General features: G+C 40.1%; 3 protein-coding genes and 1 long non-coding RNA gene across 9 annotated transcripts; 2 read left to right on the top strand and 2 right to left on the bottom strand.

Moving 5' to 3' along the window:
- The first annotated feature begins 22973 nt into the window (after positions 1-22973).
- On the top strand, positions 22974-26551 carry LOC137169066 (mucin-5AC-like). 5 transcript variants are annotated; one of them, XM_067572030.1, is made up of 11 exons: positions 22975-23192; positions 23362-23446; positions 23707-23738; positions 23888-23921; positions 24048-24104; positions 24364-24402; positions 24516-24545; positions 24686-24857; positions 25331-25440; positions 25596-25770; positions 26197-26551. In XM_067572030.1, the coding sequence occupies exons 3-11, from the start codon at positions 23727-23729 to the stop codon at positions 26294-26296; spliced, it is 729 nt and encodes a 242-aa protein (XP_067428131.1). In that variant the 5' UTR covers positions 22975-23192; positions 23362-23446; positions 23707-23726; the 3' UTR covers positions 26297-26551. The 5 variants fall into 5 exon arrangements, with proteins under 5 accessions (XP_067428126.1, XP_067428131.1, XP_067428130.1 ...); XM_067572029.1 differs by having other exon boundaries at positions 23320-23441; XM_067572028.1 differs by having other exon boundaries at positions 23320-23446.
- Positions 26552-30155: 3604 nt separating this feature from the next.
- On the bottom strand, positions 30156-36063 carry LOC137169168 (uncharacterized). The gene is made up of 2 exons (XR_010924408.1): positions 34042-36063; positions 30156-30673 (listed from the first exon to the last, which is right to left on the bottom strand). It is a non-coding gene; the product is annotated as an uncharacterized lncRNA (long non-coding RNA).
- A 987-nt stretch (positions 36064-37050) lies between these two features.
- On the top strand, positions 37051-107234 carry LOC137169167 (glutamate receptor ionotropic, kainate 2-like). Of its 2 annotated transcripts, none has more exons than XM_067572190.1 (16): positions 37051-37598; positions 58297-58464; positions 59971-60234; positions 63023-63204; positions 64500-64553; positions 66636-66809; positions 87203-87346; positions 88207-88314; positions 88463-88576; positions 88752-88958; positions 90039-90262; positions 94123-94241; positions 95144-95361; positions 96110-96335; positions 100211-100461; positions 103610-107234. In XM_067572190.1, the coding sequence occupies exons 1-16, from the start codon at positions 37475-37477 to the stop codon at positions 103772-103774; spliced, it is 2742 nt and encodes a 913-aa protein (XP_067428291.1). In that variant the 5' UTR covers positions 37051-37474; the 3' UTR covers positions 103775-107234. The 2 variants fall into 2 exon arrangements, with proteins under 2 accessions (XP_067428291.1, XP_067428292.1); XM_067572191.1 differs by having other exon boundaries at positions 37052-37598; positions 59971-60228.
- Positions 107235-113780: 6546 nt separating this feature from the next.
- lin28b (lin-28 homolog B (C. elegans)) lies at positions 113781-135197 on the bottom strand. Its single transcript, XM_067572844.1, has 4 exons — positions 134764-135197; positions 133886-134076; positions 122228-122415; positions 113781-119287 (listed from the first exon to the last, which is right to left on the bottom strand). Exons 1-4 carry the CDS (start codon positions 134771-134773, stop codon positions 118975-118977), a joined length of 702 nt encoding a protein of 233 aa, XP_067428945.1. The 5' UTR covers positions 134774-135197; the 3' UTR covers positions 113781-118974.
- Positions 135198-144179: the final 8982 nt, after the last annotated feature.

Genomic DNA, 144179 nt, shown 5'->3' with positions numbered 1-144179 from the left:
ACAATAAATTAACTGTTTGTACATCCTGAAGCCTCCATTGGAAAGATGAATTGGAAGATAATGTTCCTTAAATAAAATGTCAATTTTGTTTCAACCACTTTGCTATTGTAAAAGTTCAGGCAGTGCTGTTTGTAGCCTAATTCATTATGATCAGATCACAGCTGGCTAGTCAGCAGAGACCAGAGCAGGGATGGTAGTTTCCCTATGACATCATCCTGTAAAAAAAAACATGCAACAGGGAAATTTGAATCACCACAGAAAGCAAAAGTCTGTGATGGTTTGCAAAATGCAAACTTAGTCGTTTTAAGGAGGACTGACATCTTCCAATACAGCATCCATTGACCTTTAAAGTGGATGCTGTGAGCTGTTGCTCTTTAAAGAAGAATTGCTTCTCTGATGCTTTTCTTCTTCAAGAATGGTGATAATTCTGGTCAGTGGTGAGATAATCTAATCTCTCCACAACTGAGACCACATATCCCAGCAAACCTTGAGATCAAAGCCTGTCAGGGACTCCTCAACATGGTGTCTCATAAATACCTTTTCTACTACAAAAACAAAATGCCCACAAAGAGTGTGTGAACTGCCCACTCTGGGAAAATGGAAAAGAGATTTTAATGTCTGGAACGACGTAAGTAGAATTGCACGACACTCTTGTCATTAATACACAGCCACTGTTGCTGTCTCCCTTCTCTGTGTGAGGCAATGGTCTTCAAGGATGGGTGGTCCGTCTGGGGCTGAAATCGGACGTGTGTGTAGGGGTGTGTGAGCTTCCTTTGTGTCAGGGGAGAGGGGCCTTTGTTCTCTTAACCAGGGAGGTGGGACCAACAGATTAAGCCTTTAGAAGTGCAACCGACCACCATGAGGGCATGCCGCAAGGGAGAATGTGTTTGCATGTTTGTATGTGTGTGTGATTATATGTCTTTCTGTGTATGTATGTCTCTGTGTGTATGCAGAGTATTTGATGCGCAAGATGAGTCAAAGCAGAGTAAAAAAAGAAGAAAAAGAAAAGAAACCACCACAGAAAAAAGGGAGAAAAAGTCAGAGTGGGCATTTGTACCTATTTGCATGCGAATTAGCATGAGTTAGTGAGAATCTGATGCAGGTCAGCAGGTCAATAGTTCTTATCCATCTGTCCTTCTGATGGCATGCCTCCCAGGTCAGTTTGATTTCTCTGTGAGGGAGCTAATCTCACCCCAGTGCTCAGTGAGCCTCTACAGCGTCCTCTGATCTGCTCCTTCAAACCCCTCTGCTCCCCACACACACACAACAAAATAGGCCTGAGCTGAGGGGATGGGAGGGGGGGGAATCACACACACACACACACACACACACACACACACACACACACACACACACACACACGCACAAATGTGTATAGATGCAAAGACACACAGACAAACCAAAGGATAGTTGCTTTAAGATATTAGTTTTTATCCACTTTATATTCACTTTAGAGAATGAAATATGTTAACTAAAGGGGGCCTCTTAAACCCTTTTCAATTTGGTGCAGGCAATTTGTAGACTATTAAAAAAAATGTTTCTTTTCAAGACTTCTTTGAGCATCATGGAGATGAAAGTACTGAGATAAGAATCCTTACAATAGTGTAATAAAGTTATAAGTGACAGTGAAGCATCCCTACACTTCCCTGCAAAATTTCAACTCGCTCTTGTTGTCCTGTGTGGTGCATTCTGTCTTTTTAAGACACTGAGCAGGTTACAACATATGCTAAGAATTATTTTTAAATAATGTTTGACCCACGTCTGCAGAGAGCAAAGCTTCTGGGAATAGGACAAGCACACCATCTGTGATGTAGTCCTTCATCAGTCCTCTATCTCATGATTCATCCCCACCTCCTCCTCCTCCTCCTCCTCCTTCTCCTCTCCAACTCTTGTTCCCTCTCACTTGTTCCACAGTTTTCCCAATGTTCCTCCGTCTGTCATGGTGGCTGTCTGAACAAACAAACACACGAGGGTCCACGGCGAGCCAGACGGCGTGATGTTGGATTGTTTGCTTTGGTTGCTCCCGTGCGGGAGAAAGTTTTCTTAAGAGGCACACAGAGGTCTGGAGCTCAACAGAGAGACCACAAAACAAATATTTACACTCCTGCCTCCAGCGCCTGGGCCCTTTCCTCTCTTCTGTGGATGTGGAACAAGAGGATGGACCCACTTTTGGTTCTGAAGAGAAGGAGTGATGTGGTCCAGAGATGAAGAGAGGCTTGACTTTCAACTTATGGGTGTAATGATGGCTGTAATTGTCATGTCATCTAGGTTATAAATTGACACAGTCAGTGCTGAACTCAACATGTAATAATCCCATAGCCAGTCTTGTGATTCCACATGAATCTGAGGTCCAACTTCAGGTCCTGAAAGACAGAACAACAAAGCTGCATTACCTTTTATCACTGTCTGTAACCCCTCTCACCCAGTGACTCAACAACCTTTCCAGTCCTGCCATGCTCTTATTCCCCTACTTATAATCTCTTGTCTCTCTATGCCTTCCTGATGCGATCAAACACAAATCAACAGATATCACTGTCCCTCCAATGCAGCCATTAAGCTCAGCCTCTATCTGAATTTAAAGTGTCTCTCCCATCGCTCCCCTGCCTGTAAATATGCACATGTTTGACTGTGGGGTCAGCGAGGAAGACAGGAACTGGGCAGAAATGCCTACTTCCTGGAGGAGACAGCACAGCAGGGGGGTGGGATGGGGGGGTGGTGTGGGGGGGGGCGCTCTACCAATCATGCGTCAGCACAGAGACATTCTCTGATGCACACTGTCACACATCAGAGATGAACAATAAAGCAGAAAGGTGAGAGAGGGGGCGCTCACAGGAAGTGGATGATTTCACTTGCTGAGGTGTGAGGCCTGTGATGGATAGATATGCAGGTGTTAATATCCTGCAGAAAGGAAATAGTTGCACGCTTTACTGACCTCCACTGAGCACGGGGCTGTCCTCAGGTTGGCCACAGAATTCTTAATGCGTGGTTCTACTTTACTCACACTACATAGTAAGACCGAACAAAATGCTGGAGCAGAGATAACACATTTTTTTGTGGAACTAAAATAGTATATTTAAAGCTGGCTACATTTAAAGAATGCCAACAGAAAAGCTGCCGAAACAGTCCTTTGTTTTTGTTCAACAACATGGAGCACATGAGCTGCAGAAATATAACAAGATCACCAGTAGACCTATATCGCCCTCTTGTGTTACATATGAATCTGTGTTTTCAGCTACAATTTGTGAGCAGCCTGAGCACACTGTAGGAGACAGACAGATTAAATTTTACATTTTTTTTTTAGGTTTTTCTTTGGGTTTCATCATTCTTTCATGATTCTCATTAACAAGTCTTTCACTTTATCTCACATTAATCTGCAGACACTTCTTTGTAGACTCTGCAGCTCTTGGTGTCTGTGTTTTTGTTGTTGTTACACAATCAAGTGTCAATCAAATTCTGAATCTGAATCCGAATACAAGAAACTATGATGGTAATTTACATGTCATAGTCCACCTGCTACCACTGAGTATATTCATCTGTTTGTCCATCTTCCTGATGCTTTTCCTCCTTTTTTGAGGTTCAAAGGTGGCTAAAGTCTATCCCAGCATGCTGTGCACCACAGACAGACCAATCTTACATCTAAACCTAGGGGCAATAAACTGTTTCCAGTTCACCTAACCTGCATGTCTTTGGACTGTGACAGAAATCATGGGGAGTATATGCAACTCCACACAGAAAAGATCATAGGCATGGGTGCCCTTGTGGTAGTTTGAGGCATAACTTGTAATCGCAAATTTATGGTTTGGATTTCGGATGGGGACCTTTGTTGCCAGTCATTCCCCTCACTCTGTCCCCACATTTCCTATAATCCTTAAAAACCAGGCAGACTTGACGTATGACTTTTTCCTTGAAACTTATTCTTGAGTAATACAAATAGATCCATGGACATACCTCCTTATTCTAAGGTTTGTAAAACTGGGTGCTGTGTTACATTATATCAGCTATGTAATGAAGGAGAAGACCTGCCATAGAAACAATTGTATAATAATGTGCCAAAAAAAAAACTCTATGTCAAGCATTGATACATGTTACAGAGCAAACAATAACTACCCTACATCGAATGACCTGAAAGAAACCGTGCTGGATGCCACCAGGGGGGTGTTGTGTGTAGTGGGTTTGTCCTTCAACCACAGAATCGGGGTTCAAATCTTTGCGTCATCAAGCACCTTTCCTGCTGATGTGTCCTTCAACAACATGCTGAATCCCTTTCACTGCAGGGAGGCTGTTCTGTAATTATTTCTGACCTCTGATCACCCAGGAGGGTGGCAAACAATAGGAGAACCTTCCCACTGGGATCAATAGAAGTGACTAAATACTGCACAGTAGCTGGTCACTATTTCCACCACTAGGTGTCAGCTCAGTGTTACTGTAAAACTACAGAGATACTAGAACGAGTACAGAAGACATACTGTAGCTCTACTTGAGTGCTGATAAACTAATCATTTCTTTCTCTTTGTGTGTCTCATATTACATGTTGAATCATCTGTAAAGTATTAGTATGGCATACCCAAGTAAGTTTATTTCTTGAGAATTTGCACAGAGCTTCTAAATGTTAAATTACTGACACTGATGTGACATTAAATCAGCCTAATAAGGCAAAAATCATGTACACTATGATTTTCTCCGAAAGACAGGGACATTTGTATGAATAAACATGTTTATATTTACATATCAAACTCAGTCAGTAACTTAAAGTATTGCAGGTAACAATCAGAAGCTGGACAACTTGTTTCTTGTAATCAGTTACCATTTTCATTTAATTGACAGATAATCGCTACAGATAGCAGACATCTGATGAACACAATCTACCAACCAGCAGTTTCACAATCATCACTCTCACATGAATAACAGGGTCAACATTGTTGTAAAAATATTGCACAATCGATATTATTAGGTTTGATGGCAGCAAGACGGAGAGAGACATAGATTATTATAAACAGGATGATATTCATCAAGGTGGGACTTTGTGTCTAATAAATTAACAGGTGGTGTAATAATTTTTTATCACTCATATGTTCCTGTCATCATAAAGACTCTAAGCATGACCGCGATAATGTAATGTAAGATGACATATGATTTAGATTATGTAGGATGACAGTGCACAAAGTAAGTGAGAATTGAACTTCTAACTCTAATACTTTATTCTTTTGAGTACAACATGGAGTTTTTTTAAACTGCCACAATCGCATTTTCATTCATAATCAAAGAAAAATAAAAAAATGACCTAATTCACTCCATGTTTCCTGTTGTCGGGTACAAGGCGTCTTTGTGTTCTGTCGTAGACTTCCCTCATCTCCCGGGGAGTCAGTGCCCGTCAGACTGTTTTTAGGCAAAGAGGCCGCTAAGGAAGGGCTGTCAGCGGATATGGATGCTTCCAGAGCTCATTAAAGGGCTGTCTGCGGCATGCCAGGCTCTGGGAGACAGAGCCGGAGATAGAAAGCTACATCATAAAGGAATTCCATCCATCATGTTCCTCCGTGACATTAATATCTGTCACACACCTCTGACAATGCTATACTGCACCCCTGGAGTGAGACATCTCCCTATCATAGAGTTGCAACGCAAGCCAAGAGGGATACTCAAGTGTGTGTGCATGTGTGTGTGTGTGTGTGTGTTCATGTTCATGTGTCCCTGTGTACTTACACATTTTGTTTGAAGGAGAGAGGGAGGGTTTACGGATGTGTTTTTTCTTCTGCCTTGTTCCTATTACAAAACACTGACTGTGATATTGCTGCAAGTGTATGTGCTTTTTCCAAACCAGAACAGCTTCAGTAGTACACTGCACAAAAGCAACGCTTTCAACACACAAACCACTTCAGGCTGTTGAACCAAAATCTGGAATTTGGACCACTACTGCAGGATGTTTACAATGAAGTGATTCATAATGCGCAATATGAGGGTGGAACAGCAATATTAAGGTGAACGCGCTGTACTCAGCACATCATGGAGTTAACTGTGAGTCCTTGCTGTAGGACGTTCCATCTCCCTGTCCGGTCTCTTCACTGAGCTCTATGTGATGAAGCAGAAACGTCCCCAAAAATTATTTTGTGATTTTTTTTTCTCACTGACACTCTCTTGATTCCCAGAGGAGACATTTACTTCTGCATGACTTTGCAACTCTGCCTCTGCATCGCAGGCTTTCTATGTCTTGCTCAAGGACACATCAGCAACGGAGCCTTGATGAAAGACAGTTCTGCGGTTTTGTTGATTGAGGTGGAGCTGATATTAACTACTTTATATAATGTAGTGGTAGTTTAAGCTATATAACATATCCTCATACTGTAGAAGCTTTGAAAAATCTTAATCTGTAAAATAAATGTCAAATAAATCTCATGAGGTAAAATGTATTTTCCCTTTAGACTGTAATGTAGTTTAAGTATAAAGTAGAATGTGAAGTAAGTTAAGTATAATACTTGAGTAAATGCACTTTGCTACATTCCATCATTGCATTTTAGTGTGTAATCATCTGACATATCAATCAACTTCTTATCAAACAAACAATTACTGATTAATGAAATAAAACAGTGATGGTGGGTGAAGAAATTGCCTGTGAAAGATATACTTCTTCTTGGCATCTACTGTATCTGACCCCTGTTTCTTTTCTTCTTCTGGGAATATTTGCCAGATTGAAACCAACTCTAATCTCTCTCTCACTCTCACTCTGTCTCTCTCTGGATCATAACCAGACTCAGCAGTTTTGACCTGAATAATCAGCCAATAAAGCTGTAAATCAAGCAAGTGTGGATGGCTTTTCAATTACACACTGGTGGGTAACCCCCAAGCGGATCCATTTACATTACAGATAGCTTACACTGAGGCCAAAGTGTAAAACACCACGAGTTGTCATCATCACTGAGCATACTGTATCTTTGCATCTTGGTGTAGTGCCGCATGTCGATTGTGGAGGAATTTTTAAATCAGTATATGTATTACAGACTTTTTTGCAAATCCGTGTGAGACATAAAATTATGTAGTGCCTTTTTAAGAACTTTTTGTCTGTCTTTATCTTCTCTTTCTGGGTTTTACTGTCCTCCCATCCATATCTCCTCAGATTGCATCAGCGAAGCACTGACTGCCTCTGACAGGACTCTCCTTGGACCTCTCCTGCGGGCCATTTGTCAGCAGGCAAGCCCGCACAACGGAGTACAGATTGGCAGTTGGCTGTAACGTCGTTCAACGTGGACGAGCATAGGCACCGCAGGGGCTATGAATGAGAAATAATACAGAGCTGAGTTGAGTAAACATGATCCTCCAGCGTAATGAATCAGTTCACTTCCTTGACAACAGAAGCCTGTCGGGTATAAATGAAAACACATGCATAAATATTCTCCCTGGTTAATATTTCATCAGTTACACCCGCCTTGCATCCACATGAAACACCAAAATGTGACGAACCAGCATCCATCCGAACGGTGACCATATGTTATCCCACATTTGTTGTTCACTGTTTGTGAGTTCAGTGCAAGGCACGGCTTGTTTTCTCTCTTCTTCTGAGGTGATTAATCATAATTTCAGACATAAATCTGAAGTAAAAAACACCTTAATCCTCCCGAGTGTTGTTTTGTTTGCTGTTCAGCACCAGTGAAACTCCTGCAGCAATGGGGTTTCATCAAACACCCATTCTGCAGCGGGATACTTAAATCACAGCTGGTGTAAAAGCATATAGGTGACTAGTGTTTTTATGGAGGAGTATGGAGATATGTAGTTCTAATTAGACCACTGGCTATCTCTGAAGACCTCCTGTCACTCCCTTTTCCCAAACTGTCTCTTTAATTACTCACTGAGAAAAGAGGATGTCAAGTGAAAATAGCAAGTAGGCTCCATGTAAGACATGCTGGATGATTTCTGCTGTGGGGCAGCAGAGAATCAGCCTACAGCACTGTGAAGGATTCTCTAGACATGCAATCCATCACAGAAAGCTGATAGCAACTTTGAAAGAATAATTATGGTAATGCCATAAAAAGATTCTCAGTAACACATTTACAATAAGGTACACAAAATTTTGAGTAGATACCAGGGAACAAATGAGGAACTAATGAGGAACTAACTGCTAGCAAAACATTAGTTAACAGGCAGTTCTTGAGTAACTCCTAATCAAATTTTTTAGAATAGCTAATGATTAGTTAATGATTAGTTTATTGAGAAAGGTCTGTTAGATAGTTCATTAATGAAATAATATGTAAATGATTGCTCATGGGTATAACCCTAACCCTAATTAATGCATAGTTCTTGATTACTTCTGAAAAGCTTAACCAATTACAAATAATCACTTCATTATTACCTAGCAATTAGTTTCTATTTTTGTGTCTCCTCAAGTGAAATGGTGTACCATATGGTGTTGTTATTGCACACTTGGTAAGTATGAACTTGGTGTTCATACTTACCAAGTTTGTGTCCACGAGTGTGGTGCATCATACTGAGTTGTTACTGAGTACTGAATCATGACTTCATGATAACATGTACATTAGTTACCGGTTTCGTGACTGCCATTAAGTAAAGCGGTCCACGCTGAGTTGTTATTGAGTACTGAATCACTACTTTATGAATACCTGTCCATTAGTTACCAAGCTTGTGTTTGTGCCCATAAGAGGTGCATCACCCTTACTGACAAATACCTATTATAATTAATTATTAATTCATGATTGATCTTTCCAGTAGTTACCATTTCACCCTTATGGACACTGTTTTTACTGGTAATCCATCATTACCTCATGATTAGCTTACCAAAACATCTAATTTGAGTCCACCCCTTAAGTTAATTGGTGCATAACCTTATAAAATAAAAAGGAACTTCCCTGTCCTTGTTAACAATACAATTAGATTCTGTTAAATGTGAGCTGGCTATATTTGGGACTAACTGGTTACTAAGTAATTACTATACAACAGTAATTGTGATGTGTAACTGTGAACACACAAAGACACAAGTAATCCAACATATAGGTATCATTTGAGACACATCACATCAATATGACTGAAAAGAAAAACAAGACTCTAAAAGAAGATAATAAATAAAGAAATAATAGAGGGTTCCTTCAGAACACAAGGAGGGTCTGCTTGGATGTTTGCTGCATGATATATGCCACCAGTATAAAGTATAGAAATAACACAACAATCTGTAAATACATAGAATTATTAACATTTAATTTGCTAAGTTTTTATAATACATTTTTTTGCAGGGGGGTGGGAGGCCCCCCAAAGCTACTAGTTTTGTCGCGGGATATGCAGGTACAGGTACGTGGTGTTGACAGTGTCATCATAGACATGTGCAGTAAGGCAGTGGTCCAAATCACTGTATTTCTATACGCTGAGCTGAAATTAAATGAATGCACATAAACTGTAACACATAAATAAACGTAGGCCTCATTGAATGATATATGGACCAATGAGTCAAATTGATCATTGGTCCAAATATTGATTCTCACACCGTCTATGTGGTCTAGGGATGTGCAGTATTTGTATTTGTATCTGTATTTGTTGAGGCAGCAAAATTATTTGTATTTGAATAAAAGTGGAAAGAGGTTGTTTTTATTACACTTTTAATTTAAGAAAATTAAAGTTTTACAATAAGTGTTCATGAATAAACTACCTTACGAAGGAGGTCCCCACACCAGGTCTCGGACTGGTCTCCCAGATCATAGATGACTGCGCTGACCACTGAGTTAAAACTTTACTCAGCACCTCATTGACAGACAGACCTCTACCTATTTATACACCTATAAAACAGAGACAGCACACCGTGTAACGTGTAGGGAAGAACTTCAAAGCCGATTATTGCTTTGCACCTTTCATTTATTGTTTATCTTTTACAACCTAACTTTGTGGAAAGGAGAAGGGGAACAGGTTATGAAGAGTCCCTTGAGAGCACTTCACGTGTGTCAGTAGCTCAGCTTTATCTCTGGCGAACACCTCCAACTCCGGGAGTGATGTCCAAATTAGGAAATGTGCATCATGTAGCAGGTGGATGTGACTCCCTTCATTGAGACCTGCTGATAGACGTAACAGCAGAGCAGAGGAGAGAGACTGAGATAGCGATGTAACTGACCTGTCCGCTGGTATTTGACATGGGTTTTTTTTCTTCCCGAAAACAAATAATTTTTAAAATATTCATATGAAACAAACATTTGTAAAAAACCCACTATTTGTGCTTCGCCGAATAACGTATTTGTATTCAGGCACACCCCTGGTCCTGAATATAGATCAGTGTTTGTAATATAAAAAAATAACAAAACTGACTCATGGGGAATTAATTTGCTCAAACTTAAAGCCAAATCAACATATTCTCCCTGGTTAATATTTCATCAGTTACACCCGCCTTGCATCCACATGAAACACCAAAATGTGACGATCCAGCATCCATCCGAACGGTGACCATATGTTATCCCACATTTGTTGTTCACAGTTGTTCACATTTGTTGACAACAGTTTGACTTACAGATGAATCAGTCAGATGAATGATGAATCAACATTTTGTTTCCTAATAACTGAAACTGTTTGTCAGTCTTAGTGCTATGTTTACAACAGTTACTGAGGTCAAAAATCTTTTAACAGCTTAAGAAAACTTGTTAATAGAGTTGTTGTGTAGTGTTAGTGCCTGTATTCAAAGATCTGTAAATCCTTCTATAGCAGGTTTTAATCTTGTGCTTTGACTTTTGTTTGTTAGGACGTGCCTTTAAAAATATGTACAGATCAGTTATTCATCTAGATACAGCTGTAAGTCAGACCTTACCAGTTTTTTCTGCCTCCTGTTTTGAATGTGTGCATGTCTCTCCATCACCTGACGCCTGGGCTGCCTCTATGTATTTCTCTTTCCTGTTTCTTTAAATCATGAATCAGTTGCATCTTCTTCTTTTTGAATCAGTTCTTTACTTTCTCCTTGCTTTTCTGTCAACACCATTACATCCTGCGGTTCTTCCTCGCTTCTGTCTACTCTCTCCTGATTCCTTCATTCACTCTGGAAATGTAAAAAGCCTTCCTTTTAAAGTTATTTGAAGTTACTGTTGCTTTGCTGCGTGCATAAACGCGCACAGCGTCTTTCTCTGTTTGGAGACGCACTTATCGTTTCAGCTGCTGTGTGATGCTGCAGCCAGCTGTGACACACAGCCAGCTGCGGGCAACAAACAGAACATCAGTACTGATGTTTCTCAGTTGTAGTGGCTTCAGACTCAGTACGGAAACCAAGACATCCTTCACCTCAGCAATGCTTGCCAGCTCAGGCCAAAAGAAATATGTAGTCCCTCCAGCAGGTCTGGGTCTGCCCCAGGGTCTCCTACCAGTTGGACATGTCTGGAACACGTCTAGAAAGAGGCATCCTAACCAGGTGCCCAAACCACCTCAGCTGGCTGGATCTACTCCAAGCCCCACCTTGATGTCTGAGCACTTCACCCTATTTGTAAGGCTGAGTCCAGACACCCTCTGGAGGAAAGTCATTTTGGCTACTTGTATCTGAGATCTAATTCTCTAAGTCACTACCCAAAGCTCGTGACCATAGGTGAGGGTGGGACGTAGACGACCGGTAAATTGAGAGCTTTGCCCTCTGGCTCAGCTCTTTCTTCATCACAACAGTCTGGTACAACGCCTGGATTACAGTATCCCTGTAAGGGTGAAGAGCTGGTCCACTGTTCCAAGGCCAGGACAGAATCCACATTGTTCCTCCTGCATCCGAGGTTCAACAATCGGCCCAAGCTTCCTCTCCAGCACCCTGGCATAAGCTTTCCATGGGAGGCTGAGTAGTGTGATCTCCCGAGAGTTGGAGCACACACTCCAGTCCCCTTTTTTTGAAAATGGGAACCACCACCCCAGTCTGCTAGTCCAAGCACTGTCCCCAGTCTCTGTATGACACTGAAGAGGCGTGCCAGCCATGACAGCCCAACAATGTCCAGAGCCCTCAGAATCTCAGGGTGAATCTCATCCACACCTGGCACCTAGCTTTTTGAGTGAGTGAGACTTCCCCAAAGTTGTCCAACTCTGCCTCCTCCACAGAAGGCATGTCGGTTAGGTTTAGGAGATCCTCAAAGTATTCTTTCCACCACCCAACAATGTCCCCAATCAATGTCAGCAGTTCCTCACCCCTGCGGAAAACAGCCTGGGCTAAGCCCTGCTTCCCCTTCCTGAGATGCCTGACGGTTTGCCAGAACTTCTTTGAGGCCAACCAAAAGTCCTTCTCCATGGCTTGCCCCAACTCCTCCCACACCTGGGTTTTTGCTTCAGCAACCACTTGAGCTGCCGCCCTTTTGGCCCTTTGGTACACATCTGCTGCTTCAGGAGATCCCTGGGCCAGCCAGACCTGAAAGGCCTCCTTCTTCAGCTTGACAGCCTCTTTTTTTTTTTTTGCTGCCCTGACAGGCACTGATGGCCTTCTGGCTACAACTCTCAGCAGCCGCCTCCACAACTGAGGTTCTGAACATGGCCCACTGGAATTCCATGTCCCCAACTTCCCCTGCGATGCAAGAGAAATTCCTCCAGAGGTGGGAGTTGAAGACCTCACAGACAGGGGCTTCCACCAGATATTCCCAGTCCACCCTCACTACTTGTTTGGGTCTCCCAGGTCTGGGGCAGCCTCCCCACCACCTGATCCAACCCACCACCAAGTGTTAATCAGTTGACAGCTCTGCTCCTCTCTTTACCTGAGTGTCCAAGACATGCAGCCACAGATCTGGTGACAGAACTACAAAAATGATCATTGATCTTTGGCCTAAGGTGTTCTGGAACCAGGTAGACTTATGAACAGAACAACCTTATGCTTGAACGTGGTGTTCGTTATGGCCGATCCATGGCTAGCACAGAAGTCCAATAACAATGCACCACTCAGGTTCAGATCAGGCAAGTCGTTCCTCCCAATCACCCCCCTCCAGGTTTCTCCATCATTGTCTATGTGAGCTTTGAAATCTCCCAGCAGAACTATGGACTAGCCAGGCGGCGCCCCCTCCAGGGCACCACCCAGAGACTCCAAGAAGGCTGGATACTTTGAACTGCTGTTCAGCACGTACACACAAACACACACAGTCAGAGTCTTCCCCCCACCAACACTTAGCTGCAAAGAGGTGACCCTCTCATTCCGTAGGGAGTATCCCCATGCCTGCCCGGTGCCTTTCACCCTGGGCAACTCTGGAAAAGAAGAAAGTCCAGCCCCTCTCCAGGAATTCGGTTCCAGAGCTGGTGCTGTTCATAGTGGTGAGCACAACCAGCTGTTGGCCCACAGGATGGTGACTCCATGCTATTTCTTCAGGCTGTGCCCAACCAGGCCCCACGGGTCAAGGCCCAGCCACAAGATGCTCCCCTCCCAGGCCTGGCTCCAGGAGGGTGCCCCGGTCTCCCTCTTCCAGACGAGGTTCCCACACACCAGAAATGCTGCTTCATTGAGGTCTATGAATCATTCTTAGTCTGGGACTAATTTGCCTTGAGAGACCCTACCAAGGGCTATTGCTCCCGACAACACAGCTCCCAGGGTCACAGGGACACTCAAACCCCTCCACCACAATAAGGTCTCGGAAGAGACAGTAAGATTCAGACATTAATCTAACATGTTTTAGACCTGCCTGAGCCACATTAATAGCTGTATTTTGACATTTGACATTTCAGTAGATTATGTTATAGATGTGAAATACTAGAGAAGTAAAAGAAGCAAAATACATGAAAAGTTGGTTGTGACTGTAGAGAGCTCTGTGTGTGCGCAGCTCTGCAAATTAAAGACATACAATTTGAGGCTTTTGTGCTGTCTGCAGTTTCATCATGGACCAATCTGTGTGCTGAAATGTGGAGAAAAGCCCAAAACACTGAAAACCGCTCCACTCACTCAATCAGATGCAAAACAAGGGGAAATTACTCTCAGCTACAGAACTTTATGGGCATGTTTGTGCTGTCATATCATTTGCGCAATATCTTTTATGAAGTGGACCTTGAGACGGGGGAAATAGTGCTTGCAAATGATGCACGATCCATGGTGCTATCAGTGTGGGGCAGCTGTGGCTCAGGAGGTAGAGTGGGTCATCTACTAATTGGGAGATTGGCGGTTCGATTCCCGGCTCCTCCAGTCCTTGGGCAAGATACTTAACCCCAAATTGCTCGTGATGGCTGTGCCATCAATGTGTGAATGATTTGATTTCCTGTGATGGGCAGGTTGGGACCTTGCAGCCCCCTTGGTAGCCCCTGTACCAACTCAGTGTGTGAATGTGATTTGTAGTGTAAAAAGCGCTTTGAGTGGTCGGAAGACTAGAAAGGCGCTATGCAAGTACACATTTATCAGTGGCCATCTTTCAATCCATTCTTTGTGAACTTGCTCCAACATGATGAACCACTCTAGTGGACACAAACTTGCTAACTAATGAAAAGGTAATGATTCAGTGCACAATAACAACACCAGGTAACATTTTACAATGAGGTACACAAAACTTTTATTAATTACAGACTTTAGGCAAGTAATTTTATTTTAACATTTTTTTAACCCTTTCATGCATGAATTATGATAACCTCAGTCAGGATTTTTTTTTCTAAGTGTTTTTATTCCCCTTTAGGCATGAAAAAAAATATTTGAACTTCACTTGTTTTAAACTTATATTTTTCAAGGAGTTTTTCACATGTCCACTCAGGTGGACAGCAGGCGTTTGAGTTTTCAACTTTAGGAATATGTATTTAACAAACCAATTAATAAAATTGTATATTATTTGAAAACTATAAAATAATATATATTTTCAAAGCTGTTAAACTAATGTTTTAACATATTTTAACATATTCTAATACTGTCCAATGCAATGCAAAAACACTGAACCTTGTTCGTGACTCCCCAGCCTCTTCCCTCTGTCTTACTGCATTTATTAGCACATGAGCTACAGATGACTTAAAATGCAGAAGATCTACCTTTTCTAATCCAGACATTCTTTTGAGGTGCCAGGCATTTCCTCAGCATCCTCAGCCCCCTCAGCATCCTCAGCATCATCAGCATCCTCAGGATCCTCAACCCCCTCAGCTCCCTCAGTATCTTTAGCCCCCTAAAACTGCAAGTTACATTCTAATAAGATAAAATCAATGATTTATAGCCAAAAAAGTTACTGCAGATTAAGTATTTTCAAGAACAACAAAGTTGCAGTAATAGTATAATTGTAGTTGAAATATAGCCAGCGATGCATGATGTCCAACTTAGTGGACAGATGATTAATCGTCATTTTCTACCAACATAAAATCAATACTTGGAAATTTTAACAATTGTATTACTCCTTAGTTGTTACTTGATGTTACAAAATGTTATTTACCTGCAAAGGTCTACTATCATAGAAGGATTGGCGAGATATTCCTGAGCTGTTGACTGTTTCCGGCCGGCCGGCGGCCATCTTTGTTTTGAGAAATTTGTGTTGCACTTACAAAGGCTGGCCAATGGATGGCAGTGTATGGGATGACACACTAGAGCCCACTGTGGTGGGTAATGTGCAACTATACCATCAAAACCCATGTATATCTAAGAAAATGGCTTTTGAATAGCTGTCCACTGTAGTGACCACTATGCATGAAAGGGTTAAATTAGCATCTAACAACAAATATTGTTTCAGACTTAATGCACTCTTATTAGAGCATTTTACTCATTAACAATTATATTACTGTATGTATTTTTTCTAAATCATTTAAACTCTAATCATCACATCCAGTGCAGACTTTCATCTGGTACAATGCTGCACATGGTTCTGCAGCCTGTATTGGAAAACTAGAGTAGAGATTTTCCAAGCTGACAATTGATGGGTAAAACCTTGTACTCTGACACACCTGTGGCACATCGTTACCCACAAGCCCCCAGTATTGTAAGTGAGAGCAAAAGGGAAAAATACACTCCTCCACATGAGGAAAACCAGAGAGAAAGAAACAGGGAGAGACATAAACTAACACGAGGTTGATGTTTTCCCAGGGAAAAAAACAAGGCAAAATTGCATTCCCAGGCTTGTTGATGGGTCGTACACCTCCACAGTTACCATGGTAACAGCCATCCCTGTGGAGAAGGGTTCCGGCTCAATCCTGGAGGCCAGTGTTTGATTGAATGCTTGTCAGGATGCAAGACGAATGATGACGTATAAGAGCTCTACTGACAGACACACTTCACACAGAGGCACAGTTAAGACCAATAAAAGGTTGGCGTGTGTACACACAAGTGCAGGCGTGTGTGTATACAGCATGTATTAAAGAGTGGGTCAACGGGGGGTCTAGAAGGATTTTGCTGGCCTGATAAAAATATCAATGAGTCCTCACACTCTCACTCACTCCTCGAAAAATACACACATGCATATTTTATGGCATGAATTCTCTAGGAATTAATGCATGCATCAATAAAATAACCCACCACTGCATTTACATGTATTAGATTTTTCCTGTAGTCCCAATTTGCATGTGCAGCAGACATAATAATACCCTTTAACAATAATGTGCAAAGGTTCACAAACAACATTTTCCAAATTGGAAAAGGATTGCTGTCATTTCTGAAGCCTGAATCATTCTCCTATTTCTTGCCAACTTCTTGCTTGCAGACACTAATACGTAACACCAATAAATAAGCAACAACATATCAGTAGATGAACATTTTGTGCACCCTAAAGATGTGCCAGACACAGGGAGACGCATTTAAACAGTAGATTATAAGAATCTGTGCCTCATAAGTGCTCTATGTCTTCCTTGCCTTCATGCAATGTGAAGTTCATTTCCAGTGATAATTAAACCCTTACCACATTTTCATTTTCTTACCTCTACTTTACATAATTATCCTCAGGCCACTTTCTATTGCAAAGGAATTTTAACAGTTGGATACTGAGGACAAAGCTACTCTCAGAGGATATGATGAATATACAAAGAAAATCGACTTTTTGGTGCATGTCTATCATCACTAGCATATGACATTCATTATGGCACTGACCGCTTCAGATGTAACAGTATTTTAACCTTCAAGCCAACATAATGTTGTAAATATTCTTTTTTTTTTTTAAAAAACAGCAGTCAGCTGTTATTAGGTCACAATGACACTGGCTAACATCTGGGAACATTGTGTCAGAAAATAAGATAAGATAAAATAAGATAATCCTTCATTAATACCACAGCGGGGAAATTTGCAGTGTTACAGCAGCAAAGGGGACAGCGCAATAGCAAGAAGCATCAGTAAAAGATAAATAAGTAAACAGGCTCAACAGCTGAATTCACAGTATTGCACATAGGAAATATTGATATCGAAAAATTTTTGCATATATTGATATTGCGCAAGAGTGAATTTGTCAGTTTTGGTGTGTGTGTGGTCTACTGGGAGCAGTGTTGTCTGTCTTGTCTGACGGCAGCAAGAAGGAAGGACCCACAGTGTCTCTCCTGCACATACCGCGGGTGAAGCAGCCTGTCACTGTAGGAGCTGTCCAGTGCTGTCAGAGTGTCCTGTACGGGGTGGGACATGTTCTCCATCAGGGATGATAGCTTAGCCATCATTCTCCTTTCTCCAACCATCTCCACTGGGTCAAGGGGGCATCCAAGGAAAGAGTTGGCCTTCTTAAGCAGTCTGTTAAGTTTCTTCCTGTCAGTGGTTGAGATGCTGCTGCCCCAGCAGACCACTCCATAGAAGATGGCTGACGCCAACACAGAGTCAAAAAAGGTCCTCAGGAGGGCCCCCTGCCCTTCTTATAAAGTGCATTTGTATTGTCAGCCCAGTCCATTTTATTATTCGGGTGAACACCCAGGTACTTGTCAGTGTCCATTCCCTGGATGTTCACTAGTACAGGAGGAGAGTGTTTGCACCTGTGGAAGTCCACCACCAGCTCTTTGGTTTTACCTGCATTGATCTGGAGGTGGTTCCGCTGGCACCAGTCCACAAAGCCCTGGGTCAGTTCTCTGTATTCTGTGTTGTCCCCATCTATGATGGGGAAGACAGCGGTGGAGCCTTCAGAGAACTTTTGCAGGTGGAAGTTAGCTAAGTCATGCATGAAGTCTGCAGCATAGAGGGTGAAGAGGAAGGGAGCCAGAACTGTTCCTTGGGGGCCCCCGTGCTGGAGACAACCATGTCTGACTAACAGTCCTGTATCCTTACATACTGTCATCGGTTGATGAGGTAGTCCAGGATCCATGCTGTGAGGTGGCAGTCCACCCCTGTGCGCTCCAACTTGTCCCTCAGAAGTGTGGGCTTCATGGTACTGAAGGCACTGGAGAAATCAAAAAACATGATTCTCACAGTGCTCCCAGCCTTTTCCAGGTGAGAGAGGGATCTATGTAGGAGGCAGATGATGCTGTCATCCACCCAAATGCCAGGTTCATAGGCAAACTATAGCGGGTCCTTTGATGGGCTCACCAAGGGACGGAGATGGACAGGCACCAGCCTCTCCAGTAGGGGTGAAACGATTACAAAACTCATGGTTCGGATCATATAACGGATTTGAGTCATGGATTGGATCATTTTCAGATCAGCAAAAAAAGAAAAAAGGAGAGACAAATAAAACTTTGCTTTCCATATATTCTGTAAAATACTTAGAGCAAGGAACTTCTGCCCATGGTCTTAAATGAAAACAACATTCAAGATGTCCAATGTTTAAATAAAATCTTAAAATATATAAAATATTCAGTGATCAATTGTTAAATTAAATTGCAATATGAGGTATGATACCTTCCTCCTTTAAACATGGTAGTGAATGAACCAATAGTCTGTGTCCACATCATCAAATCTTGATGATAACTCACAAACATGAACAAAAATCTTGTCCTGCAGCTTAGCTTGCTGAACGAGCCACCAAACAAACATTCAATGGGGAAAAGTGCAACACTAACATCAGTTAGCAGCTAGATAACTAATTAGCTACTCAGCTGCAGCACATTAAACAGCATGTGAACATACCTGCAGATGTCACTTCGGGCCATTAGATGCTGGTTTGGTCGTTGCTCTTCAAAATCCCTGTTAGTGACACGGTGTCTGTCCATGATCTCTACTTACAGCAGTTTGGTTACTTTGTCTTAAATGAGACACTGAATTTTGCAGTTAATCTGTCGTTCACATGCGTGCTGAACCATGGGGGCAATCCGTACAGATCATGGATTAACTATGTTCTGTTACATGACTACTCTCCAGGGTCTTCATGAGGTGGGATGTCAGTGCCATCGGCCTATAGCTGTTGAGGTCCTTGGGGTGTAGGGTCTTTGGCAGTGGTACCACGCAGGATGTTTTCCACAGCTGTGGCGCTCTCTCCAGTTTCAGACTCAGGATGAAAATATGCTCAACTATCCCACACAGCTGGTCTGCAGGACTTGACAAGCCCTGAGCTGTTGTCATCCTGACCCACAGCTTTTCTCACCTTGATCCTTTTGAGTTCTTTCCTCACCTGGTTTGTTGTGAGGGCAAGCAAAACTATTCATGGGTAAACAAAAAAGAAAATGACAAGCAAAATTATTCATGGGTAAACAAAAGAGACCAAATCAACAGATATTACTGCCTCAGATAAAACATTTGTAATATCAGTAAGTGACTAAGAGAGCCAATTGCAGAAGTGGCTCACTAATGCAACTGTTACAGTACTGTTTATGACTCCCTGCTTCATTAGAGGTGGGTGGAGAGCATTGGAAGGTCACAGATTTGTGTCATAGACATACAGCCATCTTTGTGTATCGAGTGTGTGAGCAACATTTCAGCTGCAAGCCATTACAAATGGCCTTGTGCCTTCCTGCTGCTTTTAGCACTGACAGAGCTGAGATATTCAGTAACAGATATATAAATACAAAGGTATGATTTGTGTGTTTGTGTGTGCTTTCAGGTTTATTCAAATGGGAGCCTGAGTTTTAGTGAAGAAATGTGTCAGTGTGGTTAAGAACTGCACTTTTCTAGGGTTAGGAATTGTGTTAAAGATTAAGATAAGAATAAAGATTTGGTAGATAAAATGAACAAAGAAGAATACTTCACTTTACATTGCACACTGCATTCTCCAAGATCACAAAGAAACATGTTTTCTCATATGCCCCCATCTGGTCATGCAGATAGTTTTTGTCCAGTTTTATTTGTCCAAGTTTAGAGATATCTGTCGCAGAGATTTCTGCCTCTACCCAAATATAAAACAGGTGAATGGTATTTTATCTGTGGTGCACACATCATTGAGAAATTACATTAAAACATTCAACAGTAACTTGTCATCCCAGAAAAGATGTCCTGTTACTCCAAAGTTTTCATTGGAAATACTTTCTACCACAGAAATAGCTCATATGAAAACTGTTGAGTGTGTGTTCTGTGGATTATACATAGTGTAATTTGCGCAAACCATCCCATAAATATCTACTTGTTTTTCTTTTTTATCAAAACATGCCTTGTGTGCTGCCTGAAAATACTCCCTGACTGCAGCTGTGACAATAATATTTGTGAAGTGAGATCATTTTCTGGAGACTTTTGTTTTTTTCATGAGGGTGTCAGATGACCAGTGAGTACAGTGTAACATAACACATATACTCATGCAGGGACACATTTGCCACAAAGAAATAACAAAACAAAGTAAGATTATTAGATTTTTTTCCTTCTGTCACATGATTCGAGTAATCAAGATTGTCAGAACACTTGTGCAAATTAGTGTTGACTGCTGCAGTGTGCTCTCATCCATCATCCAACCTCCGCATGCTAACTGATCACTGCATTACATGACCATCACACTACTTGCTGCTTTAATTGGCATCGAGAGTTGCTGATGGACATAAACTGCTAATGTAGGTTAGTTTCATGTGAACATAATTTGAGGGGAGCTGTATAGTGATAGTGGTGGGCATTATTTATATGCCTCTTTGATGTTATGAGATTAATGTAGTCAATGGGTCAGTGGAGGGCTTTCAAAAAGATAGATGAACCTGAAAGTGTGTGTGCATGTGTGTTAGATACCACCTATAAATTGTGTTTTCTCAGAACTCCATCTGTGTAAATGGTGCCGATGGTCAACAGAAAGTCTGCAGTCAGCTCCTTCACCACAGGAGGATGGAGACACCAATGATTTCCATGGAGACAGGGAAAGAGAGAGAGAGAGAGAGACTGGTAGTGTGTAGGGGTACAGAGATAGAGGGAGGTGTGTGTATGTTGGAGGGGGGTAGGGGGTGCGGGTGATAAATGAGTCTACACCATGCTGTCATTTGTACTTTGGCATCCAGTCCAAAGCACAATTTAGTGTAAAATATTACGCTGGCCCCTTCAGATGACAAAGTTTAATGCTGATGTATGAATAGACAGAGACTATCCCCAGCTTCTATTGAACAGAGGGAGGTAGCTATTCTTCTCAAAGGGCAATTAATTAGTGTACACACAACCGCTGCACAGAGTGGACACTGAAAAAGGGCAGCCATAGTCTGATCTTGTATGTGTGACAAAATGCTGGCAAGTCAATGTAGTAATCAGCGATGCTGGATGATTAGAAAAACTAAGAGAGGAGGCGGGAACCAAGAGAGTTTGTCAAAACACTTGCAGATAAAAAATAGCATTTTGACATGATGCATCATATACCATATCTCTGACATTAACATAATAAGAGGATGTAGATAAAGAAGAAATCCCTGGATCTGTGCTGCACACATTTCCTGAGAAAATGTTACTTCTCATTTCCAAGAGAGATTACCTATGCAAGTTGTTTTCAGTTATTTTACTTGTAAAGGGATTGGCTGTATAATTAATTTAAAAAGCACTGCCCATAAACTTTTTCAGTTAATACAATGTATAGCAAGAGATGCATTTTTTCAATTTTTCTCATTATTATTTCACAGTTTTTTTTAAATTCTTTTCTAATGTTTTAAAAATGCACATAAAGGAAAAGTTGTGTGCTTTTGCATTAATTGCTACAGTAAGTAATGGTTCATCAAATTACTAATGTGAAAGAGGTTGCTTGTAGTAATGAACCCACAAGAAATTATCACCTGACTCTCTCTCACCTCTCACTCTCAATGTTCTCATCAGCATTGCTTCAAGCTACAGCAGGCAGCTGGTTTCAGTGAAAAAGCTCTAAAAACCCAGTGTATGCTTTACACTATATGGCAGACAGACTTTTCAATGTTAGCGACTAGCTAGTTAACATACTGTAGTGGAGATGCAGATATCTCCCGGGAGGTGGTGGAGACCAAAACAAAGCTATAAGGAAAGTGATTATCTGACTTACATTCATCAAATGACCAGAAACACAACAACAAATGAATGCTTATCTTGCTCAAAGTCAGCAAAGCCACTGTTTGCTAACGTACATGTCAGTGTAACGTAGGTGATAATATATCAGTTTTGTGTTTACAGCTTATTACACTGCCTCCCAAGTGTCCAAAAAATCTATTAATGCAGGTTTAAATGATATAATGATTTAAATTTGAAAGATTTTTTTTTTCATATTGCCTCACAATTACAACTTGTCTAGTCTCCTTGTTCTAAATGCTGGACAGTCATGTTGGAAATTCCTCTGGGACAGTGGAGTGAACATAGAGGTCATTGTCACCCTTTGTAAGTAGAAAGATCTTACCAAACCAGTTTACTTTGACCTCTCAAACTGAATGAGACTTCATGTGCACAGGTGTGAGGATGTTCTGTTAGTGTGAGACATATTTTCCACTTTATATAACCAAAACATTTAAACAGTTTCTAAAATTACTACATTGCTGCTACTAACTCAGGTGCTGTGCACCAATTCCTATCAGCCACTTGCACTTGAATCATCTTTTTAAAAGTGCAGAGAAAGCATGACAGCTGTCTTTAACTGCAAGAGGCAGCCAAATTCCTGTCTGGATTGGCATTCGCTGCAGCTGTGCAACTTCAGCTGTCACCCACCAAGAAGGTAAGCACTCCAGTTGTAAATGTTCATTATCGTCATAGTTTCAGATAAGCAGTCTAATGATGTGTTCTGTGATCTCTCTCTCTCTCTCTCTCTCTCTCTCTCTCTCTCTCTATCTATCTATCTATCTATCTATCTATCTAGTAACCAGTATATAATAGGGTATATGACCTGGTCGACAACCCAATACATTTTCTGTGTTCTATTGAACCTCTCAGCTCTTTTTATGGTAAAGGAGCTGAAATGCCGCAGTCAGGGAATTTTGAAACAGGATATGAAACCTATTGTGTACCTACATTTTAAGGTTCTGCAGAAGAATGGTGAGGCTGTAAACCTTATCTCCAGCTATTATTTTCTCATTCAACCTGTAGGAATGTAAGTACGATTGTTTTCTAACATATCTTGTTCTAGGATTGCAAGTTTTTTGAATGGGGAATTGTTTTCTCTGGGTGTGTTCAGAAACACATAATCCCAGTTAGTGTAACTGTTTATTTGGTGTCAGGTAATGGATATCTTCCAGATTGTGATAAAGCAGTATATTTAGGTGGAGAGAGACCGAAGAGAGGTTCATTAAGCCAGCCAGAAGTTAAGAGTAACATTCAAATCTACTGAGAGGTCCTGTGGGTGAGGTGACTCTATTTTGTTTTTGTATAGAAATTTCATGTAATCTCTGATTCAGCCAGAATGCTTCTTGCTTCACTTATATTTACCATGACACACTTAAAAACTGTTTATAAGTGAGGTCTAACAATATTGTCTATAATTTATATTTTACTTCAGGTAAAATGGTTTAACTTAATATTCAGATTGTGTATGTAGATCTCAATGAATGTTGCAAACATATTTCTTGTTTATTAAGATTCATTAATGCAAATTACTCTCCCAACAGGTGTCTCACTATTTGCAGCCATGATCAAATTGGTAATGTGTAACCTTTTGTATTATAAGTCCAAATTTTTCAATGTAAATATGTGTTTTTGACATTTTCTATATACATTTACAAGTTCTATATACACAGTATGTTCTATTCTGTGATCCTGACCTTTTCCATTTTCTAATTTCTCTAATAGTTAAGTGTTGCCATTGTTGCAGGATTGCTTATTGGTAGGTCCATCTCAATAACAACAATAATCATCAATAAACAACGATCATATGTTCAATTCTTACTACTCTACAATATCTATCAGAAATATATACAATATACAACATCCGTATGATTATCTTTATCAGAAAGCCACCAGCAGGCTGTTGATGGGTCAAACTCAGTGACATCAACGGATGAAAAACGTAAGACCCTTCACTGTAGTTTGGTAAAATTCATACCTTTCCATCCATCTAATCATGAAGCTTTTAAGACAAGCAGAGCAAACCTCTTTTTGTTACATGAGAAAACTTTGATTAAGAGAATTTTAATTTAATATTAAATCAGGCATTTTTAACACCTGCACCACTGTGTTTTTGATGTTTTTGTTTCTGTTTTTCCATCAGGTTCTTGTAACGTAGTTGTAAAGTAAAACTGTTAAAAATATCTTCTTTTTTCACACAGGAGCAGGTCTTTCACACCTCCTCCCTCCTGTTAAGCTAGGTTAGAGATTCCTTCAAGTAGTTATCTTGACATTCAAAGCACAGACTAAATCATTCTGTGGATCATTTTGTATGGAAAGGTCTAATACCCATTGTTTTTTAAACTCCATTCAGGGTGGCCCTGCTACTATCCCACCCACATTCGTAAGTTGATTACACCTTTTGTTTTTACAATTACGTTGCATCTGTCTTTGTATTTGACGCTCATCTAGACCAAACCACAATATGTGCAATTAGAACGATTTCAAATGTCTATTGCTGACAATTTGAATACCTTTGTCCAGAATGCTGGACAGACTGGTTTGACAGAGATAATCCCAGTGGAACTGGAGACTGGGAGACCCTCTACAATCTTCGTAAGGAGAACCCAGGAAAGATCTGCCCTAAACCAGTGGATATCGAGGCCCGAACTCTTTCTGGTCTCAGTGTGACTACAGCAGGTGATCTCAACACTCAGTAAGTACGGTACCAGGATGAATAATTTGAATGTGTTTCATGCAGTGATTCATATTTTTCGTATTGATCTACTGAATGTGTTGCATTAATGTTGTTTGTTTGTACTTTTCATATTCTATTCTACTGTATTTTATTTTGTACTTGGTAACCACTGAGCATCAGGATAACACAGCGTACACAGCAACACATTTTATGCAACTGAACAATTATTAAAAGGATGCAATATACACATTTATGTTAATTGTTAATTGGGTCTAATTTTCTCCTATTTAGAGAGTGTCCTCTCATTTGTCAGTCACAATATTGCATGTGTAATATGCAAAATGTCTTAAAACAATCAGAAAAATGTTTAAGTATTCATTGTGTTTTATTCCACATGCATCTGGCAGTCCATGCAAATAAAATGCAAGCAGATGCACAAATGCATCTGTCAGTTTATTTCAGTAAGTGTCACTCTTTGTTTCTTCTTTCAGATTAGACCCATCTGTAGGATTCATCTGCAAAAACCAGGACCAACCCACAAAGATGTGTAATGATTATCGTGTTCGTTTCAGCTGTCATCCCCCTTTCTGCGGTGGAGGAGGTACTGTATGAGCACGTTCTTTATGTTGCTAATGCAAAGTGGATTTCTCCTTCTCTTTCATTGTTTGTGTGCGTAAGCATTCATTTACGTTGGCACTTCGGCTCGGCAGTTTCCCACTAGTCACCCTCTTTCTCTTGATTTATTGCTCCTTGCAGTATGCTGGACCAAGTGGTATGACCGTGACGATCCCAGTGGAACTGGGGACTGGGAGACTTTGAGTGCTCTGAAGAAACAGTACCCAGGACAAATTTGTGACTTCCCTCTGTACATAGAGGCTGTTACCACCGATACACTGACCCCAGCCATCTCTACAGGGGAGATCTTCCATCTGTAAGTTGCCTTATAGGGAAAGAATGTAAAAGTTTACATGAAGTATTTTTTAAAAATTCACAACTTCTCAACATTGACAATTCTTTACCAAATCTTTGATCATTATCAATGGAACTATTCCTCAAACAGTGGATGGAAACTTTGTTGATGAACATTTACATTAAATTTGTTGAAACTTTAATGAGCCCATAGTATCTGAAACTTTTAAAGCTAGCTGAAATGTTACTTCATTCTTGTTCTAACAGCTTTAAATGACAATATTTTTACAAAATAGATCATGTTGTTGTCATATTCAAACAATAATTTATGGTTTTAGCAAAGTACCTCGTTAAAAAGAAATTCTTGTTTGAAATTTTTTGAACAAATAAAAAACATTTTGCTTTGAATAGCATACTGACTCACTAATCTCTTTGAATCATTTTTCAGTTACAACCCAACTCAGGGATTTGTTTGCCGCAAAAAGGACCAGAAATCTGGCACGTGCCGCGACTACAAAGTTCGGTTTGGGTGCCCATGCAAATATTAAGCCCTGCCTGATAACGATGGGGAGAGAAGACATTCAGATTCTTATTACTTTAATGTTTTTTTTCTTTTCTAATGTTGTTTTTTACTTGTTTTTAATGGGCCTTTTTCACAGTGGACATTTTGACTTATAGCAAAAGCACAGGTGTTACAAATAACAGTAATGATGGCTCCATTGTATTCGAGCATTCCGTTATGATGTCATGATGATGTGACAGTGCGCCAGCATGCACAATACCAGGACCCTGAATCCAAAGCAGTCAAATGGAATTCAGCAATTATTCGTTTTTTTGTTTGCACCTGTGCTTTTCCTACCTGGACACTTCACAATGTCTTCCAAGCTTTATCAGTCTATCTTTTCTTCTTAGTGATTATGGAATCATTATCTTATATGATTACTGTAAGGATCAAATCAGCAGCAATAAAATTACTAATAAACAGCAAATCTCTTTTGTCATTATGTTGCACTCATAACAACTCTACCCAGCTGAAGGTTTTACTAACAAGCTCATAGGCTTATATGAAGTTATGGTTTTCTATGAGACTTATGTGTTTTTAACAGATGGTGAGAATTAATATGGTATATTGACGGTAGGAGGTGCTTAACAGTAGTGCAGTGCAACAGCAGTATGGGAATGTGGGAAAGCATAAGTCACTGGATCTGAGTTCTATATCTGAATTGACATGCAAGCATAATTATAAAAGGTGCATTTGGTTTTAGTCTTTTCTTCTTCAACCTATAGCTTCCTTTCTATTACTGTAATAGCACTTTGTCTTTCTAGTGTTTTCTGGTTTAGTGTCCTTACAAGTTCACTCTCTGCCCTAAATCACACCTCTGCCATGTTTCCGTCAACATCAAATGCTCCCAATGTGAGCCTGCACCCACACAAGCTTCTGCAAACCCTTACAGTCTACTGTATGTACACACATATGCACAGAGACACATGAATACACACACACACACCCACTGAGGAGAGCAAGGAGATACAAGATGATTCCTGCTACCTTGACACCGTCAACATTTCCACAGAAGATGAGCACTTGAGACAGGTGCTGCTGAAAAGAAACTCTGCAGTGCACCATACAGAATGTAAAATGAGAGGAGAAAAACTTTTTCAACTGCCTGCTGTGGGGAAAAGCTTGCAGTCTTTCTGTATTTTGCTAATACTTGCATGCTTGCACTGCATCCATATTTCTGCCCTTCGTTGCCATTTAGCTTGTGAGTATGCATGTGTGTCCTTCTGTAGTGTAACACGGTGTTAAAGGAGAAAAAATATGAAAGGGACAGAGAAGAGGAGAGGAAGGATGGCATAAACTGGATGTAATCTGATAAACTTCCCCACTCCACTTTTTTGTGATAAAACTGAAGAGGAGAAGTTCTGCCATTGGTGGTGAAGTGAAATGAAATCTGCGCTATTGAAGTGCAACAGAAGTGTTGAAGCTTTAGAGCATTATGGCGTTCCATTCTCTTCCATTAATCTCCCAATATTCCATTGCTGTGAAGGCCTATTTATAGACCAGGGGATGATTAAGTGGTGAAGCACTGTGCCACAAAGGGAACCAAGCTCATTTTCTTTTTCCTGTCCTCCCTCTTCCTTACATATTCTCTGCCTTCTTCTCTCTTTCTCTTTCCCTCCCTCTGTGTCTTTGTCTTTATATTATTTCTCAAGTCATATACAAGCCTATACAGTATACTGTACACCCAACCTTTTCTCACATAGTTTAGTTGTCAGTGAAATTATTACTCAAGGGGTAAGGATAAGTCCTTCAATTACATTTTTTTCTCTATTAATCATTTGACAAAAGGGTTTATGGAAATGTTAATTGTTATCAGAAGAGTGACAGCAAAGAGGCAGCCATAACAAGAGAGGATGAATCCCCATCTAGCATGTTTTCAAGCTGGAGGGTGTCCATTAGTTGGAAACAGAGGAGGAAAATATGCGCATGCAGGGAGATCCTACTTATACGTTTATTGCAAGGTGTCCTTGAGTGGAAGTAGAACACTGCACAGGAAAAAGAGTTAAGCTCATTTTCATGTGTACAGACGTGATTAATGGGGGAGAGGAGAGGAGAGGAGAGGAGACAAGAGGAGAGGAGACGAGAGGAGAGGAGAGGAGAGGAGAGGAGAGGAGAGGACTGACCTCACCAGGCTCAAGACCGGCCTCATTTCATCACCTCCAGAACAGCGAGGGCATAAATGAGATCAAACCCCTTCTTTATGTTTCCACACTGATGCTCTCTATCTGCTGGTCCACATCCAGATTTTCCCTGGGTTTTAACAGAGGCTTAGGTGGCAACATTTTCCTGCAGGGTGGATTTTACACAGGGCTTTACTGTAGATGCTGAGGACCTTTGTAACAAGTATTTGTCTATTAAAACCACTCTGGGGATTTGTGCAAGGGAGAGAAACCTCTGAAAGTAACTCAGAAGACTAGAGACTTGAATATGTTAAAATGACCATTTTGTCAGACTGAAAAAGCAGAACACACTCACATGTGCTTGTGAAGGGAATTCTATATTGAGAATTAATGCAGCAATTTATCTTTTATGCAATGAAGTTTATTGTTTGCATGAGCAAAAGAGATGTAATAGTTTGGAATTGAAAGTAGCTAAATTTATTGCAATTGAACACATCTCATATGTCCATAAATCTGTCGCGTTTTTTTGCAACCACCCTGTGCATGTATTTTAAGACAAATCTGTCACACTATTTAGCATTTCTGTTTATCTGTCCAATATATTTTGGTAGTGCTGCAGTCTTGGCAACCCATGAAAACACTTGAGCTGTAGAAGGCATAGTCCATGTACCTTGAGTTATTTTTAATAAATCCCTAACCAGGCAATTTAATAATTCTCAAATCCAATACGTCAAATGCCATTTAATCTAAAGACACAAATTTATCACATTTACGATGGCATAAATTTGATTCATGCTGAATTATGTGTAAATGAAAAGCTCAGCCTCCATCACTACCCTTTCTGGGTAGCAAAACACCAACTTTAAATCCCTCTTACCAAGGCAATATGAGCCTGAAAAGCTATTAGAGCATGACTCCTGAGAGATGAACAAGACAAAGGCGTCATGCCTGTACCTTTCCGGAAGGTGAGAACAATACCGGGCTATTTTCACTCTGACAAGCCATATTAGTCGTGCCAGCTTTTGCCTGACGGCAACTCCTGCATGATAGCTGTCTGGGACATTTTGTTTCCAGTCACAGTAGCTGATCCCTTGATTGAAAACATTAAATGCTGAGAGTGTTATCCCTGTTTGGAGTTTCTGTCTGATGTCTGAGGCAAGTGCTGGGTCCTCTCATCCTCAGTTGCAACAGCTGATCCTGGGATCTTTGTGAAAACATAGTGGATTTTATTACTGAGGTGGAAGCTCAAAAGGTCAGAGACGTGAGCCTTCTATAACCTTTCCCTTAGAAGAAGACTTACAAATGTATGTGATGCAGGATTCTAATGAAAAACACGAGGCACACTTTCAATGCCCTCCTTATCTTTGGAACTGTGAACCCAACAGTCTGTTGAGTGCTCTGACATGCCTGAGAGGATGCCCTGTTTATTTCTGCATCACTTCCTGTGTGGCGGCACAGGTCTGGCTTTATGTTGCATGTTGAAGTGTGATTATAATGATGGTATTCACATTTACAGGTTGTTTCCATGTCTCTTGTCAATGGTCTGTAAAATGGTGAGAATTAGATCAGACACTAATGAGTTGCTAATAGGCACCAAGAGAGCTCATCAGCAAAACCCCAGATGTACACAAATCGCCCATGTGTGTCTGCTCTTTATTCATGCTTCCATGTCTGACTTTAAAAGCCCCCCCTGTTACTTTCATTGATGGACACCAAAGATGGAGATGTCTTTGCAGAAAGAAAAGTTTATTGGAGGCTTTCCTGTAACAGAATGTAAAGCCTTGTGAGTTCCTCTCTTATTCTCCGGTCTCTTTCTCTGCAGGCGAGCCTTTGGCACCGAATAGTCCAATGGGGAAAGTCACTTTTTGCAAGCATTGCCAGGATTTCTGTTTGTGGGCCAAAATATGTAGGCAGACAGATGCATCTGTCCACAGTCTGTCTATTCCTCTCTTTCAAACTTTCTCTCTGGCTCTGGCTCAGTCTCTCTCTATCACTCTCTCGCTCTCACACACACTTACAAACACACACACAGGGGGCTGTTTCCTCATCGTTCATACTGAGAAATGCCCTGTAAGGACATCCTTATCCTGCAAACCAGACTCTGCTGGATGCTCTGTAATAACAACTCCAGCCATCCACCATCCAATCAGCCTGGCTCTCTGCTGTGTGTGTGTGTGTGTGTGTGTGTGTGTGTGTGTGTGTGTGTTTGTGCCTGTGAATATGCATGATTTCTTTCCTAAGATCTGAAACACAAAGCACAAAAAGCATTTATTTTCCTGACAAGAACAAAGATATAAATTCATACAAAATAAACAAAGAAAAATATTTATTTATTTAGACTTATTTATGTTTGATTATGTTTAGGGGTTATTTCTTTTAGAAAATCTCCTTATATATAACTTATAAATTTAAATGTGTACATTAATATGCTGAGAACCATAACTAAAATGAAAATTTATTTTAAATTATATTTATAATAAATGAATGCTTCAGGCATATTGAGCATACAGACATATTATGCTGCAGGGCAAGTTTGAGAAGTTTCTATGGACATTTTTTCTACAAAAGTGGGTCAACTTTGCCATCCACAGAAACTGTTATGAATCCAAGCCGACTACAACAATTGTCCTTTGTGAAGGTGCAAGGGAAAGACTTCTCAGACCCACCTTTCAAACCTACAAACAGGGAGTATTTGATACTCACATAGAGTAGGTTGAAAAAAGGATTTTGGTGGCATCTTCCTTTAAAATGGAATCTAAAACAAGGGCCAGACATGCCATAATAATGACACAAAGGGTCAACATTTGAAAATGTGGATATACAGACTGATTGCTTTCATTTTGAGCTTTTGTGCAAAATGATTTGGGCTATCAAGGAATATATTGGGAGCCTCAGAGTAAATTTTCTTTCTGTCTATTCTGAAATAATGTTTTTATTTCAAAGGACAGATTATTTAAAATTATGGACCCAGAAAACAAAAACAGATATAAAGTTAAAGTTAAGTTAAATCTTAAGTTAAAACAGTTTTAACGTCGTATCACTACAAATCCAGGCTACAAGTGCACTGCCCTGTCAAAACACACAGTATAAAATTTATAAATTATATGTGGCACTATACAGTTGTAGGGCTACCAATTGATACATATAGGGGGCAAATTAATGATGGACCTTTGTATAACAGCTGTCTAAAGATGCCTATCTGTAGTTGTAATTGAATTATTTGTATACACCCATCGCTGGTCTACGAGGAACCTGATTGGACAAGCACTCCTCAATAACCTATCACTGAACAGTATCTGTCTTCCTACTCAAACTGTTCAAAACACAGACTGGACTGCAATTCCATGATGATCTTGGGAAGCAAACGTGATATACTACTTTTACTACTTACTGTTGCTACCATGACGACTGGTTCATTCATACTTTGATAGGAACGTTTGTCATAAAACATTGACACTGTGATTTATCACATCATAACGTGTAGTATGACGTGTTAACGGATCTGGAGCAAGCGGTGAAGCCAATGAAGCCAATGCGGAAGTGCCCTAAACCTGCATTCTATCTAATGGCCATCAGGGGGCGACTCCACTGGTTGCAAAAAGAAGTCCGTTTACAAGTCTATGAGAGAATGACCCCACTTCTCACTTGATTTATTACTTCAGTAAACACTTTCCTAATGAGTTCATGGACTCAATCGCTAGTTTCAAGTCTTCTTCAATACAGCATGATGTTCATTTTGTAAATGATGGTCCCATTTAAGGTAAAATAGATGATAAAGCAGCGTGTGCTTTAGGGCGTGGCTACCTTGTGATTGACAAGTCGTCTCCACGTTGACGTTGATTACGTAAAATACCCATGATTACGTAACATACCCAGAGTACAGGCTTAGCTGCCGGTATGTTAGTGTGTTTTCAGTTCACGAAAGTTAATTGTAACAGTTTGGTCGCCAAAAAAAAGTCTTGTTTAGCGTTGTTTGTACTGATCCTCTAATGAGTCGGCTGTTCCGTTTTTCCGTAAGTACGTGTAGTTTTAATGTTTTAGGCCTGTTTTTCGCTTGCGAAAATTAGCATTAGCATTATCACAGTTAACCATTGACTGTAAACGCACCTTGACAACCACGCTAGCAGCTGACGCTATGGTCGTATTTACGCTATACAAAGTGTTTATATACAGTCAATAGGTCAGCTCCACCCTCTCGTCCAAATATGGTCACTTCTGGCTCCAAAAATCAAAGATGGCGACGGTCCAATCGCTAAACTCGAGGTTTCAAAACAGCAGTCAACAAACGGTAACTACGTCAATATTTTTCTTACAGTCTATGATTTGGAACGGTGTCTTAAAAAAACGTTATCTTAAATGTAGCTAGTAGCTAGTTGCCTACCATGTTTTAGCATAAATACAAACATATAATTATAAATATATAACTTCATGGCTATCAAATACAAGTACATTTGTTTGTCAGTGTCAGCTAAGCTAGCAACATTTACTAAACAAAGGAACTTTATTTATTCAAGTTTTTTTTTAATGTTTATGTATGTTTTGATGCTTTTATAACTGCAGAAAGTAAGTTGATTGGAGCCATTTGAACTCCCTACAACTTAATCATGTTAGTATTTAGGTGTATAAATTTCATGTTAAATTGAATAGTAGTACAAGTTATATTAGTCATATTTAAAAATGTTACTGCATGGTAATACAGTGCCCTAGTCCTTCATAATGCTACAATAGTGGGACTTTTTAACAACTGTACTGTAGCATGACAATTCGGTCATTAGCCTACAGAAATGACAAAATACTGCACCATAACAGAAGTACAGTGCCAATGATAATTAGTTCAGTCATGGTGGTACATGATCATAAAACCAGTAGAATTAACCATCAAACTTAATCATCATGGTACTGACCAAATTACCATACTATTTTTTGATAGGCTAGTATTACCATGGTAGATAGAAGTTACAGATGCCTGTCACATTATAAAGTCAGAATATAGCTCCAGAAGAAAGTGTGCCTGACTGCATTGCTGGAGGGGGGGGATTTGCGGGCATCCGTCAACACTAACTGGAAGTGACAGTGTGCAGAGAGGTCCTAATTACTGTCTCACTTGACTAATTGTCGTTTCTGAAGAATGTATTCCCACTGAGGTCCCAGGGATCTCATTAACAGCACCGCTCAAGACATATAGGCCAGTGCTGACTTCGGCATGCTGCTATTTTCAATGCTGAAGCAAAGCCACAAGTTGGAACTGTAATTATATTATACTCAAAACTGCCATGATTACAAGTGAGGCAGATATGGTATGGTACATTTACAGGGATGGACAATGTGATACTGTTGCTGAGAAAAATAACAAGTTTATATTTTTTGTGTGTATGCAAAGAGAGAAAGTGTGCGTGTTTATGTAAGGGCCCTTCTTCAACTTGCCAAAATGTTAAGCCATCCTTAGCTACAGTCATCCTGACATAATGAGTTGATGAAGTGAGATCATTGTTAGCTTTCTAGAGCCAACCGTGTTAAAATAAACTTGTAGCATTCAGAATAATGCAGTTGAGATGAGGCTTTAGTACAGGGCGACTGAACTGAATGAATGTCTTCTCTTTCAGGGTCTTACCATTCAAAGTGCATCAGCTTCTCGTTTCCATGGTATCCCTCCCTGTGCCAATACTATCTTTCCACCAGTCTGCCTGTGCGAGAGAGTGCGAGAGAGAGAGAGAGAGAGAGACAGAGAGAGAGACAAAATGACAGAAGGCTTTTAGCAGTGGTTATCTCTCCTTTGCATAAAGTCCCCTTTGCATTACCCAGTGCATGGTGTCTGAATAAACACACCAGCCAGCTCATATGGAAGCCTCCCTGGGTTACAAGCGAGTGGGTGTGTATAAACTCATCTAATTTGTGGTCTCCTTCAAAAATGACACGGTTTGATCATGGATGAAAAAAAAGGAGTACATCTCCCAAATGGCACTGGGATATTTTCCTATTAGTCACAAAGAGATGAAGGAGCAGGAATCATTTTAACATCATAATGAGGCAATTCGCCATTCCTGTCACCTCCTCTTTTGTAACTGGTTTACACACACAGTTTTCTCATCTGGTTGGCTTACTTGGAAGTGTAAAGTTTGGTAAATGATGTCTTCTAATCAGTAATCAAGATATCAACATGCAAAAAATGATCCAGGCCTACTTTTAGAGAAGCACAACTGATTGTTTTGACCTTAAATGCTCATGTATGTGCTCATGCGCAGACATATAGTACTATTTAGATATAAGAAAATTAAGTCAGAATCATTTGTGGCACCTCTTAATTATATTCTGTAAATTACATTTTAGGTGCAATTAGTGTAGGGGCACCTGAGTGCTTATCAGACTTAGTGCAATTCCTCCGTTTTGGGCCAGAGGGCGCTGTGACTTTAAGAGGAAACCAGCTTATCCTGTCAATTGATGTCTCCTCCCTGAGCTCAATGAGCATTCCTTTCATGCTGTGTGAAGCTCTGCTGACTTATACGGAACCTCTGAATTTCTCCATAATTATGCTAATGGTCCAGATGGTAGCATGATGAGTGCCATTCTCTTTGATATTCTCACACTGCAGAGTGCTGGTGTGCAGACCCACGCAAACTGACACACGTTCAAAGTCAACGTTCACACCACCTACTTGATCCCATGTAATTACTTCGTGTTTCCTTAGCTGATACAAGCGCCCTCTTCTCCATTAAATGCATTTGCTTTTTATTAGAGGATTTGACAGATCCGGTAATAGAGTAGCACTTCAGCAAAAAGCGAGGGTAGGTGTCAGTATGCTTTGCTTATCTACACTTTTACTTATCATTTTACTTGTATGCAGTCTAATAAACAGATACAGCACATAGGCAATAAACAGCAATGTCACACTTCAAGAATATCTTAATGATATCAGAGGAGATTAAAAAAATACCAAGGTCACCCAAGAGATCTATTATAAATGCACTAAAATCCCACACAGGAATATTGTAGTGACTTGATTTTGGAGTAGGTCTACTCAACACACACTCATACACACACAGGCAAGCCATTCACACTTGAGTCACACAATGACGGTGTTCATCCAGGCTTTGGACGCTGGTGGCGCCGGTCAAAGAGCTCCTTTCACATCTCTGTTGGGGTAAAATGGCCCTCCTCCCTTTTGGGGCGGGGGCCCACCGCTATACCTATAGCTCCAGCTGATCCACCGGCCCATGAAGAGCTCACTGGGGGCGGACGCTGATAAGGCGCATGTAGTGTTAAATCAATAGCATGTAGGCCCATGCAAGAGCTGCAGATATCCATCTTCTCGGTGCAACGCTTCCTATAGGATACTGCCTCGTTTGAACTCGCTAATCAGATCAGAAATGCGATAGGTGTACTTACAATCTTGGGAGATATTGCATGTCTTTCCCCGTGAAATTTAACCTACCATTGGAGCCTTTATGTGTGTATGCCACACACACACACCTTCACATCGGTGGATGGCTCACACTCGAGAATAGTCTGTTGCTGGAAGGCTTTCAAGTCTAAAGTGGAGTTATTTGCATAGGTTAAATATTCGTGCCTTTCAGCAGCTTCTGTCGATATTACGGATTTGCTGTTCTGCCAATTTTAATTCCTTTCATCCCACTCCTCCCACATTTCTGGAATGATGGGGGGAATTGTTGAAAGGTTGTTGCTTGAAATCCCGTAAAAGAAGTTTAGAAAAGGAAGTTGTGAATGACAACAAACAAATGAACAAACACAAAATGGTTCTACATATCCTACTCAGGTGTACGGAGGAAAAATCGGGTCAGTTATATCCTGCAAGCACGAAATTATATCGCTTGTGTGCAGAGGTTTGCCAGTTATTGTGTGCAGAGTTATGTCTTTATGTGCCAAGTACAGAAAAATGTCTGTAGAATTAGCCAATAATCCTAAACATCCCCCAGTGCGAACCCTGTGGAAGATTAAACTCGACTCTCGTTGCTTTTAGCGGTTAATATGCAGGTTTGCTGTGTCTCTGTCCATGGTGCTGAATCAAGATCCTGCGCTAAGTGAAACGCGTGAATAAATGAAACGTAAAATAGAGGCTACAGATGCGTTTTAACTTATGTCGCTTCAGTATAGGATAATCACGTTTGATTAGAAATAGAAAAAACTTTATTTTCATCATATAGAATAACTAATTCCTCGGCGTGATTGTATCCATATTGTATGGACAAGTGCTTTGCTTTATGAATGGAAGCGAATCTGATGGCAATGTGGACGGATTTTAATTAAAGGTTCACCTTGTAGTTACTGTTGTGTGTGAGCACTGAAAAGATTGCATAGACTATTTACCGACACATCTTCAAACGCATGCGATCCTGGCGCCAAGTTGTGGGAGAAACACAAAATATACAGCCTAAGAAAGGTCTAATGAAATAAATGTTCACTCCTTCCCCACATTATTTCTCTCTCTCACACACACACTCCCCTGCCATCCACACATGCCTCTTTACCTCCCCTTTTTCCATTTCTCTCTTTTTCTATCTTTTTCTCTATCTCCGCTCTCTCCCTCTCCCTCACTCTCTCTCTGTCTCTCTGTGGTGCGCGTTCACAACACTAACCTTGGCTCGACGTCAGAGCCTGTGCAGCAGTGCAGTATAATGGGAGCGCAAGCAACCCAGAGCGCCTCATAGGGGGCTGCATATCGCTGCTGTATCCTCTGCTTGGCGCTCTCTAACCCCTCTCCAACCATCTCCAGTACTTCACCTATAGCCCATGCTTGGGCTCCCCCCTCCCCACTGGATCCGTACCCTTCGACATGGATGTCCCACCGTCCCTCGACCCGGAGGATTGTTGTTTCTTGGCGCAGTGAAGGAGGAGAAGGAGAAGGGGAAGGGGAAGGAATCATGCCGGGACTGCTAATGGATTTAGGGAAAGCGCAAGTGACCATGCCGTGATCTTGCGCATCCAGGGCCGCCGTCACCCTGCCTTGCCCAACGACCGTACAAGAATTACGGGGGAATCGAACCCGCGCACCGGGGGGATTAAACCACTGTGCATTTTTTAAAAACAACATGAAGATTACCTCCCATCATCTGATGATAACCAGTCTCGTTTTCAGGTCCAACCTCAGGCTGATCCCGCTTCTGCTGCTGTTTCTTGGTTACTCTCGCGGGATGCCACACGTTTTAAGATTTGGTAAGATTCTCCTTGTTTATGATACGATATAATCTGTAACGATGTTCACTCACACAAACTGCCTGTACTGCCCACAGTGAAATGGCATTCACAGGATGCAAAAACAGATGTATTTAGACGTGTTTTGTCCCACTCCTGCCTTGTTTTGTAATTAAGATTGTAGACTGCACTCTAAAGAGTGATTTTTGATCAATAGTTTACAGCAGTATCTTATTAATTTCAGAATATTTAGTAGCACTATTTCGGGAGGGATTTTATCGTGAGTATCGCACCATCAAGGGGGGATGGTGTTTTCCACGAACCTTTAAACCAGTATTACAGTAACTTTGAAAGAAAATCAACTGTAGTTAGCCCGCAAAGGAGCACTCCTATATGCAACACGTCACGGCTATGAACAGCTGATGAAACTCAAGAAAAGCATCACCAGACTCATTCTCACTCCTCCTCGCTAATATCCGCACGGAGACTTGTTTCTCCACGGCCTTTTAAACTGCTGACACCCCAACATGTCCTCTGCAGTAAATGTTTACATGTACTAAACATTGGCCCCGGAGTGCGGATCAATCATTCTGATCCGTCACGAGGGTCAATCAATGCGCCCGGCAGCACTTTTTATCCTTAATCCCACTGAACTTCAATCCAGCGGGAATTTCCGTGGTTTTGCGGATTTACACCTACCGTCATTGACATTTATAAAACTGATAGTTCCGGTTTTCAGTGCTGATCGGCTGAGTCACGTTGGAAGCCGTTGTCTAAATACCACAGAAGCACACAAATGTAACTGCACGATTGTTAAATAGACCAGCCGAAAATCATCTCATACTGGCAACTGTGTCGCCCAGACGCCTGGAAGTTGATTAGCCACATCCCCATGCAAGAATTATGTACTTCATGTTGATTATAAAAGTAATTCCTCAACAGTTGCTACTACAGTGCATTGTTGCTGATTCATAACTTTAAAATGGTGCTATTAACGGTTCTACTTATGTTCTAAAATTATTAAATCACGGCCTCTTGTGTTTTTTGGTGCTGAATTAGATCCGTCTCAGGGTGGCTGCGTTTTGCCGCTTTCTGTTGCATGTACAGGGAACATCTTAAAGTGACAAGGGGGCTGCAGATGTCATCAAGTGTTGACAACAAATCCTTACAATCCCCAATTCTCCCGAGGGTCCTGTTTAAAAGTCAGGCCGCGTCCGCAAGAGCCGGCGCTATGGCAACGGGATGTGCTTGTCTTCCTGCTGCATCCTCAGCCCGATGAGCGATTTCCCGTCTCACACGTTGTCTGTCAGACGCCGGGCGTCTGTTCAGTAATCCCTGCGGGACGGCAAAGTCCCTGTGTAACAGCATTTGACACCAAAGTTTCCAAGCCAGCAAATAACGACTCAATTCCCGGGAGACTAAGTGGAGTAATAATTGATAACATATTTGTGAAGTATTCTTTAGAGTATCCTCATATAGGGAACTCTGGCCATGGATGCCACATTGTTGTATGTGTATTTTTCTGTGAATATAATGACAATAGATTTTGTCTCACTTTTGTTGCCTGTGCATCGCCATACCAATATGTCGTCTATGCTAACACGCTGGATCTGCAAGGCATCTGGCATCAGTGGCACGACAGACATGCATACTGTGCGATCTAAGAGGTGATTCATTCAGAGATCTTTTGCTTTGAGCTAAACTTCACTCTTGATTTTGTCCGTCTTGTGGTGGCAGTGATGCGGCCGGGTCTCTGTCCGTGGTCCTGAACAAGCCGCTGAACCTCCTCTCCAGCACCGCGGATAGCGACTCGGCTTTTTGACAGTGCAGATTGCGCCTGTTGCTGAACAAAAAGCATCGTACATACGTTTTGTAATAGACTGAGATACTGTGTTTGATAGCTTTAGTTTCTTGGTTTTGCAGTATTATCTCTGTCAGCCAAGTAGCATCCCCCTCAAGTCTTTCTGTTGTAAGATGGCTCCATTTCGTGTAGTGTAATTCATTCTCTTTGGTGAAAGATGATATATGCTTATCTGTCTGTGTTTGCATGTAAAGGAGCCGAGTTTCCAAAAGAAAAAGCTAGATGGTGATGGTTATGTGATTTTATCAGAAAAAAGAAAATATATGTCAATATGCGTAAGTGCATGTGCTGTGAGATGTGCTGTGAGAGAGACAGAAGAAATACAAAATTGCCTTGGGAGACATTGGAACCCACTGGTCCTTTCCCAGTGCATTTCCTGTCCTGCAGGATGTGCTTGCTCAGCAGATAATCCCAGCTGCTCCTGCAGGAGGCTGGCTAAATGAGGAGGTCAGCTCCCCTGGGTCTGTCTGTTCCCTTCCTGCCCCAAGTTCCCTTTCTGCCCAGACAGGCAGCTCACATTGTACAACTACTGTTCTCCTGTCAGGCTGAGACCTTTACACACACACATACACACACACACTGTAACACCAAGTATAGTCAGCCTTTTGTATTCATATCTACAGTCTCACCATGTGGAGCGACAAGTGTCAGAGAAAAATGAAATAAGAAGTGTTCTGGTTACCAGCTGCAGGAAAATATGATGAGCTAATTTCTACACAGGATTGAATTATTGTGTTCAGTGTTCCTCGTTTATAATTCTTACAGGTAATTCATTTACTTAGATACTGAAATGGACCCAAAGCAGCCCCTACAAGGTATAATAAAATATCCCCGGGAGATGGTTATCTTTTTAGTTCACACTTGTCTTTTGAGAGCACTCAATGAGTGCTCTCAGTTTCAGTTGCTACTTTTATTTAAAATTCCTTCCTACAGTGTAGGTTAAGAAAGGAGCATCAAAATGCTCACTTTAAACGTGAAATTTAATAAAATCCAACTGTAAAAACAAAACATGCTATTGGATTTGCAAGCTAAACTAGGGTTTGTCCAATCAAATAATTTTCCTACCACTTTAAAATGTTCATATTCTGATATTGATGTCTGTCAGAAGACGCTTTACAAACATCTGCTGACCTTTTTTACTGAAATAATTCAATGCAGTTGTATTTTTAGATCCTGCTATTGCAAAAGTTCAGTTTGCTCAGCTGTCATTTTTGTCTTCTTAGAATTCAGTGAGGTGGAAATCCAGGGCAACACTAAGACTGTAGCATCATGTGACAGCTAACTGGTGGGCTAAAATTAAAGGAGCTCATTTGACTTCGTTCCATGGAAAGAGCTCTATATGTACACAATAGTATTTAGCTGTCCCCATAACAAATGTTCATTCACACAAGTAGTGAGTCATCACATCTGCCATTCCATCAGTTGATTGAGTTTTACATACAGACATGCTTCTTATTCATTAAATGCCTTAGTAAGAAATTAAACAGAAGAGAAATCAACACAGATTGAGATGGTTTTTTAATTCTGAAGACCGTAGTTGGTCTGCAGCTGTGAGGATGAGTGATAACATTATCACGGCCATCTTCAAACAGCGTTTGCAGAAGCAGTATGTCCCTGGGCTGTCAAATGCTGCTGAAAGCATTGTTGACTCAGAGATGCTCATTTTGTTAGTTTATTTCCTGCTTATGTTTATATTTTCCCTGTACAGCTGTGTCTGGGAATATTTATTGCTAAAACGCAACATTGTTTTTCATTTTGGAAAGGAAATCAAGTCATTTCTTTCTGTCCTTTGGCAACAGACACAATCCCCTCTCGTGAAAGCTCAGTTTATCTAACGACTTCCATTATGCTGCGCCAGGATCAAGGTCCTTTTCTTGCGTTTCTAATACTTAACACTCTTTTCATCCCCTCAGCTGTGTTATGGTGGTGAAATTACAAGGTTGTCGAGAACAAGCAAGGGTAGGAGGAACAAATTCAAGGGGAGTTTGTAGTTAATTGACTTTATTTGCTTTTGCTTTCCGCCAGCCTGAATTATCATCATGCTGGAGTTTAGTTTGGGATTGCAGGAATTACGGATAACACCATGCGCCCTGGCCCACTGCCAGCGCATTCGCAGCAAACATTTAAATAGGCACAAAGCTGCTTAAAATATTCATGTGTCACTTGGCCCTGCCATAGCTTATAGAAATATGAAACTATCTCCTCTCTGCTGGCAAATGATTTCCATGGTTTAAAAATACCCACCGTGGGTTTCAAGAACAAAGAGGAGATCTGTCTTACATTAGCATGCAGCACCACACATGGGCTTGAAGCGGGGAACTATCTAGATGGATTTCTAAAACATGTTTACAGTCCTGAGTCTTTGAAGGTCTTGCTGTCATGCCTCAGTTACAAAAGGCTCAATGGTGATTAATTCAGGCTACAGATTTCTTGCCATTTTAAAATGGAAAATATCTGTTAGGTAAATTAGATCCCTTGTTTCATCATTTAGTCGATTTACTAGCTACATTCAAAAAGATTACTTGCATTGAAGGTGAAGTAACCGGTTTTACTGCCTCTTTTGACATATTGTCTGTTTTTGCAAATCCAACCGAATACATCGAGTCCAGCATACTTCTACTGCCTCGTGGAAGGCTTGACATCTGTATTGGCTTTCATTATTCACAGCCTATCAATCTTTGTCATTGTCACTCAGGGATTTCCCTGGGTATCCGCAGGGTTAGGGGTTATATGTGCAATTGTTCTGTGAAACTGTCCCTTGAGTAGAGCCCTGCAGCATGTCTTGCTGCCTGGTTGTCTGGCTCAGGGCTGACTGAAGGTCAGAGCTGAAAACGTTCACAAGGAATGATTTTTTTGCTTTGTTTTTGCATCTTTTAAGACATGCGGAGCTGTCCTGCTCACAGTCTTACCAAGCGAGATGGAGGAAAATTTGAAGCCACTGAGAGGTGTACGAAAGAGTGTTTGTTAAAGAGAGAGAGAGAAGGAGAGAGAGGGAGAGTCTGTATAAAGTGTGAGAAGAAAAACATTGAGTGTTGAGGCCAGCAGATACAGAGTAAAGATAGATTAGTTTGCCTCAGAGCAGTCCACTCTCAGCCCACTCTCAGTTGTGGTCTTTTATTACTGTTTTGTGATGGCTTCTGTGAAGAGAGACAGAAAGGAAAGTGGAGTATGCTGTGGAAATATAGTGGGAGGCCAGGAGTCGTGCACTGCAGCGCTGAATAAATGTCAGCTGTATCGTATTAGCAAGCTGAAAATTTGCCCGGGACTACAGATATGCAAGAAATAGCTTTTAAAGGACATAAAAAATGTAAAAACAAATATACTTGTGGATCCCAATTTGAACCAATTTTTAAGTCTAAACCCAAGTTTGTATTTTTATTAGCATCTCATGTAATAATGCAACTACACTGACTCATTACATATTTGGCTGTCTCCACTTACACTAGACTGTAAGATGGTAGGAATCAATAAAAATCGATATGTTTGTATTGCTAAGAGGAATAACAGAAAAAAGAAAGAAATTGGCAGCATAGCAAGTAACCAGTGCCAAGTCCCGGATGGCCCCTTCCTGTGTGTATCAATCGCAGGTTACCATCTGTGAGAATGCAAACACAAAAAACAAACAAACAAACAAATGAAAAAAAAAGTATTATAAGGAGGATGTGTGTGAGATTGGATGAATAATGCATGCCGCTGTGAATTAATAACGACTTTAAACAGACACAAGCTGCAGGGACTTCAGTGGGCCTATATGGTTTTGATCTAGACATCAGTTCTTTCCTCGCAATTCTACTATAGATCTGTCTCGTTCAATTACACTTAATGTGATGTGATAGCTGTATATATCCTGAACTGTCTGTGCTTTAAGTGATGTAAAAAAAAAAAATAAATAAATCTTGCACTTGCTGCAATATCGCACCATTCTTTACATCATATGTAGGAGAGAACATGCAAGACCTTTTAACTTCATAGGAGCTCAACTGTGGTAATAACCTGTCGGAGGTGATTGCTTAAGAGAGGGAAACAAACAAGAGTTTATTGTGGAAGTTGATGATAGTGCTAATTGGGAGCCAGACTAAATGTTTGCAGTGTATTTGCTCCGTGATTAATACATGTAGGAGGGACATTGATTGCCTTTTGTTGGATGTGTTTGTTTCAATAGGGCTTGGTGGTGAATATGCATGTATAATTCCATCCATGTAGTCAAACATTATTTAAAACTGTGTCTTAACTTGCCCTGTCAGCAGAAGCAATGGCATGTGAATTTCAAGCACACGGAACCAAGTAAACATATTTGAAGGCACATATAACATAAATGAAAGCAATGATGTCCGTACTACATGGGATTCAGAAGTCAATCGATTACAGAAAGCCCTCCGGCTATGCTGGCTATGATGTGAGGCACCGGTCAGGTTAGGATGTGGTGATTCACCTTCATCTCCAGCCAGCTGAATAAAGGAGTAAGAGGAGGAGGGGAGTGGCTGACTGAAAGAGAGAAAGCAAAATTCGGGCTCCCATTGACAGTACAGCCGGTTGGATGCGTGAACATTTCTCTGTGTGAACCAAGGACACAGGGGGAAAATGGTCTCTGTGGGAGAACGTATTAAGGCAAGCTTACTTAAAGTCATGTTCTTTGAATCAGCATGACACTCTATTGTCCACGATCCACCGGGGCTATGCAAAACGTCTCCTCCTGCAATGTTGAATTTCATTTTTCTGTCTGTCCTCTTTTTTTTTTTTTTTTTTTTTTTCCTTTTCGCTCAGAGGATTTTTTTTTAAGTGTTTCTGTGGCTTTCTTCAAACCAGCCGTTCAATCTTTTCATTTTGAAGGTATTTGTGAAAGGAAAGGAAGGAGAAATATGCACAGAAAAGAAGCTGTGCATTCGTGTCGGTCGCTGCCCAGAGATAAACACGAAAGTCAGCTAGTCATTGTCTTTAGTTGAAGACATTAAAATTATCTAGTCTTAACAAAGGTTTAGTGAAAATTAAATTAAAAACCTACATCATCTGGCTGCAGTATCCCTCCTCAGGGTTCGGTCGTTAGTCAGTCACAGTCAAAACAACACACTTTCCCTATTTGTTTAATATGACCCACCAATCCCACCCTTATACCCACACACAAAGCATCATGGCGGGCTGGAACAGACTTGGATTGATTTCCCATCTTGCACAATCTGTTTGAGGATTTTGAGGCGACATAATGAAGCCAATCGTCTCTGTTTCCTCCGCACAGCTACCGATGAGATATACCCACATTGCTTTTTAAACATGACAAAAGACACTGAATTTCCTACACAGCGGGGTGTGAATAAATGTAAGAAATGCTGGAATAAACAGTAGACTGCAGATCAGGAGAAGTATTAAAACAGGGCTCTTGATTTTCCACCAATTTCACCTCAATTGTCTTTTTACATTTATCCTCAATAGATCTTTTCTTATTTATTGAGAAAAAATGAGCACGCATATTAGAGGGACTTTATTATGCAGTATTTTTTTTTTGTATCAGCAAGCCTCTGGCTCTTTCCCTCTCTAAAGTCAATGTGCAGGTCTCTTTCATTCCTTTCTCTCTCTACCACTGAAAATCTTTGCAATTGCCTGTGTGTGTTTGTGGAACAAGCAAGAAAAATAGACACAGCTTTGCAGTAAAGTGTAGCATATTGACTTGTACCTGTGGCTCTGATTATCAGGTAGCTTGTGTACGGCAGTGGCTGATGAACCCAAAGCAAGGGCTGACATTTTCCTGCCCTGTGGCTGAGGGAGCGGGGGGAGGATGCAGGTGTCCGTTCAGGTCTAATGGGCCATCCATTCAGTCGTTTAATTGAGTGTCTTTTATCTGCCTCCAGTGACCTCTTTTATTCTCCATTTCTCCCTCTTCATTTCTCCTCTCTCATCTATTTTTTTCATGCCCCACCCCTCTTCCTCCTCCCTCCGCTCGGTCTCCAAAACTCTCCTCATTTTGGTTGTCTGACAGCACACCCATCTGCCATCTGCGTATTTTCCTACAGCTTACTCCGACTTTAGACACCATGGCCATCACCTGTTGTTTTCTAAACACATCTGACAGGCTGTGAGGAGACGGTGTGACAGCGAGGTGCACTTCAACATCAACTCAATATCCAGAATCCAGACAATAGAGTTTGCTGTCCATTTCCTGCCCCCCCCCCCCTTTTTTTTTGGTCCCCGTTCTCCTTTGTCCTTCGCTGTCCTCTCCGCACCGTCTTTGTACCCCTTTGGCTCTCAGCTTGTCTCCTGGCCCTTCCCCTCTACTTTGTTCTCTCTCACTGTCATCACGCCTTATTTCCCCTCTTCCCCTGGTCTCAGTGTCCTTGCACACAAAGGCATGGATCCTTATTTGACATACACATTCCAAACCTCCATCTCGTATTGTACTTTTGAATTTCAAAGCAAAGAATACCTTCTCAGTCTCAGATTCCATTGAACTTCGCCAATCCTGCAGAGCACTGTGGCTTTTATCATCGTGACTTACTCTACAATGTGTTAAACATACTCTATATGAGACACGGGGCAGACGCTTGTGGAAAATACTCATTTGTCTAAAGGCTTAAAATGTCTTAATTTCATCTCCTTTACTCCACGTTCTTTTATGACAAAAATGGCTTTGATGAGACAATCTAGATCAGTGATGTAGAATTCTAGTTTGAATGCATTGCAAACCACTAGCAACGACTCTCCTAGTGATTTATAATTGTTTAATTGTTTTCCATAAAGTCTCTATTAATTGCCCAATCTATATATTTATAATCTTCAGTATTTTATTTGGCTTCAGTATCATCATCAAAAATGATCACTTTATGTGCAAGAATCTCTAAATTTATAAAGATTTCAGATTACTGAAATCCTGTAAATTATCCTGCGTAATAATCCTGCCCCCACCCCCTACAGAAACCCAGCTGTGAGAATTAAAAAGAGCTGCCTCCTGAATTAATTCTTGACCTTTGTCTCTGACGGGAGATAGCATCTGCCCTTCTACAAGAAAGAAAGTCTAATTTTACAGCCATTTGGTTAAAATTACAATGGAAAGAGTGTGTTACAGGACTGTTTTTGATGAGCGAAAGAACAGCAAGAATTAGAATGAGAGCGAAGGGAGCAAAGAGGATGATAGTCTCATATAATTTGCTGTGACCTAATTGCAACATAAATGGAACTTCTTTTCAGCTCTGCACCGAGGTCGGATGCTTATATGTTAAATGCACGTTAGAGATATTGTAATGTAAGTTTATTCTGCTATCGCCTTCTTTTCAGATAAGAGTGGCGGTTTCACGACTAAAATGTAAGTGCTCAAAAATGACGTGAGAGCCTTTTTAGAAGATGGTATTCACTTATCTTCCCACTTTCTGGCATGTATGCTGAGAGACAGTTGGAAATCCCACTGCTTAACTTATTTTGGTGAGTGATACTGCTTGAGGAATGGAGTATCCAGGGACGCTGGAGACACCCAGTCCATTATGCTTCATACTTGTCAGCGGCAGCACCATAAATGGATAATAATGCCCTAATGGTTTTTATCACAATGGGGGAAGTGATTATAAACCAGAGACACACATGCTCATGTAAAGTCACAATGTTCCCGAGACTGGACTCCTGCTTCTCTTGGCCTGCAGTGGATAATTAGCATCTCTCACACGTGCTTAGGCTTGATTAAAACTCAGTTTACAGTGAGCAGTGCTGTGAGGTCGCCATCTGTCACCTGCCGAGGCCACCGTGAGATGTACTCTAGTCAGAGGGAGTGAGAAAGGTGGTGTGTTTATGTGTGTGTGGTCGTTTGATAAAGGAGAGAAAAAAGATGGGGCATAGAAAGAGAAATGGCAAAGACGGGTGAGGCATGAAGCATTAGGAAGCGTTCTTTTAATAAACGGTTCCTCTTGCTCCTTATGACCCAAATCACATATTTTCTGTATTGGCAGAAAAACCTCCTGACTGCAGTTTTGGGATTTGTATTATTTACTCGAACTTTATAACCTTGTGACGGCAGTATTGGGAATACTCATTTTTTATACTTCAGTCAGATAGGAAGAGTGAGGCTCATAAAACCTACAGTATGTGAAATGCAAAATGCATCAATCAAATACTAATATTTTCTTTACTGAAAAGACGATGCCTTCATGCCACAGCTTCAATATACAGTACACATCAAGTGCATGGTGTGTCTTTGTTATAAATGACACTGCATTGTTACTTCTCCTGAAAACACAATATTTATTGAATGCATTTGAATGTCATGCACCATTATAATCCAGACAAACTACGACTGTGGCAAGCAGTTATATGCTAAAAAGCATGTTTGCCCCCAATTAACAGAATTTGTTATTTGTGTGACTCTTGTTTCCGTGGTAATATCTTGAATATTGCACAATACATCCTGGGATATTTGGGCAGGTTGGGAGGATGCATTTAAATATAAGAATGGTATTCTCAGCTTTGGTATCTGTCAGATACAGTACAGGGGAAAGTAATTTCCAAAGTGGCCCGCAGAGAAGCAACATAAAGACAACTGCAAAGTCTTTGCTTGCAAAGAGTGAAAATATTTATTGAAGCTTGACTGCTCTTCCTCAGGCAGCACCGAATGATGCCGGGGGAAGAGCACTGAGCTCAAAGCGTGTCGCCACCTTTCTGCATGTTATATTACCACCACTATAATGTCTGTCGGCTGCTCTGTGTGTTGCTGTTGATTTGTGTGCATCAGAAGCTTCATAAATAGTTTTAGTCTTTGCGAGCAGGAAGCCTAAAAATGTCCTCATGTTGTTCCTCTAAGCTTGGAAAATGGTTGTCAGCAACAAGTACATGCTATTTGTGTGGAATGGCAACCCAGTCTCACATCAAAATGTGTAATAGTTACATTGGTCCACAGCACAAAACGTATTAGTTTCACAGTAAAATGTGTTTTTGTGTTGAGAAATGTTAGATATCATTAAAAGAAAACCTTAACACAGTGATAGCGAGGAAAATAAATCCAGGCGGGTCCTCCAGTCAGCCAATCACAAAGCTTCAAATTCTGGATTTCAAATTCAACTCATCCCTGAGGCGCTCTAAAATCTACATTTTTTATTGAAAGAACATCATCAAGCAGTTACAGAAAATAACACCTATAACATAACAGTTCAGATAACTACACAATGCAAAGACAATGATTCAAACAACATGCAACTATATGGTTTCAGCGATAGCAGTGTCCATAGCGACCACCATAGCAACGATAGAAAGCTTGAAAAAAATCTTCATCATAACTGACAAACTAAACATCAATAACGCTCACTGAATGAAGATTAAGATTATAAATAAAATGCACATTTCTCACTAGAAATATTATCACAAAGCATTTTAATGGAAAAACCACTGAAAGTAAAAGGAATGTCAACTTTTCTTTCATGTGACATGGACACTAGGCCAAAAAAACCCCCAAAAAACAACAGAGGCATCTTAAAATTTTCGAGCCATTATTGTGAAACTAATACATTTTACCCTGTGGACCAATGTAGCTTTTACACATTTTGATGTGAGACTGTGTTGTGATTTGGCTCTAGCATGCATGTTTCACTTGCACTCTTTATAGTTTAATGACAATTCAGTACATTTTCTTTTTTTCCTCTAATTTACACAAACTAAAAATATCTCCACTTGCATGGAAGATAAGTAATTGATAAATTGCATTTTTGAAAAAGTAATTAACCTATATGCCATGCATCAGTACGTTCAGAAACATTACCACATGATGTTCTGGTAATAAAATGCTATACATGTCAAATTTGAGGGGAAAAAAAAAAAAAATGTGTGAATGTGTGCACGTTCTGACACTATGAAACATTCACTCACCTCTCACTGCGTTTCTATGTTTGTCTAAGCAGGGTAGTCGAAACTCAGAAACAGGATTGTATCCCTCTAGTTTATACACATGGTGACGTGTTTATGTGTGAGCGGTTACTGCAGGATGGGAAGATGGTAATAATGTGAAATACAACACAACACCATAATAAACTCTAGTTGTGCACTAATGTTTCTGTAAGTAGCTTTTTTTTTTTATCACAGGAACAGGCTATTCTGTATCAGGTGTCAAGATATGTGTTTAATGATACACAACAACCATAGCATTCGAGCTCGTCTAATCCGAAGAGGAGGCATACATTTCTGTGAAACGCGTGTGTATGCATCTGTGTACATATCTGTGTGTGCAGGCAAGCATGCACACTTATACATCTTATTTTCACAGTAGTTGGTATTTCTTTCCAGTGGCATTCTCAACACGAGAGCAGTGGAGAGGTTGGAAACTGCAAGCAGTCAGAAGTCATTTGGGACTTCAGCAATTCAAGGCCTGTGGAAGTGTACTCACAGTTTGGCACAATTAGTACCAAAAGGGGTCCCTGCTTGACAAATTAGCACACAAAATGTCAGCCGGTAGTTTAGCACATCCACAATGAGCCCTTGCAAATTAGCACATATTTTGAGGAGGGAGTTGGCACATTATTATGAATAGAGAGAGCCTGGTAAATTAGCACATCTGTTGCCAGTGCTCAGAATTAATACATGTTATATGATCACTGGTTTCCCACTTGGAGCTGGGTCAGAGACGAGGTTTGTGGCACACGTTTCTAATTGAAGACCATGTGTGTAAGTGTGCTCATTATAGGAGATTGATGAGATTGATCTTCGGTAGAGCTAATTATTACCCCGAGTTTAACTAAACTTAGGTATGTTTGAAAGCCGCAGGCGTGGGCTTTAAATTCTCACATCAGTCACCTTTTTCCCCGGGACTCAGTTGTTTCTTACCTGACAGGTTTGTTTAGGCTCAATCCTTGGGAGTGCGTGATTGTGTGTGTTTGCACGTGTATGTTCAAGTGTGTGAGTCAGCTCGAGGCTTAGTGTCCAGCAGTGGCAGGTGACAGTCCAGTCCAGTGTCAAGAGGCTTTAGAGTGACAGGAGTGATTGTATTCTGGAGAAAAACAACAACAAACTTGGTCGGATAACAACGGCTAAACCATTGTTCACATAAGCTGCTTTCCAATGGTTTCATGTTCAGTTTCCATAATCAAACAGAGTGATTGATTAAGTGATTGATTAATTGCCGACTCGCTGGATTGAGGGACTTTTTAATGTGCTTATTTGATCTTGTTTTTTGAGTGATTTTCTCAAGTTTTTGATCCTTTTTTAAGTTTTTATTGTTTGGTCTTTCATGCTATAGAACATCTCAGGGTTCAGGGTCTTTTATTCTATTCTATGATAATTCAGGATTTATAAATGGAACCCTTGTTAAAATTTGCCTGACAAATACTAGTAGCCTATACAATTTATTTGACTCTTATCTCTCTTACTCTTATCTTTCTAATTTGATATAAGCCAATATTAGTAAATGAGTTTATTAGACTCAACATAGATCTCCTTCAAGTATCTTTTTAGAAAATGCACCTCTATTAACCATGTTTATTGCTTTCCTTATCTTGCTCTTACAAAAGCAAGACTCTGAGAGATATTATCTCTGAGCCAAGGCCAGAGAAGATGCAGCTGGTCAAACAATGCACTGGTAGTAATACTGCATATTCCTCCCATATATGTAAAGTAGAAAAGAATAAAAAAAGAAATGTAACCCCTCAGCAAACAAAAATGTTTGAAAGAAATAAGTACGACAGATTAACACATACCTTCAGGCATTTGGACAGGACCTGATTTCCTTTAAAAAAAAAACTTGAATTGAAAAAAACTGGATGTTATAATGGTTTATTTGTGTAATATCATAATGCTGGCAATGTCCTGCACAGTTGATATATGCCATGCCCTGGTCAAATTTCTGGGGATCTTCAGGGAGAGAGAGAATTGGCCCTTGTGCAGCGTAGGAAGGTCAATCTACCGCAAGGGGAGCTTCAGATTAATGACCAGGGGCGGCGACTCTCTGCAGGCCTTCATGCATCATGTCCCATTCACCGCCAAACATGTCAGGGAGCGCTCCCATCGGGAATTTCAGGAATATAGAGCATTTCTATCACTTTTGCCTCTCGCCGATTGGCTCCGAGCACTGATCCTCACTGGCTGAAAGAAAGATGGAGGGAGACATAAACAGGCCAGGGGGTTGGGGTGCAGTGGGTGGTTTGAGGCCTTATAGCCAAATTGAGTGACTGCATGTGCATACCTGGGCCACTTGCCCTAACAACAGGGTTGCTCACCGGTTGCCATGGCACCCACCCCACAGCCCACCGCCATCCTGCAGCTGCGCTGCTGGTCATTAGTCACAGAGACAGGCCGTCCGCACTATCACAACGCCCTTCCTCCACCAATCAGCTGCTCAGATTCCAAAACTGCCCGGACCTCTCAGCCATAGCATAGATGCATGAGTCGCCATGGCAACATATCTGATTCCCATCTCCCATTGTACAAGAGCATCCTTGAGTAGAGAGAGCTAATTGTATCTTCATTCATAGTTTAGTAAGTAACCCTTGTCTTTTAGAAGCACATACGTTCTCCCTGCTAGTACTTACAGTATACTGAAGTCACAGAAATATCATGTTTAGTTTTAATCTTTGTTTGGAGCTGCGTCTGAGCAGTGGAATATATATTACCAAAAGTGATAAACATTTTGATTACATCTACATGAATTTCACGGCTCATTCATTTCTATTGTTTGTGATGTGTGTCCTTTAGAGGTGAATGATTTCTATTTACAGGAATTAATTTTAAATTATCTTTATTTCTGTCAGAAATTAGCCAATGACCAAGTTACCTTCTAATGTTCAATCCCAAAATGCACTTCATTAACTGTGACATTAAAAGGGAGTAGAATTTACATAAAGGAGACGCCCTCCAATACTGCACTTTCATTTCCACTTTCTGTTCAGTCTCTCTCTCTCTCAAACACACACACACACACACACACACACATGCACACACAGATTCAGACACTCAGATCAGCAGACCTGTTTTCTCGTCAGGGTGATTATCCAGCTCATAACTCACTCAGAGCTTTCATTTGCACCATAATTCACACCAGTCCCAATCATGGTGGCTCTATAATTCACACACACACACTGATTATCTCAGCTGTAACTCACACACCTGCAGTCAGTAGGACCACAGCAGCAAGAAATGTGAGGAGGACAGAAAAGAAGGATGATACAGGACAGATCATTGACTTTAAGTGACCTAAATTTACATTACACCCCAAACAAGACACAGTTTTCCCAAAATCCAGTTTTGAAAAAATGTCATGTCGGATTCGTCACTCACCATAAACAATAAAAAATATGTAAACTAAGGAATCACATAACATGTTACCTCCCAAACCATTAAAGCAAAAGATAACAGTTTTGGTTTCTGTGTTCTACTGTATCATATTCCAATGTAATTTAATGTTTGACATCTCCCTTGAAATATTTAATTCAGTGTTTCTGCTCCTCCGTGATCTCAAAAGTATATGATTTCTTTTCAGCCAGCATGTCCAAGCCATGCAGAGTGCCAAAGAAATCTGATGAGCATAACTTAATACACTTCTGCTCATTTTCAGATTCGTTGAACAGGCCAGCAGAGCTCAGTCTGCTCCCTCAGGGCAATAGTGTAATAATTATCTATTAGGTCGGACTGACATGATTCTTATCATCTTTAATGGTGATTCTCGGGTATTCGTTCTTTTGAAGATTAATGTGCCATTTCAGTGAAATGAAATGCCATGAATAGCAACATGTTCACATCACAGTGCTGTATAGCGGGCGGACCAACGCATGAAAACCTCATTTCTATAGCTCACTCAATGACATAGTGAACACTGTGACATTCTTCTCTCATTTCTGCTCAAATTCACCTACTTCAGGTCTCTACCGGTAAAAGAAAACACCATAAAATAAGGCAAGATTAAAAGTAAAGTAAGCACAACATATGGCTGTACAACGGTGACAGTGATAAAGCTTACTTCCCTAAGTTAATGACATCTTCTTTGCCCTCCTGCCTTTTCTATCACTCCCTGCCACGGCCAGTCACTATTTATAGCTGCTATGTCTATTATTGTACAGCTCTCTCTCTCTCTTTCACCACTCTTTTAAAAAAAAAATCCCTCACTCTCTTTCCCTCTTTTTTCCTCTTTCAGTCTCACTTTCCCTCGCTCTCTGTAATTGAATCGATAAACAGGCTTTAAACTTTTTTCAGTTTGGATTTCGTCAAACTGGCTCGGTTCTCTTGAGAGGACGGGAGCCGTGGATGGACTCCTGAACTCTACTCTCGTCTCCGAGAGTGGTTCTCAGAGCTGCTCTCAGCTACGACTTTCATCTTTTCCCCCCTCATCCATTCTCTTTTAAGTTTGATTTCTGTAAAGCTTTCTCAGGATTTAGTCCATCCTCAAAGGTGTTCTATAGCTTTTGGAACGTGCGTTTGCTTTTTTTTTTTGTAATATGTTTATATTTTGAAAGTTGAAAGCAGTTGCTCAACTCTATAGTTGTTTTAGCTGTTTGACATACAAATATTCTTTGTGAAACTTTAATGTGGTGCAGACTCCGGCATATTGCACCACTCACGACATGGCTTTACCTCATCCTAATGATGTGTGAAAATACTATCATCATTCTCACTGACCCCATTTACACCTGAATTTTAAAATGTCCTGGGTGATGGGCTTGTAGGTTATACATTTTGTAAATGTTCCCAAATCAGATTTTAAAAAAAACAGAGCAGACACACTGTACTTATTGTCACTGTAATATTTCTCTAGCATCCAGGCAAGTTGGAATCAGATTTACTGACATGCATTTTTTGGTGATTGTCATGTAATGTAAAATAATGTTAACGTCTCTCTTATCATAATCCTGAAATTAAGCACATTGTAGTGTGCCGGTTCAAACATTGCCTTTCTTTGTTTGGGATTCTGAACTGCATTTATGGACCTTCTGGAGCTTTAATCATTTTTTGTGCAGCTCAAAATAATTGACAAGTCTGAAGGGAGCTTTTTTAAGTTAACAACACCTTACTTTGCAGCGGTTATTATTCTGTTTGGCTCATGCGGCGTGGTGAAACAGCGCGCATTGTTTGTTTTTGTGTCAAGGCTTTTGCTTTGTCGATAAATGAGTATCGCGTGGTGTGATTGTCATATAACCAAAAGGTAACAAGATTTTTTTAGGCAGGCACAGCATGGTACTCTCATCAGGATGCTCCCCCATTAAACATCAACAAAAGAAACTGCTGTTTGTCATGATTTTAATGAATAATTTATTAATTTACTAACAAATAATTTACTAATTTTGGATTGATACTCAAATTTAATCCCATAAATTTTAAATTCTGTTTTGACTGACCTTCTGTCTGTTCTTGCCTCTTTTTCACCCTCTTTCTATACTTTTTATGTATGTTTTTTGATTTCTCCCTCATTTCTGTTAACCTACGCTCTTGTTTTTCTTTGCTGTCCTCTCATTCGAGAATCATTCAAATCAATGGAACAAAATGGAAGCGTTAACCTTTCCGAATGAGGGAGTTAAAGAAGGGCACCCACCCCTGAACTCACCTCCCTACGGCAGCACAGTGGCTCATTGGTTCGCACTGTTGCCTCACAGCAAGAAGGTCCTGGTAGGGATCATGCACCACTTTTGTGGGGCATTTTTAGCTATCAGAAATAATTAATAATCATCAGAAATAATAATTATATTAAGTAATTTAATTGACAGAAAATCCACCTTGGGGCACCATCCTTAAAAAGGGAAAGGATGGCCAATTCATTGATTCAGTCTAATTAAATATACTAAACTATCAATTTGGAACTCTGATTAATAAAAATTTCATAACTGCAACCAAAATTACCATATCAATAGCTAGTAAAGGTTGAAGGATTTTGGAGTTCTACAGCGAAGAGGCTGGCAATATTCACTCTTGTGCAACATTAAACAGACCAGCAGGTATATCCAAAAGCATTTATTTAAAAGGATAAAAGAGAGAAAAAGACACACAATATGTAATCTTACTAAATGTACCTATATACGTGCGTGTGCGTGTGTGTGCGTGTGTGTGTGCGTGTGTGTGTGCGTGTGTGTGCGTGTGTGTGTGTGTGTGTGTGGGAAAACAGACAAAACAAAAAATGGATGACTCAAAATGGCGACTGGGACCGCATGGTGGTAAACAAAGGAAAACTATGATGTCTGTGAAGACTCTCAGTCATCCAGGTCATGATTATCTAAGGAGGGCTGAATTGAGGGCAAATGGACTTGGTTGTAGACATTAGAGGACATTTTGACTTTCATCCAAGGGTCTTCTTCAATTCTAACTGACCGGTTGGGAATCCCAGGTATTTAACCTCTTAGGGGTCGTTATCAAGGTCATTGATGCCACTTGGTTCTAGGGTTGCAATGGTATGAGATTTTCATGGTATGATAACCGTCTCAGAAAATGTCACGGTATACGGTATTTCATAATTATTATTATCAGTTACAATGACCCTTAAATGAATGAAAACAGATGCCTGTTTTTTTTGGGTTTTTTTTGGTTGAACAAAAACTTTATTATAATTGAAACTTGAAACATTTTTTTTAATGTTAGTGAGTGTAAAAACTTGGTTTGCATGTTAGCACCAGTGATGGAGGACGTATTCACATCCTTAACTTAAGTACAAGTACTAGTACCACACTGTAAAAGTACTCTGTTACAAGTAAAAGTCCTGCTTTGGAAAAGTTTAAGAAAAGTATTTAAATATTATCACGGGAATGTACTTAACCATTACACCTTAAGTATTAAAAGTAAAAGTACTCCATGCAGAGAAATGTCCCCTGTGTGGCTGTTTGCACAAAGGTCCAGTGAGGGTATCCACAAGCTTTAATGTCATCCTTCAGGTGTTTGTGCTCCTTCTCTTGGGCCTGGGCACTTGTTGGTACATTATGTTCCACTGTGTGGTGAGAGTCAAAGAGTATTGGTCTGTGTATGTAGGTTTCTTGTATTCTCCAGTGTGGAGGCTTCTGTATACACAGTCCAATGTACAGTCCAAAAAGGCCAAGCTGTTGTTCCCGACATCCTCTCATGTGAACATGATGTTACTGTCTGCTGAGTTAATGTGTTCTGTGAAGGCTTGCACTTCCTGGGTTTTAATTGTGACCCATGTGACATCCACATATCTAAACCAGTGGCTTGGTGCTGTTCAGAACAGGAGCTAGTAGTACGCTGTGTTTAGGACCACTGTGCATCTTCCTGTATCAGCTGGTAGGATGGTGATGTTTTGGTCCTTGCTCAGTGACGTCACGGTCTTCCTTTCCTGAATGATGAGGTTGGAAGGGGGTGTCTTCACATTGGGAAGGGTTGCCGATACCTACTCTTGGTAAATGCTGTGGTGTGATGGCAAAGTTTAATCCTTTGGCTAGGACATCTTGCTCTAATTGGGTGAGTTCCGCATCTGACAGGCACCCATCTGTCGTTTGTTTTGTCCAGTGTGGAATTATCTCTCTTTTGCCTCCAGGTATGTTCTTCTGCTTTCCTAGTGTTGCTGGCTCACGATTGTAGGTTTTGGAATTTCCATGTCTGTCTTTCCTTGCTTTTGGCATGTTGAGACAGTTGTTCCCTCTCAATAAAATCAGTGACCTTTTCTGAGACTGCGCTGGGCAATGTGATTTCAATATCTGGAGTAAAAGCTTCAGTGGTGAAATGGACCTGTCTCACTCTCTCACTCAGTAGCTGGTTCTGCGCCTTCTCTAGGATCATTCCAGCTCTGTGGCCTTTTACTGTAAAATCTAGATGTAGGCTATTGATATGACTCTGTGTTGTCAGCATCTCAAGATAAATCGTAGGTGGTTTCTGTAGTCTGCAATTTTCCTGGCTGTCCTTTCACACTCTCGTACCATTCTGAGGGCGTTCATCCCGAAATGCTCAGTATGATGTTTGTAAAGATTCTCAGTCATCCAGGTCATGGTTATCCAAAGAGGGTTGAATCAAAAGCAATTGGACTTTGTTGTAGATATTTGAAGACGTCTTCCATGTGCCATTGCTATGCTAATGCCATGCTATGCTAGGCTAGGCTCAGTTTGTTACCAGTCTTTGGAGAGAGAGAGAGAGATGCTTTGGTTTGTTGCTTTCTTGAGTCCAGTGAGCTGCAGGCCTGTGCGTGGTACAGGCTGGAGTTGCTGCCGGTTGTGGATGAGCCAAGCTTGGAAGAGTTGTTTCCGGTGCTGAAGTGCGGTTTGTCAGTGATCCAACCGTGCAGGTTGGAGGAACTGGTTGCTCCTTTGTTCTCATTAAAGAGTTAGCAGCGAGCTCAGCGCTAACTTAGCTTTGTGGCTGAGGAGGTCAGTTGTGCTGGCTGTGCGGCTCCTATGGTGTAGCTGCTGGCACTAAATAAACTTGAATCAGGCAGGCCTTTGTGTCATTTCCGTGAAGAAGGGAGCTTGGTGTGTCTGTTTTGTGCAGGCCTCACGGGGGTCAGAGAGCCACAGTCTGCAGCAGCAGCTCCTGCATGTAAGTGCGTGGGCAGAGCAGAGAGTTGCTGTTGCCCCTGCAGCAGCAGTTAGGAGAAAGAGAAAGAAACAGAGGCCAGCTGACCCTTTTAATGACCTGGTGACGTCATGATCGGTCATAGGTCACACTGACCAATGGTGATGACCGACGACTACCACAGAACTCAAATGAGCTGAGAACCAAACGCTTAATCCACAGTGTAAATCTGTTTCATGTCAGTATGTGACTGAGCTGTTTAAAGCTGTAAACTCAATAGCATCATTAATATGGGAGTACAAATACTGAAGTGAGTGTTAAAATGATAGCACCACTTGGGTTGTAATTGCCTGCATCACATTGATCATTTACTTGAATGTCACTTGTGTTAAGGAATCTATTGCAATTAGATGAGAAGGAAGTGGCTATTCACACCTCTCATTCTCTTCTGATTTTTTTTTTCTCAATCCCCAGGAGGAATATTTGAATCCATTGAGAGCGGCCCCTCCGGAGCAGAGGAACTAGCCTTTAAATTTGCTTTGAACACAATCAACAGGAACCGCACCTTGCTCCCTAACACCACACTGACCTATGACATCCAGAGAATAAACATCTTCGACAGCTTTGAGGCCTCCAGGAAAGGTGAGTCAGGATGGAGGAACTTTCATCAACACCTTGTTAATCTGTAGTTAATCACAATTAGGTGAAATTGTATTGAACTGTCTAGATCAAATCTGTATAGTTAAAACAAACTATGTTTTTTCAGAAATGAAGAAAAGTGGTTTTCTCATATGACTCCCATGAAATTACCAAGAAATTAGTTTTGCCCAACTGCATAAGTGTCTTTTCTGAAACGCTGTGGCAGTTCTCAAAATGCTAAGAGCAATCACCTCATCATTTTATACTGAGAAGTACAACACTTAATTTGTCCAGCAAAAGGCTGTCACTTACTCGAAATATTTAATGCTTATGTCAAAAGTAAATAACTTCTTTAACGAGTCCATCACTGCCACCAAAATGACCCTTTTATCACTGCTTAAGTCAAGACAGCCAAATGTCTAAGGAGCAGACAGAAGACACTAAAATGATATTTCTTTATGTAATTTCTCATTGAGACTTACACACGATGACACCCAATACTAAAGTCAAATATACAGCCAAATAATAAACTCATGGTAGTTTCAACAATTTATACAGGTTTCTCACAGGTTTTCCCCCTGGCAACAGTAAGACTGAAAAATAAAACTGAAAATACAAAAAAATGAAAGTACAGTAAAAGCAAATGTCTCAATACAAGAAGTGCATGTATATAAACAGATATTTAGAGATAAAAGAACAAAATTTAAGTCCTCTGTAGCACCTCAGCAGCTATCCAGATGCTCCTGTTTACTGTATCTGGTCACACCGTTTCATCAGATATTTTTACTTTATACCCATACTTTACAATACATAATTTTTTTTGCATTGTACAATCTGATATGTTCTCACAGCAACAATGATGCTCTATTTTTACATCTTTCGCTCTGCATGAAAGGGCCATTGTCTCTCTGTGATGTCTGCCTGGTCCATATCACAGTAATCATCAGTCATGAAAATGACTCGACTTATGAAAGAGTACATACGCATTCAGGGAAAAAAATGCATCCAGAAGAAATAAAGGATTAACACATCCAAAACTTTCATGTTACAGTATGTTTCCACAAATAATTTGAAATGCTTGCTTTTGAATGTTTGGTGTAATAGCTCAAAGGTAATATGAACTGTACCAAAGATTTCAGAAAATCCTAGAAAATCCATTTAGACAATCATGAAATCAATTTAGTGTTCTTTTCAAGGTCAGGATGAAGGTAGAATTTATTGTCATTCTCTCCAGAAACAGTACTCAGAACAAAGGGGAATGGAATTGCGGTGTATGCAATAAAGAAACTTTTTATTTTTCTTAAAGAAAAAGGTACAAAAGACAAAATAAAGAGTAAGGAGTCCAAACCTCTACAAAGGTTTAAATAACATGAAATTCAATTGTTAAAATTCATTTTAAATGATTAATGATGAAATGATTTTACAGGGTCCAACCAGTGATTTTGAAACAATAACTCTGTTAGAAACAATAAACTGACTTATCACTTCCTCCGCTTGCTACCCCACCAGCATGTGATCAGCTTTCCCTCGGGGTGGCGGCCATTTTTGGCCCCTCACACAGCTCGTCGGCCAACGCGGTCCAGTCCATCTGCAATGCTTTGGGAGTGCCCCACATCCAGACCAAGTGGAAGCATCAAGTGTCAGACAACAGGGACTCGTACTATGTCAGCCTGTACCCCGACTTCTCCTCCCTCAGTAGAGCCATCCTCGACCTGGTGCACTTCTTCAAGTGGAGAACAGTCACTGTGGTCTATGACGACAGCACAGGTACAGGTACAGTTGGTGTCTGTCTTTTTCTTACAGTACAGTGGTACGTTTGTGTCGTATGAGGATGACTGTGATGATGTTTAAAAGCTGCAGCCTTTACACCCTGAAATGTCCAGGAAAAAAATGGTACCAGGTGAACTACAAAAAGCCACACTGCTGCTCAGAGTTCAGTGAGTGCTTTGTAACCTGTCAAGTTAATTCAGAAATCAATAGCTTACTGTTCTGCCTCAGTCCTCCAGGTGCTGCCCGTGTCAGTCTTTCAGGAGAGTGAGCAGCAGTATAGAAAAAAAGAGAACCACAATACCCAGAATGACCCAATGTCTCTTCAGATTAATGCAATGCACAATTGTAGTATGTGGGGGCTGACAACAGCCATTAATAACACACAGAGACACTTGATCTCTGAGGGTGGCTATCAAATGTGTCTGTGAGCCATTTTGTCTATCCTGTGACTTTGCGAAGTGGCTCATAATATGCATTTTAAAAGACGAGTCGTATTTTAGCTGGAGTGCAGTGATATTTTTATGAGGTAAAGTGTGAACGCTCCAGAGAAGATAACAATATTCAAATGCATATTCACAATTTATGAGCTATTTGGCATGATGTGCTTGACAACTTAATGTAAGTAAATTAGACAGAGTTGAGAGGAGGTTTCAAGTTTAGACAGGTTGCATAATGAATTCACTCCCAATTCTGAACAAACGAATATTGTCTTGTAGCTGACATCTTAAATGATGTCTCTTACTAGAGATCTAAACCCTTTTCTGTTCCTTTTTATCATATAACAGCGTTTTTAAACCATTAGTTTTTTTTTAATTAATATTTTTATTAAGAAGTATGGCACATGAGAAGAGGAAACTGTCAGTTTAACAATGAGAATCACAGTTAGAGCGTAGGAACATAATAATAAAGTGCTGTGCATCTCAATGGATCAAAGAAAAAACAAGCCATGCTTTCTGCCTTTTTAAGGGTGTTTTCGCACTATTAAAAGATCAAGCCCCACAAAAACCAAACCAAACAGAATGAGAGACTAGCATCTCCCCACAAAAACCTGCTCTAGAAAGGGAGATAAGTAACCAACCCACTTGTATGGGAATAATAAGAATGAAAGAACCATTAGTTTTATAGCTATTTTGTTTCCTCCAGATATCCTCCAGTCCTTTCACATCTGTTGCCTACATTTTAGTAAACAGCCAATCCTGCTGCATGCAAGCACCCGTACGTTAACCTCGAATGATATCGCAATGACTCGTCCCACTTGCCACATTATTCTGACTCATCTCCTTGACTTCTCTACACTTCCTGCCTTGGAGCTCAGTACGTTAACGCTCTCGTTCTTCAGCAAGCTGCCCCAGTGGGATGCCAAAAGGTGACCTCTCGCCTCCCCCACTGTCAGATAGGAGCGGCCCGGGCCTCCTCTATGGAGCATGTAACACACCTGACGCCCTGAAAAGTGTGACAGCTGCATAGCTGCGTAACTCTCCCCCCACTGCTTCCACCTGGTCCCAGGCTGTAATCACACAGCTTCATGCTCCAGGGCCCTGAGCTACTGATTGGAGCCTATCTGACGGCTGGCAGGAAAAACTATCGGAGGGGATAAAATATTCACACACAGCCGTTAGAAGATCCAGGGGGAAAGTCTGAAGGCATTAGCCAGAGCCCACAAACATCTACACTGACGGTTTTTCTCAAACGTTGAGCTCCCTTGACAGATTTTTTTTTTCTTGCTTAACACCTCCCAGAGTGTCAGTATGAACAAAAACAGGGAGACAGAGACATGCCCTAGAGTAGGGATCTATTGGGATTGCCTGAGGAAAGCTCTAGGAGGTTCAGTATTCCTCCCTACAATGGTACTTTTCACAACAAGACCTGCATGTTCCTATTTCACACCAATCTTTCTATAGGCCTCGGGGAGACCCAGCTCCACTCACAGTAAGACCATTAAACTGCTCACACAGCACTTCATTTCAAAATAAAAAATAGGCTGAGCTATCTTAAAGTGGTTCCACGAAACAGAAAAAAAATCCTATCTCTCTCCAGTTCCCTCTTGAACTACCCTCGCTGCTCCATCCATTTTTATATCCATGACAAGTAATCATCTCTCCCATCAATCCAGCCTCTTTCATCCTTGGACTCTGAGGTTCTTTACTGAGGTAGAAACTCATTGTAATCTCATCGCAGTATCTCCCGGAGAGCTTTCTACCTGAGCGTGTGGTCGAGAAATGAAAGGTGAAGACTGTAGCTCAATATGTGACGGCAGTGTTAGGCTCCCCAGGGGCAAGTACATGCTGGGCAAACGGAGCCTCTCTCATCAGAACACATCTGAAGTGTGTGTGTGAGAGAGAGACAGGAGAGGCAGGGTTGACTGCGACTTTCCATCAGGATAAAATTGAACCTATTCCATGCTACTGTATGGTATCATGGAAGACGAGAGCGAATCAACATTTGGGAGGCTTCTGTGGGATTGGAAGTTTCTGTAGGAGGGTGCAGATTGAGGTTCTTTCTATTTTGTGCTTTTGGTATAAAAGAGTGCAATGTGCTGGGTTGGTGTTAAATTCTCTTGATAGATCTGTAGCAGTCTGTTTGCTTGCCAAGTATGAGTAGGAGGATCAATAGACTGTGGATTAGGAAGGCATGTATATGAGCCTTTTTCTGCTGAGAAAACCTGAATACAGTTGGTTTTATGGCCTCCTCAGAACCAGAGATAGTTCAAAATGGCAGCAGATCAAACACATCATGTCGCTGCATCTTTAAAATTCCTTTTTCACGCTATATGTATCGCCTTTGTCTGCAGGTCTCATTCGACTGCAGGAGCTGATCAAGGCACCGTCACGATACAACATTCGTTTGAAGATTCGACAGCTGCCCACAGAGACCAAGGATGCCAAGCCACTTCTGAAAGAGATGAAGAAGGCAAAGGAGTTCCATGTCATTTTTGATTGTGGGCACGAGATGGCTGCCTGGATACTGAAACAGGTATGAAACCAGCTTAATGAGCCATGATAGTTTATTAGTTCAAAAACCAAACTTGGGGAACTATTCACTTTTAAGTTTGATATGTAAACAATTACAGCAGTAAAGCTGATGCAGCTGAACATTTGTGAATAAGATGAGTCAATTTATCATAGTTCTGTGTGAATTTAATTAAAAGTAAATTAACTACAGTCCCCAAATTTACATAATTTACATTCAGTGCTAACAGTTCATTCCATGTGTATATGTACCAAAACAAAAAGCTCATATGTGTGCCCTTTATTACTCTTTCTCTCTTTTAGCACTGATGCAAATGATTCAGATACAGTCTTGCCCCGTGCATCTTTAATCTCTTAGTAGAATATTAGATCTCTACTACTGAGCCGTCAAAATGGATGCTCTCCATTGCACAATAAAGGTTTTTTAATTAGAAAGTCTAATTCCGCTCACAGCCATGTTAAATTCATTTAACAGAGGCACATTATTCATGAGAACTGCGGGGGTCTTATTGAACTGAAGTCTTCTCACAAGCATATTGCACTGTTTTCAATTTTCTATACAGCTGTGTGTCTATGGGAAACAACAAGAATGATTATTTATTGATGGCGAATACTTGGTAGGCTCAACGAAAACATATACTGTATGTCAACAGCTCAATTCAGTGCTACTTTCAGCACACTCATGAAGACTACCGGCTTAAATTCTGTGTGTTAATTGTTCTCCAGTAATTGCAACACTTCTTCGTATTCATTGTGATCACACATGGTCTTTTCTTGACAGTAAAGACCCCTAATAGTGTGCCCAAAGGAGATAACAAGGAAAGTTTTTATATATTTCTTTCTGCATATTCACATAGAGAGGCAGCACAAACAACACAGTTTGTGTGAAAATTACCTAACACTTAAATATTTTGTAAGAAGATACTCCACTGCTTTTATTCTAGATTTTATTTATTAATTCGCTTTTTAAACATAAATTTCTCTTTCATTTTTTGGTCAGACTGTGGAATGGAAGATTAAAACAGTACTTCTTGTGTGATAATGACATCTCATTCTAAGTTTGATAATAATTCAATGAATCTATTAATCATTTCAAAATGTTGGAGACACGTTTATGGTATCTTTTAGTGGGAAACCTTTTCTCTCTCAGCTGCTTTCCTGGTCAGGAGAGAGATTTCAGGTTGACTATACAGGTTAAATAACAGCTAAATGAAAGGTGAGGTTGAATAGAGTAATAAGCTCATTAAGCTATTAATCTTTGATTTTTAGTTACTGCCTGCTGTTCTTTTCTCCCCGCAGGCCCTGGCCATGGGTATGATGACAGAGTACTACCATTATATTTTTACTACCCTGGTGAGTAAACTAGCATTTCTTTTTTATGTTGACAATTCACAATTGACGCAATTCAACTATGTACTTTATTGTGTATTAGATTTTTTGGCACTGCACTATCCACTTGATGAGGTGTGAAGTTTTCTTTTTCTTGGATTATAGCAATGCAAACATTCACCTGTTTTTGCTTGTTGCAAGGCAAAATTCATCCATCTGTCTGGGTGTCTGATAGCAGGTTTTGCTTCTTCTCTGAGAATTAAATCAAATATGACTCAACCAGGAGCCAGCCTATTATTTTCGTTTTTCTGAAGCATTTTTAGTGCCTGAACTACAACCTGACTTGAGCAGATAGACACCGTTGGCCTTGAAAAGCTGAGTCATTGCCATATAGATCATTAGAAATAAACTCTTCGCATTTTGAGCTATCAGTTGAGAATTTTTTATTTCAGTTTGTTTTCTAAATTCTGCACTGACCTTTTTACCCCAACTGGTCATCCATAACCCTGAGTGCAGGAAACAAAAGCAGTTGGATATATTTTACTCTGACTCTGGCAGCATTTGAAGTTCTCCAAAGTTCTTTGATCTAGCCACTACAAAGATTGCTTGCTACGCTCCAGATGAAAAGCAGCATATCTTCGCTTAGCCCAGAGAACAGAAGACTCAGACTAGCTCAGATAATAGCCCTGAGTAGATGAGACTGTCACCCATTTGGTCCATTATAGCCCTAACAAACAAATGGCATGCTGTGTTGTTTGGAGCACAATTGGAAAGGCTGAGAGAAAGGTTGGAGAAAACTGACCTGAAAAAGACATTTACCAGTGCACAGGACATGTAACTATCCCTGGTGCATCCACATAAAAACCTGGCTAGATGAAAGGGGAGGGTGTGAGTGACAGCAGGTATGTCATTGGGAAAGGAAAGAGAAAGGTAATAGACCTGTTTCAGCAGCATGCTGCTGCTTGTCGGGGTGGAAACGTGCCTACTTTAACATCAGCCAGTGTTTGGCAGGTTGGATGCCTCTGTGCTGGCCAGAGCTACTGCTGTATACTGGTACTAAGCCATCCGTGCTGCTTTCAGAATACGACAGCAAACATTGACCATGGCACCCCCATTCTGTGTCCATCACCTGCTGTTGCTCCGTCAACTGTGTTGTTGCGTCCCAGAGACATCTGCCTGGTGAGATGCCAGACATGCTGTATGCAGGACAATCGGATTGTCCTTTCACTTCCACATGATAGATGGCAGTCCACCAAAATCCTGCCTGTAACCTTGAAAGACTTGCCTTAATCAAGGCTACTGCCTCAGCATGAGATGAAATAACTCCTGAAATACCTTCACCAGCACTCTTCTGCTCTCATGCCTTTTGCTTAAAGGATATAGCCGGTGATTTTCTGTGGCTTTCTTATTGTGAACCAATTTCATGTGCAGAGCCAAATCAACGTGTTCCTCCTTAGAAGTTTTGTGTGGTTATGCAAAGCCTGATATATCTTATTCTTCTTTGATGTAGAGTTCCGTTGCTGTCCAAAAACTATGAAAAACACATCAATGAGCCACACCGTTGCACAAGGTGACATGTTCCTTCATCACAGAGTTTGGGTATGGTAGTTTGCTTAGAGACTAGCTTATTGTGCTACATATCACAGCCTCTTGACTTTATACTGAAGTTCTTTACAATATACAATGTAGTACAAAGTCAAGGGGTTGTGATATGTAGCACAACAAGCTAGCGAAGCTCTGTAATGGCACCATGTTCTTGCATATGCGCAGTGGCCTTACCGGGAACTGCTCTCCAGAGACTGAAAGTGTGATCGCTGTCTTTGGAGCCATTTCTAAACAAACTAACCAAACTGGCCAAACTCTTTGTGGTGAAGGAACATGTCATACAGTGCAACAGTGTGGTAAGTAGATCAATTAATTGTTGGTTTGGTTCTGCACATGAGATTAGTTGACAATAAGAAAAATATAGAAAAAAAACACCAGCCATATCCTTTAACCTGCCCTTCAAATGACAACTTCAGATTATTAAAGACAGATTAGACATGTTACAAACTGAGCAGTGTGCAACCAAAGATTCTAACTAGACTTTCATGTTTATGCTTTCAGGACCTTTTCGCCCTGGACATGGAGCCGTATCGTTACAGTGGAGTCAACATGACCGGGTTCCGCATCCTCAACACAGAAAACTCTCAGGTGTCGTCAATCATCGAGAAGTGGTCAATGGAGCGGCTACAAGCCCCACCCAAACCGGACTCAGGCCTGCTGGATGGATTCATGACGGTAGGCTTAAACCTTTTATGCTTCTTACATAATGCATATGTTATGCTGTTCATGCAAAAACATGCTTATAGCTGTACTTCATTCCTGTATATCCAAGTGACCAAATCAATTGAAAGCTATACATAATGTAACAGCACCGTTGGGGATTTTATGCTGCAGGCACTTGAGTGCATAAACAATGATCTTTATGAAGCTATGTGACAGTAGATTAAACAAATCAATGTTGTGATGTATTTAGAGAAGAATGAGTGAGCACCAGTTGTCAATCACAAGTTCCGTGTTGCAGGGCTTCTGGGGTGGGCATGGGAACAGCATGAACGTCCTCTGTGTGGAGCTTTTGGGATGGTGCTCCTGGGTCTAAATGCTCAGTAATGAGCTGGTGTGAATGGTAATAGCCGTTTATCTGCCCTCCTGCCTCTCACAACTCTCCTCTGGGAGCGGGGCCAAAATATGACAATCTGTCAGTGTTCATGCAGAGAGAGGGAGCAAATTGGATGGAAATTATGGCCTTGGTTTTTTAGGATGCCATCCAAAAAAGCGTGGGATAAGGTGATTTGAAAGTGAAAAAGCGAATGGAGCTCGTCATGGACATTCAAGGTCCCTCTCTGGGTCTGCTGTTGTAAACAGTCAATTTACTCCACCTCCCTCACAACACCTTCCTTGCAGACAAACACCTTTTTTTCCCCCTTCTTTCAGCTGGTCTTTCTTTTCTCTTGGAAGATTTGGCAGGAGACCCAGAATAAGAAAACTGAGATATCTAATGAAATAAGTGTCTTTACATCAAAGACTTAAAGGGAATGGAGTTTGAAAATAGCAATTTCCAGGCCTGGAGAAGCTTTGGAAAAAAATAAATAAACCCAGAAAATTTTTGAAGTCATGGAAATTTGCTTCACAAATACCCGTACAAAAGAGTATATGTGGTTCAGTTAAGATTGAAAGAGAAAAATCTATATTGGTTAAACAATACTTTAATGGTTGGGGAGATCTGTTACGTACGTCACTTGACATTATGTTGTTCTCTGTGTGGGTAATGTCAGACTCAGACCTGAGTTGCAGCTTGTACTTTGACGAGATGTAAATTTGTACGAGCCAGGAAAATGCTGATTTAATAATGTCTGATTTCACATGGACAAGTATAAAGCATGGCTTGAGAAAGACCAGGACCCGGGATGTGCAAAATGTGTACTGTTGTTGTAAAGCGTTCAACATTTCAAACATGGGAGAGGCAGCGCTAGCTAGCCATCCTAAAGGAGCTAAGCACCAGGCTGCTGCTGCTGCGCATTAATTAACTCTCAACCCCATCACTGGCTTCGTCACCCCAGTGACAAACCTGACACTCGCTTCCAGCTGCAATGTTTCCCTCTCATCCACCATCAAACAAGCGACCATTTTGGGTGTTGTGTCCAGAAACGAAGCCCTTACTGCAGAGGTACTGTGGCCGCTAAAGGTGGCTAATTATCACTATTCCTACAAGTCTCGTGAAGACAAATGCCAGGTTCTTCGGGTACTTTTGGACTGGCTCTTTATTTTAGGAAACTGTCTTTGTCCAAAGTATCAAAGCAAAGATTGTATAATGCCATGTTATTTGATGAAAGCCTGAACCACTATTTACAGGCTAAACAGATAGACTTGCATGTCTGGCTATGAGACGAGCCTGAGATGAAGACTAAATACATCAGCTCAGAGTTTATGGGCCATTCATCAGCTGATATTGCTGAGAAAATCAAGGACTTGCTCTCAGAGATCAGAATCCTGAATCTCGTCCAAATCTCAATGGGTGGGCCGAACATGAATTGGAAGGTGTTCGAAATACTCCAGAAGCAAGTGCAGAATGATGTGGGGAAGTGACTAATCAATATCTGTTCGTTCGGGTTGCACATACTGCACAATGCATTCAGAGATGGAGGTAAATCAACCAGATGGGAAGTTGGACACAGACTTTCTAGCCCGTACTGGCTGTTCTAGTATTGTCCTGCCTGTCATGTAGCACACCCAGGCTTAAGTTTTGCAAGCACCGGTGGATTGAGAATGTCAATGTGTCAGAAAGAGGATTGCTGCTCTGGCCGCATACCAAACACTACATCGAGATCAGGGTTTTCCCTACCATTATAAGATTAAGGAGTAGCGCCTAAGTGTTTTTTCACAGCACCTTAGCCGAATTAACAGAAAAAAAACTATGCTGAGAGTTCTCTACCACATTTTGGCGTCATTTATGGTTGCGCTAGCTTTTCTGTCCTCTCATCTACTCTCTGTGTCAGAGTTTGACCGAGGGCAGGGTTCAGCTCCTCTACACACACACACACAGGCAGCAGCAGAGAGGCTGCAGTGGAGAAAGTGAATCAGGGGAAGATAACATTTTACTCAAGTTGATGACAACGCAACACTTGTTACTGCAAGTGCAATAAAACCTTGCAGTCTCATCCACTGCCAATAGGCTATGTTTTACACAACCACAGTGCACTGGTTAGGCTGTTATACAGCTAATTGTTATGAACAAGCTAAGATGAAAGCTGTCCATATTTAGCCTAAATGTCTAGCTTAGTTTGTAACATAGCGTTACATTAAAGCTAGTCAAATTCTTGCAAACTTAGTTACTGGCTAAGAAAGCTACTCCTTCTCTCTACCAATGGTACCTGTGGCAAGCCGTTTTAACATTTAATTGAACCACACTCCTATCTGTAATTACATTTTAGATATCCATAATAGCATTTCTCCTAGTCAAAATTTTTTTCTCACTAGCCATAATGGTATTTAAAGATACCCACATTAACATTCTTACTGGTAGAAATTGTATTTCAAGATATCTACAACTTTGATTGTACTAGAAACTGGATTCTCACTAGGAAAAACTCTCATTTCAGATATCTTCAATCCAATTGTTACCAATCATAATTTTAATTTCAGATATCCAAAATGAAAAACCATTCCGGATATCCATAATGTAATTTTGAATATCAAAAAATACATTTTGACTAATAAAAATGTCATCTTGGATATGTACAACTGCAATTTGACAGTTAATTGTTAACTTAATTGTGGACATCTATATAAATATTGTGAATATTCATAGTTGTAATTCTTCCTATCCAGAATGCAGTTTTAGATATCTGAAATTGTAACTGATGTAGAATCAATGTAGCGGGTGACTTACTGTGAGTTGGGCAGTGCTTGGTTTTGGCTCATCTGTTTTCAAAATGGTGGCTATGTCAAAAACTTTCATATATTACAGCTAAACAGAATAGGCAATGCACTCACAGAATCTTGATTCAAATTTGATCAGCACTGCCAAGTTTGACAATTTGATCTGAGATCATCACTCAGTCATGTGCACGCAGCATTCGCCTGGCCCTGCTGCGGTCCCGCCAAAAATCATCTCTTGACTTCAGGACATGTGTAGTGTGATATCTAGTGACCACACTTGGCGGGCTTTTTATTTCTTCACTGACAGCAAATGCTGACTTCACTTATGACTAGTAACAATTGGATTGTAGATATCTGAAATGAGACTTTTCCCTAGTAAGAATTCTATTGCAGATATCCAGAATGTTCATTCTAGATATCAAAAATGTAACTGTGGATATCTGAAATTAAAAGCCCAATACACATGAATGGCAAAGTGACGTCATTTGTCCTAGGAAGAATGACGTTGCAGATATCTGAAATGACAATTGTGGATAGGAAGAATGTCATTGTGGATATCTGAAATGCTCATTTTGACTTGGAGGAATTGAATTACGGGTATCTGCAATATATATCCAGTCTAGCTATTAAATGTTAAAACGGCTTGCCATAGGTACCTGCAGGCAGTGAATCACATCAGCAGAAGAGGACAGGAGGACTGACTGATACTGACTGATGTCTGTGTTCTTCATTCTTTCTAAACTTCACTCAGTATTTTGATGTCAGGAATATTATTTATTTTACTGACATTTTAGATTTGTTTCCAGTGAGATATCATTGAGTGTATATAGTGATTTTGCTGTGGTAAACATTACTGTTGCTGCTCTAGAAACAATATTTAGTTATATTTAAAATATAAATCAATTCTAATCCTGTTCTAGATTTATTCTTTTTTTTTTTTTTTAATAATTTAAAAAACCCAATTCTTTAGTAATGAAAAAGAACCAGTAAGAGTATTGGTAAAGAACCGGACTGATAAGAGTGTGGAGCAGATAAAGATAAAATCCTAATGATACCCATCCCTACAGCTGGATAATAGCTACACCCTGACTATAAGTGTAGCTATTAGCCAACCTGTGTTTTTTTATAAATATTGTAATGATAATAGTCCAAAATTGAAAATGAAAATTGAAAATGCATTGTTTTTAGTCAAATTTTCATGGGGGAGGACACCCAGACCTCCCAAACAAATGACCTCTCACACCTCACCGTAACCACGGCACCTAAGCCCACCAGAAACCTAGGGAAAACCCTGGAGATGGTTGGGAGAGGTGAACTACCCAATCCAAAAGTGAAGTCATTTGAGAAGGTGAAGATCCGCTGTGCTGATGCTCTCTTCACAGTGAAAGTGGGGATACAGCAGTGCAAGAGAAATCAATCCTGGTGAGGGTATTGGATTTGCAGAAGAAGCCAAACTGAACCAACTCAGGTCTTCCAAAAACATTTCAAAGAGGCTGAAGATGGACCACAAGAAACTCTTGATCACATACTCTTGATCACACTCCTTGAGAAGTTGCTGACGAAGGCTCCAGTGCATCACACATTAGTGAGAAGCATGCAGTGCCTCGACCCAAGACGCATGGCTGAATCTAAGAAGCTGTGCGTAAGTCAAATAAAAAGAATGTTGCACATACTTGTTGAAGCTAAACACATAGATGAGGCACTGTGTGATATATCCTCAGAGAGTTTAGGGAGTTTTGTGATTCGGCTACTCTTCAGGCTAAATTCAGGGAATTTCACCCCAAAACAGATCAAGTGGACACCCTGCTGTATGAGACAATGTGGACAAAACCATAATTTTCCAGAGTGTGGGATGTGGTGAAGATTCTACTTGTCTTGTCTCATGGACACGCCAGTGTGGAGAGAGGATTTTCCATTAACAAAGAATTGACTGTGAAGAATCAAAAGGAGAGGTCTCTGGTGGTTCAGAGGCTCATTGTTGACCATGTCAGATCTGTTGGGGGCATAACCAAGAGACCAAGAGATCACAGAAGAGCTGCTCCTTTCAGCTGCAGGAGCCAGGCTACTTGGATGAAGAGGAGAGAAAGAAACAACAGCAAGCTGTTGACTTGAAGAGGAAGGCCCTCACATATGAGCTAGATGATGAAAAAGAAGACGGCTAGGATGGAGGCTGGTATTTGTGCCCTTGAGAAATGAACAGATGAATACACTGAGAAAGCAGATCTACAAGCAAACTGACCTTCATCACCAAATCCAACAGCTTCTGCTGAACCACAAAAGAAAAGAAAGCCTCTCTGCTGAAGATTGAAAAGCATATTGATGAAAAGCTTGCAGAAATGAAAAAATGAACTGTGAGTGGATTGTTTTTGGGGGATTCAAACAGGGAAGGTTATCTTCTGTTAATGCTCAATTAGGTTATTAGTGAATAGGAGGCATAGTTGGTTTAAAATCTTCTTAGTTACAAAATCTTGTATTCCCAAAGAAAGTTTATCTCCAACACTGCTGCCTTCTGAAGTTAATGTCAGTGTTACTGGACACTTTTATTTACTTATTTATTTTTCAAACATTGTTGCCTCTCTGTCATTTATCTTAATTAGGGCTATACAATTTGGTTCTCAGGGTTTGACACATTTTATTCTATAAACATCTTACTGGTGTGTCAGTGTCACTTAAATAAATGTATATTTTGTATCAAACCACATAGCTTGTCATTAATTTTAATTCGGATATACTGTGGTAAATCTTGATGTGGATTTTTATTCTTATTTTTCATGTATACACAGATGTTTCAGAGAATGTATGGTCATGAAAATTTGCCTCAAAGACATAGAAAAGTCATGGAAATGTAGTGGAAAAGATGTATATGAACCTTCAGTCACAACCTTAATTCACTCTTCAAAAAGATCAAAAATGAAAACATATCAAATCAGGTATAGAAATCCTTTTTTTTATTATTCTCCTAAATAAAGCCACATACATATATCACTTTACTGCAACGCCTGGTCAGAAATACACAGCAAATACTGCTGTAAATATAGAAATATCATATTTCATTTCCCTCAAGAAACAGTATGTGTATCATTGTGTTTAACACTTGTGTGTGCAAAAACAAGCAAAACTGTTATGTATGCAAAAAAGATTAATGCAATGCACAAAGAGGTTAAATCACTTGATTTCCCCCCCCCCCTCCACCGGAAATGAATGGATATTAGTAGAGAATGTTGAATTGATTAATTAGCATTGCATGAATCATTTTGTCAGATCCTATACTACATATTGACGTATCTCAGTGGACTAGAACCAGTGTTAAATAATAAATAATACGTCCAAAGGCTCAAGCAAGCTTGGCAAAGTACTTCATTAGAGTGCACTATTTATAAATCTCGGCTCTGATGTATTTTATTCTTTAAAGTGTTCCACCCTTAGAGGATTTCTTATAATGAGTGAATGAAGAGATAGGAGCATGAATATAAAAATATTGTCATTTTAATGGTATAATAAAGGCGTTGTGGAAAAACTGTTTTGCTGGTGATTAAAAAATAGCCTGTATCTACATTTAGACATATAAGAATTCAGATAATATTTGGTTTTTCTGCAACTCAAATGTGTTTATTTATTTGTCAGACATTTATGCTACAGCGCTCTGGGCTGAAGAGCCACCTTGTAGGGTATCATTAAATTAAAGCGAGAGAGGGATGCAGCAGCCTGCGTGTGACTTTCCACCCCTGACCCTCCCTCCAGCCCTTTATTTCCTCTCTCTCATACCTTGTTCTTATTCTCTGCAACACAGAAGCCTTGCTATGCTCCGGGCTTGTTTGTGCTTGGTGACCAGGCAACAGTTGAGTAGCGATGGTTACCAGGACAACGCTGTCCATGTCACCTTGCTATTTCATGAAGGATTGATTGACTGAGATGGGAGGAGGAGGAGGAGGAGGGAGGGAGGGGAAGGTGACATGGCGGCGGCAGGAGGGGGGTTGATGAGGAGCAAGAGGAAAAAGAGAACGGGCAGGAAAGATGGGGGTGGGGATGTTACAAGCGTCGAGAGGAACATGCAGTGTTTTCTCACGCCACTAGGCTCGCATTAATGCAGGGTGGTGTATAATCACGGTGACATTCGGTGCCTTGGGTGAGGCCAAGTGTTGTCTCAGGGAAGGATGCATAATGAGAAGTCACTCCTCGGCCCAGGCAGGCTCGCAGCCACAAACCCACTCAGCCTCTGCCTCTTAACTCTGTTTGTCAGAGGTATCTCTGACACAAAGGGATGCATAATAAGAGCAGGGATTCAAATTAGTCCAGTTCATTTGAGTGTTGCCGTGCAAGTGCGGGTAATTTCGTCCGTTTGTGTCGACTCTTTAACCAAACCCCAAGAGAAACAGAAATTGTTGTCACCCTCCATCCTCAGGTGAATTAACAGTTAAAGACCTACAAGCTATAGATAGACAGTAAGGTAGACAGGCAGACAGATAGATGTTGTATCTAATCTAATTATTTTATTGTCACATCTCTGTATAATTATTGCCTACAGCTAATAAGATATTTGGTTTTAATGCTTTGTTGCAATTTGGATTCTTTAAAATCCCCATTCACTGAGCTAAGTATAAACTTGGCTTTAATTGAGAGGGAAAATAACAGCTTCCCAGTTGTATACCTCACTTACGCTTTAGGCCTAGATATTTTTTACATCTGCATCATTTCATTTATGTCTACATTTCATTGAGCTATAATTATAACAACAGAGGGCTGGGTGTTCTCCAGTGTCATTGACGCAATTGGAAATTCTGGTGTAATAGCTCATAATAATGACTCTTTCATTAATACAGAAAAGTTGTTTAAATAATATGTATGACATGATGAGGCTGCTCCTTTAGTTCACATGGGGCACTGTAAAAAGCATGTTAGAGTAACACAGGGTAAATACATTGGAAATACAATAAGTACACAAAGATACTTAAGATACTTCCAAGCTACTTCAAATGTGACAATTGTTTTTCCTTTCCAACAGCAGCTATTGTTAATATATCCTTGAGCAAGACACTTACCTTTGAATCAGCAAGAGAACATGCATGTTCAGCAAACTGCCCCAGGATATTGCAAATAATTGCTAATGACAGTGATTTAAAAAAAAAACATTAGTCCCTAACATAGAACTGTAAATTGCTTTTTGTCCTCCCCCTAAAAGGCTCTATAGTCATAAAAACAATGTGTTCAGCTGCACATAGCACACAAGGAAAGCTAGTTTTGGTGACATACAGATGATAAAGGAAGTAAAAGTTGAGTTTCTTTTCCTCAAGGTTTTCAGTATGGTATATTAATGATATTAATGGTCTGCATGTATTTTCATTCTGTAACTGCCTCCCTATGTATTTAAAGTCCATTTGTATATCGATAAGAATATAGCATGAACTAGTTTGCGATGCCAGTCCCTAGATGGGCCTTTAAAATATATACTCAACTCAACAATAAAATACATATGGAAATGCACAAAACTTAACAATACATATATATACAGTATATTAAAGCACAAAACTCAGCAATACAATACATACAAAACAGCACAAGACACAAAGAATGCTCAAATACAAACAATTTACAAAAATTAAAACAATAAAACTATTATAAAATGACAAGCACCAGATCACTCATGGCTACATGACTGATCCCTCTTTAAAAACTCTTTCAATTTGAGTTTAAACTGATATCAGTCATGATCCGTACAGAAGTTATTAATTGCAGGGTCCGCCTTTCCCCCACGAGATACAAATTGCGTACACATGCAGAAGGGATTCACAGGAAATGATTAATGCACATACTGTGCACCATTTCACCAAATTTGCGATCAATTTCCTCTCCTGTTAATTATGACATATTTCACTAATCAAAACAAAGCCCATACCTGCAATCTGTGCCTGAGCATGTGAAAAACCTGTAGGACTCGCAGATTTATCTGCAATTTGTAAGTGACCATTATTTGTGCAACGCTGCCACCATTTGCAGTCGGTGTGTGAGAGGTGCTTGCAAATTGCTTTTGTGAAACGGGCACCTGAGTGTTATTCTGGGGATAAAATTGGAAGTGTGCATTTTACATCATGTGAATGACAATTTAGTTGGCTTCATCATTATACTTCTATATTAAAACAACACGACACAATGAATCCTCTCAGCCCTAGTTCTTTGGTTGCACTGTAAACACATACATGAATTACTCTTCTTTCATTTTTCTGACAGAATAGCCACTCCAAGTGTGCTTGCTGCCCCAGTGTGGTTGTTACATGTGTCCTTTCAAACTGATACCCGTATTATTAAAACATACTTGTTGTTACCATCAGTAACTGCAGGTATTCCCTTGTCATCAGGACTGAAATCTTAGCAGAAGGGTTGACTTTTATTTCATTTAATTTTTTTTTAAACAAAGCGTACTATTAGTTGAATATACTTTTTTCAGTGTTAGCAACAATTAGAGATACTGTGTTGAGAGAGGGAGAGCAGGCTTGCAAAGAAATGTTCAGTACTGGGATGCAGAGACAGGAAGATGCAGAGAGAGGGGGAGAAAACCTGGAGAAAACAGATACCTCGCTGCATTAACGAGCATTGCTGGGAGCAGAGCGGGAGCCGCCCACACAGTAAGAGCAGGGCGGAGGAACCTGCAAGGTAACACTCTGGTTAGAAGGTGTTTAACCAGGCATGTTTACATACAAGTATGTGTTTGTACTGTACTGTATGTAAGTGTGAAACACACTGAGCACATACTGTAAGGTGTCTGATTCAATTCCCCACATTTGGTGGCGCCTCTGTAGGGGAGGACTTGGCTCTGGTTTGGCCTCTCGGGTTTGTGGTTGGGTAGCACATGGCTGCCTGGAATGTGACAATGGGAAGAGAATACAACACATGAATCCTTCTCCCTGTGAGCTTCATTCATACAATATTTCAACCAAATGAGGGTCCTCAGTCTGTTCCCCAGCCAGCATGATATTGAATAGAGGACATACGTTATACTGTAATTTTGCCTGATATGAGTCATAGCACAAATAGAATTTACTGGAAATTAGTTTCAGCATTTGGGGATACCATTTATTTGCTCAAAACTAACTTGAGTTTTTACCCTGCAGCTTAAATAAGTTCTACACTGCACTGGATGTGCTCACAAGAAATATCCAAAGATAGTAATATTCTGCAGCCATAGCTGCATCGCCTGGCTGATACATCAGCACAGCCAATATTATCAGCCAGTGTTCACTTATCATGTTTTACCAGCATATACGTCATGATAACTAACAACAAATTGCATTACAGAAATGCTAAAGATATGTTTGAGGTCATTTAGAAACAGAGTCACCATTACTGCCCCAGAGAGCGCAGACATAAAATGCCCCGCTTATTACATATCCTGGTCATAATGCTTTAATGACCAAATTAGATCATCCAAAAATGTGTAAAAGAATATTGATAGCAGATATACTTTATATACAAGAGATTTTCATCAGTACTGGACTCAAAAATCAATTATCCTCAAATCAGGTGTCATCGCAACCTCTCCAGTGCTTTGATAACACCTATTTTTTTTGTAGCTACACAGAATATCATGTTGCTTGGATGTTATATTTGGTTAAAGGATGGACAGAGCTAACAGAATATCTCCTCACAGGTTCACAGGTTGGTTGCGTCCATTACAGCAATGTGATCTCCCTCCCTGTGATCGCAGTTGGCAGAGGAGAGAGCCTTTTAAAGACAGCAACTGTGGAGAGCAGACACTCGGTGCCCTGTGCCGGGCACCACCAGCTGGGCTTGGCACAGCATCAACATTATTAGCACCAATGCTCCCTTGGTCCATAGAAGCCTTTTGTGAGTGAGAACAGGCAGAGGAAGAGAGAGATGGGGAGGTGGGATTTAAAAGAAAGATTTAGCTTTTTTTTCCATGATTTTGCTTCCTCTAAAATATGTTACTTTAATGTCTCATTTATCAATTTACATGTTAATGAGCTAAGCTAAAAGACAAATTTAGAGGAAAAGACAAACAATAGAATATGTTAAAAAGTCAAAACACTACCAAACAGATTCCCTAACAATATCCACCTACAAGTCACGCAACATCCACATGTGCACATGCACACTAGACATTCCTCGACAGTAATGCAAGCAGGCGCCTTCTGATGTTATATAGGACCATAAAAGCCTGTGCAATCAGCAACTACAACCATCATTAGATCACTATCATACAATCAGTCCCTGGAGGCCAGTGCAGGCAGCAGGAGCTGTATGTGTCATGGTCACAATTGTGCTCAGGGATATTGGTTGGCCTTGAGATCTCTTGGCAAGCTATCATCCTTTTAGAGGCTGGCACACCCACCTACCTGCACACACATACACACATGAGTACTGCGTAGTATGCATATATAATGAACATGCAGTATGTCAGCAATTAAGTGCGAACATACATGCATAAGCGTAGAGTACATATAGTACTGTACACAGACAGAGAGGCATACAGTATATACAGTACATTCACACAGGCATTGTGGACAAAAAGGCAGACAGGCACTCATATACTGGCAGAATATGTAAAGCACAAATAGACCTGCACTCCACAGGATTTTCATTCCACTACATGTATTGGGCAGTTATAGTTACTTTGCAGATTAAGATTTTAAAAACAGCAACATTGAGCACATAATGAAAACAAATGTTTAAATACATTTTTGCACAGATGGAGGACTGTGGATTTTTGGCCCCCATAACTTACATTGTAAGTGCATTATGTAAGTGCATCTTTAAATTTTTTATGAACAGGACGAAGTATTACAGCGAGAAAAACACGTCTGTTCATTTGGGCACCGGACTCTTATTTTAGCACAGACTTGAAAAATTGTGAATCTAGACTTTAATGCATTACACAACTGTTTTCACACACTCTGATCTTCATGTGTAAAAATAGTACCTTACTTTTGATACTTGGGCACATTTTGTTGTTAATATTTAATAGTCATGCACATAAAAAATGACAAATATAATGGAACATATGCAAGAAAACATATCTCTTGAATGCACATGTGAGGATAAAAGGAGGAATCCATGCTGTGTTGTACTGTAGCACCCTCCTTACAGCTTAAAAATAACACTTGTGCACATTCTCATGCAGTATCAGCATAAAATAAACAAAAGGTCTTGGTAGTACCCATTTTTGGAATTTATTGTATCATCCTACCCAGGTATTCTAGGGAGACCCTTGCAAAATGCCCACTGTTTAGCAGCAACCCAGATGTAATTAACACTGCCTGTGTTGTTTACACTATGAATCAAGCATGGACTCCCTCCATCCTGCTTGTATGCCCGAGTCCTCTCTGTTTCTCTCTCTCTCTGTGAAGGGCTATTTAGCCCTTCTCCTCCTCCACTCTTGAGTCCAGCTCTGACTTGTAGTTTTCTCAGATGACACCTAATTCTTGGGAGACTGACCATTGAATTGCAACCCATGTCTTCTTCTTGTTTTCAAGAGGTTTAGATAGTAAGAGCTTTGTTACTCTAGAAAAATTTTGGAAAATGCAGCCAATGAACTGAGGGGAGGAAAAACCTGTGGAGTGGGCACCTACTAGCCTTTTTAGTTAAACCTGGCTGGAGGCTGATCAAATATAAGAAAAGGCCATCATGTTAAATAGTCACTTAATCAGATGTAGGTTAGGCAGCATGATGTTAATTAGGGTGAACTCAGAGTGGACAGTGCTGCCAACAGCATGCTGTTGCCTGAATTGTCTGGTGGGACACGAATGCTCTGAGGATTGTATTCCTCTTTTGTCAGACTTAATAAAATAATTATCATATTTGATTTTCCTCATGTACAGACATTTACAGTAATATTTTTATACATTAAATAAATGCCTTCTGCTTATTGCGTTTGCCCAAAATTAGAAAAATCTTTATAAGCATAAATCTGCTGGTGTGTCAGAAATAGTTTCAGGCAGCAGCACTAGTGGTTTGCTTTGAACAAACAGAAGAGGGACTAGGCAGTTAGCATGAGCAGCCTGTGCATGTTTGAACTGCTTCTGCTGTTAAAGTTATGTAAACTATTTTTTTATGTTCATTGTCTCTGCAGGTCAATAACTCCCCTCTTCTTTGTCCAAATTAAAATGTGCTTTTTGTTGGCATTAAGAGGGGAAAAAAACAATGAAGAGAATGTATTCATTCACTCATTCATTCAAGTGTAGTAATTGAAATTCAAGCATATGTCAAGGTTGGTAATTTGATAAGAATACGACAATGTAAAATAAGTATGTATAGACATACATCAAACAGAGTCCTACTTACTCTCACCACTCCCTCAGGACTCTCTCTTTTAAACCAGCTCTGCAGTGTAGGCTTTCATCCCTCTTTTAAGTGCGCTTAAATCTACAATAAAACCATGAATGTGCTTTAACATAAATCCAACTCCATCAATGGATCCGTTACCCAGGGCTCCTCGTAGGAAGAAGCCAGTCTTACTTTCCTGTGACAAAAACCTCATTTAAAAAAAAAAAAAAAAAAAAAAATGCAACAAGGCCGCTGTGTTGCCTCAGCATGTGGAAATGCAATGTGAGAAAGGGATTAAACCTCCAACGCACAGAGAAAGAGAAAAATGACAGTGACGGCAGTGGCAAAGCCCCCTATATACCCACACTCTGAGCAACGCTCACGCACAGCTCAGTCAAATACTGTAGAGAGCAACCAGGGAGGGTGGAGGGAAGACACTGAAAGGAAGACAAAGAGGATGAAAGGGAGGAAGCGATAGATGTGAAGGGAGGAGGGACTGGGGCAGAACTTAGGCGGTCATAAAGAAAGAGACGAAGAGAGACAGAGTGGAAAACTTACGGACAGAGAGAGAGAGATGGCACATCGAGCTGCAGTCACCCAAGGGCTTTTTCCCACCAAAATGATCTGACACTGCCTCTTCTCCCTTCTCTGCTAGGAAAGCCCGAAACAGCCATAATATGCCCCATAAATCACATATGTCACATTTCAGTGTTTTTCAACTCTCATCTTTTCATTTCCCGTATTACAAATGAAAGTTTGCACAAATCTCAATGCACTAACTCAGTTTCGTGGCTCAGGGTCTCATGTAACACATCAATGTCACCAATGCATCTAACATTTTACAGTTTTATTACTACAATTGGAAAGACTCACTCTTACATGGCTAAATAAATAAAGGCAAAGGAGGAACAAGTACACAACTAAACCAGAATAACTAATAAGTAGTAGAAACTTCGCAAAATTGAGACAAGGCAACTGTAACCTGTATGCTCCTTCAACTTAGAATAGAGAATAGTTCAAGATTTTGGGAAATACAATTTATTTGCTTTTCTTGACAAGAGTTCGGTGAGAAGATAGGTACCACTCTCATGTCTGTCTATTCAATATAAAGCTGGAGGCAGCAGATGCTTAGCTTGGCATAAAGACTGGAAACAGAGGGAAAGAGCTACCCTGACAACATCTGCCTAACAGCACCTCTAAAGCTCAATATGTAAGTGTTTTTTTGCACTTTACTTTTTGTACAGATTTAACAAGTTAATTATTGATCTTTTGAGGTGTTTTGTTATCTTAATATATATTCCTTTAATCGTCATTTTAACTTTTTTTTTGACAATGTTATTTAAGGTTTACATCCAATGAATTATTATGTAGATCATCCCACCTACCCCACCCACAGACAGAAAGCAAAATACAATAACCAAAATAAAGCGAGAGAAAAAAGACAAACAAAAAGCCAAACAGTGGTCAATTTAACACAGTTGCCTATGATATTTAAAATCTTTACAGAATGAGGTTAGAGACAGTGATCTATCTTTGTTAGGATTTAGAGTCCATGTCTTTGTCCAGACCACTCCAGAGCTAGTTCTGTTGTACCAAATTTTCTCCAGGTGTTTCATCCAGCCTCTGTTTAAAGACAGGAGGGCAGGTAAAATTCCGATTTTCAAAGTCTTTTAGCTGTGACCATTCTGAACATAAGAGTTTTCTGTACATGAATAGGTGGCAGCATAGCATCTTCAGAAGAACCAGTTCATGATCCACCTCTATCTTTCTCCTATAAATTGTAATTGATATGACTTGAAGTCTTAAGGAGCCTCATTCATTAGCAAGGAGGGTTCACTTATGTCTATGCAGGAAGCTCACTAGCTGCTCTTTTGGAGCTTTTGATGTTTTTCGATGAAGTTGAAATTCGTCACTAATTATGTACAGACATTTCTGACAAGTCCCTCATGGAAGTTTCATCTGTGCAGATGAAGTAAATGCACACAGTCAGAATGACACTCTAATAAAGTGGAAATTCTAAATCGTGGTGTTTTTTTGTTTTTTTTACAGAAAACACAACTTGACTAGTGAAGATTTAATTGCTGATAATCATGAATTTTAAAATGCATCTGACAAGCAGCGCTTGTGACTAAAATACTTGCACCGACTGTGCAGCGAAGCGACACAAACACATATAAACTATGGAATGAAATGAATAATTACCCCACTCTTCTATCAAATCATCAAACCCCATGGGTCTGTCTGTGATGTGAGGGCAGAGTGACTCCGGCTCCAAGAAAACAATGAGCCTCCTTCTCTCCCGCTGACATTGTGACTCTGCTGCTGATGGCAATGCTGCCGGTGTGTGTGTCTGTGTGTGTCTGAGTGCATGTGTGTACATATTTTTGTGTGCGCGTTGTTGCTCTGTGGCTGGCAGCTGCAACCCAGTGATGCATGGTGAATAACAGGTCAGTGCTAATCTCATTAGGGCTAATCAGATGTATATGATATGTATAAACAGAGGAGTTCCACTGTACACAAGAAGCCGCAGTACACGTCCATCACCAGACTGATAGTGATGTGGATGTGTGTGTTTAGAATAATACTGGGAAGAGGGCGACTGATTGAGAAGAGGTGAAAAGAGAAAGAGAGATGTCGTTTTTCAGGGTGCTACATTATCCTAGGAATTATGGAATTATGCACAGGTAGAGCGCTGATGTGAATACTGATGCAGTGAAAAGGAATACATTTGTGTAAACACACACGCGGACATACACACGGCAGCTAGCTCAGAGTTTGCAGCTCACCTGTTCTAAACGAGGAAACTACTGTACATGCACCTACGACAAATGAGGCATGCCTCTGGGAAGCTTGCAAGTTGAGTTTTGTTGCTGTGTTTGTGTTTGTGGCGTACACACATCTTGCTAATTGATTCGTGCATACGTGTTTTAATATTTGTTTGCTCCTCATGTATCATGTTTATAAGAAAATGCACAGATGAACTAAGACATCGAGGGCTGGAAAGGAAAGATGTAAAGTGTGAAAAAATGTGTGTCATTAAATATAGGGAAAAGTGTCTGGACTGGTACTTTTATGGAAGCAGAGGGGATTGCACAATTTCAGATGGTGATGTGTTTTGAGTGAGAGAGAGAGAAAGACAGAGAGAGGTGGGAAAGAGAAGGCAACAAAGGTTTTGGACATCTTGTTTGAAACTCTCTCCCCTCTCTTGTCTGAGTGTCCCAGGGGTTCAAGATTGGTTTCACTTAAAGCACTTAAAACACCCCACAGGACCCGTTCTTGGCCCTGAAATAAATATCAAGATCACTCTTGGATTGTTTTTAAATTGAATGCAATCTGCCAGAGCTGTAAGCCATCACTTCACATTTTTTTCCCCTTGATCTTTCCTTCTTCCACTTGATGCCAACTTCTTTTCTATCACAAAGGGATTTCAGGAATTGCTCTGCTCCAAAGGCAAGAGATCTTTGCCATATAAATAATTTGAGCCAGACAATGTCTGATATATTATGGCAATCAAAAGTTAAAAGATGGAGGAAATATTTCTAAGAATGGTTGTTAAGTCGGAGGAAAAGCTAATAAAATTACATAAATCATTCAAACAAAGAGGCTTATGGGGGATTGAGTGGAGTATTTTGGTCACACACATGGCAGCACACACAACTGTTCATAATGTAAAACATCTAATAAACTCCTTTTCTGAAATAAACTGAATCTCTTGCAGCCAAATCGATCTTTATGATATAATAAACAAATTAGATTTTCAAAAAGAAAAACTCTCTTCACTGCTGCTTGTAAGCATCTACATATATATTGTTATCCCTCTACAGAACTCTTATTGTAGCATGTTGTAAGACATTTTCAAAATTTTAAGACAGGGAACTGTAGTTTCCTACCAAAACTGGCCAGCTTTGAGATAAATATGGAATGAACCTGAACTACTGGATATTTTCTACAATTGTAAGTTTGCAATTATAAATTTATTGTACAAGAAAATGCACGCTGAAAGTCTGACAGGTACTTTTAAAATCCTTTTCTCCTCAAAGCATGTGAAATATCTGGCACAGGGTGACATAATCCTACCCTTTCCCAGTGCACATTTTCGGTCAATTTTCTGTCAAGTTTTAATACCTTGACGCAAATGGAAATGGGAAATATTTTCATGACAAACTATTTGGAAATTTCTTATCTCACTGGCGGACTTTTACTCTTTGTGCTGCATATTAAATAGAAACGAAAAAGTTAGACACTTTCACTTCAAGCATTTCTTGAAGTGAAAGATACAAGTTAACGAGTAACTCTGATGGTTTCTTATTATCAACGAAAAGATCAAACCCAAAAATGAAATGAAGCTACTAACAAATATTTGCTAAAGCCTGATATATTGTAAACTATGCCAGAGACCTCATTTGTTGTCCAAAACCTATTAAATACACATCAATAAACCACACTGTTACACTGGGTCACACTGGGTCTTTCATTACAATCCACATGGGCGCTGAAGTTTATTCTGAGTCAGTCACACATACACCGTCCTGCTGCTATAAACGCTCACTAGTGCACGAAATGTAGATTAATGTGCTGCTGAAAATAACCCCCAACAAATGCACTATTTACGCCTGTTTGAATAACCTTTGCTAAAAACTGCAGTGCTTATTTGTTTAGGTAATTAACCAGCCTTTAAAAAATAGACTATATATTGCTTACAGACAGGCTGGGGAAGTTGGAAAAGAGTGAGGCAGATAAACACCAATAGCTTTGGTGTCTTCAGAGGATTTGTTAACAATAAGAAGAATATAGAATAACATTAGCCTTATCCTTTAACAGTTGTTAAGCTTTGATGAAATGCCATCAATTATCAGTCACACATCAAGGTTGTGCTAAAATATCCAGTAGGAGTTCATACCAAACCATAATCCAGTATGAAAAGTAGAATAAAAATAAACTTCAAAGTACAACTTTCACATTGTATCTATTTTTTAGCAAACATCTTGTCAACTGTTTTTAGAAAACCTGTCATCAGATATTTTTTTTCCAAACATGTTTTTCTTAGAATATATTTATAATGATTTATTGGAAGATTGGAAGATGCTGGATCTGTAGATGGAAAAACAGTGATGTGATATTGATCGATTTTAGGCAGAGAATGTCAGAGTTGTGGGAGGAAAGTTAAAAAGTCATAAGCAAAGCTGAGGTGAAGTTAGTATTTGTTAAAAAAAAAAAAGACAGAAAGAAAGAAACAGGGATTTTATTTGAATTACATGAATTCAACCATGTCACGGTCAAACTAAAATCAATCCAGGAGTGAATTTGTTGAATAAATGAATTCAAAATGAACCATGTTCTTTTGAAATGGAATGCAGCGGACTGAAACTGAATGTGATTATTACAACTTTTCTCAATTCAGAGTGAGCTGCATCCAGAGAAAAAAAGCAAACAAGCCTTCAATCCGACTGCATGTCTCCGTATTTAGTTGGCAGCACAATAATTGGATGATTGGACATGATGAACTTTCCCTTTAGTGGAGAAAATAGTGTTTGGATATTGACTGTGTGTAGAAGTCCTCTCCTCTTCTCACGAAATAGACTACCAAAATGACAGCCTCTCTCCTAATCAACATTTGCCATGAATACAACAGACACACACACACACACAAACACATCCACACATTGCCTGCACTGGGAGAGCAGATATGCCATGAGCTGTTCTATTTCCCAGGAAAGCAGCGGGGATGAAAGAGTGCAGAGATGGGTCTCCCATCCTCTGATCTGCAGCTGCCTTTGACACCAGCAGTCACCAACTCCAAAAGCACAGAAAAACCGAGGGACAAGCTAAAAAAACTGACAATCTGCCCACTAACACAACTGCACATAAACTCCTTTCCCTCTTCTGTATCTTGAATTTCCTCTTTCCTTTCTGTTGGAAGTACTCCTTTAATTGACCTGCCACCTTAAATAGAGGTTGAAGAAATTGTACATGTAGCATAATTTTAGCTCCACCCAGACCCTTCATCCACTCCTTTGCTCTCACGTGGATGGCATGGGTGCTCCATTTGCGCATATAGAGACCACATAGGGAACTGATATGAGCTGAACAGCAGCTCATAGGTCTCCCGCTGTGCGCCTAGCTGCACTGAAGCCTGGCTCATTCTCCCTGACAGCCAGCACATCCGCAAAGACCCTATAGCCGCAGATACTTTGTGATCTCTAAGTCATTTTTCATTCCCCACCTTGCAGGTTGGTCATCCAGGACTTGTCAAATAAGATCATCACATTTTATTTCAGCCTCAGTGGGACCATGGAAAGAGGATCTGAGCTGAGCTGTAATGTGTTGACCTGGGTAAACGTAGAGTGTCTCAAACTGTGTGGACAGCCAGCATGAAAGGAATTCATGTGTGGCGGGCAGAGCGGTAAAGATAAATCTCGGCATGTCGGTGTGAGAAATTTCAGTTCAAGCATTTACTCCCTTTGAGGACTTATTACTAGGGTTATATGGATGGCTATCGTGCACTTTTCAACGCGATTCCCCATGAATCCCAGCTATGTGTTATTTATTTAGCATGTTACACCAAGTCTGCCAGCCTGAGTTGTCCCGACTGTACTGGTGCCTGTTTTGCGTTCCCTCTCTCTCTGGGGAACAGGCACACCCATCAGGAATCATTAGTCTTTACAGTGACAGGCCTGCCTTCCACTGAGAGACTCTCCCTGGCGGAGCTTTCTCATTGCCTCAGACAGTGTTTGGGTATTTTTACTAACAGGCTGAGACACTGTGCCATTTGTGCGGGGCATTTCTTGCTAACATTACTCTTAATTTATGTTCTCTTGTCCTGAGTAAAGAGTAAGGCAAGTCACCTGAGACTCGCACACAATTTCTTATGTTCCTACGCAGGTGAGTGAACAAATGGATGAATGAAAGGTCATGTGGACAGATGTCTTAGCAGGTGTTATAAAAAGGTCTAATAATATTACCTCCCTGTTCCACAGACGGACGCGGCGCTGATGTATGACGCCGTGCATGTGGTGGCGGTGGCGGTGCAGCAGTCACAGCAAATCACGGTCAGCTCTCTGCAGTGTAATCGCCACAAGCCGTGGCGCTTCGGTGGACGTTTCATCAGCCTCATCAAAGAGGTACAAGGCCACCGTGGCTATCGCTGTGCACCATATCCTGACTTCAGATCCTGGTATCTGCTGAACACTGTAGCTTTGTTGTGTTACATTGATTAGTGCAATCACCTCTGTTTGCAAGAATTTCCTTTGTAAATCACTGTAATGCTTTTATGAGTGTAGGTTTTTAGAGCAACTATCTTTTCATCATTGTCTCTCTCTTTTAGAAAACTCTGATCATTATAAAACCCATATAAACATCTGAAACAACTTTATTGCTCAATCTTAACAATCTCAATCATCTTCATGAATTTTTAATGTAAATAATCACTGCATTATCCGCAGTAACTACATGCTTTTTGTGATGTTTCATTCCCTTTCTCGTACGTCCCCTCCGTGCGTATCTCTGTCCGTGTTTATATCAAAGCCCCTGTGTGTCTCCTTAACTCTAGTCAGGGTCAGCCATTTGCTTTGTTCTACAAAGCTCTTTCATTCTGTGGATGGTATCATTGCAGGTAATTTTCAGAATGAGCCATTGTAGTAGCTGGCGTTTCCTCCCCCTCCTGTGTCTGCTATCGCTCTCCATGCCCGTCTGTTCCTCCAATGGCTTTGAAGTGAAACTTCAAGCACAATGAACCACATGCATAATGAACTCTTACCTGTCAAACCTGCTTCTATTCTCTCTGCTTTACCGTTTCGTGTTATGTTGTTGCGATAGACAGTGAGGGGAGAGCCAGACGGAATTCATAATTGGGAAAGAAAAAGTTTGGCGGTTAGAGGTTGGATGGATATTGTTGAGAAAGACGATACCTTAAGGTTAATGGAATGACTGTGCAGAGAGCTGAGGATTTTAGTTATTATTATTATTGTATTTATGTCTGCAGGCTCACTGGGATGGTTTGACGGGACGAGTACTCTTCAATAAGAGCAATGGACTGAGAACAGATTTCGACCTGGATGTCATCAGTCTGAAGGAGGAGGGACTGGAAAAGGTACGTCATTGATTCAAACCCGGTGAACTTGATTTCTGTCATTGGAGTCCTAATGGAAAAAAGAAAATGCGGCCCTGATTTGCCACATATTTTCATCAGTGGACAAGAAAAGGAAAAATACAAACTTTACCCTGAATTGTTTCCACAGATTGGAACATGGGATCCTCCCAGCGGTCTGAATATGACAGAGTCTCACAAAAGCAAGACATCCAACATCACCGACTCTTTGGCTAACAAATCCCTTCGTGTATCCACCATACTGGTACCATAGCCAAATAAAAGCACAAGCAACATACACACACACACACAGTCAATGAGATTAATGATACACATGAACAGTAAATACAAACACATAAAAAGAGCTAAATATCTCATAATTCATACAAAACATACATTGGCACAAACTTGTTTTGCTCACACACTTTCTCCCCATACAGGAGGAGCCATATGTGATGTTTAAGAAGTCGGACAAGCCTCTGTATGGGAACGACCGTTTTGAGGGCTACTGTATCGACCTGCTGAGGGAGCTCTCCGGCATCCTGGGCTTCCGCTACGAGGTGCGATTAGTGGAAGATGGGAAGTACGGCGCACTGGATGAGGGTACAGGCCAGTGGAACGGCATGGTGCGAGAGCTCATGGACCATGTGAGTCAACAGTCAGCAGGGTTCCATACAATAAGATGAAAAAAATAAAATTAAAACATGCAGATTTCTTCTTAAAGCAAGGTAATACTTAACACTTCCTGTATTTTTTAGGAGCAATATCTTTTTTTTTTAACTTGTGATTGCTGTTTTTGTTCTGTATGCAGTGGCTCAATCATGGTTTTGACATGTAGTCTATAATTTTCAATATGTGTCTAAATATGTGTCTAGTTTACGGAAAATACAGTAAAAATCTCCTTATCAACTAATGAAAAATCTGCCCACACAGTAAAAATATTTCAACTTCTTTCCAGAGCAAATCAACTGGATTCCAGTATTTGCTAAAGATTTCATTTTTCTTGATTCCAGTGCAGCAACCTGCCTTATTCTTTCTTGTTTGAAGGTACTGACTTCCATTTTTAGAAAATTCTTGAAAGTTTCAATTGAAAACAGATTGAAATATTCATATTGCATTGTTATCTTTTTCACATATTTTAAGATATTAAGGATTTCCATAAAAAGCCTAAAAGACACCGTGAATTAGTTCTTTATACTATTTACTACACAAGTTTATAGTTTATAAGTTAGCAAAAGCACCAATAGCCCCCAGACAAAGAATAGAGCGCCACCTACAGAATCTCAAGATTTTCATCAGAAAAAGGTAAAAAAAGACTGTAATGCTGACACTGTTTGATGAATAACTTATTTCTTGGAGAAGCACCAAAGAAGGCTTATCTTACATTCAGCTAGGACACGGGGTTAATTCGTCACAGATTAATCTAATCCCAAGATTGTTGCCTTAGTGACTCACCTTTGACACCACATAAGAAGGATCAGACATATAACCTGTGATTTCCATAAAAACTCAGCTGCCTAGCTACTAATCTAGCTGAACTAATGACCCCAGTTATTTTCTCTCCTCTGTCATGGCTCTTCCTCCTGCACATATAGACCAGGCTGGCTGTCGACAGAAATCAGATGTTAATTCGATTTGTTGTTAGTGTGGTACCTCAGCTTTTTTTATTGATGGACTCAAACACCTAACCCCCACTTCTCCGCTCTGTCCCTATTATCAAATTGCAGAAAGCAGACCTGGCAGTAGCTCCTCTGGCCATCACCTACGTCAGAGAGAAGGTCATTGACTTCTCCAAGCCCTTCATGACGCTGGGGATAAGTATCCTGTATCGCAAGCCCAATGGCACCAACCCAGGGGTCTTCTCCTTCCTCAACCCCCTCTCGCCCGATATCTGGATGTATATTCTGCTGGCTTGCTTGGGTGTCAGTTGTGTGCTGTTTGTCATAGCCAGGTAACATGTCAACCCTCCCTTTTGCTTCCTCCATCCTTTCTTCCCTACATCCTCCACTTCCTTCCTCCCCTACCTGTTTGTCTGCTTCCACTAACACGCAGCAGTTGCTCTCTCTGGGCCTGAAGAGGGTAATTTATTCACTGAAAACCATCAAACTGTGACTGGTGGAAAAAGCACCCCTGTAAGAGGCAGCGCATGCCTCTTTATTCTTAGATGACCTCAGTGATGTAGATATGGTCTACGACAAAAGAATATCAAATCGAAATACATTACCTCAGAGGACCATACCAGTGTTTTTGCATGTTATCTTATCCTTTACAAGCCTGTTGATGATTTCCCAAAGTATACAAGCTTTTTAGATACTCTGTTATTGTCAAAGTTGGATTTTCATTACTTAAAAATACAAGTTAAATGTAGTCTTGAGGGAGAAGCATTCAACAGTTTTTTTCCAATCAGCAAATCTCAGATTTCACAGCCTCCCACTTGCTCTTGAACTAACCACATAGAAAAGTTTTCAAAACAATCTGTGGTTTTAGCTTAATTATCATCCAATGTCAAAAAGATAGTTTAAAGAAAAGAAGAGGAATAAATGTTTACTCTGATCTCATTACAGTAAATGATGATGATGAAAGTAAGTAAAAACACTGTTATGGTCTTTAAAATGAGCTGATTCCTCACCCTGTCCCATGTATATTTGAGCATGCATCAGCAACTGTAAAATCAGCTACCCGGCACATATCTCTTAATCAGCTGTAAGAAATGTACAAGCGCAATGCTGACATTGTGCAAGTACAGTTCTTACAATATCTAGATGAACCCCCCACCGCCTCCCCAAAAAAAACCCTGATGCATGACCGATGTAGAAAGACGTGTGTTAACCCCAGGGCTCCTCTTCTTCTGCTTTGATCCTGAGAGGTTTGGGTTTAATGCACATTTCATCAAATGTTACCGGCAAAATGATCACATGAGAGGAAAGCAGCAACTGTCACCTAAGTTAGTTCAGAATATGCAAATTGTACCCATAGCCCTTTGTTTCACGGTTGGTCAGGGTAAGTGATTAGCATGCAATTATATTGATATTCATCTGGCTGTAATGAAATAGCCTCAGTACTTTTATTAAATTATACTGCTCTTGTCTGTGTGCATGCATTGTACCTTTTTTTTTTGCACACCATGGCAATAAATAGTGCTTGTCCTCACACTATGTGACCAAAAATATTCAGGAAAGTTTAAATCTGACTTACAGTGTTCTCTGCAGTTTGCTGAGCTCGTTCTCTCATAATTGTAGTATTGATTGCACAGCCACCAATTGATTGGTCAATCCCCTAAATGCAGAGTATATTATTTTCTTTAATCCTCTCCAAATAGAGTGTGGAGTGAGCTTATGAAGTCCCAGTTTTGCGCAATAAAACACTAAACACCTCAATCTCACCAGGGATTCAGAATGTCTTTGAACAGCTTCCCACACACATACACTTTTTTTTTCCTGACGAAATAAGCTATCTCACTTAAAGCTCCAGAGAAATACATTCCACTCAGTGGCTCATTCCAACCCTGTCTGTGGTTGAGTTGATTTCTCTCTTTAGTAACAAAACAAATGCTATTCTCTCATATCGTAAACCTTTTTTTAGTGTAGAAAATGTCCACCTGCAAAGAAGAACGGCTGATTGAAATTGCATTATAACATGTTTACATGTAATTACAGGCTATTGCAGTTTTGCAGTTCATGTACCGGACGCCACTCATTTTAACACCTTCAATACAACATCTGCACTTGGCCCAGGAGAACAAAGGCAACAGATCTATAAAGCCAAGCCAAAGTAATTGAATCCAACAGACAGTTAATGGAGGGAGTGGGTCGTGTTATTGTGGATGAGGACTGGCGACGGGGGAGAGGAACAGGAGAGGGGGGAGAGAGAGAGAGAGAGAGGAAGAATCCTTTTATAATTCTGTGTGCAATTCGACATGTCCCTCATGCTTGGTGTGAGGAGGTGACCTTACGTCCGCATGTTCCACATCCCCTTCTTCCTGGTGATCGGTGTGCAGAACATGGCCCGCAGGAATATGGGCCGGCTGCAGGCAAAGGTCATACAGAGGAGCCATCGGTCCCGACGCGTACAGAATACACATGTAGACACTGAGAGGGACAAACACAATCCAATCAAGTGTGTGTTGTGTAGAATTACACCCACTGCCTCATGCACAGTACATACTGTAAGGTCACTCACAATCAGATGTTCACCCACAATAAGCCTCAGGCTGCAGCTCAACATTATATGTAACATCTGTGAACAACAACCTAAATATATCATCACAGACAATATTTGACTTCGAGATAGATTTGATTGAGCCAATGTAAACACAGTTGCCACCACAGACAAATGCACACCCACACAGCCATAAAGGCACATGCGCAAACATTCATGCACCGGGGGGGGGGGGGGTTGACACACACACACACACACAGGCATAAAAACATACACGCATTCCAGCGCACACACACGCTGCGTTCCGCACAGCACCACAAGGCCATTGTGCAGTTTCAGTTGCCTGTGGATCCAAGGAGACAGAGCTCATTGACATTCTAGCAATCAGGGATCCTGATGGGGTTGACAGGAAGAATTATAGTGTGTCATCACAGCCACGTCCACGTAGATGAATCTCAAGGGGACAGCATAGAAAATAACTGTAAAGGAAGAGCAATATGACAAAAATGTTGCCACATTCACGGTGCTTGTAAAATCAGACCCTTAATTAGGCTGCTGTGGCAACAAAGAAAGATCAAATGGCATATCTTTATATACAACTACAGCAATCATGTAGTCTCTCTAGCAAATAGTGCTACCATAAAACAGCCGTCATATAACATTTGGGTCGGTAATGTGAAATGCTGCTCAGTGTCTTGTAAATATAGTATATATATCCCTGTGCGTCTCTAGAAGGCGCAGCTGACAAACGGCATCACATTGCTGCATAGTTTCAATTCCATAAGACTCGGCCTACAGGCTTATTAGCATGCAGTATGTTGGGGAGAGAACTCCTAAACAGCCTTACCTGATGGGCCCCTCAACTCTGCATAAGCAATGTTCCCTCTATCAACCACTTCAGCACAAACTCAATCAGCTACTGATGCTTAACGCTAACCCAATCACCCTGCGCTAATGCCATGCCACTTTTGCTCAGGATAATAAATGAGAAATGTCCACAACTGACCTGAAGACACTGACAGTCAGCCGAGGCAGGCAACAGGAGGCAAGGGGGTAAAAGGGGTAGGTTCATAGGGGGAGCAAGGCAATAGGGTTAAAATTAGGTGTTGGTTTTTGTGGTGGGAATTGTTAGGGATAGCGATATAAATGAAGGTGTGAAAGGATTGTGAGAAAAAAGGAAAATCAACTAAGGAGGGGAAGAACAGAGCCCAGAAGAAAAAAAGGAAAGCGCTAGTCCTGTGTCGAGGGTGTGAGAAGGATCCGCAGAGGAACAGTGATTGGAGTTGCTGCGGAAAACACATAAAGGCTCCTGAGTCAGTGAATCCAAATGAGCTCCAAAGATCATCACGCACTGGGACATTATCACCAGTGACAGTGTTATTCCAGCCTATTGATCTGTTCTCACAATAAACTGATGGCATTTGAATATGCCAATAAGTTGATCTCGGCGAAAGCCTGAATGATTCGCTTTGGTCTCTGCAGAAGCTCTGACCCTGAGGCCACAACACAGGATTCCTACACATTTACATTCTCTTTGTCCATGCTCACAGTCTTTTAAAATTTATGTTTTATCTGCCATTTAATCTGCACCAGGGAACACACTGTTCTGTGCTTTGTGCTGACATAACTCTCTCTCTGCTCTCTCCTTTATAGGTTTAGCCCCTATGAGTGGTACAACCCGCACCCATGCAACCCAGACTCGGATGTAGTGGAAAACAATTTTACGCTGCTCAATAGTTTCTGGTTTGGAGTTGGGGCTCTCATGCAGCAAGGTAGTTGCCTCAGCCTGTGGCTGCTGTTGCTCTGTGGAGCTGGAGCTCTCTATATCCCACTGTCTCTGAGGGTTGGGTTGTTTTATCCAAGCCAGCAGCAACAAAGAGAGACCTCTGGGGGTCCACTGCTAGGAAGACAGAACTTAGAGTAAATGTGCATGTAATGTTTTGTTTTTTTTTTAACTTCAATCAGCGTAGCTCATAGGAATATAGATAAACCTATATGTGTATATGAGTAATACAGTATAAAAGAGTCTAAATAGCCCTTATAACACTTGAGTAAAATCAGCAACAGTGATGTAACCTTCCTTTTAAATCCCTGAGTCATAATATATTATGTTTCTATCAACAGTAGCTCAAATATCAGGATTAAAGAAATGTATTCAAACAATATACTGTATATAAATAAGCTGTATATGATAGTAATGATAGCACTTATACCCAGTGTCCTCTCTTCTTGCCTTTGGCCCATCAGCACCCAGAGATCAGTGGGGTCTAGAGTCAGGATGTGAGGTTACCTTGGGTACATGACTCTCTGGCCCAAACAGCCTGTCACTTCTCCACTCAGTTGATAATCAATATTGAATGTGTTCGGTGTTATGTGATTGATTCATGCAAACACCTTCTTCGCAGGAGACATTCTCAATGGCACTTTTCTGTGTGTCCTGCGTTATTTAAAGCACTCGTGTCTGGGACGAAAAAATTTAGCTTGTTTGAAATCCAACAATCATCTTGTTTCGAGAGCTTTCTCGAGTGATTTTCATCTTGAAGCAAGTGGCGCAACTGCCTCAACTGAAATCTTCAAGAAAGCTCTCGAAACAAGTTTGACTGTTTTTAAAGGAATTAATCTTGTTGTTTTTACATGGTTAAAAAGAAACCACTAACCACCTCTATCACCTCAGGCTCAGAGCTCATGCCCAAGGCGCTGTCAACTCGAATAGTGGGAGGCATCTGGTGGTTCTTCACCCTCATCATAATTTCCTCCTATACGGCCAACCTGGCTGCCTTCCTCACTGTGGAGAGGATGGAGTCGCCCATAGACTCAGCCGATGACCTGGCCAAGCAAACTAAAATCCTGTATGGTGTGGTGGAGGACGGTGCCACCATGACCTTTTTCAAGGTAGCTGGGTCTGCCATAGGTCTTATAGAGTGGTCTCCTTTCACTGATTAACTTCCTTTCTTTTTCATATAAATATTAATACACATAGGCTTTTGTTTATCAAAAAAGGTTTTGTAATTGCATTTGGAAACTGTTTAAACAACCAAATATCCTGAGTAATAAAAAGTTCTGTGGTGGAGGACATATTCACATCTTTTACATAAGTAAAAGTAGCAATACTGCAGTATAAAAATATTCTCTCTCAAGTAAAATGCATTGAAAATGTCAATTAAGTATGTTAGTATTTTTTGCTAAATGAATTTATCAAAAGTAAAAAAAAAAAAGCTCATAATGCAGAAAAATGGCTTCTGTCAGAGTTACACTTTTATTGCAGTATAATATTATATTATTATTTCTGATGCATTAATATGTAAGCATTTTACAGGACTAGCTGGTCGTGGTGGAGCTAATTTTAACTGTTTTATGCTGTTGTGTAGTTTAATCTACAACAGTCAATCCTATTAGTTAATCATCTGTCATGTGTGTAAAATCTTATTCTGTAAGGTAAAGCTGTCAAATAAGTGAAGCAGAGTAAAAGTATAAAGAAGGATGGAATGGAAATACTCAAGTACAAATCTTAAGTACTTGTACTTTACTTGTGTATAGTTCTTGAGTTACGCACTGAAATTTATCCTAACAACAGCAGAATGTAGAGTTGACTAGTACTGCTACCAATCTCATTCCACTTCTGTTCTCTGGTTTCTTGCAGAAGACAAAGATCTCCACCTATGATAAGATGTGGGAGTTCATGAACAGCAGGAGGCAATCTGTGATGGTCAAGAACGTGGAGGAGGGCATCCAGCGCGTTTTGACCTCGGACTACGCCTTCCTCATGGAGTCCACCACTATCGAGTTTGTGACCCAGCGCAACTGCAACCTCACACAGATCGGAGGCCTCATAGATTCCAAAGCCTACGGAGTGGGAACACCTATGGGTAAAATACTTCAAACCTCTATACACCTCTGTGTCGCCTGCTGTGTTATGAAACGTTTGAATAGCTTTAGGTTATAGAGAGATACTCCAGGTACTGTCACAGATAAAAGGTATATAGTGAAGATGACGAATATGCTTTGAGAACGGTGAGGTTGACCTTTATTGATGGGGTCGCGGGTATAATGGTTCAACAGAGTAAGGTGTAAAAGGTTCAGCTTAATGAAAAACGAATGGCTGAAGAGGTTGAATTTATGGATAAGGTTAAAATGTGCCTAGAGCTAAAGAAAAAGGTGCCGTTTGAGCTCTGCTTTAGCGAGTGTGGTTTTTCTTTTTTGAGCTAAAATGATTTTCTCACTAGATTATTTACACAGTAGAGAAGCAAAGCGGGGTTAAATGTTCACAAATACCTTTAATGGTGTGTTTTAGCTTACTGTGGTATCACACAAGACAAGATCGTGAGAGGAAGACTATGAAAAAAATCACAGAAAGCAACCTAGTTACTTCAGTGCACTTCCCTCTGACTTACTTGACAATGTCTGAACTGTATCTGAGCGTTAAACCACAACAACAAAGCACTTTGGTGAGTATAAAACCATAGACTATATATAAAGATGGACGCTGCAAGGTGTGACGATACCTATGGTTTGCACTTGAAGCTTGGAGTTGCGGTTTAGGGTACAGCACAATCTTTTTCCGACCTTCCAAATGAGGAGTGAGGGTGTAACCTTTCATGTTCTGGAAACACGCCCCGCTACCTTGGACCGAAGTGAATGTTAAGGCCAATTCATGCTTTCCGTAAATCTTATTAATGGAGCAATAATTTCCGAAATGGCCACCAGCACACTTATTAGAGGGTCCGCATTTAGTGATTTAGATTATAATGAGACATTGAAAAAAATGATTGACAGAGAAGTTGATGCTTTTTGAGTGGTAGTCAACTGGAGCCAGCACCTGGTGGCCTTCAGTGGCATTGCACTTTAAGGTGCTTCCGCATTGTGGTAGCTCAAGTTGTAGTAGCTGCCGCTTGTATAAAACAAGCAGTGAGAATAGTTTCAATTACTTATTTGACCCAGATCCTGTCAGAAATGAGTATGGTGACATTTTAAAAAGAGCATTATCTGATGACAAGGCAGAGGAGTTGTGTTTTCCTTGAATTTGGCATTTCAGCAAATTATATTATATATTTTCCACTTCCAAGTAGCAGTTTTTGTTGCATATAAAACAGTCTGTGTCAGGGGTAATAAATTTGTCAGCTCACAACCCTGACACTCCACGGGACCCTGGCTGAAAGCTGGTGACGGTTTCAATCCCAGTGTCGTCGAGGTTAGAGTGGTCGTGACGAGGCCACGGAGAGCACTGCAGCCAGCTGTAATGGCCACATCTATCATCAGTGATATGAAGGCCATCAAAATACGGAGGATTAATTCCGGCCATCCACATCTGGACCCAGCTACTAGTGATGAGTATGGGGCAGTTATGGATCTGCAGAGATGCTATGATTGCCGTGGCTGTAACAAAGCTGAGGTGGTGCTGTGAAATATAGTCCCACTGTGGCGCACTAAGTGCAGGAGTACTTACACTGATGCCCTTGGGATGTACACATACACCTAGAACATGGGTGAGTTCCTTTTTACTCACAATATATTACTCCAAAACATATCTCAAATATCTCATATCTCAAATCCTTTAATTCAGTGATAAGTGGCTCAATATTTAAATGCATAAAAAAATATCTGCTCTCAAAGTTATTACTGCCCACTAACTCATTTTAATCTCTAATGCTGATGTTCATAGCTCAATATTTCAGAAATAAAGCTGATTACAGCCTCTAAAATCTTTCTTCTGTAATAGAAATGGTCTCGAGATGCTTTCTTCATTAGTTCAAAGTGAGTTCTGTTTTCATGCCAGCAGTCCTCTTGGAAGAATAGGAATATTTTCTTTCTTTTTTCTTCTGTCAGACTTTCACGTGTCCTTGTCCCAAACATTATGAAGACCTCAGTCTTCATGTCAGCCTTTCGCCTGTAACCTTTGGCCCTTCTGAACGCTGTTTAGCAGCTCATTCCCTGTTGGGCTGTTACAGCAATAAACCAGCGCAAGCTGAATAATATGTCTTAACCTTTAAGTGCTTGTCGGTTTTCACACATCCTGTTCCCAAAACGCAAATGCGTCATCTGCAGCTATCGACTTAAACTGTGATCACATTAATACTTGAGGCCAGACAGTGCAAGAGTGATGGATGTCTTCTGGTGTTGAACATCTGTCAGGTAGTTGTGTATGCACAGTGTGTCAAGCACAGCGCTTTTCCATTCGCCCGAGCCCCGCTCTCCATATCCTCCTCTCTAAGGACCCATCCTATTAGCATTTATCCAAGGCCTGCTTTGTTAAGCTATCATTAATCATTTGAAATATGAGGGGAGCCAGAATCAGGGGACTCAGATACTTGATAGATCTCTCATCTTCAAATGAAGCAAGCATATGCTTCTCACATGCGCGCTCACATGCATATATATGACTCTGTATTCAGAACAGTACATGTCTACTGTACATGCACACAATGCATAGATTTACACATGTACTTAACATCACCATCTCACAAACACAGGTGGGTACACTTAACAACAATACTCGTCTATTAATGAATAAAGAAGTAAACATATGAAGACATGCTTTCCAAAATGAGTGGCACTCTGTGTAATTTTCCACTTATGCATTAATGTCCCCTTTATCAGTCTAAATACGGCAAGACTTTCAGATGAAAGCATGATGGATGGCAGTAGATAAATGATAGATGAGACAGAAAGGGAATCACCTAAAGGGGCTGACAGGCAAAACTGTATGAGAACAGCACATGCAATGATGCTACCTGCTGCTACCTGCAGCTAGATTCAGTTCATTTCCCCCCCGAGTTTTAGCACAAAATGTTCCCATGTTTGTAAATGATTTATATTATGTTGCCATTATGGACATTTTACTACATTTTCAACTCTGAATAAGTGCATTAACCGAACGCCTGAAATGGAAAAGTATAACCAGGCTTCATTACGTATGAGTTCTGTAATCACATAAATACACTAACAAGCTTTTAAAGCAGTTTATAAATGAAACATGAACGCTCACAGTGAGTATTAATCTTTCTTGGCCCGGTTGGGGCAGAGCGTGTGTGCTGCGCCTCGATCGGCCGTGTGTTGTGTCAAACACGCTGTGGATGGGAGAAGAACACGACCCCACTCGGGTTCTCTGCACCGATTACTCCTCCTTTGATCACACCAACACCCGCTGCGTCTTAATGCCTCGCCGCTAATTCTGGCGTCCTCCCACTGTCTGTGGATTTGGGCTCTTTTACTCATCATGGCATTAACATGCATAAAAACACACTGATAGCGCAACCCTATCTCAGATATACACATAGTATAATCCCTCACACACATGCACCCATGTAATATACACCCCACTGGGCCTCTCTGTTTTCCTTCTTTATACACACCATTTATGCTGTATGAAAGTGTGTGCAAACAGCAGCTAATTCATCAGAATTAACAGCAGCTCTGCTTTTACAAAGCCAAGTCTTTGTTGCCAACTCCCTGTGCATTATAATTCACACACTGCAGAGAGGAGTGAGAATTTTGGAATCACTCTGTGAATATAGGGATTAGTGGGATTTGAGGAAGGACTTACAAAAAACTCCCTCTAAGAAGCCAACAATAACATGACAGGTTATATGATCACATGTGAGCCAGAATGTGTTTCATACACCCACCACTGGTTTTATACTGTGTATATCCACTTTACAATGACTATGCTAGGCGTAATCATATTTTTTCATATTTAGCTATTATCCTTGTTCACTAGTCTCATGTTGTGTTTTGGTCCACGCAGGCTCCCCGTACAGAGACAAGATCACGATAGCCATCCTGCAGCTGCAGGAGGAAGGGAAGCTGCACATGATGAAGGAGAAGTGGTGGAGAGGGAACGGCTGTCCCGAGGAGGAAAGCAAAGAAGCCAGCGCTCTGGGGGTGCAGAACATTGGCGGGATCTTCATCGTGCTGGCTGCGGGACTGGTGCTGTCAGTGTTCGTGGCTGTAGGGGAGGTCCTTTACAAGTCGAAACAGAACGCCCAGCTGGAGAAGGTACAGGAGTCAGGAGAATTACAGATTGTTTTCATCCAGAATTTCATCATTTTACTTAAACTGGGTTTCATTTAGGGTTTGACATCTCTCAATTTCCCATCATTTTTTAAAGGTTAATTCAATTGTAAATGTAAAAAATGAAACCAAATGAAAATTGATTTAAGCACAGCAAACGTATTGTACACTTGCAGTGTGGTTGTAGTTTGCATTTTTGTTCTTTTTTTCAGGTGCAGGGCGAGTTCACATTTTTCAAGTCTTTCTTAAGACAACTGATTGCTGTAATCGTTCCTCCTGTTCACACTGGCCATGAAGTAATCCGCAGTCCTTCTGCTTTGCAAAAATGCACTCTAAAGTTGAGCTGAAGTTAGTCTGTGTTAGCCAAACCAAGTGGGTATTTTACAGAGTTAGTCTTTTCAGCTTGAAATTCCTGTGTCCTTGCTGAGCTGCAGTGGAGGGATGGTAACAAAAAGATGTAAAGTTGTACTAAAATGACTGTAACTTTGGTAGATACCAATTTGATTTCTCTAACTCTACCTGCTGAAAACTAGCTTCTGCTGAAATGTATGATGCATTTCTGCATGGACGGAGGATTGTGGACTCTGACCCCAATCTCTTAATATGAAATCATTTCAGGAAGGGATCTCTTCACAGCCTGTATGGACAGACGGAACAAACAGACACCAAAAAACGCTTTCAATGTACATATAGGCATGCGAGTGTTCCCTTAAAACAGACGTTAAAGAATGTAAATCCACCCTTTAATCTTGTGATTTGTCTGAAAAATGAAAGCATGCCTGCAGTGCAGCATGTTTGCAGCTTTTTTATTCTCCCCCCTCTGGTTATGTTTCTTTCTAGCAAGAGACTGAATATATTTCAGACTGTCCTATCTGTGCTCTATTTTAGCACTGAGTGCACATGATTCATCACGCAGCAAGGGGTGTGTATTTTAGTACACTTTAACTTGTGCAATGATGTTTCCAGGTAATTGTGAAAGTCCTTTTTGATAGCATGTTTTAATTATTTACATATACAGAATTAGCACAACACGGCAGCATGTTACTTTATTGCAATAGTAATTAGTTTCTGGCTTTTTTTTACAGACCGCATATGTTTCGGAGCACATCTTAGCTATCATTAATCAAGAGCCGCAAGACTGGGTCACAGTATTCAGATAATTTGCAAATGCCACAATCTCCAGGCTGCCAAGGTGCTAGTAATTTACATGCTGACAACAAGCCTCTCCTTCCCTCCTCCACCCTAACATCTCCAGCTTTTTTACCCCCCTCATTTTCCTTCCTTTCCCCATCACCTTAATCCATACCCCTTCTCATTGTTTTTCACCCTGTCTTTTTCCTCTCATCCATCCTGACCCTCTCTTCTTTCATAACCTCAGAGTTCTCCTTTTCCCCGAGTGTACAAAGTATCTCATTCATACACCAGACAAATGTATGTAAAAATGGAGAGAAAAAAAACAAAAAGACGATATCCATCTCACACACCTACGCACAAACACAAACAAAAATAATAGCTTCATAGTTTACTGCTCTCCCCCCCTCTCTTATATCTTCTCTCCTCCTACACCCACTAAGAATTTGAATTAGATTTAGCATAATCAGAAAGTGAATTTATGGGAATTTGTCTTGGCAGCATTGGCGCACAAGCATATTGACATTTTATAGGATTTCACACCACATGCATAATGCGGGGACAAAGGAACCTCATATTACAGAAGTTACATAACGTGTGTCATTCTATAAGGGGGTGATTGATGTTTTAAAAGAAAATATCAATTGTTGTGGATTTAATCTGCTAAAGTGGATGTTTTGTCCTTTATTCTGTATCTTTACATTTCTGCTTGCACGCCAAAAAATTACAAGTGTTGATTGTTTCCGGATTTAGTTCTTGGCAGGTTATAAAAGCCTCTGAAACAGTGTTCAAACCTTTGAGTGAAAAAGGCAACATCAGACCTTTAAGTGAAAGTCTATTTTTTTAAGAAAATATTGTTTAGGAATTAAATGAAAAGGTTTGACCTTATTTTGCCTGTGCAATGTTGAAACTTTTTTGCATTATGGAAAGTTGCATTACGAAAATTGTAGGATCCTGTCTCCTTAAAGTCTCCAACTTTTTAGAAGTCCAGTACCAAGTCTTTGGAATACCCCTTTAATACTTTGGTTTAGGGTCAGCAGTAGTAATGTTGTTATGGTTATGCTGACTAAATTCAACCTTTATTCAACTCGGAAGTCTCTAAATTACATAATTTAGCGACGTTACTGAAGAGTTAGTAGTAATTAGTAACATCACTAGTTAAATAGTACCGTATATCTAGTGATGGTCAGTTGCTGAATATAAACGGTACACATTTTTGATATTTTAATATTAACATGATAACACTAAACAAGTTTTTCACCTTTATTTTACAACCACGAAAAGATGGGCTCTTCCTGATTTTTTCCTGATCAAAATGGAAGCAGGATAATCATGATATGCTGTATGTAACAAACACAAAACCATTACTCACAAAAGCATGAAGAAGAAGGAAAAAAACACAGTTTCCTGAGCAAAATATAAAATATAAAAACAAAAGCATTTCCCCGGTAAAGCATTCACATAATCTGAAAGTTAACAGATTTTTCAAGTATTCAAGCCCCGGAGTGTAGAATTTTGAACATTTCTAACACCGGGGTTCCCTTGTGGTAAAGAAAAAAAAAAGTCCCCCACTACTCCCTGCATTCCCAATCCACGAGATCACTGAGATGAAAATGAATACCCTGAAAACTCACAGATGGCACCAATTTTCACTGAAAATTGACTCATTTTCCTACAAACAAAAAACTATGCCATCAGAATAATTTGAAAAATGCTATAAATACGTTGAAAATGCACACATAGTGGCTTTAATAATGGACAGTGTTACCACTAAATGCTTACAATATGCAATCAAGTGAATTGTCACCGCATGTTTGTAGACAGCCTAGGAGGAACTTCTGTCTGATTGGCAACGGAGCTCATGTCTTGCCAACATTCAGTATTGAATAAAACGCCAATATTGTCTTTCTTCTACAAATTAGAGTTGTGTAGGTTTGAGCAGTGTGACAGACGGCACGGTGCCAGCTGTAACTTTTCCTTCTTTCTCGTTTGCCATCTGCAGCGATCATTCTGTAGTGCCATGATGGACGAGCTGCGGGTGTCTCTGAAGTGCCAGCGCCGTCTCAAACAGAAGCCTCAGCCGCCCGTCATTGTTAAGACAGAGGAGGTCATCAACATGCACACGTTCAACGACAGGAGACTCCCAGGAAAGGAAACCATGGCATAAAGGCTGAAGGCACCCTGAAAAACACCCCTCAGTAAAAACCATGAAGGGGAGAAGGGGTCAAATTAATGCTGACTTAACCCCAGAGTGAGGTTAACAGTCAAAACAGGATTCCTTTTGAACCCACTTGCTTATGTAGACAGATGTTTCCTGTGGAAATATAGATACCTGAGCAGTGTCACCTCACTGTGACGTTCACTTTTTGAAGGGAGCTGGAAAGGAAAGACTTGATAAATTGATAAATGTAAGTTGATAGAGGATCCAAGCAGGTTTGGAACAAAACATAAGTCTGGTCCACACTAGAAGTGGACCTAAACACACAAACACACACACACATACATCTAACACATATATTCACACACACACACACTCTCATCTGACACCTGTGCAGAAGGGAAACTCTATTGTGACAGTAACACCAGATGTAGTTTTTCTGTTGATGTCAATGCCCTTTTGTCTTACCTCCATGTGTGTGACCCCCATCGGTCCCTCCCCTCAGTGGCTTGAGTTTCTTGCAAATGATTTGAACAAACACTAATCTCACAACAACAAAGGGAACGGTAGTCAGTGACAAATGGTTTACTATGAACTGATGTGTAAAAGTGATTATCTAGTTTGGAAACATTTATGCTGACCTTGTCGAATACTCATTGTTTTCTTCTGTAACGCCTTTCTCGTGCCAAAGTTCTGCCATTGTAAAGAACTTTCTACCATGCCTGTTATGTTCAAAGCCTCTACAAGCAATGTATACTGTCAAAGTTCTCATTCATGTCCGTCCTTACACGCGGTCTGCAGTTTTCACTCTGTATCAGTTGTTGTTTAAATGCAGGATTTCTACAAAAATGTTTGTTTTTGTACAAGAACAAGAAGTTTTGTAGTACTTTGTATCATGGTAGCCCCTCGTGTGGACAAAAATATGTAGCAGATACCACCTCAACCCTCGAACTCTGACAAGTGGCGGCTACGGGGCTTCAAACTCTGCTGTGTAGGGCTCATCTCTCTCATCATTCAGAGATACAGTCTTTTGTCTGTTAGTCTTGTGAGGCCAGTTGTATATACAGAGGGATATATATGTCTGGAGACAATGTGGTGGATTTTTGGCTTAACAATGAAACTCTAAAGTAAATTTGAAATTTCTAAACCAGTCCTGCTCCTCCAAGGCAATGCTCTAAGTAGGAAAGCTGGTGACTCATTTGAGAAATTGGAAGGTTGCTCTTGTAGCTAACTGTAGCAATGATGAGTCACCATGAAGATGTAGTGAAAAATGCACATGTTGCTTGTGGTAAAGATAAACATAATGTTCTTAAAGGGATGAGCTTGTTAAGCTAGTGGAGTGCAAACAATTATTGGATTTTTGACTGGAATGAAATCTTGAAAGTCTTTCTAAACTAATGAACACAATCTGCCAGTGCAGTAAATGCTTCAGGAGGCCGTCATATTTCCAATACAAATCAGCTACTCTCAATTTATTAGAAATGAATGTCTCTATAATAAGGCAGATTACTGCATTAGAAGAAGAGTAAAGTCACTTTATTTGAAACAAATTGAAATAATCTCATCGTAAGAACACTGGAAGATATTAGTCACCATTTCAGAAAATATTGCTTTTAGGACATAATAATGGGCAAATAACAAGATATAGAGTTTGCATCTCACCACAGGTTTAGCAGCTGTTCTGGAGCTTTCAATCACATCGCATGATCTCCATCAGCAGATGGAGTTCGCTCAGTTGTCATGTCAACTTTAAAGACACAAAGACTCCTTAAAGTGCTCATTAACAAGACTAGGTCCAAACCTAGTATATGTCTGGGTGTGTAAAACTGGGGCCAGTTTGTTACAGGGATAGTCAGTCAGTGGTGGTATCTATAATGTGAATTCCTGGAAATTAAACGTTCATCTGGAGGCTGTGGTGGAAATTATAAATGAAAGTTTTGACAGGCTCATCTCCTCCCAGTCACTGCAGTTACAGCAAGCACACCTACACTAAACTGATGTAACAGCTACATGAGTCTCATGTTTTACCTGCAAGACTCGTATTTTAATGCTGTTGTTCATCGTTTGTGATGTGAAGATGTCAAGAGAAATAAAAAATTTGCATCCCAATATTAATTCAGTTACAGAATCCAAACTCACCGTGCAGCGCCTCTCCTGTCGGCTGCTGACAGCGCTGCCAGCCGGAGAGTTGATCACACTGGACAGTAAAGGAGGAGACGCACAGAAACCGGTACGCGTCTGTTTAAATAGGAGTTTAGCCAACTTCTCAGAGTTCTGAGCAGGAAACACCATCACTCTGCATTGCGCTGCTGTCCTCTGTTTCCATCAGTTATGTATTTAGGTCATTTAGAGACAAGACTGTAACAGTTGCAGTGCAACAGTGCAGTCTGTCATGTTGTCACACATATCCAGTGGGATGATGTCAGTAAATTTGAGTAAAATACAGACTTCGCTCATCCTGTGCCAACGTGGAGGGTAATTTCTAAATCACATAAGGTCCACAGGTGATACTACTCCTGTGCAGATAGAGTTATGAGTGGAAGCGCTGTAAACACCCCCTGATGATGTAAATAAAGTCATTTTGATAGCGCGACGGCCAATAGGGAAACGCCAATACTAGGCCGGCTGACCAATGGTGTAATTTACTCACTCACTCTTTCACTCACTCAGTCATGGATAACCATGTGTAGGACTGGCCCTGCTGTTGCGGTCCAGACAAAAATGGAAATTTGAACATCTCCAGTTCCAACTGGACAGTTCCATCTGCTGATGAACATCATGTGATATGATAAAAAGCTCCAGAACAGCTACTAAATGGACATTTTGGTGAGATTGTTTCCTTAACTCTAGTTTCTACTTTGGACCACAATTATGGGCCACATGGGAATGTAAATGTGTAAAGCTTTGAGGAACTTACTGTATGTTACCATTGCAAAATGTCTCCTGCCAAGTGATGCTTCTTCCTTGTTGCCTCAAGTGGACTTGAGCAACTCAGGAGCATGTTGTCAATGATAGCCTGTGCGCGGAGCAGCCGATTTATCAACTAATTTTCTCCAGACATGTATTCTCCTCACAAAGTGACAAGATCACATCAGGTCCCACGACACCACTCGTCTGTTTAACTCTGTTTCATGTTGTGAAATGACAAGCATCCTTGGTAGGTTGCTTCATAACTACCCCCTGACTTCCCACTATACCCAGTTTGTCATTTGATCTGTTATTCCGGGGCTGTTATTCCCGACAAAGAAACATACACACCCAAGGGCCAGCCAATGCTCGTGATGACATCTCTGCTGTACATGAAAGGATATACTAAAACGATCACATATAGACATAATGAAAATTGACGGGGGAAGGCATAATCCTGAAACTCGTTGGCGTTCTACCAGTGTTGCTTGTCATTTTCCACGCAGCTAGATCTAGTGGTGCAAGCTGAAGTGATTGAATACCTGGACATGTTCATTAGAAACGACTCCAAAGGCTTAGCTGTCCTGTTGAAAACAAATATGAGCTCATGGAATTTGACATTGATGCAAGGTTTTACAAATAATGCCATTAAAAATGTAATAATTGTAACTTCCGTACATCATTTTTGTATTCTTCTGATATCAAACGAAGAAAGACAGGCGGATGTGTGTTGGTAACTAATTTTGGAATGCATCAGCTGACGCCATCATGCATAATGATGAGCTTTATGTCTTGCATTATCCTAAAATGTCAGGCTCTTTTAATTGATTAAATGGCCAAAGATTTGATTTGTATCATCTAAATGAATACATTAGGTAATTGCTAAATTGTTAATCAAATCAGGATTGTGGGCAGCTATTTTTCTGATTGTTTTACTGGTACGCCTATGCACCTGCCTGAGCTTTGTGCCACAGAGTTTCTGACATACCCCGCTGGGAGTACAGAAATTCAGATGACCGTAAGTATGTAGAATTCACAATGATACACAGGAGACTGCACAGCCTGACACAAAGGGCCCAAGAAATGTTATACGCCTCCTGACTCTCTGATTTTTCATTGTTTATTGCTATTTCCCTCCCACAGGCGGCAGGCGGTCAGACAGCTCTGGGTTTCTGACAAGGTTTTGTGGGAGTAATGATGAAAACAGTTTCCGCAGCCCGAGCTCTACCACCACAACATAAATGGCCACCCTGTCTGCCCTCCAGATTGACAGGGAAGGTCAGAGCATGCGTCAGTGCGTTCAGTGGGGACCGTTTAGTCTGTCACACTTATTTCCATCATATTAAGTCCTCTTCCTCCTTTTCCTAAGTGGTCATTGGAAAGGTATCCTTGGATAACATCTTGTTCATTAGGCAATTAATGGCTGAGATTGCGTTGTGGACAGAAAATTGCTTTCTGAATGTGACTTTGGTTTGTCATACAGATATTATAGGCTAATAGCACCTGCCAGGGAAGGTTTTGTGAGGGAGGAAATGTATTTCTCTGCTCATTTCCCTATGACTTTAATAATTCAGGATCCCAGATTAAGAACCATGTAAGTCCACTTTGAAGTAGTCGTTTCATACAGTATAATAGAATTTGTCACATCACACAAGTGCAACATGCAGTTCAGTACAAACATGCAAATTACTGCAACTGCAGAAGATAATTTTTTGTCCTTTGAAAACATGTTTTTCAAAAAAAAATGTTTTTTAAAGAGAACAGTCCTGTTTTCAATTTTGTAACTGCATTTTTTCAGATAATCCAATAGCTTTTTAAGTGATTCTTTAAAAAAAATAAGATCATTTTCTCAACCCATAAAGGAACACTTCAAAGGACAGGTTTACAATTTTTCCTAAAACAACAGTCAGGTGCCCTAATGAACATTCCTCCAGTTCATACTGGCCATTCAGAGATCCCTTCATAATGCACTTACAATGTAAGTGATGGAGGCCAAAATCCACAAGCTTCCTTCTGTGCAAAAATGTATTTAAAAGTTAAAAATGAAACAGACTATAACTGTGGAAGATATCCACTTTATTTGATTAACTCAGATGCCTGAAGCCTCATATTATCTTCAGATAAACTTTTAAATACATTTTTGCTCAAAACGAGGACTGTGGATTTTGTCTCCCATCACTTACTTACATTGTAAGCACATTTGGAGGAGATCTTCTGATGGTCAGTATGAACAGCAGGAATGATTACAGCAAGCAAAACCTTTTTCAGTGTTCATATGGGCACCTAACTGTTGTTTTAAGACAGACTTGAAAATTTTTAATCCTTTAATCCTTCAGTTTATCTGAAAAATACAAAATTAGCATTGAGATACGTGGTTTTCATTCGTCAACTCTGATTTGCAAACAAAAATTCACAGTTGACATAACTCTCAAATAGTTGAGCAAATGATTTGAAAACTGATTAAAATTTAACAGCACAGACAATTTTACTCACACTATGTTAATTAGAACAAAAAATATAAAATCATCACTAATAATAAAAACTAAATAAGAATTTGCCACTTGTTGCCTAAAATAATCATTGTCTCCATATTTATCCACAAGGAAATTAGTTGGTTATTAAAAAGAGTATTTGTTGCTCTAAAACAAAATGTGGGAAAATACTGTGTAAATAATTGAATGATTTGTTGCCATGTGGCTCATATCAACAAAGCTAGTGGCAATTTTTGGTGCAATATTCATACTGATTCCCCTTCTGGACACATTTCAGGTCTAGAAATAAGCTTTGACTCCTCTCTGTGGAGTTTAGCATGTATAATATTAAAATCCTGGGGAAATACAATAAAAGGGGAATTGTAGTAGCGTTGTTGGTTGAAAAGTGATGATTTGGTATGAATTAGGATTACAGGGGCATATTAGAGGAACCATTGGCCCCACACAATGAAATCTAACAGACAAACTAGAACTAAGTGTGTCTTGTGCATGTGAGTGTGTATCTCCACCGTTTTGCCCACCTGTATGAGGGTTTCCACAGTGCACCCAGGGGGACGAACCCCGTTTCGACTGCAAATGAATTTCAATTTGAAGAAGTGATCTTTTGTGTCATGTAGCAATTCGTTTGGATGCGGTTTTCTATCTGAGTGTTTTTTTCCCAGTGGCAGATGTGTTGTGGTGGGTGGCAGCTGCAGAATGGAAGAGCACAGCTTGCTAAGTGATTCACCCTGCTCCTGGCGTCTCCGTTACCCCATGAGTCTTTTGCTGACAATGTTTTCATTTCTATTTGCTTCATGTGTAACTAGGATGGTGGGCTAGATTCTTTGACAGCTCTGTCAGAAAAATGACAGTGCTGGTTATCTGTTAAAGGAAGGGTGAGAGAAACTAATGGAAAGTTTTGAGGCTATTTCATTTCCATGACCTATTCCGCAGTCTTGTCCTGAGAAAAATAAGGTTGTGCCTGTAAATGACACATTTTAAGATCTTGATGGTGCTCAGTCAGATAAAATCCTCAGATTGATACAGCAAATGAGGTCACTCTCTGATTACATCTGCAGCATTTCTCTCTTTTTAATGCACATACAGGAAATAAAAGTGTTGAATGTCGAACCAGTCACATCTCCTGACGAGGGAATCGCTGTTTTGTTCGCTGCTGTCAAATAGCACTCTCACCAAAATCTCCCATTAGGTTCTCTCAAACAAATGCTCTCTTTCTCCCCCCTCTCTCTTCCTTTGAGTCACTCATACTGTTGATGACGCCTCTGGAGGAATACATCAGGCATAACGCCTTTTCTTTCATCAATCAGCAGCTTTAAAGTAATTTTCCTCCTCTCACAGGGAGCCAAATGGAGACGAGAAGATGTCGATTCTCTCATCTCTTTGTCTGTCCCCTTTGATCTCTTTCTACATGAATTCCCAATGCATAGAAAGTAAATGGGGTATTTTTTTTTTTGCTTTTGCTTTTTTGTCTTTCTCTGGAGCATGGTTGATCATACAAAATTGACCAGAAATGACTCCTAATGACCCCTGTGTTTTACTCTAAAAAAGAATACCCAAAAACACACTCCTGGCTATCATTACTCACAGCCTACTGCATTTTAATGAAGGATGAATAATTCAGGGGTGCACTTGTAGATATATTAGCCCAGTGCGATGGTGTTGTGAACATGATGTGTCTTTATGGAGGCATGGCCATCTGTGTGTGTGCACACGTGTGTTTTTGGGTACGAGGGGGTTTTTGCGAGAAAGGACAAAGGTTTCAACGGTGCCCGCATGCCAGTGTGTGTTGTCGTCTGTCGCATTAACGGACAGCAGTTGTGATTTATCTTGTATTCCCAGTGCAGGGGCCCCCTCTATCTCACTGGAAAGGTTAAAGCATACAGCCTGGAGGCGGTACAACAAAGGTCAACGTGCAGTTTAGGAATGAGGAATAGGACGATAGAGAGAAAGACGTGGAAGAAATGTACTCTCTTCGGCCTCCATATTGTCTCTGACATCCTGAAAACACACACTGTACTGTTTGCAGCAAAGGCCCTGCTGTATTATCCTCTGGTTCTCTCTCCTTATCTATCCCCGCGATACCTCCAATATCTCATGCCGTAAAAATAGCTGACCTTGAAGAAGCCATCTCCAGAGATGGTATATGAAAAAAGGCGAGCCGTATGAAAATGATGGTGGGTAACAAAGGGAAAGTGTAAACAAAGAGCGTTCATTTAATGGACCCCCTCAAGCCTTCATGTGCTTAGGAGAGAGACAGCTGGTTATAAAAAGCAAGGCGCTGGGCCATTAAAGAGGAGCAGGAGAACAGAGAGGGCTGAAAAGAAACACCAGCGTCTTTGGTGAGTCAGATGTGTTGAGGTGATTAATCTGCTTTGGCTGTGTCCTTCACAGGCCTGAGGGGGAACAATGATACAGCGGCGTCAGGTTCCCCCCTAGTGGACAGAAAGTAGACCCCAAAGAAACCCATTTTCCATCGCTTCAAGTCAAGTTAATTTTATGTCTATAGCCCAATATCACAAATTTGCCTCAGGGAGCTGTACAGCAATAAAACATCCTCTGTCCTTAGACCCTCGATTGGAATAATAACTTCACACTCAGTCTGTACTCACTTATTCAGAGTTTCATTGACATGTAGGCACTGCGAGTGATGTATCTTTCTGTTTCTGTTATCAGCAACTGAAGGACCATAAAGACAGGATGTTTCTCAAGGTTGAAAAATACAAGGTGGCCAGGAATTTAATGAGTAGAAGTGGTTTCAAACAGCTCTTAAAGGAAAACAACAGCAGGTCGTTGGTTGATGTGAAAAACTGCATTTTAATGGGTTTTTGCAAGGCTGCATTTAATCACCATTCTATCTATTCATTATTTTGTAAGTTCACTGTTTTATTTAAAATAAAAAAAAGTATAATTCTGAAAAATCCTCTATAATTTGTCAGAGCACAAGGTGACAAACTCTATTATCTCATAAGATATTAATTGACAATAATATGAAATAGAGAAAAACAACAAGAAACAAAAAATGTTTGGCTTTTTTCATTGATAAATATCCTAAACAATTATTATTATTATTATTATCAATTTTTTTTTTTTTTTTTAAATGATGGTGATTAATTGTATGTCAGTCAACCAGTCAATGAATTGACTAATCATTTCAGCACTACATGTTTTTTATAATCATGAGCTTGGAATATTTAGATGTAAACTGATTTTGGAGAACAAATAAAGGTTACATTGATATTTATATTGATGTTTATCTTTAATATGTCTGTAATTCTAATTTTAGCGCTAATTTGCCTTTGATTTTCTTGTAATGTCATAATCCTTAAGTATAGACTTAAGGAAAAGTAATCATAAGGACAGTATCTAACGGGAATCCTCACTGACAAACAAGAGAGCATCCAATTCAAAACATTTCTTCTCTATAGGTTGCCTTGAAAATCAATGGAACTACCTGTGTAACTAGTTTCTTGGTGGTTGTGAGTTAGTGATAGTATAAGTACAGTTAGGTCAGGGAATGATATTAAAGTCCCCCTCCACTCAAAAATGTGTTTGTCTTCTTGTTCCTTCAGTTGGTTGTTTGAGCTTCACTGTGTAGAATGATGTATGCGCAGAGTTTGACACTAAAAGACTGTTTTCACATCTAGCTACTGAGGAAGGAAAGTTTCTCTGTGCTCACTGAACATCTGAGTTTAAAGGTGCTGTGTGTAGGATTTGGTGACATCTAGTGGTGAGGTTTCAGATTGCAACCAACTGAACCAACTTTTCAGAGAGGTAGGAGACAGCTTGCATCCAACAGTTTTTGAATTTAACATTTTGCATTTAGTTTCTGGAATTTTCAATGAGGGAGAAGGATTTTAACAAGATGATTGAACCTTTTTTGTTGAAAAACAATGCTAGACACAAATTATTATTTAAAGTAAAGTATATATCTTAAAAAAATGTCTAGAGGGGGTCTTTAGACATAAACCTTGAGCCTGAACTTTGAGCCTAAATATGCCTTATTTGCTTCAAAAATGCCGGACACTTCCCATAATGCAGCTAGACGGCATCTTTCATTAAACTCTACCTTCCTGGTAAATGCTCATGTCTGCTAAACTCAACAAGTCTCACTTTGTAACGGAGGCATTTTGATATAAATTTTTAGTCTCTAAACCCACGACAGAAGAGATTAACAATTATTTTCACTTCCTACAATTAGTTAACTGATCTTGATGTGTAAAATCACTGGAGTACCACTTTAAAATACTTTTAGCATAAAAAAGTGAAGCAAATGTCTGTGAGAGGAAGCTTTGCCATCTGAAGGACACAGAAGTGAATATCCAAGCAAGCATTAAACAACTTCAGTGTCTAGTAGGAAATTATACATACTTTAATGCCCATATAATATGTTTATTTTCCAATCAAGTAAAACATTTAAGACATATTTAAAAATCCAATCCAAGATTCACAGAAATAAAAAAGGCAGTACACTTATATTGGGGCTAAAATAATGAGTGATATGCACATAGAAGAACATTTTTCCCCATTCAAAAGCAATCAGTGCTTGGCTCTTGACATACTCCAGAAAAAGAGAGCACAGAAGACTCCCTCTGGCCACAATGTAGAGAGTAAAAACATAAACATGAGAAATGTGAGGTTTATTAGTCAATACAAGGAGGTATCTGCACTTAACTGCCTTGGTTGGATTTCTAGGTCCTCAAAGGTCCAATTTCCAGAATGATTTCATGTACATAACCATAATATGAATCCAGCATGATACAGTTCAGTTTAAAAAAAAAAAAAACATCATAAATGATCATCTCCTAGAATACATTGTTTTATCCAGTCAAGGCAAAGAACAGAGCAGCCAACAAAGGCAGCAGTTGAGGTATGTGAACTTCAGTCCGTCTGCAGTCATCTCCTCAACAGCCACATGAGGGAGTAGTGAGATTGACTGCTGAGGTTTCCCCGTCAGGGATCATGGCATAGTACATCCTGTCTGTCTCCTTTGTTATTAAGGATAATTCAGGGTTTTTTTGTCTTCATTATATGAATGTAACATTCACGTGACTCTTGGGTTATTGAGTAGTCTTTGAGCCAGGCGTTTTAGCAGTTATCTTCTTGTAAGTATCTGAAAATGTAGACACTGCTAACACACTTGATGAAATCCAAATTTAGTGATTTTGAACCTTTCAGATAAACTGAATGGCAACAATGTAACAGTTGGGACTGGTATCAGTCTTCTTATCTAACTCTCAGCCAGAAATGAATAAGCTATTTCCCAAAATGTCTTAACTATTCCTTTAAAACAAGGCTGTTTTTCTTAACATATGGAGATTCATGGTTTTCAACTGATAGTGACAAAATCAGCCCAATTTTAAGTATAGTTGTATAAAAGTTTCCACAGAGCTAAACCATGCAAATGCAGTTTCAGGTTCTTCTCTTAAAGTGAGGTAAAAGAGACCAAAAGCATGAATTATCCTTTCAATACAGCTCTACACAAGTCCATATTTTATGAAATAAAAAGATTAAAACAACAGGTTATTCTGATTTATCCTGGTTTCTCCATAAATATCACAATCATGAGGTCATGTGACATGATACAATCTTCTCTACAAAGCCTTTGAACAATGCATAATGCCACATGGCAGGTAGATCCCTCTTTATCAGATATTTCATTTCTCCTTTACCGCCACTGTGGGGCAGAAATGTACCAGTGTCAATTCTCAGATTGGTTTAAATTTCTAATGAAGGAGCCACAGTGTAGATCTTTCTTTATTTCTTGGTGTATTCTGTGGCAGCACATTGCATCTGAGAATATCATGTTCCCTTTTCTAGGCCTGAGCCTTCTGCTGAGATACAACTGGTACATTCAGGATCACAAATGTTCAGGTCTTGGTCTTAAAACCTTATTCAGCATTTTTCATGATTGCTTCTGTTGTCTCATGTTTGCATGATTTAAAACTCATGACAAGTGAGAAACTAACTTACTTAACTATACCATCCTATAATTTGTAAATCCTACAATAACCATTTGATTATTACTCCCTCTCTCTTTTACAGTCACTTGTGCTGTACGTGAGGGTTTCTTGGCTCTGTCGAATACTGAACAGGACAATAAACAAGAGATCAATCAGTAGTTACATTGATTGGAAGAAAATATAAAGCTACTAATAAACAATAATATCACTATATTTTACCGTGATCGTTTATTTTGTTCATAACTGGCATAAACAAGCATTCAGTTCCACATGTAGGCCCACTGCAACGTAGTAATTCTCTCAGCTGAGTGTGAACTGTAACACTGTGGTCATATGCAAAATCAATCTTTAATCTCATGAGTTAGTTTTAGTTTGTTTTTTTTTAAAAAAAAGGTACTGATAACAATATTCATCTTCATAAAAAAAAAAATTAAATGACGTCTATTCAATGTCACCATTAGTACAAAATCTACTGATTTCATGTTAACTGATCACAATGCCACTCTAAACTGCAAATGCAGTCTGCAACAAAAGGGACATCATCTCCAAACCACACGACTTTTGATTATCTGAGGCTGTAAAAATGGCTGACAAAGGCCGTTAACATGGAGCCCAAAAAGAGGAAAATATCTATTTGGTAATAGGGTCAGACAAACAAAACAGAGAGATAGGCACTCCTTGTGCGAAGTACAATCCTATTTTTTTTCCACCATAAGCCCATCATATCAAGTGGTTACAAAAATGGTTATGATAAAATACTTACAAACTAAAAACAACATTCCATGTCTGTTCAAAATGTGTTCACACGGAAATGTAAAATATTTCATATTTAACATGTCTATATTAGCTTGCCCAACAAACTGAGGTAAACTCACTGGCTGTCTGCAGCTACGTGGTGAGTGTATACTGACAAACACAGAGCTGGCAAAAAAAAAAAATTCACCCTGGATGTGTGAGACAAATACGCCCGTTCTGAAAAAAACCTGCGTAAAAACCTTGAAAAGGGCTTTGATTGTAAGATATATTTGGAGTCACGAGTGACGAGCCGTTTCAGGGCTGATTCGTTGAAAATGCCATGTGACTCTAGTGCGACGACGAGTGGCAATTGAATCAACAAACAACTGCATGGAGGAGGTAGAGGGGGCCTGGGAGGAGGTAAGGAGTTTGTGGAGGAACAGCGCATATGAGGTAGGCTTTTGCTGTAAACAAAAAAAGAGAATTTTTGCAGTAAAAAGGAAAAAAAAGTAACTCATCAAATCTGGGAAGGAAGACCAGGAAGTCTGTGGCAACACTAGGGAACTTCTCACACAACACCTCAGTACAACAGAGACCTACAGTTAATCATACAAGCTCATCAAAAAATATACAAAACAAAAAGAAATGCACAACTATGTATAACTCAAGAGGTAGTTGCTAATATCAGTACATGAATCGGTTACATACTGTATGTCTCTTCACCATTGCTTAACAGAGTTTGTTCAGTCAGTCAGTGGATGATTCCCAAAAGAATAAAATACACTTTTTTGGTTAATTCCCTGAGAACAGTTCATCATCCTGAGAGGAATTGTGTGTAAAAATGTAAAAATACATCATACAAAAAGATGTTGTTTCCATAGAGATTTGAGCATGGGCTGTGCTCCTTGTGTGGTTTGGTCATTCACTTTTTTTTTTTTCTTTTTTTTTTTCTTCTTTTTTGTACTCTGTCATGCTGCATTGTTGAGATTTGATTTTTAACGCACGCACACATTCAAAAAGCTGTACATAAAAAAACAACCGCAGTGTTGCGCTTTCAGCAATAAGTCCCTCTTACTATGAAAGCAAGCACTTCAGCAAACTTTTAAATGCCTTCAAAAAAATAAAGCCAAACTCTTCGGTATAGAAATATACCAAAAAAAGTTGGTTGTCTACTTTAGAGCTTTAAAAACACACGAGCTAGTTTGATATCAACATACAAAGTTATTTGATTTGTCAGAACATTAAGATACAACTCCAAAGCGACCCGACGTGAACTTTGTGAGGAGTCAACTTCAGATAAGCTCTTTTCACATTCAATATGGTCAGAGAAGAGTTGTTAGGTCACAAATAAGTGCCACTAAAGCCATGCTTGGGATTCAAGTTATACCAAAAGCAGCACTCTTTCTCTCTCTCTCTCTCTCTCTCCCTCTCTCTCTCTCTCTCTTTCTCTCTCTCTCTCTCTCTCTTCAGTGAGTCTGAAGCAGCAGCAGCAGCAGTGACGGCGTCTCATTCCCAAAGAGGAGTGAGCGTTACCTGGCTGGTGCTAACTAACAAATGGTAGGCACAGATGGAAGAGGAACAGGTGGTCGGATCTTACTGTAACACAGCTGGGAGAGCAAACAGCTTGATGTTCTGCGACATTCATTTCCAAGAGGAAGAATTGGTGAGGTATTAAGTAGAGCAGCTGTGATGACACTGTAATGGTCTGATACTACACCTATAATTAAAAAAAAAAAGAAAAAAGGTGACTCTTTGTGCTGTGTCAGAGGTGACGGCTGACTGTTTGAATTAGTGAATAAAGAAGAAGGTGTGGAGGAAAATGACAAAATCAGTTTGATTTGTCATGGATGAACAGTTAAATAGAGAGAGAGCTATAATTTTCTTTTTCACACAAGTATCCCATGCTATATACAGGGCTATTCACCTATGTCAGAGCTAATTCCTTATATATGCATTACTTAAAGTTAATAGAATTTCAATTATATCTTGTGACTTTACATATATATTAATGACTTATACTATGATTTATAAACTGTAATGTTATTTTCAACTAATTATGCAACCACCAAAAGTGGAAGTCTCTAATGCTAATAGTCCACTGAAGTAACGACTCATTACCTTGAATCTAAACTATGACCTAGCTGGATAATACGATGTGTTATCTAAGGCGTGTCTATCTATGATAATAGGAAACTGAGAGGGTAATAGTGTTGACTCGCACCCCCGAAGGAGAGGTGCTCCAGTCTTTTGCTTTCTTTCCGAGCGTGTGCAACACACACACATACAAACACACACTTTCTTTCTTTCTCTCAGTCTTGCACGTGCATGCACAAACACACATGCTCGCTCTCTGAAGCGACAATCACTTGGTCCGGTCTATTTCACGTATGAGAGAGGTATGTAGTGGACTTGAGTGTTTCAAGATAATAGAGAATGTATTTAGCAGCTCGTCGTCTGGCTTTATGGATTCCAGAGGGAATCAATAGTTTCCCTACAGATCTTTAGAAGCCGAGCTGACAATCCTTACGGGTCTGGATTATCGCTTAGAGGGTGTTGAGCTTTTAAAAGTCTTTGTCTAATCCTTCTTAAAATGAGCTACCGTGTGTGCTAAAAGGATGCATCATGATTTTTTTTGGAATGATTAGGCCTACAGGAGATACATTTGTGGCGACAACATCTGTAAGGAAAAAAAAGCATTCAAAACGGCCAACACTTAGGTCCAGGGGGAAAAAAAACAGAAGGAAGAAAAAAAAAAAATCAAGCCAAGATTCATACCATGTTGTTTCACTCTTGAGCTGCACTGATTTGAAACAAGAAAAACAGTCATTCCCTGCAGTCACCATTCCTGCTGTGGCTGCCATAGCTGCACCAGATGACTGCAAGTCAGTCACACACATTCACGCACGTCCGTACCCCATTGATCGTTGCCATAGCTGCGCTGGTTAGACAAAAAAAAAACAAAAAAACAAATAAAATAAAAGTAAAGAAATTAAGACCTCCCATTTTTTTCACAGGTGTGAGGTAGATGAGGGGGGGGGGGCTTCAGGAATCCTTGATTGAGGGGAGACATGAGGGTCAGGGGTTAGCGGTGAAAGCTTCACCTCTATGGGCTGTTTCAGGATTTCCTCCACCTCTGGGTACGGGGGCCGCGGTGTGTGTGGGGCTCCTCGGGGGAGGAGGAGGAGCCTTCCAGGGGAGATGAGCTAGAGCGCTCCTCCTCCTCTGGGGGACAGAGGTAGGGCCCGGTCCCTGGGCTGGAGGCCGAGGTAGACGCATGTTGGTCCTGAGAGCCTGTGGCAGGCGCCAGCGCCTTGTGGGGACACTGAGCCACCATGTGCGTGATGCTCTGGCAGTAGTGGCATTTCTTTGGCTGGGGGGGCAGGCCACACTCCTTGGCATGGTGATCCAGACCTCCACAGTTATAACAGCTGCAGAAGATAGAGGAGACATTGAATAAAACAGAGAATACATTAGATGATGAGAGAAATATCCAAGATCAAATTTATTCCTTTCACATTACTCCTTTGCTTCATGCACCAAAGGACATACTTTCAAAGTTTGAAGACAATTTTTAGTTTTACAATTTACCTGCTATATTCATTGAATACGATACATAACTCTATTAAGAAAAAAAGACCACATTGTGTGGTATTCCAACCACTGCAGAGCTGCTCTAACTAGGACTCACCACTAGATGGGAGTATGACACACAATATTGCTCTGGATCAAACATGAGTGTCAGTCTGTGCAACCTGAATTATGTTATTACATTTGAGAAGAATCAAGAAGGGTGCTGAAAGAGTAATAATGAAAAAAGTGAAGGCAAAGGAACCCAAAATTTCTGCCTGCCAGGATGCCACCAACTGTTCTGGCACAATATCCAAACATGTGGACATTTTCTTCTATTTTATTTGACGCTCACTGTCCTAAACAAGTTCAGGGTTCAGTGTCTAATTTCATTGTTGGTCTGCTGTGCAATGCTTAACACACCTCAGTTTAGAACAGGTGACACATCACAGTATAAGACATTGCAGCATCACATGCTGCATGTAATTGAAGGATGTGGCGTGACAACTTTTTTGACAAGACACGGTTCAACAGCGGCGGTATCACGTTATCATGAAATGATGGTTCACCACTTAGGTAACTGTTATTCTAAAATGAGATCGATCTGACAGAAGGGTAACACAAAAGAATGACCGCAGTGAACTGCTTATCTGTCAAATGTCAATGCTGTCACTAAGAAGACAAATCACAGGCTTTTCTAAGGAAAGCTGAGCAGAGAGTCTGTTTCAGTTCTCAGCAACAGGAGCTGAATTATCTCCACATTCTCATACAATTGAAAAGAACATCCTTGGGGATTGAATTAAACAGAGAAATACACTGGACCCAGGTTCATGTTTCTTATGAATCATGAACATTTTTTTATGCTTTTCTTACAGTGTTACCTGGGTAAAATCTATTAAATGTATTGAAGGCAGATTTTACAGTACTATGCTATTAGCAAGTTCATAGAACTAAAAGTAGATACATATCATATATTAAAAACATTTCAATGGTGTAATTTTAATGAATTTATGCTGCTTTTCAAAAGAGTCATAACCATATAACAATATCTATTGAAAAAATGGTGTGACATAAGTCTACTGTAGACTTAAAGGTATATTTGACCTTTTTGTTACATTAGAAATTCATTCACAATTTCTAAATTCAATTCCTCTTAACTTCTTTGTATGTTTTACATCATGTGGGGGTTCAATGGTTTAATCTCAGCTAAAGGTTTTAAAATATGGAGATTTCAACATTTACAGAAAACTATTCAGAGTCATAAATGCAATTAAATTCTTCTTAGCAACAAGAATTTAATGTGTGATCAAGAATCATCAACAAAAGGACTATTCTTAGACACTTGTGCTCTTCAGCAGTGCCAAAGAAGTTGGCGTGTCAATCACTTTTAACTTTGTTTTAGAATAATTTGCTTTGTCTTTTAGAAAGCAGTGTTTTTGGCAACAAAACGGTGACAGGTGAGCGCTAGAGAAATAAATCATATTTCTTCAAACAGTCTTCAACAGCCAGTGATGGAGACCTGGCTCATCTGCTCGTTAGTGCACTGCCTTCATAATTAATGTCTGTAGTTATAATTTCCATAACAGCTGAATTATCTTCTTACAGCGAACACCTTCAGAGAGATGTGATGAGAGAATGTAAAGGATAGACTGAACAATCGCTGGTTGCATAGCAGAGTAACCAACAGGGGTCAGAGCAGCGTAACTGCCACAGGGGCTGCTCACACTGAGCTCTCACAGAGATCTACCTGCCATCTCTGAATCCAATACTGCCAACTTGCTACCACCTTAGTAGAAGGTAGAGACACTTGACCTAAAACTGGATCAATTATCCCAAATAAACTGAATTATTCAGCTGTGTAAAACTATCAGGGAGCTTCCTCACACAGATACGGTTTCCTCCTTTCTTAGAAAAGCTTTTCTTTTCATACCGGAAAAAAACTGGATGGCAGCAGGTTGTTCTACTAAGGAAGCTGTGATGCAGCTTGTTTGTGAAGGAGGAAGCAACATAAAGAGTGGTGGAGCTACACGCTAATGTAAATGCAACCTTGTAGTCATGTGGATATTGTGTATATTTTTGACTGTTATGCACCACAACGCCAAAGCAAATTCCTCGTTTGTGCAAACCTACTTGGCAAAAAAACTGATTCTGATTGCGACATGATGCCTTCCTACAACAGATACCGTATACACTCGGCTCAGCCTCGCAGGGTTCGCTATACATCAAATGAAGGCAATCTTTGTCAGCAGGAGGAGAGGGAATGCAACCTCCTCTGCTTAAACCACCAGGCGTTTTCAAGGAGCTCCATATGGCTCCCTCTGACAGATTTTTTAGCAAAGCACCCTTCAGGATTTTACTGAGGACAAAACAATTGATTGAGCTACAGCCGCATTGAAATGCATATAAGCCCAATACATCCCTGCGCTAATGCCGTTTCTAATGTAAAAGCTGGCAAATTGATTTAAAATAGCGGCAATGGCAGGCAAAGTGCCCTATTCAGTTCCTTAGTATGGTTCACAATAACCATAGCAACAGGCATGTACTCGGGCAGATTGAATAGATTTAATCTATAATTTCAGCCCACCACTGCGGCGAGATGACCATATAACATATGTCTGCTTCTACTATAGTGCAGAGCTGCTTTCTGGATGCAAGCCACCAACACCCACACACATTCAGGTTTTGTTAAATGAAACCTGGACTAATGAGATATGCATGAATTATTACATTCCTGCAAACACAAAGAACACAAAATAATCCTTTTTTAAAATTCTCATCTATCTCAATTTCAGTGTATTTACCGGTCTCCCTTTGGTTTGCGTTTCTGGAGTGGGACCTTCCCTTTTGGTCTCCTCTCGCTGCCTGCACAGGGTCCCCCACCAGGTCCGGTCACCCGCAGGGACTCCAGGCCCTTAGAGGACTTCTTATAGGTGAACTCCACCTGCTCACCCTCCTTTAAGCTGCGGAAGCCCTCCATCACCAGTTTGCTCTGTTGAGAGAAAAAAAAAAAGCAATAATCCATTTAACAGTGGAAGATGCTTAATGCGCACAACACACATGGATCTATACATACTGTCAGGTGAAAAAAAGATTTAAGTTAACGCCAATGTTACTTGAATTTGCTCTCATTATAACTAATTTCATTTGATTGATGAGAAGATACAATCTATATAACAAGAATTCTGATGGGGTATGTATGTATGACTTTTATAGGAGCACAATTAAGTGTAACACAGCAGTAAGACAATTCATATCCAAGTCATTTAAATTATTTTAGACATCCAAATGTCCTTGAATTATGTTGAATCATTGGGATCCAACTGAAAGCAATTCAAATATCTCCAATGTGTCATTTTTAAACGCTTTAAATACACAACTATGGAGTTGTGCTTTATCTTCACCTGTTCTACAGCGCAGTAAATAGATAAAGACTGTGTGTGCATAAATGACAGGCTTCACCAGGCAAGTGAAAGGTAAGAGACTGTCTGTCTTGAGCAATTAAGGTAATCTTTCAAAGACTCAATTTAAACCCTCACTTCTACTTTCTGTCCGCACAGCAGAAAGCTTAGCATTAATGTTATGTAAGTCCACACCCATCAGAGTAGATTTAACACTTAAATATTGAACAGTTGCCCAAGAGCATTATTGTGTCTGTAAGTGAACAAACAGCTTTCCAATCAACACTTTTCATCTCCAATATGACTGTTAGAGAAAAATCAACCCTTATTATCAGTGGGAAGTTTACTGAGGGGGGGCCTGCACACACTGCTGCATGCGGCAAACACAACGTCCAGTAGCACATCAAGACATCATTTCAAACATGGTGGATTGACTGTATGTGATTTGCACCAACTGCCGTGACAGTCTGTGCACAGAGGGACTTATCTCACACAGAGCATCCATGCTGTACTCCCTTTATCTACTTTTTGCAGAGGCACCACTTCCTATTCGTTCTGTGTGTGTATGTGAGGGGGGGGGGGGGGAGAGAAGCATGTCGCACCCATGCAATCATTCTCTCTCAGCACATCCTCCATCCATCTTATCTACATGATCAGAATTATTGATGTCGTTACTACATAACCACTGGACAATGATTTATGTCTTGTTGATCACGCAGAGCAGACAGCTGATAGGCTGTATCTGTGACCTTCATGAATCGCAGCGAGCCCCGCAGAACTCGGCATAGGTAAACACACACACCCACATGAGCATGCAGTGTGCAGAGCCTACTACCTACTATACATCGAGGCCTATAAATAACACACAGGCTATCTGTAAATGCAGTGCATGCTGTAAAGACAGATCTGTAGGAGACAGAGGAGGAGAAAGGAACGAATGATGGGAGGGAATCAAATGTGAAACTATAGAGGAAGGAGAGAAAATGTGCTCAGCAGCCTTTTTCTATAACATCCGTGTCAACAACTGCTGCAGTTACAGGAAGCAAAGGATGCTGTATAGCTGATCTATTTGTAGATATAAATGAATGTGTAGGAGAAAGAAAAAAAAAAGAGAAGAGAGAATATATAAAACTCCAAGAAGAGGAGGGAGAGAAAAGTGACAAGAGACGTGTGGATTAATTACAAACTAAGAATAGAGTTTGAACACATTTGAATACATTAAAAGTAGTTTATGATTTCTTATATGTTTCAGTAAAAATATGTGAAGAAGTCTCAGATTATGTGTGAGGTTTTAAACTTTGTTTGATGCAGTTTTTAAAGTGTAATTTGTGATAAAAACCGATACAAGAATTTACAGTGTAAAATAAAATAACTACAACTACTTTCCTCCATTAGTTCACATTTTAAAATTGAATTGAGAATACCACAACACTGAACGAGGTGCTTCAACACTCACTTGGTTATCAATTTATTTTATTTATAGATATAATTGTTTTATTCGTATTTAGAACGTAAAAATGTAGAATAGGCCGAGACCTTTCTGACACAAAAAATCTTTTGTGAATACAAAAAACATAAGTTTGCGTTAAATAAACCAGTTTTCGTTTTGTTTTTATCATTTCCTGCGATACAATTTCAGAAAAGTTCTTTTTGACAATTTTAAACATTTTAGACTGTTTTTAATTTAACTTTATACTTTGACTTTATACCTAAAAGTTTTTGTATGACAGCCAAACTAAAAAGATAAAAACTCTCCATTAAAAAATGTCCACAATAAGTTTAAAAGATCTTAATACAATATATTCTCGTTGCTCACATGTTATTTTGGATTTTGTAGCTAAGAATGAAATATACAGTATTCACTGATAGACTTATTTTAATTAATTTTAAAGTAATGTGTAAAATTGGAATATGTTTGGATATTTATTTCCTACAACAGTAGAATAGAATAGTTATTCCAGAGATATCACAAGATCAAATAATACAGTCACAAGGAGCACATTTTGCCGAAAACAGACTTAATTTTAAAAGTGAAACAAATTACATTTATTCACCAAAAAACCTAATACAGAACAACTTTCCCTTGTGCTTTAATATCAGACCTTCTCTGAAGCTACTCTTCCTCCTTATTTACACATTCTACATATTTTATGAGTAAAGCAAAAACACACATATTGAGATATTTAGTCCAAGTAATTTGCCAAACATGAATTCATTCTGTTCTCTCTCAGATGTGCTTTCTGATTCTCTCCCTCCTGCTAGTGAGGGTTACAGCCAAGGCCAACTCGCTGCTTGTCGATTGCTGATGGAGGACTGGTACATTTTGGGTAATCAGGTATCGAATATGGCTTTGAGGAAAGGACGAGGCTCAGGGAATAGAACTGAGTGAAAGCAAAGATTCTGCACAACAGATGTAAGAAGGGGGGACGACGAGGTGAGTCACAAACGGAGCGTGGGACTTTATGTAACTGATTTGGATCAATCTCCTGCGCCTGTGCTTCAATAATGACAAATTACAAGATTCAACACTCGATCGTTTTTTTAATGCATCTATCAAAACTGCCAGGACGTGCATATGCCTGACCTGGCTTTCTATTTCTTCAAAATAACCAACCAAGGAGCCTGAGGCAACTTCAACCCTGCTCATTCAAATTAAATACCAATTACGATTACCATCACTAGACCATCCAAATGACTGAAAGGCATTCCTGCAGCAGAAATCAGTAGAAAGAAAATAAAAATGAGCCCATCCCCCACAAAACAGAGTGTATTCTGAATAATGATGAATAATCATCGACTGGTCTCGAGACTGTGTGGCACATGAGCCCTTCCTGTTCCTCTCCTGTCTGCAGTGCACAGGCAGCTCGTCTCTCCAGGTCAAAGTTGAGTGGTTTGTCTCAGCACCCTACCCCCCCCCCCCCCCCCCCCCCCCCCCCCATCCAACCCCCTCAATGCCCACAATGCACCAGTGAGGAAACCACACAACCCCTTTTGTTCTGCAGAAATGCAGGAAAACACACACACACACACACACAAATACACGTCTCCTCCATATAGAATGCGGTGTGTAATTTTTTTTTGCTATCACACACTCGTGCCCTCCTGTCTCAGATGAGTTTCATTTCAGTTTCTGAAGCAACAGCTCAGTCTCTCCACAATTACGTAATAAAACACAGCATGTGGATGTACATGTGTGTGTGTATGTGTGTGCCTCTGTGCTGGTGCATGCATGTGTCAGTGTGTGTGTGTGAAAAAAAAAAAAAAAAAAAAACTTCACAAATCAGAACCTGTAACCCGAGTCCCCTCCTCTCAAGTGACCTGGCGGGTGTCCTGACCCGTTTCAGTTTACGCACAGAGGTCAGGAAAGGGCACGGCCGGGGAGAGGGAACGAGAGAACGTCAGAGAGAAAGAGAGAGAGGGAGAGCACAAAATGGAGGAGTGGCCTGGAGCAGGGGGGTGTGTGGGGAGGGAGGTGGGAGGTGGTGGTGGTGGTGGTGGTGGAGCAGGGAGGGTGTTTGGAGGAGGGGGGAGGTTTCATGGAAATGCCTCCAGCGCATTCTGTTCAGCTCCAATGGAGGAGCAACTCCTGATCAGTGGCTGGACTTGGGGGGAGCCCAGGAACAAAACCCCCATTTGATCAGGAGCCCCACAGGTCAGCAGCAGAAATCCGGGGGTCAGTGGTATAACCATCGCAGCACCACCCCCTGCCTGACTGGAGGACCACACCAGCACTCTACACTTTAACTGAGAGCCACCGGCAGCTACTGTCATCCTAAAAAAATGGATACCAACATATTTTAAACCGGCTATTATGCTTATGAGCTTCTTATATGTAATAAATATCTTCATATAGCTCAGCATGTGTGTAACTGCGTGTGCATGCGTGTGTGTAGGAAGGAGCCAGCGATCAATACAGACTCTAGCATCCTGGATAGAAATAGCCCTCCTTTTCATCAGCCGGGGCCCTCGTCATCACCAGGCCCAGCAATCAATACAGGAAGCTGTAACGTGAGGGGATGGGGAAGCAGAGAGGAGACCCACACCATCCTCCCTCCACCTTCCAGCCTCTCTCTCCGTGGCGACCACCAGCTATGGAATGGCTAATTACGGGATGCTTTAAATCAGAGGTGGCCCACGCGGAGTCATGCGTTGTTTTTGTGTTCGTATGAAGAGGAAGGGGGTGTGTGTGTGTGTGTGTGTGTGTAGGGGTGAGCGTGAAGGGAGATGGCGGTCACCATGTGGCGTGGTGCCATTAAGTAGCTTTTTACACACAGGAAATGCTAAGTGGACAAAGCTGGGCCAGATCAGCTCAGATGGACATAACCCAACAGGATGCATATAAACCAAAGAAGAAAGAGGAGAGAGAAAGAGCAAGAAAGCTAGATGAAGGAGGGAAGAAAAGAAAAAAAAACACACACACGCACACGCAAACACGCTGGGCGAAAACCACCAACAGAGCCGGCCTTATGACGCTGACACCCCAGCCTTCCTCAACACGTTGTCATTAGTGGCCCTGACCCTTGAACCCTTCCCAACCCCCATCAAACACTTAAAAGCCTTCATGTTTCCCCTGCTTCAAATTAACAACATGCAACACCCGCGATTATGAGTGGGGCAAATATTTGATCTGAGGGAGGAAGCACTAGATCATCTTGCTACATTTATCAGCATGAGAGGGGAAATGAACCTCGCTGAGGTGAGTGGTGATAAAACACACAGCCTGCTAATAACAGCACCCATTCAAAACAGAACCACCGTCACAAAGCATAACTTCTTTTTTTACAAAAATGATTTAGTTAGATTTAGTTTAGTATTAACACCACATCCACTAATGGCTAATAATGGACATATATATATATATATATATATATATATATATATATATATATATATATATATATATATATATATATATATATATATATATATATATATGTATGTATGTATATATACACATATATACATATATACATATATATATACATATATATACATATATATATAAACTGGTTGCGAAATAAAAAAGGTTGTTACTAAATTTTTTAAAAATTTGTTACATTTTTTGATACTATGCCATAGTTTCACAAAAATAGCATTGTCACACATCTTTTCATATTATTAACTGCCTTTGTCTTACTTGAAGCTGTATAAGAAATATTATAATTACACATGGTTTAAATTAAAATAATTATCTAATTGATTTTGTTCCAGTTGATTACATTTGCAAAGACCAGATCCAGCAGCTTCTGTTTTTCTCTTTTGGCTCTAAACTCAACCATCTTAGTAAATGATACTCATAATATGTCGAACATGACAGAAGTGAGATTATGGTTATTAGCTGAATTGCTTGCTTATGACATTGCTATTAGAAAAAAATTGCTTTGGACATTTTCATTGCTAATCTTTACACATTATCTTCTCATTATCTGAGTTCTATATTTAGTGGCAACTGTGATCTTCTTTTGAGAAAAGTTTATTTCCCTCTTTCTCTGCCCTTTCAAACAGAATTTGACTGCGGATGATCTCAGTTTAAAACATTACTGATGTATTTCAAACACTGCTTGAGACCAAAAGAATCTCTCCAAAAGTAAACTCTTAACATATTTTTATACATGTGCTTTTCCATTTCCTATTTATCTACATATTCTATTTAAATTTCAGTGTTTTTCTTTATCTTTTAGAACAGAAACAATTAATAAGTTTGTCATTTTTCAAGCAAAACATGTCAAACACTTGCTGGTTCCAGCTGCAAAAATGTGAGAATTTGATTTTGATTTTCTTTACTTAATATATTTAGGTTGAAAACTGTTGGTCACATTAAAAAGAGCAATTTGAAAATCATCTTGGGCTTTAACAAGGAGCATTTTTAACCATTATCTGACATTTTATAGACCAAATGATTAATCAAGACATTAATATGCAGATAATGAAATAGTTACTATTTGCTGCACTGTTACATTTGTAACCATACATGTCTGTTAAAGATGCAAGATCAAAAAATGTCTCTATTCTGCTAAGTAACAAAACCTCTTTCAAAGACATATTTACTGAATATGTTTGCATTAGCTTTGATTCATGTATTATTTTTGCATGTTTCCATCTTTTAACATTTCATTAAATTAAATGAAATATCAGCAGCAAAGCACTGGACTCTCTTTTTTGTATTTCAGGTGAATTGCAACTTGTTATTAGCCCTGCTCTGCTTTCTACTCCACCACCTTTCCAATTACCAATCATCTCCGCTGTATGTGGCCAGCTCCTCAAAAGGAAGTCACATGACTACTCTTTCTTCTTCTTTTGCGTTTTTTGATGTGCAGAAGAGAAGGGTGGGTTGGTGGAGGGGTGTGGAGGGTTGTGGAGGGTTGAGGGTGGAGGAGGAGGGGGGTGGGTGGTGGGGTGGGGGGGGCGGGAGGGGGGATAGTGTGGCTGCAGGAGAGACAAAGCCTGATACTGGCTATCTGGAGGCAGAGATGGGTGGGGCCTGCATGCCAAACGGTGACACGGACCAGAGGTTAATCTCACTAGGGGCCCACTTTAACCTCGCTACACAAAACACACGCTCTCTAGCGCGTGCGTGCACACACACACACACACACACACACTCAAAACCTAAAACATCTTACAAACGGTTCACATGTAGACATCAACAACCTGAGCGTAAAGTAAGAAACACACACACACACACACACACACACACATGGGCTCCATAAATTGAACACACACTCTGGAGGTTTCAGGAGAATAGCAGCAGCAGCAAACTGTTCAACATTTCAAACTGATTACTGACAAAGGGCAAGCAGCCCCCCACCTCACCACCACACACCCCTTCACCCCACCCAACCCTCCTGCCTTTTTGTCTTTAAAGAAATTCCTCTTTTTAAAGAATGCACGAGGAGAGAGCACCCCCCGTGTCCCAGCAGGAACTCACACACACACACACACACACACACACACACACACTCACACACATTTACACACAGAGAAACACAGGTAGAAAATGGGGTTGACAAACAGAGATAATGAAATTGTCTGTGTGTAGAATCAGTAAGAGGCACAGAAGGTGAAGAAGCTTAATTACGCTCTCACTCTCTCTCTCTCACACACACACACACACACACACACCTTCCAAAAGGAAGTGATCAGATAGGAGCCCTGATGAAGAGGCCTCCCAGGAAGAGAACTCGTGGTCGGGCGGGGACCCTCTGGCTGACTCACACACACTCTCACCCTCCCTCTCTTACCTCCTGCTCCTCCACTCACTCGTCTTTTTCCAACCTCTCGCTCATGTTTTCCTCCTCGACTACCACTGGCTAACCCGCCCTCCAACACCACCACCCCCTCCCCCCTACCCCCCCCTCCCCACCCCCCTCCCGCAACCCTCCGCCACCCCCACCCCACACTTATTTTTCCCACATCCCTCCTCTTTCCCTCCCCTAGGAAAACTCCTCCTCTCTCTCCCCCCCCCCCCACCTCTCTCTCTCCAGGCTTCTCCTGTCCTCATGCTCCCTCTTCCCCTCCCCATCATTCTTACCTCTGCCTCTCTCTCTTTATCGTGCATTTAGGGTCAGTGTGCAGAAATAAATTTGCAACCTTTATACTGTGTTGTTTTTTTTTTTCTTGTATCATAAATGCTGAAAACATTGCACGACCTTTGTGTCAAACCAAACACTTTCTCTCAACAGTAAAATCCTGCTCTTTATGCAGGTGTACTTGTTGGCGTCTCATTGATTGGAATATTTGTATCCAAAGAGAAATATTCTTACTTTCAGACTCATTACAAACAATTAGAGCTGCAATGAGTCAATTTATCGATGAGTCCATCAACTGAAAATTAACTGCCAATTATTTTGATAATTGTTTCATCGTTTTGAGTCATTTTTTAGGAAAAAATTGTCCAGATTCCAGCTTCTCAAATGTGACTATTTTATGATTTATTTAGTCCTCTATGACAGTAAACTGAATATCTTTGGGTTGTGGACTGTTGGTCAGGATAAAAGCAGACATTTAAGGATGTCACCTTGAGCTTTGGGAAACAGTGATGGACATTTTTCACCATTTTCTGACATTTTATAGACCAAATGACTAATCTATTAATGGAGAAAATAATCAACAGATTCATCGATAATGAATATAACTGTTACTTGCAGCCCTTCAAAATACACATTTCAAATATCGTACCCACATACAGCTATGATAACCAACCAAACTTATAATTTGACGCTGAACACCTCATAAACACCTAGAAGCAGCATCAGTATCTCATAAATGGCTTCAGGCTGCCAGCAGAGACAGAGAGGAAGAAGCAATCGCAGAAAATGAGCGACTGATTTAATAAGAGTGTAAGATGAAGGCAAATAGTTGCAAATGAATGGGGAGTTTTGCATTCAATATGACAACGTGCTTTATGAATGCACACTGTCTGCTCTTTATGCTAAATGACATTTGCATTATTGTAAAAACATAGCTGGAAACACTGGGGGGGGAAATGCATAAGTATAATCATATGATTCACTGTATGCTAGTCAACTGTCTATAAGGTTGTTTTTATTTTAATGTGTATATTTTAAACAAGTACAAATGTGACTAGCTCTGTATAATTTAAGAAAATCATTATCCATCATTATCCACTATGCAGAGAGTGACAGTTATTAATGGCAATGATATTTTCAACACTACACTGTGTTATAACCAAAATATATAGACAGAGACTTTCAAACCACATCATGGACTTAATAAAATCTTCCCACAGATAAGCCACCAGTCTGTCCTGTCCTTTACTTACAAAATGCTGAGACAGAAAGTGTTTATTTGACTTCTGCTCAGCTCTTTCTGCTGTTTCCCAGACTAGACTTTTCCTCTAGCTGAGCTGATCCACTTCTAAACATATCTGGCCGGCAGGGAAATCAGGAGCCTGGAGTATGTACCATGCAGCGCATTCGGTCGATTGAAGCCACAATATGAGAGTATCAATCAAAAACTGATAACGCAATGCTGCAATATGCACTTTCCTGAGCTTCTCCACATTTTCAAATATTCACAGCAGCACTAGCAAAAACTGTCTCCACACACATATAAAAAGAAAATAAGAATGTGCATTATCTAATGTATACATAATGTACATCCATGCTGTGAGTATAGAGACAGATGGAGGAAAGGTCAACATGTTGTTTAGAGCTGCAACAATTATTTCATTATTGATTCATCTGTTGGTTGTTTTCTCCATTAATCGATTAGTTGTTCGGTCTATAAAATGTCAGAAAATTGAGAAAAACGTTGATCACCGCTTCATAAAGCCCGAGATGCAACCCAAAATGTTTTGTTTAGTTGCAACCAACAATCCACAACCCAAAAATATTCAGTTCACTGTCACAGAAGACAAAAGAAACCAGAAAATATTCACATTTAAGAAGCTGAAACCAGAGAATTTGGGCATTTTTGTCTTTAAAAAAATGATTCAAAACGATAAATTGATTATCAAAAATTATCAAAAAATAGCCAACTAATCGTTGCCGCTCTAATATTGTTTAAACATAATTCACTCAAAATGTGAAAGTTTTATCACCTACAGTAGTTCAGTGCAGAATTAAAATGATTTTATAAGTAACACCTGAACTGAAATAATTGTTTACTGTCAGTATATCAAAAAATTAACTCTATCTCTGTCAAGATTAATAACACATTTAATAATGAACAAACTCTGTAAATGAAGGGTGATTTAAAATATATAAAAACTTAATAAGGTGAGGTGAATGCAGCACAAAACATGAAAGCAAAGCAGCAACATTCAGTACTTCATTTCATCATTATAACACTGGTAAACAACAAATAGGCTGAAAAACCATCAAATCATATTTAAGCCAGACTCAGTGCTCCCACTTTCTGTTTTTACACAGACACACAACTTTTTACATTCATGCTTTTGTGAAATCATAATTTATGTTTTCAACACTCCTAGGTCGTCTGATACTGATCAGTTCAGCCATCTTTTCTTTTTTTTTTATTCACAACTACATCCCTGTTGACATCTGACCCCTAATGTTCTCCCCCCACCCTTCCCACCAGTTCAGCACAACATCCCGTGACTCCACAATATAGACACCTCCAGGAGAGGGTGTCCAATGAAATAGTGAAAAAAATGCCTCTCCTCATCCTCATGTCGTTCCTCCCCGAGTATTTTAAAGCCACTTTAAAGGCCCGTAAAAAAAGGACGATTTAACATGGGGAGGAAAGAGGAAGGCAGGACTTTGACTGCTCTTTGTTTGCTGCAGAATAAGTCGGGGGAAAAAGGCCTCTGAAATGAACTGCATGCACACTAAATCAACTGTACATGCGGTAGAAAACAGGTCATGGCTCCACGTCACAAGTGAGAGTAAAAACAAAAAGGATGTTGTGTGTTTCAAATGAGTCAAAATGCAGCTTCCCAACCAGAACATAACCCCGTATGAGTGTGCACAGTTTGGCTCTTTTTTTTAAAAAAAAAACCCTGCTTTCCGACATGTTAGCTGGCTGGATATCAACCAAGCTCTGCTGTCCATTAGGGCCAAGTGTGAAACTAACCGTGTCATAGGCACACGACATTTCTTCCCTTCCCTTTACAGTGCAAGAGGGAAGCAAAGGGAGGGGAAAACTGGACGCATGTGGCTCAAAGAGGAAACTTAACGTGTTTTTTTCTCTCTCTCTCTCTCTCTCTCTCTCTCTTCAAGCCCGTGGGCAACGTGTGATTACACAGTAACATGTTGGCCAATGCAAAACATCCGGATGATACAATGTAACTACCGACTGGTGCCCTGAGAAGAAATAAAAGGGGGCCTGCGGTCATCAGGATGGGATTGGAAGAGACAGTGAAATTGTTGTTCTGTTTTTGAAAAGGGGAGGGGAGAAAAAAGTAATCAATCATTCGTCGCTTTTGCACGTTTTTCAAAATGCGAATGAGGCCGATGCGCACCACATCAGTCGGCTACAAAGCAGATGTTTATTCCACGGTGGTTGGTTTTTTGTTTTTGTTTTCTTTTTGTTTTTTTTTCTTTGGGTTTTTTTTTTTTTTTTTTTGCGACAACTTACTTGGTGGACGAAAACATCCAGAGGGGGGTCGACGGGGCTCCCTTCGCTGCTGGTCATTGAGATAAATCCAAAGCCCATCCGGACGTTGAACCATTTGCAGAAGCCCGATCCCGACAGGATCTGAGGTCGAGTCCGGTCCTCCTGCTCGGTGGACTTGGCGGGGTCTTCTCCGCCACCTTTACCCGGCCCTCCTGAAACAACGGGCACACAAGAAGCAGTTAGAACATTTTACAGACTCGGAGATACACCGCAGGATGGCTACTCCACTGCGCGCATACCGGTTTATATAAGTTTAATGGGCTCAGTTGCGTAAAAAAAAAAAAAAAACTTCTTCAAGAAGCGTGGGGGGAATCCCCTCCACTTGCAAATACAGGCTGTGTGAAGTTCAGGGCCGGTAGAAATTCCCTATACTACTATTTTCGACATCTCATAAAGCGAGCAGGGGCGCATGGTGCTGTGATCCGGTGTGCACCAACGCCAACATTCCCCCAAAAAAGTTGTTTGTTACTCCATGACAGATGATTCGTGCACAGGCATGCTCAGTCGGTGTAACTTGTGGAGGATTTTTTCTCGTGCATCTACAGCCCCGCTCTCAATGTGGAGTTGTCGGCTATAGGAACCAAAAGGCAGGTGTACACATGGTTCCTCGAGCTTTACCAGTGGGCAGAATAGCATATAGGCTCTAACAATGCATACATCTTAATGCAGCGAAACATGGTTAGATCTGGTTTGCTCAGCAAGGGGCGGTTCGGGTCGTTTTTAAAGGTTTGGAACAATAATCACGTTGCACCTTGCCACCCCCCCTCCCTCCCCGAGCGAGCAGATAGTGGAGGGAGAAAAAAATAAGAGCAGAAAATAGAAAATAATTGCAGAATAACCTTCGGCCATGTTTCCCCGCGGACCCTCTGCGCCCAAGTTGCAATAGAGAAGCTTCCTCTGCGAAAACGGGCTGCGGTAGTCACCATTAATCCGACATCCTCGATCCCATCGGTCACCAATTTAGCTCGCATGGTACGGCGTGCTTTCTGCCTTTTGATATTTTTGTCATGTCTCTCTCTCTTCCCTTCAATCCTTTCCTCACTCACACCACCTCTGTACTGCTCTCCCTCTCTCTGTCTCTCTCTCCCTCTCCCTCTCTCTCTCTCTCTCTCTCTCTCTCCCTCTCTCTCTCTCTCTCCTTCGCTCTCATTCGCTCTCGAGCTGGCTGTGCCCGTTCCCGTAGTGAAACACGTGACTTTGTCAATTACATGCTTTCTCGCTGCTAATTTCTGCCCTGCGATCTCTGGGAAGAGGGGAATCGGACTCGCAACCGTCCGCAGGCACCTTCACCTCGAGTTGTCTGATTATAAAAAAAAAAAAAGTATAAGCCTACACTGAGCCAGTAACATACAGTAAACTTTACTGCTTGTTCTGTGTTTTGTTGAGGCGAGGAATACTGTATCATAAGTGGTTGGTGTAGCCACATGAGGCTATTATACTCTGAGATTAGATTAAATTGGATTGAATTAAATTTGAATGATCCCTGTGGAGTAATTGGATGGTTGCAGCAGAAGGGGAAAAATACACAAAAAAACATGAAAAGAGTGAAGCAAACAAAAAGAAGTCAAATAAATGAAGGCACATGTTCACAAAAGTATGTAGCCCTAAATTTAAATATATTCTTATTATTAGGTGTACCTGCATGTAGAAAAGTGTCAGTCGGAAGATGCATATTAAAGTCTCCCTCCACTCAAAAATACGGTGTCCTTATTGTTACTTCAACTGCACTTTGCACAATGATGTATGTGCAGAGTTTGACACTGGAAGGCTGTTTTCACATTCCTCTGCTGGAAGGGGAAAGTTTGTCTGAGCTCACCTTAAATCTGATGTTTAAGCATGATTTTGTGACATCACAGCTAGTTTGGAGCCAGTTGTGGTCCGGTATGCAACTTATGCAAGTTGTAATGTGAAAACTTGAAGCCTCCAGTGCACAAATACTCAGCAGTGAAGTAGGAGACATCCTGCATCCAGCAGTTATACTTTTAGAAATGAAAATGTTTGCAGATTCATAGATTCTGGATTTCTAATGATGGAGAAGGAGTGTAGTCTAAGTAAATTGTTTATGTGTGTGTGTAAAAAACATATCAGACATAAATTATTATTTATGTATTTTAATCTTTAACTTGTGTGCTTGTGGTTGATACAGAAAATCCTGTTAAATATTCCTCCCAAAACAGGAAAAGTTAACTTGCTACATCTGATGGAAATAGAACTCACAATATCAATAAAACATGAAGAGACTGTGTTAATGTATAACTCACTTCAAAACCTCCTGAATAAACTTACATCTTTGTTACAGAGATAATAGAATCAAATATTGCTGAAAACCCTACATTCCCTTCACCTGAGGAGCCTAAATGACTTATAAACAACATCAAATCAAATGTAAATGATTATTTTTCTATGCTCTCCATGCAAGGACATGTTGTTTTTGAGCTCATGTTGCTAACATAGGACCAGTTACCTTCCAGTATCATAGTTGGGCACCAGAGGAGAGCTGAACTCACAGCTTTGGAATGTGACTGGAAAACCCAGAAAAACAAACCTGAAAACTGATGTGTTCAGTCGTATGATCCTCACTTGTCACTAGAAAATCAATCCTCAGCCGTGGGTCACTTTCTCTTGTAACTCTTTAAAAAATACTGACTAATAATGCAGATATGTAGTTTGATATCTACTCAGTGATCACCATCAGGCAAACAACGGATAAATAAAAGTTGTATAGCTTCATAGAGTTTTTATTTTGCCTGTTTTTAAGAAACTTTTTTATCTTCATTTAACTTGTGGCAGGTTGATACTTATTACTTAAAGAAATGAACATCTTCAAGAATGTGCCATTCCAAACAATAAACATGTGTAAAGTTTCATCTACAAAAGTGAGAAATTAATAAAAAATATCAAGTTTGCACAAGTTTAAACTCCACTACAAATCTGACTGCTTATTCAGTTTATATGTTACGTCCATCGACACGGAACAAACACTCTGCAGGTCCAACCATAAGCTGCGGTTACTCAAGGCCACAGAGCAGATCAATAACAACAAAGACTGAAAGATAGTGCGTTCATTGAGAGACTTCACCATCTTATCTCACATCTACTATGGTGGGATGGTTTCTCAAGAGGTTATTCCCGGGTATGAGGAAAGAGGAAAAACACGTTGGAGGAATGAAACAACAACAAGCCCATCTCCACCCACCAGAGCTGAGAGCCCACCCTCCGGAATTCACAAGCTTTCCCCCTACCCCCAATCCATCCCAGCCCCCGCGCAAAGGCCTGTTTTTGAAGATGCTTGTAGAGGAGGCCTCCGCAGTGGCCATAGAATTACTGTTTGGGTCACAGGGTTGGATACCAGTGTCAGATGTTATCCACTCACTCATATCCTGACAGGACCTTTCTGATTAGGACCAGTCAGTGGTAATCATCGTAGTACAGCTCACTGACATGTGTGCGAGCTAATGATGAGGAATAATTTAGATATGGGTGGCTTTGGATGTGCCTGTTTGTCAAAGGAAGCGACTGAAATACCAAAATACAGATTAGGGGAGATTTTAAAACATCTGAACTCAATGTGGACACTTTATTAAGACTGGAAAAATAATCTTTTATCTGTGAAGTGCAGGGGAAACATCTCAAAGTCATGTTAGATGAGTGAGGACAGGGAACATTTCCTTACTGAAAACACAACTTTTGTTTACATAGTTGTTTGTCTTGTGATCAACCCCAACTAGAAGTCATATTAACCAACTTTTTATATGCTTTTATGCTACAGGAAACGCTTTTTTAACTTCACATCAATCTTATTTCCCAACTTTTCTACTTGTAGAAAATACTACAAAAAGAGCAACTTTTTACATAAAGTTTTGCAAAAAAGTAGGAAGCCGTTATTTGTAGCATAACTATTAATCATCCTATATCAAGCATGAAGTTATCATAAAAGTATTTTTATAACTTTATCCTGACTAACTTTGTTTGAGGTGAGGCTAAGCTCAAGGTTTTGATAAGTTTGTTAGGATTTGATTTAGATAGATTAGTTAAGTTTAATGTCAAAATACTGCCTGTATGAGAATATATATACCATACAAATGAAAGGAGATTAATTTGTGCAATCACTATTTGCCATGAGAACACAGGGATCTTTGTTAGGCCTATAAATAAAATTCAGATGTAGGATTTAGAGCGTATTTAGGTTTGGTTTACGTTGGTTTATTGACAACATTTGAATATATTTGTAAAATACAAAATCAGACTTTTTCTGAGGTAGAACATTTAAGTCCTGGACTCATTTCCACCATTGTTGCTGGTGCTTTTAGTAAATCTTCACAGTCAGTAGAGTCAAACTTGTGCATGCCAGATGAAGATTTGGCCATTTTTACTTCACTTAAAAACTTTTTTAAAAAGAAAGAAAGTAATACTTTACTTTAATACACCTTATTAAGCATTTATAACCAGTTTAATAAATGATTTATAACACACCACAGTGTAGTTTTAAGCAGATATAAGAACATTTGACATGTTTATTAATGTACAGTATTTGTCAAAAATTATAATTTCTCTTATAAAGACACATTTTATATTATTAGAAGAGTATTTTACTATTTTCATTGTCTGTTTATATACCAGCATCCAATTTGGATGCCTAAAGGAGGAGTTATAGTTGTTGAATAAAGCATTAATTAACACTTATATCTGCCTACAACTACATTATAGTGTATTATAAACTATTCATTGACTGTTCATGTACTGCTTATAAATGCTAAATGGGAGAAAATGTTAGTAGAAAGAAAAAGACGTTTCCTCTGAAAGCATTTTTAACAATATGGTTGGTGGTTTGCTGTAGTGAACACTAACTGGAAGTCATTCATTATTAATTATACTCAGCCCATATATATTTTTAATTTACAGGATTTTTTATTTTATTAAAACAACTATTCAAACTTAATTATACCTGCTTCAATCAATTCTACAGAATGTTGACTATTAGAGCCAACAAGTGAAATCAGTGCAGTTGTGCACTGATCTTTAGGCAGTTAGTTTTCTGGACTAAAATACATAATTATGAGCATTTAACCTCGCGAGCACATGGAGATTCCTGAGCTGTTTGAATACCAACTTTTCTGAGTAGACTTTGGACTCCCTCACCCCAGTTAACCCCACCCAACCCCCCACTCCTCACCCTGTAGGCTCCCAGAGGAAATTTGCCTTTACCCTGTGTTGCTGTCAATGCAGTTCAAAGGGTTCATTGAGTTCGTCTCTCCCTTTTCTCCTTTCTTTTTTAGTGAGGGGGGGTGTTTTTACGTCGTTTACTTCATGCATTCCTGCCACCAATCCCTCACTTTTTTATATCCTTTACAAGGAAGTGTAAACACTGTTGGCAAAGCAGGTCATCCACTCTCAGTTGTTCTTCCAAGAACTGGAGAGTCAGGGTATTTGAAAGGTTTTACAAGCAAAAGATGATTGTTTTGTTACTTTGTAAATTCATTTTCAATTTTAAACATAGTCCAATTTGATTGTGCTCAGACTTAATTGACATTCATGGAGTTTTTCTGCTTCTGCCTCTGTGAAAGAGGAGGAATTAATAAGTTGTTGTTTTTTTATTTTATTTTATCTAAGTTCTTTCTTTGTCACCTCCACAGATTTCGTTAATACATATTTTGAATCAACGAAAAAAATTGCACAACTCTCAGAAAAGCACACGTGTAGCATGTGTTTCACAGTTCACCACAAAGGTAACCCAAAAAACTTGCAGCACACTTTCTTCATTTCTTTCGCTTCGTTTAACAAAAATACAACTGGATCGATCATTTCAAATCAGATATAATAGTCGCGCGGACGTTATAAATGTTTTTACAAGTGACTTTCAATCCGACACATTTTCAAGAGCCTGTAGACATTTTTTTTTACCACATCTTCATCTCAAGCAGAAGAAATTTTCCATTCGGTTTGAGTGCGCAACAGCAAGAAAAAAAAAACCACGAGAAGAAACTTTTCATGGTAATTCACGTAGCTTTACGTATTTTCCAATCCGAAAAAGTTTTCTCTGAGAGGAGTAAACAGGCTGAAAATATGTGAATGAAATATCAGTGACGTCAGAGGGAGGGGGGAGGTTGGAGAAGAAGCGCCTCTGCAGCCGGTGCGCCAAAAAAACTGCGCACAATGGGACAAAATATCCGCTTACATCTCTCCAATTCATGCTTTTATTTTGCGTTTGATATATATTTTTTTTCTCTGCTGGAACTCGGCAGGTCAGTATGACTTCTTCTCCTTCCTCTCACACATTCATTCAACCTCTTTAAAGTGTGGTGATAACTCCAAATGCAGCCTTTGAGTAGAAGCTTTTTACTGGTAGATGTGTTTCCTGAACGAAAGATCTATAAGATGATTCCTATCATGAGTATAAGATATTCACAGTGATCAATAATGTTTGTATTATTACTAGATTTTAATATCTCCCTCTTATTATCTCCTTAAAATGACATCTAGCTGTTTAGTAACTAGTTACTGGCTTGATTTTGGACATGTGCGCTCATCTTTAACTGCATAACTTCACTGAATGTGTTTAACATAAGAACCGATCCATCACTTTGTCATGTTGTTAAAAGCCGGTCATATCAGGTCAATGGAAAGCAGGTTCTGCAGCTTCACAGAGGTGAGCTCCAGTCGCCACCAAACAGCTACTACATACAACAATTTTTGGAGGAAAAAGAAAAAATAGGCCACTCCAGAGAGTTTAAAACAGGCGACTCACCTGTAGGAGAAGGAGCGGACATCCTCCTTTTTCTCTGTGAATGGGTGAGATGGCAAACAAATTCTTCCTTCGGTGTGCCTTTTTGATAAAGCAAAATGTAGGGAGGAAAGTAGCCTGCTGGACTTGAAGCCTGCCGACGCTCTGGTCTGAATTACATGTCTGACTTTAACCTGGCGATATGAAGCCAAAGAGACCGGCTGGAATCAAAGAGATTTTCCGTGGATGAATATTTTATAGTGACACTGTAACCTAAGATGAGCAACGTGAGGGTCAGGCAGATTTGTTTGAAATGTGTTACAGTGAACTCACAGATTGCTGGGCACAGATCTGGAAAATCCTCTCTCAAATGGTCCCCATTTTTTTCCCATTTAAGCTCCCAATATTTCACAAAAAAAGGCTACTTCTGAGCTCAGATGTCGGTCAGTCTTGTCTTGAACGTTTTGAATGTATAAAAAGGCAGCCCTGCAAGCTCAATTAGAGGCTATTTTAGGTGTAAAAGCACCTTATTTTCAAGTTGTCCAATATCCAAGATAAATATGCCTCAATGGGAGATTTATTCCCAAATCTTCTCCATGTTTTAGAGCTTTATCATGGCTCTTCAAACCATGTGGCATCCGTGGCCTCCTCCATCATGCTCCCAGCCTTCCCCCACCTCTCTCTCTCTCTCTCTCTCTCTCTTGTTGATAAAGATCCATACTTCACATCCCCCCACACAGCTTGTTTACAAGCACAATTCTGCCATTCAGAACCATGAAAAATGTGTTGTTTCCTTGAAACACGCACACATGTCATTTAGTCTGATTATCTAAAGCTATAAGAGTCATACAGAAGGTCTTCAACCTATACTTTAATGTAGCCCTATAAGTGATCTTCTCTCTAAGCAACACCTAACCCTGCCTACTGATCTGACATCTGCTCCTCACTCACTCTGCCTTGTGTCCTCACTGAGCGGGACAAGTAGGCTGGTCCCAGATCAGCCATGTAGGAGCTGATAAGGACAAATGACTGGGGGGGAGGAATTGAAATAAATAGCGCCATCCATCGGTTCGTTATACTAACAATCACCTGCACGATTCTGCATCCCACACTGTGAGAAGAAAAGGTTCCCATGAGACCTTCATGGTTCCTTCAAAGCCAGTCTACACCTCCACACAGTCTACTAGAAATGTAAAAAAGCACTGAGAATGCTTTCTCAAAGATCATGTTTAAACAGTGAAAATAATGAAATCAGGATAGATAGATAGATAGATAGATAGATAGATAGATAGATAGATAGATAGATAGATAGATAGATAGATAGATAGATAGATAGATAGATTATTTAATGCAGTCAGCTTTCTTGTTTTTTACAGTCTGATGAAACAAACCCAAAGATGGAAAACACTAGTATTATAAATATTTTATAAGTTTATTCTATACATGCTTAATAAGACAATGGTGATTGTAGTCTAAATTTTCTTTTTCTTTTTTTTTTAGTTCTGGAAAAAGCTTGGTGTGGTAAAAATAAGTTAGTTTAGCTGATAAGCAAGATTTAAACACATAAAAGAAAAACTTTTTTCTCATCTTTCAAAAGTTCATAACTTCCAGTTTACTTCGAGCTTCATCATTAATGTTTTATTTATTTTAAGCAATAAAAGTACACCAACAATAAAGCCTATGGAAAACAGCCAAGTACTGAGCTGCTGCCTTTTTATGACTTAAAAAAAACCCAAACAAAACAACCACAACAACAAAAAAATTGACGTCTTAATTTCTTCACTCAGTTGTGCTACTAAGATTAAACATGACTGAATCTTTCAGCAGGACTCAAGAGGCAGCTGCTCTACATGTGAGGGATTTTCCATGTTGCTTGTTAGAAAGAAAGATATACATTTGTTTAAGAAAGAAAAAAGAAAGAAAAGAAAAGTTTGGTACTGTTGATTAGCTCCTCTTAGTTCATGTTTCATCTACAGAAAACAAAATAACTAATAAAAATAATAACTACTAAAGCCATAAAATAGTTATTTAGGAGGAAAGTATTTGATTTGTTATCCTTCCGCTGAGTAGTATAGTTCCTCAACAGAGGCTGTGCGGCGATTTCCGGTTGGCGCATTGATATTTCAGTGTGGTCACAGGTGTGTGCTCATTGGTTGTTTTAGAACGTCTTCAAATGTGCCAGCCAATCAAAACCTAGGACCAGTTTTGCGAGACAAACGTAAGTTGATAAGAATATTGATACATGTGATGTTAACAACTAATAGTTTAATATCTATAATATAACAGATAATAAAATCATCTTTGCATTGTAATGTAGCAGCAGCTGTGCTGCTGTGGTCTTTATTATCCGACACATCAGTCTCTGCAGGCCTGCTGCAGGGTTTCACTGCTCCTAAGCGCCACCTGCTGGGTCGTTACTTTCTTCTCGTGCGCGCGCACGTGCACGCATGTACGTCCATGTATTAGCCTATATACATAATTTGCTTGTGTTTAGGTCATTTAAGTGACAGAAGCTTTTGTTAATGATCGTTTAACCTAGACTAGATTTTTTATTTCTTAAAGATGCAATAAATCAGTGATGTTAGTAGGTTAATATGATAGACTTTGCTATTATTTATTAAGTATGTTATTTTTTGTTTAATAACTCTATCAAGGCTAACTGTGTTGAGTTTTTAATTTCCAGTCTTAGTGGTGCATCTTTGCTGCAACATTTTCTTTAGGGACTGTGTCAAATCTCAACCTGCAAAAACCTAAGAAGTTACAAATGTGTTTGGTCTGTTTTTTGTTTGTTTTGTTTGTTTGTTTGTTTGTTTGTTTGTTTGTTTGTTTTTATTTTTTTTAATGAGCTTGATTTGTGTATATGTTTTGGCTGTACTTATTATTTAGTCAATTTATTCAGTTTTGCATTTGTTAACCCTGAAAGTAATTTCAGTCTGATCTCAGGTTGGGAAATAAGTGGATAAATGTGCATATGGAGCTGAAAAGTTGAAGATTCAGTTTTAAAGTAAACAAGTAGGTGAGTTTAAAAGTATATAATATACAGTGTTGTGTCAGGAGGCAATATTTTAACTTTGTTTTAAGTTTTTTAAAGTTTGTTCTAGTTTGTTTAATTTGTATAAATTATAAGAGTCGGTTGTTTCAGTTGTCAGTGTTTCTGGCCTCAGTTATCACAACTTTTCCCATTTTTTCATGAAGCTGAGAAAACATAACAAGCACTTTTAGATTTCCCTGTGCATTAAATAGCCTACTAAAAGCAACAGGTTAATCTCTTGCTCTGTATTTAGTAGCAAAATTTGTTTTATCAGAACATTTTACAAATCAGTTGACTTTACTTTTGTAAAACTTGAGAAGTTTCATTTAAATAGAAAAACCTCAGTCTCAGTATTAACATGAAAATGAGCATTTCAGATGTCTGGACTTATTTCACTTTCATCCTTAAAGTTTATCTGGTGTTTGGATAAAATGAAATTCAACAAACATTTCAACTTCCCTGATATTCGCTGTTTTTATTTAAATTTTTCTTTTAAAAAAAGG

This window comes from Thunnus thynnus, chromosome 18 (genome assembly GCF_963924715.1).
Source record: "Thunnus thynnus chromosome 18, fThuThy2.1, whole genome shotgun sequence".
Classification (NCBI taxonomy): domain Eukaryota; kingdom Metazoa; phylum Chordata; class Actinopteri; order Scombriformes; family Scombridae; genus Thunnus; species Thunnus thynnus.
The sequence above is the reverse complement of the archived record's forward strand: the minus strand, read 5'-3'. Positions and strand labels throughout refer to the sequence as shown.

Coding starts and splice junctions, on each gene's coding strand:
- LOC137169066 (XM_067572025.1), top strand. CDS start 22,984: ATGACCTGGTCGACAACCCAATACATTTTCTGTGTTCTATTGAACCTC. Junction 24,546..24,685: donor CTACTATCCCACCCACATTC/GTAAGTTGATTA, acceptor ACCTTTGTCCAG/AATGCTGGACAGACTGGTTT. Junction 25,771..26,196: donor ACAGGGGAGATCTTCCATCT/GTAAGTTGCCTT, acceptor ATCATTTTTCAG/TTACAACCCAACTCAGGGAT.
- lin28b (XM_067572844.1), bottom strand. Junction 122,416..133,885: donor TGGATGTTTTCGTCCACCAA/GTAAGTTGTCGC, acceptor TTCTCTCAACAG/AGCAAACTGGTGATGGAGGG. Junction 119,288..122,227: donor CGCAAACCAAAGGGAGACCG/GTAAATACACTG, acceptor TATCTTCTGCAG/CTGTTATAACTGTGGAGGTC.
- LOC137169167 (XM_067572190.1), top strand. CDS start 37,475: ATGAAGATTACCTCCCATCATCTGATGATAACCAGTCTCGTTTTCAGG. Junction 87,347..88,206: donor TCATCAGCCTCATCAAAGAG/GTACAAGGCCAC, acceptor TTATGTCTGCAG/GCTCACTGGGATGGTTTGAC. Junction 94,242..95,143: donor TGGGGCTCTCATGCAGCAAG/GTAGTTGCCTCA, acceptor CTATCACCTCAG/GCTCAGAGCTCATGCCCAAG.